The following is a 144,179-nucleotide window of genomic DNA, read 5'->3' as shown; positions in this document are numbered from 1 at the left end:
TGTTCATAGCAGCACTATTTACAATAGCCAAAACATGGAAACAGCCTAAATGTCCATCAACAGGTGACTGGATAAAGAAGCTGTGGTATATTTATACAATGGAATACTACTCAGCCATAAAAACCGACAACATAATGCCGTCTGCAGCAACATGGATGCTCCTGGAGAATGTCATTCTAACTGAAGTAAACCAGAAAGAGAAAGAAAAATACCATATGAGATCGCTCATATGTGGAATCTAAAAAACAAAAACAAAAACAAACAAACAAACAAAAACAAAGCGTAAATACAGGACAGAAATAGACTCACAGACAGAGAATACAGACTTGTGGTTACCAGGGGAGTGGAGGGTGGGAAGGGTTAGACTGGGATTTCAAAATTGTAGAATAGATAAACAAGATTCCACTGTATAGCACAGGGAAATATACACAAAATGTTATGATAACTCACAGAGAAAAAAATGTGACAATGAGTGTGTATATGTCCATGAATGACTGAAAAATTGTGCCCTACACTGGAATTTGACACAACATTGTAAAATGATTATAAATCAATAAAAAATGTTAAAAAAAATTTAAGTTTAAAACATTTCTATCTACTGAGAGCCAGTAAGTCATAGGAAAAAAGAAAAGAAAAAAAAAAAAAAACTAAACAAAGTCAACAAATTTGGAACAAACTCAAGCAAAGAATAAATTGATTATTCTTAATTTAATAGGAAAAAATATATTCATTCACTGCTTTTTAAAAATAGAGAAAACACTGTTTGTTAATCATTATTGCATTCATAACTGGCTTGAATTCACATACTAGGCTTCAGTCTTAATCTAACCCAGAGATCATGTGATCTGACCTACCTCTTAACTGGGGCAATAATTTCTTCCTCTGTGGCTTCTTGTCCAGATTGATTGAGATAAAACATATAAAATGTATATCTTAATCACTGGCACATAGTAAGGGCTCAAAAAAATGTTAAGTATCATATCAACTTTTCACTCATTCACATTCAAATGTCCACTTTGAGGAGGGAAAACAAACATTTGAGTGTCAGAGATAAAAGAGGATGGAGGTACCAGAAGCCTAGAGGAAGAGCAGGGGCTGTAACTTGCCCATCTTCCTGGACCACTTAACAGGCCCTATTTCTTCAACAAGATTCTTTGAAAGATCAGTTGCCTTTCAGCAACCCCCTTTTTGATCTGTGTTAAAAGCTTTTCTGAACTTACTTTCAAAAATAAAAGTTATTTTTTAAAAGAAACATTTACTTTCCTGTGGACTTTATTTTAGAGTATGCACCTGAGAAATATAAGACTGCGCAAGAGTCTTAGGGAGGAGTGATGACTAGCCATTAGCCTAAACAATGCTTTGTTATGAATAATACATTCGCTTGCCCTTTCTTTGGTTGGGTGAATAAAGCTCCTTAAAAGGAAAATTGAAACAAGGGTTTACTACTTACTTTTTTAGGTTTTTTTTCTTAGGTCCTATGAAATATTGTTTAGTCAGTGTCAGAAAAAGAGTCATCCTCACTGATTAAAATAAAGCTGTCACTTATTGAACTTGTGCCACATCCTTTATTCATCAAACTACATTTATCCTCCTAATGAGTCTGTGAAGTAGAATTATTATCTCACTTTACTGACAAGGCACTGAGAAGCAAAGTGACTAGTACGAGTTTACAGAGACAGAAAAAGAGATACTTGGAATCCAAACCTAAGTCATCACGGATTTATGCAAAAGGTTCCACTGCCCTAGCTAAAAGGGAGACCTAAACTGCAGGAGAGGAAAGAAATGATACCAAGACATGTAGTTTTCAAACATAAACCTAGATAATAAATTATTAACGGATTTTTAACTTGAATTTTCCTGAGACTTATTTTCAGTGCACATAATCAAGGGAGGAAAAATAATGAATGGAAAGTTTTAAATTTTCATTGCCAGGTTATATTTGATCTTGGGAAAAGGCAACCCTACTGAGGCCTGACAGAAATAATATGAAACATTTTAACTAATTTTTTAATGGAATGAAAGAAATGTAGAACATAGTTGCCCATCGAATATTCTTGGGCTGTTAATCACATATGATTGATTTGAGGTGAGTTTTTTAGAGTGGTTTTAAAATTATTATTTACTTTCATTTTTGGTAAAAGACTGTAACCAACTGTGTTTTATGTAAAGCAACAGTCTCTCTAAGCAGGATCTCTCCTTTTGCTGTAAAAAATACACACCAAATAAAATATGCACATCAATTAGACATGGCAAATTGTGTATCCTCTTAGAAAGACTTGCGTTACATTGGACCTTCTTATGATTAATGGGCACTCTGCGAACGAATTAGCCCAGATTCTGCCCAGGAGCACAGTACGGGCATCCCAGGAGGATGCAGTAGAACAAGTCTGAACGTGGAATATCTGTCTTCATCATCAAATACTGTTCAAAAGCAATTGGTTTTGAAGTACCCTTAAGACAGGGGTCACAAACTCCAGTGCCTCGAGGAGGAAGGCAGGTGATATAAATGAGTCAAGTGGGCTGGGTAGAAGAAAGCATTTGAAACATGGTGGTGACAAATGGCACCTGACACTTGGCTGTAGTGTCAGGGAGATGATCTGGAGCCATGGGATTATGGCAAACTGGCCATCAAAAGGGGCAGCAGCTTTTCAGTTTTGGTTGACTGAGGCCATTTGGGAATTGAGGGGGAATGCTCTCAGATCATCTGATTTTTAAACAGAAATTAGAATTTCAAATTTTGATGAATCATCTTCTAATGCTTCATGTTGACAATTCATTTTAAAAATGCTATTTTAGCCCGTTTTTAAAGCTACTTATGGGACATATCTGGCCAGCTGGCTACCAGTTTGCCACTTCTGATTTAGGGAATTAAGGCAAAAAGTCATAGAAGTAATACCTGAAATGATACCATAGTTTTGAATATTTATACCTTTATATTAGCCTTTATATACATTGAAAATGCACTTAAGTTGTGCCTTCCCAAAGCAAACGGGGAAGATGGTACCGACCTAGGGTTCTATGTGAAACCATAAAGTATATTTCTCAATATGTGAACTATACACTGCCTACTTCAGAATTAACTGAAGAGCTTATTTAAAATGTGCATGCTGGATTTGCATTAATTAGGTCTCAGGTGGCTCCTAGCAATCTGACTTTGTACAAACACCCTGATCCCAGATGATTCTAATACAGCCATTAATGTAGTGCCTCCCTTTGAGAATTTGCAGGCTATGTGGTCATTGCACCGCCAGCCTTAACTTCTGTATCTTCCCTATTCCCCCAGGCGGAGACAGCTGTGATTTAAAGAGGGTTAAATTTTGGATCCTTTGGGTTCCTGCTTGGTTGGGTGATCCAGAACACATCTGTGCTTTTGGGTCATTCAATTCCATAGTTACGGGTTGATACTTCATAATGACAAATGGCTGTCTCATTAGCTTGCAGTTTATGGTAGCTCAGTGTATGTCTTCATTTAGCTAATGTCTTAGTGGGTTATTTCCTCATGGCTCCCTACTGAGTATCAGTGTAATGTACCTGATCGGTGCCTAGTAAGTAATTTTTGATTGACTATTATAATGCATTAATTAGAACATCGTCAACTAGGCCTACCAGATCAACCGTCTGTGACTGAACTGAATAATCATTTACTTTAACTCACTAGGCATTTATTTAAGCCAATAATTTGACCAATTTTTAGCTCTCAGAAAATTATTTGATGACATTCGACCAAATGAACCCATCCTCAAAATGATTAATATAACTTCTGACCTTGCCTGCTCTTATGTCCAAAGTAAACATATTATTAGGAGTATATAACTCGTTACGCACTCTTACCCTGCATAAAAACAGTGTCTTGAAAGTGTTATCATCACACCATTTTAGACACTGGAAATACTAGCTATGGAAAATGCTGATAGACTGTGATGTTCAATAAACTACACATTTTAGCGTGCCTAGGGAAAACCACAATTGAAATGTAAATTGTCATTTTGCTTCAGTGAAAAAATGAACCAAAACGCAAATTTTCTTTTAAAAACATTGAGATCAGGAAAAGGTATTAGACCTGTGTCTTCTATCCAGTGTTCACAGCCCGTAATCAACAGCATTTTGGGTATGGGGCACAGTTTAAGAGATTATTCATCCCTTAGCCTGGACCACAAGTAGGGATGTTTCTTAAATTATTCCAAGCACTATTAGACAAAAGAAATTTTTGACCTCCGAGGTAACCTCCTCTAAAAGATAAACTGATACTTCCTTGCCCATCTTGTCTTTTTTCATCATTTCCGTTTTAGCCCAGTTAATGCAACCAGTTTTGAATTTCAAAATATTCAAATATGCTACTGGGGTTCTGGCCCCTGTCACGGGTCTTGAGTCCTCCCTCGCAGAGGTGAAGTAACATTAAATTTGTCACTGCCTCATCTAAGTCAGCAAGATGGCACTGTATAATATCTTTAGAAATACTAAGAAGTCCACAGGGAAGAAGGTGAAAAGAAGGTCAGCTACTGACATAAAATCAGGCTTCAGATGTGACGACACTTCATCAGAGGCTTTGTAGCCTGCAAGTCAGCAGTTACTGAATCTACCTCCCAGCTGAAGCCAGACACGTCGATAAAGGAAGCCCCACCTGCACAGCAATAGATGAGCCATCAGCATCCCTCACTGACTGGAGACACAGGGCAGTTCCTTTTATAAAAGGAACTTAAAGCTATGAATGGCCTCTTTTATTTTCTGCTCCCTTCACCCCAAAGTGTTGACCTTTATTTTAATATCTGAAGAACCCATGAATGTATTATAACTTAGAGAAAGATAAAAATTAACCTTTGGTAGCCAGAGTCCTGAAAATTATACTTTGAAAAATTCCTGGAGAACTCAGTCTTCCAGTTATTAAGCAACTGAACTAAAACAAACTTGAGTTTTGCTGGAAACAAATATAGTAACAACTCTTCAAATAAATTTTCCTCCATAGAACACACTTAGCAAGAGTAGCTTAAAATAGAGTTAATAAAGTGGAACAGAAATTGCAAATTCTAATTTTTACTTTTGCCTCCTATTATGTAAATAGAGTTCATAGTCTTTAGAATCAATCAACCTTGATATGCTTCAATTAATACAATATAAAAACTTCCAAAAGATTTCTATGTTACTTAGAGGAATCAAGCAGTAAAATATTCAGTGCATTTTTAAAGCTTGGATGAGATTTATTGTAACTATTATCTGATGCACTGATCCTTATTTTAGAAAAGAATCTCCACTCTAGATGAGAAGGGGGATTCCAAACGTCAGAGTCTAGGAAATTGTCTGTGATAAAATATTATTTTAGAAGTTAGAAAAAATAATTTTGACTACCCTCAGTGCAGAAATTAACTTGTATATTTACTGATGGGAAATTTCATGACAACAGCCAAGGTCAGTGACCAACAATTTGAGTTAATGAATAAGGATTAAGAGAAGAAAAATTAATTAGGTTAGGCTTGAGGAAAACAAAGAACATAACTTCAGGCCAGTTATACCTAAACTTGATCAGATGCATGCCCTTCAAAAGAATAGTGCTTTCTGGGGCCTCACCCTCCACGGGCCCAAAGCAGTTTCTGAAGATTCTTGCTGAGTGGCCAGGCTGTAGGCAGATCTGTCTTCTGAGGCTGAGCAGTTTCTGTAGCTAGTCATGTAGGCTACCAAATAGATCAACGTGCACACAGTGTGACTGCTTAACCTCTCCACTCTGTGCAAAATTCATCTTGACCACCTGTGTCAGCCTTGTTTACTTGGGGGCGTTGGGAACTGGCACAAACATGCTGACTTCTGGCTACCGCTTTTTCTGTAATACAGTCTTTCTTAAAAAAAAAAAAAAGATCAGATATCCTACCATCCTCTTAATTGCTCAGGATCAAAATCCCAGTTATCTTTGACTTCTCTCTTAGGACTTCCCCAAACATCCAATCTGTATTCAAAGCCCATCATCCACACCTCTGAATTTTTTTGGCACCTACGCCTTCCTCTTCTTTCCACCACCACAAACCTAGCCTAGACCCTCGTTACGTCAATTGGGCTTTTGAAACAGACTCTTAACTAGCCTGCCCTGCCCAAGGTTTCCATTTTATTCTGTTTTTCAGATTTGCTTGTGTGACTTCCCATGTTTATCATACCAAATGTTCCTTATTATTAGCCAAATAATTCTAAACTCTTTGATCTGCATTCAAAGCCATCTGTGTGGACCCTCAAGCTTAATGCAGTAACATTCAGTTCTACAGTGGAGTACTGAGCACATGCTATGAATGATTCTCAAATGAAGAGGACGCTATTCTCCTCAAAGAGTTTGTAGTCCCACTTCTTATAATAGAACCATGATGGTTACCAGGTGCTGAATCCCTTATGTGCATAATTTCATTTATAGAGATCTTCCAGTCCACATGGAATGCCTGTTTTTCTTCATGATTTTCTCACCATCGTTTGAATAGCCTCATGCCTGGAATGCTTCCTTCAAACATCTTTATTTAACACATATTTGTCTGGTGATACATTAACACATATAGCTGGAGATATTTAAGAAAAATTAAGTAAAGGCAAGAATCAACCTGGTAAACTCTTTTCTCTTCTTTAAGGGTGAAATTTCTGTGATCCTCACCACGATGTGGTAGGCCTTGTTCTGCATGGGGTGGGGGATTGAAGGTGGAAGAGATGAATGGTGGGACTAATCCCATTTAAAACACATGTTTAAGGACAACAACAATGATGACAATGGCTAAGATTTATCGAGCACTGATAATACATGTACTACTATCTGTTTAAAAATCTCACGATGATCCAGTGGGACACTATTATTATTCCCATGTTATTAATACTTGAGACATAAGGGAGGTGAGATAAGTTGTCAACATTTATGATGATGGTAAGTGTCAGAGCCAACTGATCCAAGACAATCCAATCCTAAGGCCTAAATGAATTGACCCACAGGATATCAGGGTGCTCTGGCCAAAAGATAGAGAAAGTGAATGCTGGGTAGATGCCCAATGAATTTCCATGTCAATTACCTCTCTGTCCCCAACCTCCTCACTTCTAAATCCACCCTCCACAACTACAAGAGTGATCTAGCCAACAAGAAAGTCCAGCTTTGTCATTATCCTGATTAAACAATTTAATGGCTCCCACTGCTGGAGAGAGAAACCATTATTATACATTGCTCTCTAGTGAAATTTTACAAGGTGGTGTGTACCTTAACTGCCAGTTTAAGAAAACCTCCACACCAAATCTAAGCACTTGGTACAGAAGGTAAAAGCTTATTTAGTGATTTGTTTTATTAGCCATTGTGAAGAGAATCCTCGTTGGATATTATTGATAGATGGCGTGCGAGGAAATTTAGTTTTTATCCACAGAAACCTGTCCTTGTTGTGGGGTGGGTATTACAGCAAAGTCAGGGGCAACCATGGAGGCAAAAGGGTGGATTGGTTAAACACAAGAGCTTTGGAGCCAGAGTTTGGAATTACAGCACTATGACTCTTGCAGCCTTATTTGCAGCAGCCTCAAGGGCGATTTGAGGAAAACGTCTTTCTCACAGATTTGCTGCAAGGACTGAGTGAGAAACATATTAAAGGGCTTAAAACAATGGCTACATAGAAATTCCCAAGCAAGTGATAACTATTACATATCATTCAAGTTTTCATTGTTCTATACTTGTTACATTAATTACAGTGGCTCAATTCAAGTAGTAATTCACAAATGTTGTTGGAAAAAACAAACAAGCACCATAAGAAAACATGGGGAAAAAAGAGTCCCTCTCCCAGAGGAAATCATTGTTAAGATTTCCTGTTTGTCCTTCTATAATTTTTCTGTGTGTAGAAAAATATACCTGTGCTTTTGAGAAACATAAATGATAGCATTTATAATATAGTTTCACACCTTGCCCTTTTTTCCTGTGAGGATTTTCTCATATTGACACACATAAATTTACTAAATTACCTTTAATGGCTATGCAGTATTTCAACATGTAAATGTGGCATAACTTATTTAATAAGTCCTCTATTGATAGGCATGTATTTGGTCTTCATTTTCTATGACAAAACACATTTCAATGAATATTCTTGTATGATTACTTCTATAGAATTCATTTATATAAGTACAATTGCTGGGTCAAATGGTAAATGCATGTGAAGTCTTTATAGCTCTTGTTCAACTGCCTTCTGAACAGGCTGAAAGAATTTATACTCTTAATCAGCTGTAGTACAGAGAAGTTATTTAAGTTATTCCAATTTTCTTAAGCCAGTTTTTCTCACTGTCCCAGAAAACCCCAAGCTAATTTCCTGCCTCTGTTCCTATAATTTTGTCTTGCTCCTAGCCTAGAATTACCTTTCTTCTCATTTGTCTATTTAAATCCTACCTATCTGCATTAGTAGGACACACTCGGTTGTAAGTAACAAAATTCATATGAAATTAGCTTAAGGAAAATTAAAAGGGGAGGGGACAAAAACTGTTAAAAGGATTCTAGGTAGTTCACAGGACAGAAAGATGAGCTGCAGGTTCTAGGGCAGTTCCAGAGACCTAGGACTGAAGCCTGCACATACTCCTCTAATTATCCACTTCCAACTCCACAATCTCTGAATGATTTCATTCTCTAATACGGTAGCCTGGTAGGTCTCCTAACTGTCAAAATGTGAAAATTTACATAAAAGGTAGCACATTTTAAACATGAAGCTTCAAAAGATGTTTTGCAACTTCTGGCTTTCCCTACTTTTGGTGTCTCCTCAACTATCATTAGATGAAATTCAATGAAGAATTTCAAAAAACACTGACAGAATGTCCAGAAAAATCATTCCTCTCGAATATCAGGGAATCAGAATTTCACTGTCATTCTTTATAATAATGTCTTTTAAGTGAAAGTTGTCCATCAGCAATTCCAGGATTATTTTTTTCCCCACCTGCCTAACATTTTGGAAGTGCCTCTTCCTCACGCTCTCCGTGGTGCTGAACCACCCTCCACTTTAGAGTTATTTGAAAAGTGCTAGGAGGGAAATTAGGGAATAAAGAAAGTGTTGAGGAACAAAAGAAAATATTTTTGTTTTGTCAGTTTTTAAACACTGTCAATTACCAGCAAAAAAAATCACAATTAACCTTGGCCAAACTGAAAGAGAATAAACAATATTGTGGGAAACATTGTTGTCTGTGCAAATGTCCCCATACACAAACAAGGTCACGTGGGGTAGTGGGCAGATCACCACTGGGCAGAGATGGGATGGGTCAACTACCATTCTCAGTTGACATATATCAAATTATACACAGATTTCCTTTATTTTTACTTTTATATCATGATGGGAAAATTGTAGAATTAAAGCAATAATAGTCTCACAATTCACAGAGATGTGTTTAAGTATATTTTGTAGTTTTATAATGATTCCAAGAATTATGGTTTTTACTCTTTGGCAAATTGTGTGTCCACCCATGATACAGTCATTTTTGTTTTACATAACTATATTGTTGGGTATTGAATTATTTTGTGTAATATTTTATTTCTTATTTTTTCAGCTTAACACTAAACTGTTTTGATATTTGTCCTTTGAATGCACTAAATTACTTCCCATTAATCTTTAAAAATAATTCAAGATAATGTGGAAAGCTACTGTTTGTTTTAGGGAAGATTTTAAGTCAGTAAAATTTAATAAATCTAGAAGTAGATTTCTAGAAATAAACTTTCATCTGAAAATATTTTATTGGTAAAAATTAGGATATATTATCTTGGAAATCTTTGCTCTAAATCTTTCTATCCTTCTCTCTTCCCCTCCCCACCTCCCTTCTCCTCGCTCTCAAAATTTTAAGAAATGTCTAGGAGTTTACATCTCAGCTACAAGAAGGCTAAAGTCCCTGGTAAGGATTAAACAAATACAACATCAAATCTTTATTCTCATGGAAATGTTTCAAGTTAAAGTTATTTAGGAAATATGAAATGTGTTGCCATAATTATCCATGTAAGCACTACAGATTTATCACACATATTTAGTGTGCTGTACACATCTAAAGAGTGGGTTGATTACCCCGAAGAATCCAATTATACCCTGAGCATTTTGTGTGCACCCGTGATCAGTGTTGATCAGTTTTACAAATAACACAATTAGGCTAAAACCTATGCCAAGTCCAAGGTCTTCTCTGGTTTAACCATCAGCAACAACTAGTTGTTGACCTCTCTCCTCCTTTGCCTTACAGAGAACAACCTTACTAGTTGGTCTTCCAGTCTCTTTGGTTGGTTCCTTTGTTCCATTCTGTTCTTGACTTTCTCTTTCTTAATGGTCTTGTCCCATATTTTGGGCTTTAAATCCTGCATATGCTGATAACCTTCATATTTACATCTTCTGCCCAGACCAGCCTTTTCAACTGCAATTTTATACATTCAAATGACTACTTGATATCTCCACTTAGGGGCTCAACAAGCATCTGAAACTCAATAGATATAGAACTGAATCTTCTTGATCCGTCCCCATTATCACTCTACCTGTTTGCCCACAGTCTTTTAATCTGTGGTAGTTTTTTTTTTTTTTTTTTTTTTTTTTTTTAATGGCCACTGCTCTTTGTTATTCATCCTGTGAAGAAGTATGGTGTAGGTTCCCTCCCCTTTAACCTGGCTGGGCGTGGTGACTGCTTTAACCCAGCAGAGTACATTCAGTAGAAGCAAAGCGCCATGATTTCTGAAATGAGGTCATGAAAGACTACACAACTTCTGCCTGGTTCTCTTGGAAAACCTCCTCTTGGCATGTTCACTCTTGGGATGTTCAATCTGCTGACTCCTTTGGAATTCAGCCTCCATGCTGTGAGCAGCTCAGCCACATGGAGAGACCAGGTGTAACTGCTCTGGTTGATCTAGCCTTTCAGTCATCCCAGCCCAGATGCCAAACACATGAATGAAGGAACTTCCAGATTATTCCAGGCTCCAGCCAATCAAGTTGCCTGCAGCTTTTCATGCCATCCCAGCCAGGGTCCCAGACATCATGGAGCAAAGACAAGTCATCCCCACAGTGCCCTGTCTGAATTCCTGACTCAGAATCCTAGAGCATAATAAAGCTGTTGATGTTTTACAATACTTGCTTTGGAGTGGTTTGTAAACCCAGCAACTGAAAACCGACATGCTATCTCAGTTGAAGGCAATTTTATCTTTCTAGTTGCACAGATAGAAAAAAAAGCAATACCTTTTTGTCTCATGTCACATCCAAATCACCTACAAATCCTGCTGATTCCACCTTCAAAATATATTCAGAATTGGACCACTTCTCACCATCTCTGCTGGCTGGATCTCCATCTCCTGATTGGATTTCTGCAATAGCCTTTTAACGGATCTTTCGGCTTCTGCCTTTATTCCTGCCTCCTCTACCACCAACAGTCTACTCCCAACAGAACTGCCAGAATGAGTCTTTAAAATATGTCAGATTATGTCACTGCTCTGTCAAATGCCCTCCCACCCTGCAGTGGCTTCCTATCTCATTCAGGGTAAGAACAAAAGTCCTTAAAAACGCCCACGTGATCTTTATGATTTCATCCATTTTCTCTCTCTCATCTTTCTTCCCTCTTTTCTCCCTCCCCTCTCTCTGCTTCAGCCATACTTCCTTCCTTACTGCCCCTTGAAAGTGCCAAGCATGCTCCTAACTTGGGCCCTTTGCACTGGCTGTTTCCTCTGCATGGGACACTCATCACCACTTTCCAGTTGGCTACTTCGCTCACCTCTTCCTGGTCTCAACTCAACGTCAGTCACCTTCTTGACGGAAGCTTACCAGGATCACCTACTTATTTTTTTTGTTGTTGTTATTATTATTATTTTTTTTAACATTTTCTATTGATTTATAATCATTTTACAATGTTGTGTCAAATTCCAGTGTAGGGCACAATTTTTCAGTCATTCATGGACATATACACACTCATTGTCACATTTTTTTCTCTGTGAGTTATCATAACATTTTGTGTATATTTCCCTGTGCTATACAGTGGAATCTTGTTTATCTATTCTACAATTTTGAAATCCCAGTCTAACCCTTCCCACCCTCCACTCCCCTGGTAACCACAAGTCTGTATTCTCTGTCTGTGAGTCTATTTCTGTCCTGTATTTACGCTTTGTTTTTGTTTGTTTGTTTGTTTTTGTTTTTGTTTTTTAGATTCCACATATGAGCGATCTCATATGGTATTTTTCTTTCTCTTTCTGGTTTACTTCAGTTAGAATGACATTCTCCAGGAGCATCCATGTTGCTGCAGACGGCATTATGTTGTCGGTTTTTATGGCTGAGTAGTATTCCATTGTATAAATATACCACAGCTTCTTTATCCAGTCACCTGTTGATGGACATTTAGGCTGTTTCCATGTTTTGGCTATTGTAAATAGTGCTGCTATGAACATTGGGGTGAGGGTGTCATCCTGAAGTAGATTTCCTTCTGGATACAAGCCCAGGAGTGGGATTCCTGGGTCATATGGTAAGTCTATTCCTAGTCTTTTGAGGAATCTCCACACTGTTTTCCATAGTGGCTGCACCAAACTGCATTCCCACCAGCAGTGGAGGAGGGTTCCCCTTTCTCCACAGCCTCTCCAGCATTTGTCATTTGTGGATTTTTGAATGACGGCCATTCTGACTGGTGTGAGGTGATACCTCATTGTAGTTTTGATTTGCATTTCTCTGATAATTAGTGATATTGAGCATTTTTTCATGTGCTTTTTGATCATTTGTATGTCTTCCTTGGAGAATTGCTTGTTTAGGTCTTCTGCCCATTTTTGGATTGGGTTGTTTATTTTTTTCTTATTGAGTCGTATGAGCTGCTTATATATTCTGGAGATCAAGCCTTTGTCGGTTTCACTGGCAAAAATTTTCTCCCATTCCGTAGGTTTTCTTCTTCTTTTACTTCTGGTTTCCTTTGCTGTGCAGAAGCTTGTAAGTTTCATTAGGTCCCATTTGTTTATTCTTGCTTTTATTTCTTCTAGGAGAAAATTTTTGAGATGTATGTCAGATAATGTTTTGCCTATGTTTTCCTCTAGGAGGTTTATTGTATCTTGTCTTATGTTTAAGTCTTTAATCCATTTTGAGTTGATTTTTGTATATGGTGTAAGGGAGTGTTCTAGCTTCATTGTTTTACATGCTGCTGTCCAGTTTTCCCAACACCATTTGCTGAAGAGACTGTCTTTATTCTATTGTATATTCTTGCCTCCTTTGTCGAAGATGAGTTGACCAAAAGTTTGTGGGTTCATTTCTGGGCTCTCTATTCTGTTCCATTGGTCTATATGTCTGTTTTGGTACCAATACCATGCTGTCTTGATGACTGTAGCTCTATAGTATTGTCTGAAGTCTGGGAGAGTTATTCCTCCTGCCTCTTTCTTTCTCTTCAGTAATGCTTTGGCAATTCTAGGTCTTTGATGGTTCCATATGAATTTTATTATGATTTTTTCTAGTTCTGTGAAATATGTCCTGGGTAATTGGATAGGGATTGCATTAAATCTGTAGATTGCCTTGGGCAGTGTGACCATTTTAACAATATTGATTCTTCCAATCCAAGAGCATGGAATATCTTTCCATTTTTTAAAGTCTTCTTTAATTTCCTTCATCAGTGGTTTATAGTTTTCTGTGTATAATTCTTTCACCTCCTTGGTTAGATTTATTCCCAGATATTTTATTACTTTGGGTGCTATTTTAAAGGGGATTGTTTCTTTACTTTCTTCTTCTGTTGATTTATCGTTAGTGTAAAGAAATGCAACTGATTTTTGAACGTTAATTTTGTAACCTGCTACCTTGCTGAATTCTTCAATCAGCTCTAGTAGCTTTTGTGTGGACCTTTTAGGGTTTTCTATATATAGTAACATGTCATCAGCATATAATGACACTTTTACCTCTTCTTTTCCAATTTGGATCCCTTTTCTTTCTTTCTCTTGCCTGACTGCTGTGGCTAGGACTTCCAGGACTATGTTGAATAGGAGTGGTGATAGTGGGCATCCTTGTCTTGTCCCAGATTTTAGTGGGAAGCTTTTGAGTTTTTCATCATTGAGTAGTATGCTGGCTGTAGGTTTGTCATATATAGCTTTTATTATGTTGAGATATGTTCCCTCTATACCCACTTTGGCGAGAGTTTTTATCATAAATGGGTGTTGAATTTTATCAAATGCTTTTTCTGCATCAATCGAGGTGATCATGTGGTTTTTGTCCTTTCTCTTGTTGATGTGATGTATTACACTGATTGATTTGCGTATGTTGAACCAGCCTTGTATCCCTGGGATGAACCCCACTTGGTCATGATGTATAATCTTTTTTATGTGTTGTTGGATTCTATTTGCTAAAATTTTGGTGAGGATTTTGGCGTCTATGTTCATCAGTGATATTGGCCTATAATTCTCTTTTTTTGTAGTGTCTTTGCCTGGTTTTGGTATCAGGGTGATGGTGGCTTCATAGAATGAGTTTGGGAGTATTCCCTCCTTTTCAATCGTCTGGAAGAGTTTGAGAAGGACTGGTATGAGTTCTTCTTTGTATGTTTTGTAGAATTCCCCGGTGAAGCCGTCCGGTCCTGGACTTTTATTTGTAGGGAGGTTTTTAATTGCTATTTCTATTTCCTTTCTAGTGATCGGATTGTTCAAGTGTTCAGATTCTTCTTGATTCAGTTTTGGTGGACAGTATGTTTCCAGAAACTTGTCCATCTCCTCTAGGTTATCCAGTTTGGTTCCATATAGTTTTTCATAATATTCTCGTATGATATTCTGTATTTCTATTTTGTTGTAATTTCTCCATTTTCCTTTCTTATTTTGCTAATTTGTGCTCTCTCTTTTTTCTTCTTTGTGAGTTTGGCCAGAGGTTTGTCGATTTTATTTACTTTTTCAAAAAACCAGCTTTTGGTTTGGTTGATTTTTTCTATGGTCTTGTTAATCTCTATTGTATTTAATTCCTGTCTGATCTTTATTATTTCCTTCCTTCTGCTGCTTTTTGGGGCTTTTTGTTCTTCTTTTTCTAATTCATTCAGGTGGTGGGTTAAATTGTTTATTTGAGATTGTTCTTCTTTTTTGAGGAAGGCCTGTATCGCTATAAACTTCCCTCTTAGCACTGCCTTTGCTGTGTCCCATAGGTTTTGAGTGGTTGTGCTTTCATTATCATTTGTCTCAAGGTATTTTTTAATTTCAGCTTTGATTTCCTCATTGATCCATTGTTTTTTCAATAACATATTGTTTAATCTCCATGCTTTCCTTTTTTTCTCCTTTGTTTCTCTGTTGTTGATTTCCAGTTTCATGGCATTGTGGTCAGTAAAGATGCTTGAGATAATGTCTATCTTCTTAAAATTGTTGAGGTTTCTTTTGTGCCCAAGTACATGATCGATCCTGGAAAATGTTCCATGTGCACTTGAAAAGAATGTATATCCTATTTTTGGGGGGTGTAATGCTCTGAAAATATCCACCAAATCTAGTTTTTCTATTGTAGTATTTAATTTCTCTGTTGCCTTGTTTATTTTCTGTCTGGAAGATCTGTCTAGTGATGTTAATGCAGTGTTAAAATCTCCACCTATGTTTGTATTCCCATCAATATCCCCCTTTATCTCTGTTAGTAATTCTTGTATGTACTTAGGTGCTCCTATATTGGGTGCATATATATTAACGAGTGTAATATCCTCATCTTGTATCATTATAATTGTATCCTCATCCTTTAATCATTATAAAATATCCTTCTTTATCTTTCTTTATGGCCTTTGTTTTAAAGTCTATTTTGTCTGAAATCAGTACTGCAACACCTGCTTTTTTGGCTTTTCCATTTGCATGGAATATCCTTTTCCATCCTTTCACTCTCAATCTATATGTGTCCTTCTCCCTAAAGTGGGTCTCTTGTATGCAGCATATTGAAGGTTCTTGCTTTATTATCCAGTCTGCCACTCTGTGTCTTTTGACTGGAGCATTTAGTCCATTAACATTTACAGTAATTAATGATAGATGTGTGTTTATTGCCATTTTGAACTTATCTTTGCAGTTGAATTGGTATATCCTCTTTGTTCCTTTCTTCTTCCTTTTGTGGTTTGGTAATTTTCCTTTGTATTATCATGGATTTTATTTAATTTTTGTGACTCCTTTGTAAATTTTTGGCTTGTGGTTACCCTTTTTTGTAAATCTATCAACCCATTACTATAACTGTTTTTATTAAACTGATAGTAACATGATCTCAAACCCATCCTACTGTTAAAAAATTTAAAAAAGAAAGAAAAAAATATTCTATATTTCCCTGCCTCCCTCTCCCACTCTCAGTGATTTGTATGTCTTCTTTTATAATTTCATGTTTACTTTATTTGTAATTCATGAGTTATCAACTTTCCAGTTGTGTGTTTCTCATTTCTGTAGCATCCTGCTGCTTTTCTATTTAGAATAGCCCTTTCAATATTTCTTTTAGCATGGGTTTAGTGTTGCTAAACTCCTGCAGCTTTTTTTTTTTTTGTCTGTGAAACTCTTTATTTCTCCTTCTATCCTCAAGGATAGCCTTGCTGGATAAAGGATCCTAGGCTGCATCTTTTTTTCATTCAGGGCTTTGAATGTATCTTGCCACTCCCTTCTGGCCTGTAGTGTTTGTGCAGAGAAATCAGCTGAGAGCCTTATGGGGGTTCCCTTGTAACTTACTCTTTGCTTTCCTCTTGCTGCCTTTAGAATCATTTCTTTATCCTTGACTCTGGCCATCTTGATTATGATATGTCTTGGTGTGGGTCTATTTGGGTTCTTCCTGTTTGGGACCCTCTGAGCTTCCTGTACTTGGATATCTGATTCCTTCTTTAATTTTGGGAAGTTTTCAGTCATGATTTCTTCAAAAACCTTTTCAATCCCCTTTGATCTTTCTTCTCCTTCTGGGACCCCTATTATGCGAAGATTGGGACGCTTTATATTATCCCTTAGGTCCCTTATGCTATTTTCATTATTTTTTATTTGCTTCTCTTGTAGTTCTTCTGAATGGGTGCTTTCTATTGTCCTGTCTTCTAGATCACTAATTCGTTCCTCTGCATTATCTAGTTGGCTTTGCACAGCTATTAGATCATTCCTCATCTCTGTCAATGAGTTTACCCATTCTACTTGGCTCTTCTTTATAGCTTCAATTTCATTTTTGACATATTTTATATCTCTAAACACTATCTCTTTTAATTCCTTCAGCAATTCGATCACTCCTTTTTTGAAATCTTGATCTAGTAGGCTATCGATGTCTATTTCGTTGATCTTTCTTTCAGGGGATTTCTCTTGTTCTTTTAATTGGGAAAGGTTTTTCTGCTTCTTCATCTTGCTCATACCTCTTTGGCACTGTGGTTTATGGAGTATCAGTTGTTTATTTTGGTCCTTAAGGATTTTATCTATCTGATGCCTATTTAGGAATAGAACTTAGGAAAAAAAGAAAAAAAAAATAAGAGAGAGAGAAAGAATTTTAAAAGAAGGGAGAAAGAGGGTTTGAAAATAGTGTATAATGAATAATAGAAGAGTGAGTTGAAGCAGAGTGTTAATCGGGTTGAGACGTCCTTTTAAAACCCTTACAAAAAAGGGGGCGGGGGAGATGAACAGATGTATTTGAAACCTGTGTCTAATCAACAGCAGGACATCAAAACCCAAGAGAAATAGAAATGAATTAAGAAGTAAAGATTAAGAGAGTAATAGAAAATAGAACAGGTAAAAACAGATTTAAAAAAAAAAAAAGGGAGGGGGGTGTTTGTCGGTGTTCTCCTGGAGTCTGTGTGCTTTTAATGTGAAGTCTGTCTGTCTTCGTCCTGTTTTGGAAGCTCAGCTTGCTGTTTTCAGGGGCCCTCCGTTGGCGCCCTCTTCTGTGCTGCTCCCAGCACCTGTGGGCAAGCAGATCGCGCCTCCTCCTAACACTGGGTCAGGTGCAGCTCTCTGCTGTGGGCGGGCGGGTCGCTGCCCCTCCGGATGCCGCAGTCAGATGTTGCAGACTGGCCGGGTAGGAGGGCGGGTCGTGCCCCCTCCCAGCACCTCGGTCAGGGGCTGTGCTCCTGCCCGAAAGGCGGGGGGCCGCTCTCGCTCTACCTGCGCCGCCGCCGGTAGCTCCGCTGCTCTGTGCGGCTGCGCGCTCCGCCCTGGTCGGCGCTCCGCGAGTGGGCTCGGGGAAGACCGAGGGACAGCCTTGTCCCTGCTCCGAGCCAGAACCCAGCTCCTTGTTTGTCTTTGTGGAGCAAGTTCTCTGAGGGACCAGGATGGAAGGATCCTATCTGCCCCGGGCTGCAGGCCAGTCTCAGTCTGGCCTTTGAGGCTGCTAAGCCCTTCCGTGCGGATGCAGGTTTCGCCCCCGCCCCCGCCTGAGTGCTAAGCGCGGAGGATATGGCGGGTGTGCCTGAGCCCCGCCTCTCTTCCCCCGAAAACTTTCCGCGGGTTTTCAGAGATGGCGTGTGCACCCTTCCCTCGAGAGCACATCAACCTTGCTGTTTTATGGAGGGCCCAGGTTGTTCTGCCCTGTGCACCCACAGCCACGGCGCGCAGCCCCTTGCTTTCCCCCGGGGCTGCCTCCGTGCAGCCACTTCCGTCCTCCGCCCGGCTTGTGCAGCCTGGCCCTGCCCGCCGCTGCCGGCCCGCGTCTCAGGCTGGGTGTCGGGGGGACGCTCTGTGCCCGTTTAACTTAGTTCTGTTAGTCAAGGGCCGCTCTGTACAGACGGGATCACCTACTTATAATAGGTGCAACCCTCTGCTACCACCAGCACTCAATCCTCCTTATCTTGATTTAATTTATCTTCTCTTTTCTTCCATAGCCCTTAGCACTTTTTCACATACTAGGTAGTTTCATCATTTAAGTTGCTTAGTTTTATTGCCTTTTGTCTTTATTTACTAGAATTGAAGCTCCGAAAGCAGATATTTGTCTGCTTTGTGCTTTAAGTACCTCAAGCCCCTGAAACAGTGACTGACACATAGTAAATTCTCAATAAATATTTGTTGAGTAAATAAATGCAGGAGAACTAGAAGTTCGATCTCCTAGTACTTGCAGAAATTTATGTTTTGTAAATTGAGAAATACAAAATAGTCACATTTTATCTGGTTTGAAGGAAACATGTTAATAAAACTAATATAAATTTTTAATAAGTAATTCGTTTTTAAATGTCTACTTTATCAAAGAGGACAGTTCCTTTCTTATTTAGGCTCAATCCAAAATGAATGCAGAAACAAAATATAAATTTACCTGAATATATTTTAGATGCCTTTATGTCTACTTCATATCCTTCCCCCAAATACTTTATAAACAGTGCAAAGTAAATGACATTAACTCATTATTAAAAATACAATAAAGCTGGGAAGTGATAATAAATATCTCTAATTTTGAAAAAAACTACATTCAGTGTTCTTCATCTGCGCTTTCACCTGTACTTAGATTTTCATTGTCAAGATACATGGAAAACTTAAGTGCATCAGATTTCATTGTTTAGCAGGTACAGACTGACTAGAGCTTGAAAAAAAAAGCAGTGGAAAAATCAAATTTGGCTGGTACCCAAAATGATATTTAAGGGAACTAGACAGACTCCACTGAAAAGTGATGTGAAGGAGTCCTACGGAGAGCACAATCAAGGAACTAGATGACTGCTGTTTTGTTTTTGAATTTAGAAATACTCATGCAGCAAGGAAAACAGTAAGTCAAACTGTTTTCACACTGTAGGTCACAACACCTGAATGTGCTTGGAATTGAATTTAGTGGGTCTTAGCATGCATTAAAAGAAAAAGAGCATGAGAGCAAGAGAGGGGGAGAGAAAGAAGAGCAGAAGGACCTGAGTGTGTTGCAAAGAGTAAGAATAGTTGTGTTTCAGTTGTGTGTGTGTGTGGACAGGGCTTGAGGTACCATGTGTTCGTAAATATATTTTTACTGCAGGTCATGATCAAAAGTTTGTAAGTAAATGCAGTAGAATATTTCTGAATAAAACTATTAAGCAGACTTGTAACAATTATGGGAGGTCAAGCCACATGTATTTCATAATATCCTCATTTAAAATATATGGTTTTAGACACAGGCTAATGAGTGGTTTTCAAATCTTAGCACACATAAAACTCCTGGGAGGAGGGGTGGGACATAGGGGAGGGGCACAGTCACCTATAAAGTGTCTGATTTAGTAGGGTCAGGGGTAGGACAGAGGAGGAAGCTTTGAGTTTAACAAGCCCCCAGGTGATTCTGATGTGGGTGGCCCTCTGCCCATGTGAAGAGCCACACCAGGCAACAGCACAGGTAGCAATGTAATTACAAATGTCTTGAGTTCAAATTAACCCATATCTTCCTAATCCACACCTAACAAATATTCCTAAATTCCCAGTTTTCTTTTTTAATGAAGCACCTTGAAGTCATGAGCCTCAGTTTGAGAAACTATTAAAAAAAAAAAAAGATAGGAAAAGGAAAAGAAACAAGATGATTGTAAATCTTGCAGTTAACAGGGTGATTGCAAGGGGGTGTGAGAAAAGTGAGGGTAGGGGTGATCCAGTGATTCTTTGTTAATAAAACCAACTAGTTTTACCTCTAGAGCCCCTAATAGAGGGTACTGAAAATTCATCACTACATCAATTTCTATTAAAAAAATAAATAAGTAAACTCTAATTCAAAAAGATACATGCACCCACCTCAATGTTCATAGCAGCACTATTTACAATAGCCAAGACATGAAAGCACCCTAAATGTCCATTGACAGATGACTGGATAAAGAAAATGTGGTATATATACACAATGGAATATTACTCAGCCATTAAAAAAGAATGAAATAATGCCATTTGCAGCAACATGGATAGACCTAGAGAGTATTATACTAAGTGAAGTAAGTCAGAAAAAGACAACTATCACATGGTATCACTTATATATGGAATCTGAAAAAATGATACAAATGAACTTATTTACAAAACAAGAATAGACTCACAGATGTCGGAAAAAACTTGTGATTACCAAAGGGGAAAGATGGGGAGGGATAAATTAGGAGTTTGGGATTAACAGATAGACACAATAACATATGAAATAACAAGGACTTACTATATGGCACAAGGGAACTATATTTAATAACTTGTAATAACCTGTAGTGAAAAAGAATCTGTAAAAGGATATATATATGTATAACTGAATCACTTGGTTATATACCTGAAACTAACACAACATTGTAAATCAACTATACTTCAATAAAAAGTTGTTTTGGAAAAAAAAAAACAAGTAAAGTTGAAGAATTATTTAGAAGACATTTTTTGGTTATCAAATTTTAGACTGAGCGCACTGAACAAAAAAAAAACTTTAGAACTAATGATAGGGCAAAATCAACAAGGGTTGTTATAAAGTTTACAGATTCTTGTAGGCATGTGCTTTTCTAGATAAGATATATGCCTTTTCAAATACAAAAAACAGCTGAGGTTTCTTTCTTTAGAGTAAATGACCAAAAGAGTTGGTGGCACTAAGATGACAAATTGTCTGACAAACTCCCAATCCTTACCGAAGAATGCATAAGAAAATGAAAATACAATAATTAAAGAAATCAAGAACATTAAAAAAAGAGAAAAAGCAAGTCTTTTAGATACGTGTCAGTTATTAGTGACTAATCTAAAAAATCACCAATCAGTAAAATTTCTGAAATGGAAAAAAATAGTGGCCTAGAGTCTTCACCTTCTCCCTCTCCTTCACCCACATCCATCAGTATATTTTATGTTTATTTACACCAAAAACAACAAATGTTTTGAAGTCATCTGTTGAAAGTATTAGTGTCTTTCTGAAATCTTGTTCCCAAGGTATTTCATTAATTTTCCTTTGGGCCTAAGCCAATGATTCTTAAATTTTAGTGTAAATAACAATCTCTTGGAATACTACTTAGAATGCATTCCTTGAGGGGCCCAGCCTTCTCTAAGAGATTCTGGTTCGATAGGATTTGAATATAGCCAGAAGCCTGCATTTTTAATCACACCTTGGAAAATACTACTGTAAATGTTTCAGAGAGAATAGCTCTTCACATTTGTCAGAAAGAGTTGATACTTGTGATTGAAAAGAGAAACTCCAATGCAGTGATGTCTCAGTCAGGAAGAGTTTTTATATTGCTGTTGTTCTTGATATGTATATAATACTAAAATGTAAGTATCCTGCTTGCATTTCACAGCACCACAGTATTGCGCCTTTAAACTAACCATCAATCACCTAAGAACTGCGCTACAGAAAGGGTGGTGCCCACACCCACCCAGTAGAATCAGCATCACGGGGAGTATGTTAACAGCGCAGAACCTCAGTCTGCCCTAGACCTTCAAAATCCCAACTTGCATTAACAAGATCCTCATGTTTGAGATGCATGGCTCTAGCAGATTCTAAGTCTAAATGTGACTTTCTGGCTCACTTTTAATTTCACTATTTCACATTTTAATCTAAGTCTAAATATGACTTTCTGGCTCACTTTTAATTTCACTATTTCACATTTTAATCCAAAAGGATGAAAGATTTTAAGTACAAGAGAAAACAAGGTTATTAAGGGGAGAGGCATCTAGAGGGTCTCAAACTGCGTCTGTGACTGATTAACTCTTAAACCAGACGGCGACTGGTTGTCATGGGATCTTATTTGAGATCCCAGTGCCTTGTAGATCACACTGATCTGAGATCCCGGTACCTTATAATTGTATTCATTTGTCTCGCATCTTCCCTGTAAGCTTCCTGTGAGCAGGATCATGTCTTACATATTTAAATCCTCAGTGCCTAGCCTAATGCCTAACCCAAGGAGGTGCTCTAAAATACCTAAATGAAAAAAAAAAAAGCCAAATACTTATGCGTTATAACCACCCTTCAAGTTCAAGTGTAAGGCTTCTCACCTCCATAAAGATTTCTTTAGTTATTTCACCTACCATGATCTCCACCTGCTCCAAGTAAATACCACTTACTTGACTTTAATGCACTCACACAGGATTTCGTTGATCAATTATCTTTATTTTGTATCTCACTTATTACCCTACCAAAACTGTAAGAAGCTGCTTTTTATATATTTCATACTGCTTGTCAGAGTAGGCATTCAAATATTGGTTACTACCGAGCAATCTTAAAATTGAAAAAGACATTAAAATGAGAAAAATCTACAAGTTTTGATATTCCTTCAGGTATCATTCTAAATTGCCAAAATTACTTCTAGAGAGGACAATAGTTAAACAGCTCCTCCAGCTGTGACCTGTTTATCTTAAGTAAAACTTTTAATTTTCAAATGGTTAGTTGTACCTTCAGTCAACTCAATTCTAATTTCTCTTATGACAGTAACTTATACTTCTCTATGTTGAGCATATATAAAATGGTTACTCTATATAACAGATTAATTCATAACCAAAATAAATGTCTAGCTAGAGATCACTTTAGGGAAATATGTAGAAATTTATAGTTTGTATGATGTCCGTGATAGTGTCACATACAGGCGAATATTTCCATTTTAAAGCTAATTGCAGAAATATTGCCCAATAGTGCACTCGTGGTGTTGAATGTTTTAACTCCTGGAATCATAACTGCATTGTCAACAACAACATAGCTGTCCCAGTGTTTTGATGAATCATTATTTCAGCTCTTGTAGTTTTAAAACGCACTTTAGGCTCTTACACAAATCATCTCTAACTGTCCTATAGATGGCAGCATTGAGCAATATATTTGGTAAGCTTCCTTTCTTGGTTTCTGTAAATTTTCACTTAGGAGTGAATTTTTCATACAGTATATTTAACTGCAGTACACCACAAGACTAATTTCACATATGGTGACAGGATAATACTTGTACCTGCTCAAAATTACTTCAGTCAGTTTCCACAAAAGCATCTCTTTCTAGTCTGTATATGAACCAAATACGGATTTCCAGAGTTAACCGACTAATTAAAAAAAATGTAAAGGACAAATGAAATCACTGTAGTATTATTATAATAATGTTAACCACCTTTAACGTTGGTAGAAAAGCATCAGCAAGTAGGAAGAAAGGACAATAACATTCCATGATCAGTGATCATCTACCACGTGAAATTGGCTTGGAAAAAAAAAGTGTCACACCAAGCTGACTTATTTCGAGATTTTTAATGAATATTTTAGCCACTGAATTTGCTTTTTTAAAGCTGAAATTCTTTGTCACTGAGTTATTTTAAGGCTTTAAAATAAGTTATACATGATCAAAATTCTAACCTTTCTATGAAGATTATTGTAGAATATTCACAAATTATCTTGATCTCCCTGACCCCTCCTCCTGCTAGGATAGAGTATTTTCTTTTCCTTTATTCCATTTATTTAGCTTTATTTAGCTTTTTTAATTTTTTTGCGGGGGGAGCATTTCAAAAGTAAATGGACTTGGATTGTTTTTCCAACAAAATGTGATATACTCTCCACCCCGACCCTGCCCTAAGCATCAAAACTGTAAAAAGCCCTTTGGCCTTAGATTTCATTGTTACTAGTAAATAATCCTTTTATCTTTTTTTCTTTTTTTCTTTCGCCAAGGGTAAAACCCCACAGTTACTTTACTCTTTACCTACTTTAAGTTCAGCCTTCCCTTATCTGCAACCCCTGCTCTCCATCAAGCGCGCTATTCCCCCGGAATCTCGGCCACTGTTACTGCCGCCTCGTTTGCAGATTATATCTGCTATTTATAGCTCTGCTGTAGTGGGCACGTGTGCCCACATCACCAAGCTGTCAGAGGTAGAGAAGGGCGGGCTTTCAATTCAAAAGCGTGCACACGAATTATAGATTAACCGGGTTGAGATGAGGCTGCATGATGGCAGGCAACAAGAAGGTGAGAGAGGAAATGAGAAACTCCCAGGCTTCGGTGGGGAGCAGCCCCTCTGCAGACACCGACTCCCCCAATTCACGTGTCATACGCTGCTGAATGGCGCCTTTGGTTCTTTTTTCTTCTTTTTTCTTTTTTTCACTGCGCTTTGCAACCTACCTTGGTACCCTCACCCTCTCTCCCCACCTCCCCTCCCTCAAGGCAAGGCTTGAAGGACAGGCAGCCTCACCAATCAGCAGGCTTCGCCAAGAAACTCCCCCGCCCCTCACCCCCGTATTAGGCCCAGGCGCGCTCCTCCTCGGCCCAGCCTGTCCGGCCATTGAGCATGCCCAGCGCCTGAGCTACTGCGTTTCCCTGCGAGCATCCTGCAGTGCCAGAGAGCTGGCGTCTGAGGAGGGTCTCCCTTGCGAAGAGGGGGCGGAGACCCCAAACGGGCCAGGGAATAGGGTGGGAAAATAAGATAGCGTTAAGTAGAGTGACAGAAGTCATTTTTAAAAGGGTTGTTAATGCCAGCTGGACCAGCAGGGGACAAACTGCTTGTTTACAGGTCAGCTTAACAAACAAAAACTTCGGGGAGCGTTTGTGATGAGACTGATACCGCAAGGGAACTGTGTTAAGAATCGCTCCAAGAAGACCCAGGCTGATGACCTGTTCTAATCCTGAAGTGCCCATTTTCCTGTACAGTTGAGCTGGCACCATCCTTGTTTTCTCCCGATTATCCTTGTGCTCAAGGGTAAACATTTTATGGGGTGGTTCAATGGGTGTGGATGCTGTGTGTGTGTGAAACACACTTCAGCCAATATTTACACAGTAGGGTTTTGGCCTCACGAACCCTCTGTAGTCCCCCAACGTCTTTTAAAAATCACAAATTGCTTTCGGAATATGGTAAGGGGAGAGCATCTCATTTCCTCCCCAAGCCTTCACCCAAGGTGTGAACCCCCGCCCCCTCGCTGGGATAGGGGGTGGGGGAGACGCTGTGATATTTATATTTTCTCCCTAATTGACCAGCGCTAACCTCAAGGCGCCGGACGTATGACGCTTCCCAGGGATCCCTGTTCCCGTTTAGAAGTGACCATAACCCCCCCAGTCACTGCCCTTGGGCGTCCCTCTGTTTCTTCGAGGTACTTCACTGCAGCAAATGCGAGGATTCCAAGGTGGAAAGCTGACCCAAAAAGTCCTTTAGAAAAACCACAAAAATACAGATCTCACTCTCGCCTATCACCCCGAAACTGAAATTCAGCTTTTATATTTCCAGGGAGAAAAAGCTTTGACTAGAAACGTCCTTCTAGAGGGGTCGATCTTACCTGTTAGGTAAGATCCAGCCCCACTCCCGCGCCCCCTCCTCCCGGGGCCCTCCCACGCAGGGCGCTGTAGCCGCAGTGCCCCCCCGTCGCCCCCCACCCTCACTCCTGCGTCTTCCCGAGTTCGCCCCCCCCGTTTTCCCAGACTCCCCTCGTGCTTTCGGGTTGCCATCCAAACACCCCCGCCCGCGCCCGCGGCGGGGATTCCTGCGGGCCAGGGGCGCCCTGGGTGGCGCGTGGGGAGGAAGGCTTTGCGCCGGGGCGGGCGGCCGCGCAGGGGCGCTGCCCGAGCGCTGCGCCGAGGCCGGGCGCGGGCGCCGCTGCGGCACGGCCGGGGGGCGGAGAGGGGCGGGCGCGGGGCGGGCGCGGGGCGGGCTCGGCCCGGAATGTAGAGACCCGGGCGGGAGCCTCCCGGCGGCGGCGGCGGCGGCGGCCGGGCTGCGGAGCGCAGAGGCTCCGTCACGTGTTTTTCTCCTCGGAGTGAGACGGCGGCGCGGTCGGAGGGGGCCGGCGCGCAGAGCCAGACGCCGCCGCTTGTTTTGGTTGGGGCTCTCGGCAACTCTCCGAGGAGGAGGGAGGAGGGGAGAAGTAACTGCAGCGGCAGCGCCTCCCGGGGAAGAGGCGTCTTCCCCGACTCCTTCCCCAGCCTACCCCCCTCGCCTCCCGCCCTCGTCCCCTCCCCTCCCGACTGGAGCGAGGGGCAGGGATGAGCCTGTCCCTCCAGCTTATCCTCAGCTCCCCAAGCTGCCTAGTAGCGTTTGTCGTGGAAAAGCCACTTTCTCCGCCTGCCGAGATGGGCCCGAATGGGGGCTGCAGAGGACGCGTCCGCGGGCGGCGGCAGCAGCAGCAGCAGCAGCAGCAGCAGCAGCAGCAGCAACAGCCGCAGCGCCGCGGTCTCTGCGACTGAGCTGGTATTTGGGCTGCTGGTGGCGGCAGGGACGGTTGGGGGGTGGGAGGAGGCGGAGGAGGAGGCGAAGGAGGAGGAGGGAGAACCCCGTGCAACGTTGGGACTTGGCAGCTCGCCTCCCCCTGCCCAAGGATATTTAATTTGCCTCGGGAATCGCTACTTCCAAAGGGGAACTCAGGAGGGAAGGCGCGCGCGCCTGGAGGGGCAACGCGGGGACCCCCGGCCGTAGCCGCCGCCTGCCTGCGCCGGACTCTCGCCTCGGCGGCGAGAGATGCATCTTTGCTCCTTCCCGGCCGCGGCGGTTGAGAGGAGACTTGGCTCTCGGAGGATCCGGGCTGCAACTCACGCCGGACGCGCTGCCTCCCCCAGGGCATGAAACGCCAGTAAACTCCGGTCGGGGCAATCTCCTTGGCGCAGCTGCTGCGTCCTCCCTTGGCTGCCCCTCCCTAGCGCAGAGGGCGGCGTGGATTTCGGAGTCGGGGTTTCAGCCGCCTCCAGCCCTGTTTGCATGTGCGGGGCCGCGGCTCGGAGCCTCCGCCCCCCACCCGGTTGTTTTTCGGCGCCTCGCTCTGCTCGGCGGCGGTGGTGGCGGCGGCGGCGGCAGCAGCATGGCGAGCCCTCCCGAGACCGACGGCTTCTCGGACGTGCGCAAGGTGGGCTACCTGCGCAAACCCAAGAGCATGCACAAGCGCTTCTTCGTGCTGCGGGCGGCCAGCGAGGCGGGGGGCCCGGCGCGTCTCGAGTACTACGAGAACGAGAAGAAGTGGCGGCACAAGTCGAGCGCCCCCAAACGCTCGATCCCCCTCGAGAGCTGCTTCAACATCAACAAGCGGGCGGACTCCAAGAACAAGCACCTGGTAGCCCTCTACACCCGGGACGAGCACTTTGCCATCGCGGCGGACAGCGAGGCGGAGCAGGACAGCTGGTACCAGGCCCTCCTGCAGCTGCACAACCGAGCCAAGGGCCACCACGACGGGGCCGCGGCCCCCGGGGCGGGAGGCGGCGGGGGCAGCTGCAGTGGCAGCTCTGGCCTCGGCGAGGCTGGGGAGGACTTGAGCTACGGGGACGTGCCCCCAGGACCCGCCTTCAAGGAGGTCTGGCAGGTGATCCTGAAACCCAAGGGCCTGGGTCAGACAAAGAACCTGATTGGCATCTACCGCCTCTGCCTGACCAGCAAGACCATCAGCTTTGTGAAGCTGAACTCGGAGGCGGCGGCTGTGGTACTGCAGCTGATGAACATCAGGCGCTGTGGGCACTCCGAGAACTTCTTCTTCATCGAGGTGGGCCGTTCCGCAGTGACGGGACCCGGGGAGTTCTGGATGCAGGTGGATGACTCTGTGGTGGCCCAGAACATGCATGAGACAATCCTGGAGGCCATGCGGGCCATGAGCGATGAGTTTCGACCTCGAAGCAAGAGCCAGTCCTCCTCCAACTGCTCCAACCCCATCAGTGTCCCCCTGCGCAGGCACCACCTCAACAACCCTCCACCCAGCCAGGTAGGGCTGACCCGCCGCTCTCGCACAGAGAGCATCACTGCCACCTCCCCTGCCAGCTTGGTGGGCGGGAAGCAGGGCTCCTTCCGCGTCCGTGCCTCCAGTGATGGCGAAGGCACCATGTCTCGCCCCGCCTCTGTGGACGGTAGTCCTGTAAGTCCTAGCACCAACAGGACCCACGCCCACCGGCATCGAGGCAGCTCCCGGCTGCACCCGCCTCTCAACCACAGCCGCTCTATCCCCATGCCTTCTTCTCGCTGCTCACCTTCTGCCACCAGCCCGGTCAGTCTGTCGTCTAGCAGCACCAGTGGCCACGGATCCACCTCGGACTGTCTCTTCCCGCGGCGGTCTAGTGCTTCTGTGTCCGGTTCCCCCAGCGATGGCGGTTTCATCTCCTCAGATGAGTATGGCTCCAGTCCCTGCGATTTCCGAAGTTCCTTTCGTAGTGTCACTCCGGATTCCCTGGGCCACACCCCACCGGCCCGCGGTGAGGAGGAGCTGAGCAACTACATCTGCATGGGAGGCAAGGGGCCCTCCACCCTCGCTGCCCCCAACGGTCACTACATTTTGCCTCGGGGTGGCAACGGTCACCGCTACATCCCAGGAGCTGGTTTGGGGACGAGCCCAGCCCTGACTGGAGATGAAGCAGCCAGTGCCGCGGATCTGGATAATCGGTTCCGAAAGCGAACTCACTCTGCTGGCACATCCCCTACCATTTCCCACCAGAAGACCCCATCCCAGTCCTCTGTGGCTTCCATTGAGGAATATACAGAGATGATGCCTGCCTACCCGCCAGGAGGTGGCAGCGGAGGCCGAGTGCCCAGCTACCGGCACTCCGCCTTCGTGCCCACCCATTCCTACCCTGAGGAGGGTCTAGAAATGCACCCCCTGGAGCGGCGTGGGGGCCACCACCGCCCAGACACCTCCAGTCTCCACACCGATGACGGCTACATGCCCATGTCCCCAGGGGTGGCTCCAGTGCCCGGCAGCCGAAAGGGCAGTGGAGACTACATGCCCATGAGCCCCAAGAGCGTGTCTGCCCCACAACAGATTATCAACCCCATCAGACGCCATCCTCAGAGAGTGGACCCCAATGGCTACATGATGATGTCCCCAAGCGGCAGCTGCTCTCCTGACCTTGGAGGTGGGCCTGGCAGTGGCGGCAGCGGCAGCGGTGCAGCCCCTTCTGGGAGCAGCTATGGCAAGCTGTGGACGAACGGGGTAGGAGGCCACCACTCTCACGCCCTGCCACACCCCAAACTCCCCGTGGAGAGCAGTAGTGGCAAGCTCTTGTCTTGTACAGGTGACTACATGAACATGTCGCCAGTGGGGGACTCCAACACCAGCAGCCCTTCCGACTGCTACTATGGCCCTGAGGATCCCCAGCACAAGCCAGTCCTCTCCTACTACTCCTTGCCAAGGTCCTTTAAGCACACCCAGCGCCCGGGAGAGCTGGAGGAGAGCGCCCGGCACCAGCACCTCCGCCTCTCCTCCAGCTCTGGTCGACTCCTCTATGCCACAGCGGCAGAAGATTCCTCCTCCTCCACCAGCAGCGACAGCCTGGGCGGGGGATACTGTGGGGCTAGGCTGGAGCCCAGCCTCCCGCATCTCCACCATCAGGTCCTGCAGCCCCATCTGCCTCGAAAGGTGGACACAGCTGCCCAGACCAACAACCGCCTGGCCCGGCCCACGAGGCTGTCCCTGGGGGATCCCAAGGCCAGCACCTTACCTCGGGCCAGAGAGCAGCAGCCGCCGCCCTTGCTGCACCCTCCGGAGCCCAAGAGCCCAGGGGAATATGTGAATATTGAATTCGGGAGCGATCAGCCCGGCTACTTATCTGGCCCAGTGGCTCCCCACAGCTCGCCTTCTGTCAGGTGCCCATCCCAGCTCCAGCCAGCTCCCAGAGAGGAAGAGGCTGGCGCGGAAGAGTACATGAACATGGACCTGGGGCCCGGCAGGAGGGCCACCTGGCAGGAGAGCGCAGGGGTCCAGCCCGGGAGGGTGGGCCCCGCCCCCCCCGGAGCTGTTAGCGTGTGCCGGCCGACCCGGGCAGTGCCTAGCAGCCGGGGTGACTACATGACCATGCAGGTGGGCTGCCCCCATCAGAGCTACGTGGACACCTCGCCGGTTGCCCCCATCAGCTACGCCGATATGCGGACCGGAATCGTTGTGGAGGAGGCCAGCCTTCCCGGGGCCACAGCGGCCGCGCCCTCCTCATCCTCCACGACCTCTGCTTCCCCTGCAGAGCCTCAAGGAGCAGGGGAGCTGGCGGCCTGCTCGTCCCTGCTGGGGGGCCCGCAGGGACCTGGGGGCCCGAGCGCCTTCACGCGGGTGAACCTCAGTCCCAGCCGTAACCAGAGTGCCAAAGTGATCCGTGCCGACCCGCAAGGGTGCAGGAGGAGGCACAGCTCCGAGACCTTCTCCTCAACGCCCAGTGCCACTCGGGCGGGCAACACCCTGCCCTTCGGAGGCGGGGCTGCAGTCGGGGGCAGTGGTGGTGGCAGCAGCAGCGCTGAGGATGTGAAGCGCCACAGCTCTGCTTCCTTTGAGAACGTGTGGCTGAGGCCTGGGGAGCTGGGGGGAGCCCCCAAGGAGCTGGCTCAAGTGTGCGGGGCAGCCGGGGGTTTGGAGAATGGTCTTAACTACATAGACCTGGATCTGGTCAAGGACTTCAAACAGCGCCCTCAGGAGCGACCCCCTCAACCGCAGCCTCCTCCACCCCCGCCCCCCCATCAGCCTCTGGGCAGCGGCGAGAGCAGCTCCACCAGCCGCTCCAGCGAGGATTTAAGCGCCTATGCCAGCATCAGTTTCCAGAAGCAGCCAGAGGACCTCCAGTAGCTCAACTGGACATCACAGCAGGTGCGTTTCCTGGTGACAAAGTCAGAAGACGAAACTGCTTTTAACCTTGTGCTGGAATTCTGTTCCTCTGCCTCCACCCCTTCCCTCTCCTCCCCACTGCTTCCTTAGGGAGTGTACTCAGGGAGGGGGGAGGTCAGGGCACACAAGGTGACACCTGGCTGATGGTCAGTTAAGTCTGTAGCAGCAGCCACACACAGGACGGCTTTTTCACTTGAGGTTCCCAAGTGAAGTACTCACTGGTATTTACAAGGCATATTTCCTATACTACTAGTTCTGAGGTTTGTGAAGTTCATATGTAAGAACCTTGACCTCTATTGAAGTTTTCTTTTGACTATATATTTAGGTCAGCCTCTGGAAGGGACAATTCCACAAAAAAAAAAAACAAAAAAAACCTGTTATTACAGGGACTGAGCCCTTCATTTGAAGGTAGTGTTTCTGAGTTCTTAAGGGTGATCTTATCAAGTTGCTCTGTGTACTTTAGTTCTGTGATTTCACAACACCAAGGCAATATAAATAGCATGGGAAACACCAATTTTTATTCCTGTTGCCCTGAAAAGATTGAGTCAGGACTTGCTTAGGCTTATGTACTTAGAGAAGTACCTGTTAATTGGTGACTCTCTTTAGAAGGTAATTATTGGTGACATTTTCTTTTTGTTCCTGAACCAGGATGTGTGAAATACTACTCACACACCGACCCACCACCTCACAGGCATGGCTGCTTTTATACAGATAGGCAGTGAAGTCTGTATGCGTCTGGGACCCATTATTGAGTTAAGAGTTATGAAAATTCATCCCAGCGTGTCTGCCTTACAGTTGCCTGTTCTTGCAAAGGCCTGCACAAAGACGTCATACAGATCATTTGGGGGCTACTGTATGTCTTCTGTAAAATTACTTAACATTTTTATGCTGAAAAGGAGTCCTAAGACAGGGAAATGGAAGGGTTTGGTTTTCTTCTGCATTGAACGTAAGGACTAGACCTTGTTCTCTTCATTTTTAGGATATTTACTGTTTGCCTCTAAGTTCAATAGTGAATGTTGAAAGTTGGCTTCAGGTCTTCTGGGGCTAAGGCTGTACTGAAAACAAAAAACGTTTGTAGTAGGAAATTAGCTTGCCCTTCATTCTGTTGAGCCTGTTTTCTGGTGGTCATAATTGTGGGAAGGAGAGAGGAGTATAGTTTGCAAATAATGTGATGAGTTGGCAATGTAGAAGTTTCCAGCATTTGGAAACACTTTATTCTGACAAACTGATTATCTTGTTGTGATAGTCTTTTTATATATGCTTCACCAAATGAGCTTTAAAAAGCACGATTCTTCCTAATATGTGTCCATTCATAAGACATTCATGTATGCAGTGGGTTCCTGTTGATAGGTTATTTATTATGTGGTCATAGTCTCTTTGATTCTAATATTTGACCCATATCATTTTCTCTTTTGTAGAACAAGGTACAGGTATACAAACATTCAAACTAAGATTTAAGGTGATATATTATACAAAGCACTTATTTGATAAGTATTCAAAATTTATTTTCATGATTCATTCTCTGGAAGAGAAATTTAATTGTGTATAGCAACCTCAACAGTAAAAATTTTGGTTATTTCCAGGGATGTTTTTGGGAATGTGAATCCCTCTAACACATTAGCCATTTGTGTTGCAAAATGTTTCATTTATAAAGGAATGAGAATTTGAAGGGAGAAAAACCCCTGCAGAACTAAGATTTGGATTTTAAAGAGATGAAAGAAGAGGCTAAGAAACAATAAGATTTCCTTGCCTGTTTTCCTAATTTGAACAGGTTTCTTTTTATAGAGTAGAATAAATAATATTTGCTCGGAAGGAAATTGACAAATAAAGTTTTTATTTTTCAAAAGGGCTTTAAAATAAAATCCTCCTTATATGGAGGATAGATTAAAAACAAACCAACAAAACCAAAGAATCTTCTATTCTTAGCTTTCTGGGGGAAAATATAATACTCTGCAACAACCATATAATCATATCCTTAATAATCCTGGAGTAGCAATTGACCATGCTTTGACAGCAATATGCCAGAAAAATTCTACAGTATTTGTAAGATGTAAATGCAGAGAGATGAGAGATGGGGGGAGTGGGAGCTGTGTGTGTGTGTGTGTGTGTGTGTGTGCACGCATGCGCCAGTGTGTATATATGTGTGTGTGTTTTAAGTGAGGCACCAAATGCTACTTGGCACATTTAAACCCTGACTTGTGCTTATTTCTCTTTCTTGCTGAGTTTGCCTTTGCTCTGTTGAGTTTAAAGATGTGATTTGATAGTCAATTATCATCTGAAACAAAAAGGAAGTCAAACCTGTCCACAGCAAAGCACTCTGCCTATGAAAGAGCATGTTAGTTTGTGAAAACATCGTTTTCCTAACTTCCTCAGCAACTGCTGTTTGCCTCTCTTTCCTATTTCTCAGGTGAAACCTGAAACAGGAAAGGGCATAAGGGGCCAGGAGATGTGTGCTCTATCTCCTAAGCCCTCATTTGAAACATCTCTGCCTGTTTACTCTTTTCCACGGTCTGTTACAGGACATTTCTGAGGCATTTCGTGCAGGTGGGCAGGACTGTTGGTTGCCCTTGATTCACCTCCTGTCCCACCACATTTTCTGTTTCTCTTCCCTCTTGTCCATCTGGGTCTCCTCTTGGTTCTGACCTGCCAGATCGTTTTCCAGTCTCCACCTCTCCCAGTCCCCTTGTTTCCCACCTCTTATGTTCCTGGCATTGTCTTTTCTTTTCGGCTCCATTTCAGAATTTTGCAGTACTGGTGGCCTACTCTCTGCAGAGAGTAAATTGAGAGCCCAAATCGGAGGGCAGAAAGGGCTTTACAGCAGCCCAGCTATCTTCACCCAGAATTTACCTCAAATTTGTTTTTTAGTTTGGAAGCTGCAGCTGAGCGGATAGAGCAGGCTTTGGTAAAGACAGACTCAAGCCATAGTTTTTTAGGTTCCTTTTTTTTTTTGGTCATTTGGTTATGTCCCCTTAAAAAAATGGGCCTTTTTTCTTCCTCTCACCCCATTTCCTCGTTGTGATGTCAAGGATTCCTACCTCCACGACTACCTCCCATCTCTCCCTCTCTTCCTCCCTCCTGTCCCCTCGCTGTGTGGCCTTTTTTGTCTGGCGCAAACCCTCTCTCGGCCCTGGCACTTCACCGTTTCCCCGGTCACCTCTGCTTCCTGCATCCCTCCCTGTTTATTTGGTGCTCTGCTCCCCCTCCCTCCTCTAAGCCCCCTTAGGCCCGAGGTTGGGGAATCGGCAGCGAGGCTGAGGCCACCCTAAGAAGACTCCCACCCTGCTCACCCCCGGTCGCTTGGGGGTGCGGGGGCGGCCGGGTCCCCTCCCGGGCGTGGTGGGAGGTGGCGGTGGCAGTGGCGGGCGAGCCCTGGCCCCTGCCAGAGCCGCGGGGAGGCTGGCCCCTGGGCGGGCGGGGCAGCCGGGCGCTGATTGGCCCCCACCGGAGCCAATCAGCGCGAGCGTAGGCCTAGCTGCAGCAGGGGTGGGGCGGGACCTCGGGCGAGGGTAGGGTGGGGGCCTCAGTCCCGGGTCCGGGGTCCGGTGGTGGCAGCCGGCCAGACAGCCAGGCGGTCGCCCACCCTTCTCCCTCTGCCCCCTCCCTCTACCGCTGGAAGAACTGAGCCAAATACACGCCCCCTCCATCCTCCTCCCAGAGGATGTTATGAGCTCAGCCTTACTCGTGCATCTAGACCAGAATCCTAAGAATGAGAAAGTCCAACCAGCCCACTGACAGAGGCCGGAAACACACACTTCCTCTTATATTTAATTGAGAAAAATCCAGGCCGTGACCATGTGACGTGCCCCATTTTGTTTCCCTCCTCTCTTTACTACGATTTACTACGACGCCACGTTCCTGTTCCTTAATCTTCCTGTCTTGAAATCTGTGAACAGGAGGAAGCTACAGCACGTGGTTGTAGGATTGATTGGGTTGGCTCAAGATTTTTACATTTACATCTCTTACTATTGGGAGGAAGGAGAGAGAAACTGAGTAGGAAATCCAAGTGCTGTGGCTGGCACTGTGTGGGGATCATTCGGAAAATCCATTTGGCTCGAAACTGCATCAGGGTCAACACTGTTGCGTGCTTGCAGTTTGCAAAGCACAGAGCGAGGATAAGACCCACAAAAACTGACCATCCTCAGCCCAAGGAAGCTCATAGTGAAATGAAAACGTCGATACAGCTTGCAAATCGTGAGAATCTAGAGATTCCTTACGAGGGCTTGGACAGGGTTCCTTATTGGGCTTGCAGGTAATGCTGCTTGCTTCTCAAAAACAGATTTGTGTTTTGACCTGTGGCAGCCTGAGTGACAGCTCATCAGGGCAGGCAGGGAGAACGGACTTCGAAAGCTTGCTAGATTTGTGTTGTGCTTCCTTACATAACCAAAATTATGTGGGATGTATTACCAAGTGCGATCGGCATTTGTTTATTTATTCTTTCTAGAATAAAGAAGGAAAATAACGAAGATAAATACTATGGAAGTATTTCCTTCTTCCCATCCCTCTCAAATAAGCGTTTCTCACCAGCTAACAATCTCTGTTGCAATCACTGAATCATAAGCCCCAAAGGCAGCATTTTTCTTTAGGTGTTGATTGAAACGTCACAGGTGAAAATGTAAGGAAGAAACACTGCCCCTGAAAATTCTATGCCCCAATACTGCTTCTGAGCTGCTCTGCTGTTCCAGAAAACTTTGAGCATTTAACAATCTTCCTAATTTCTGCTATTGTTTAGGTAGCTTTTTATGTTAGAAATAAAGCCATAAAAATTTCATATATTGTAGTCAGTTATCAGATTGCCCTCCAAATAAATACTTTCTCCAATACTGTTCTAGAGTAAGAGACTCAGAATCCAAAAGGGCATACTTCCCTCCTCTCTCCTTTTTTTTTTTTTTTTTTTAAATCAAAATTCCCGTAAAATAGCTTAATGCTATCTTGAATGATACAATGGAAAAAGCAGCTCCTGGGAGCCAGAGATCTTGGGTTATAACACAGCCTGTGCCCTTCACTAAGCTGAGTGACCTTGAGAAAGTCATTTAATTTCTCTGGACCTATTTCCTCATCAGTAAGTTGAGAATTTTGTTCTTAATTATTCCAACCTCCTTTGCAGCTCTAAACATAGGGATATTTTGGAGAAAATGATATTCTTTAATGGGTCAGTTGTAATGAGGATTCTTTCTGAAAAAGCTATTGATGGGGTCCTAATGAAGTGCATTAGAATATTCGGTTCTGTCCCGTTCTAGCTTCTGGATCACTCTTTATGGCTTGATTTAAGACTGATTTTAACCTTTCTTATCTGGAGTCGGGGGAACATTTTCAGACTTTAACAGACCTTCAGACAAACCTTGCTGACTCTACCAGTTTAAATTTTTGGAACCTTCTTTAGACTGGATTTGGCTTCTCTCCCCTCCTCCCTTTTTAAAAACAAAATTTGTGTGAGAATGCAGGTTACCCGCTGGTTCCTTCCTCCTAAGGTCAGCTGTTGGAAGCATCCGTCCCCACCTGGCAGTACAGGTAAAGCTTTAAGCAATCCACGCCTGTGACGTTATTCTGTTTATTGTGCTGGAAATCACCCCTTCTTGCGCCAGTGGTCTGTTTATGGATAATGTTTCTCATTTGTACCATGAGAATCCTTTGGTGAAGTATCCACTTGAATGAATGGGGAAGAAATCTGAGAGGCCAGTTGGGAACTATAAGAAGTCTTTCACAATTTTTTGTTTAGTTTTATTTTTCTCTGTTGGGTGTGTGAACAAACTCAAAACTTCTCTTGCTGGTAAAATCAGTGTTGCCCAGCTTTTTTGTGCTTCAGCAGTTCTGATTGGTTGCTTGAGCCGCACAGTGCTTTGCTGACCCAGTGTAATCCTGGCTGTCCGGCTGCCAATGTATTCAGAATTGCCTTCCCATTTGGGCACCTCCATGTGGATTTCATAAATTAGAAAAGTCTATTGATGCTTTCATTCAAAACTTCATTGACCTGACAGTTACTTTTCTACTCTTTCTGCTATCATCAGATGTATTTCTTAGCTGTATAGTATATAAATGTTTCCTTTTATTTTGGTGGGTTCGTAATTCAGTATAATGGGACACTTCACAATTTTAAGGTTTTATTTTGCTTTGTTCTGAAGAAAACCATTTCCTCAATTATTTCCTCATGTTACAGAGTTACTGGAAATTGTATTCAAGGAAAACAGCTTCTTGCGGATTCAGTTTGAAGTCAGTTTCACACTAAAGATTCTGTAACTTTTTTCCACACTAATACTTTTCTTGTGTTTAAAATAACAGATAGTCTACCACATTTATAGTTATGCAATTGATGTATTATTTCATTATCTTATGAGTCCACAGCTACGCAGCAAACTTGAAACGTTCTTTTTAAAATGTTATGGAAACATGCTCATAAATTGTAATCACATTGAATTTTAACTTAACAGAATTACATTTTAATATTAGTATGGTATAGTAGTACACTAATTTCAAACTGTTGGGAAAGTTCCAAAAAGTTGTAAAACTTTTTAAACTGATAGACTAGTAAATATCCTCTTTTTGGTTCTGTTCTTGTCTGACATTATGAAAATGTTGTCTCTCTCCCATTCTTAATTTATGAGACTAGAGGGGAGATAGATTAGATAAATATCAGGTACTGTCATCTATGGGAAAAGGAACATTTTCCATTTTAATCTTCCTGCAGGCTCTGCTACAATCTATTTGTTCAAAGAAATTTAGTTGGGTCTATGTTATTTGTACTTCTTCAGTGAGTCAGTGATCTTTGAATATTAGAGCTTTTAAAAATGATGTGTTTAGGTTGAAAACATAAACACATCACTTTCTTTTTCACCCCTCCTTTCTGCATTTGCATTAATGATGGCAGTGGACTTGAATATGAGTCAGACTATTATGTTAATTGTATCCATCTTTGTGGTTTTATTGCCCTACCCTGCATGTCTGATGGAGGAAGCTGAGTTGCATTCACTGTTTTCCCTTGTTGTTCCATGTTTGTTGCTGCTGTTGTCCACTCAGTGTCACACTCTCCACCATCTACCGCTGGCCCTGTTAGAGCCAAACCCATGTGCGTTGGATGCTAGTCGGTTGGGCTGAAGAAGATGCCAAGTTGTAGTAAGGAAAAAAGACTTTAATAAACTTTCCTCCCTCTTCTTTTTTTGACCAAAAAATACTTTGATGCTAGTTCTCTGATCCTCCCTGACATCTTGAGGTCACGTTGCTGAACAAGTAGCACTTAATCTTGAGAAATTGATAGTTGTATTGTGTTTGTTGGAATGATCAAAGAGGCCTTCTTTTTCTTTTCTGGTTTTTTTCCTTCAAATATATGTGGTGTGGCAAACAAATTATATTCTGCACAGAAAGTCATGATTCTTACTTTTAGGAAGGTTATGATTGAAATAAGACAGGCAAAAATTTTTAAAAAATACAGTAGTTGAAGGTCTCTGAAATATCTGGTAATTACTATGTATCTAACTATTATTCAGTATTCTCCAGTGATCATTTCCCTGTTCTTTTAAAAATTATTGACAGGGCTCTATGAGATATGAGAAATAATCATACTTACCCTTGAATTTAAGAGATTGTGGGAATGATCAGAAGAACCTTCCATCTCCAGTGTATTGATAGGGGCCACCTAGCTCCCAACACCTAACCTGTGATTTCCTTTTTTTTTTAAATGGAGGTACTGGAGATTGAACCCACGACTTTGTGCTTCATGCATACTTAGCACATGCTCTACTGCTGAGCTATACACTCCTCACTAAACTATGATTTCTTATTGGTCTCCCTCCCTCCTTTGCCTCAGTAAACACCAGTGAGCACCTATCACATTACAACAGCATAGATTTTGTTAAGAGGATGGTGATGGGAACATGGAAATGAGGACAAAAATGGGAGGGAGGGGAATTCATCTAAGTAATTACCAAATTTCTTACGGCTCAACTTATCTGGGAAAAAATTAAGATTCAGAAGGTGCAATGTATGGAAGTCAGTATTTTTCATCTGCTCATTGGGCCGAAGTGCCCACCTATCTTAAAGTTGTCTGCTTTTCTTAATCATTCTAACCATAGCTTCCTGCCTCACAGTAACACCAGCATACTTAAATAGTTTATAAGGCTGTCCAAACTCTCCTTTGGACAGAGTGGTCCGTTTTCGGATATGCAGCTAGCAAACATAATATTTACAAGAAGCAAGGAGAAAAGAGATCTTTGGTCAAACTAAAGCAGCCAGGAGAGGGGTCCAGGTGATAAATGGTCAGGAGCTTAGTGAGTCCTTGTTAGGGGTTAGTCAGTGTTAGGAAACGTGGGGTGAAGATGAGGGCTGCGAAAGAAATTGCAAAATCTTTGGGTCTTAGAAGCTCTATTATTCAAGGACTTTTTTCCTCCCCTTTGGGTGGGTGGTTTTTATTTTTAGTAGCGAAACCTCTAACCCTCTGACCTCTGGACCCTGTGCTTGCTTCTGGTGGGAAGTATAATCTACTTTGAGGTTTTTCTCATTGCTCGCTTTTCATCTCTCTCTGTTTTGACGGTGTGCAGTCATATTTGTTTTTAAGTTTATAGTAGTTTCTTCCAGAGACATAAAAAAAGCAGTTTTTTTAAGACCACCAAGTTTTATGGTAGTTTTCTGGATCTATTTACATAATGTTTTTTTCTTTTAATATTTTGGTGTAGCCAATGCAGACTCATGCTGTTTCAAGTGGTTTAACAAAATTGTTTTTAAAGATATAGAGTGAAAATTAAGGCTTTCTCCCACTCCTGTTCTCCAGCTTCTCTTCTCAGAGGCCACCACCAACGCTGGTTTTTTGTTTATCTTTCCAGAGATGAGCTGCTCATAAATTTTGAAGCTTAGTAATAGAAAGTTGGTTAAATGCCCAACAGCTCCAAGTCTTCCATGGCAGAACACACTCAGATCCCACATTGCTGCACTGAGGGAACACAGCAGCCGACAGCCCTCTTACAATAGACTCCCTGCTTTGTTTTTGTTAAAGGGAAAAAGCAAAGTACTCTTTATTTTCCATGCCTCTTCTGGATCCTCAGGTTAAAGAAAAAAGTACATAACCCTGGAAGGAGGGAAAGCTTGTTAAGAAATGGTCTGCTTTTCTAGCTTTGAAGCGTTTGTGCCAATTGATTGAGAAGGGAAAGGTGTCTAAGTTTTCAAATACTAGCATTTTTAATCTTTATTACTTTATTTACCTCCCCGGTTCACTTTTATGGTAGTACTCAGGCATTCAGCACCCAACTCCCTTACCCCCTCCAAGACTGCACAAATAACTAGTTCTTAATATAGTGTAGTAGGATTAAGTATAAAGGTTAAGGATCTTTGTGACGACTTCCTGGACACTAATGTCTCCGAGTTTTGAGAGTTCAAAAGACTTAATGTTTTAATTAAAATAGTCTTTCGCTATAAAGCCATCTCGTTTCCTAACAGTGTGCATTGTTTAGCTTTGATGTGTAACAAGCCGCTCCAAAACCGATCGCCTTAAATGATCAGTCTTTGTTAGATCATAATTCTGAGGGTTTGGTGATTGGGGCTGGGTTCAGCTGGGCGGTTCTGCGTCTCACCCCGCTGAGCTCACGCGGTTGCGGTGACTGGAGGGTCGGCTGGGGGCTGGTTGGTCTGGGATGGCTTCCCTTACTTGTCTGGTGGGTGATGCTGGCTGTCAGGCGGTGATTGCTGCTGACTGTACCACGTGTCCCCGCAGGCTAACCCGATATGGGACGAGGTCTCTGCAGTAAGAGGGCAAGCCTGCACAGGCACTTTGCAAGCCTCTGCTTGCATCATATTTGCTACTCTCCCATTGCCCAAAGCAAGTCACAAAGCCATGCCCAGTTTCAAGGGGTGGAAAAATAGATAGTAATTCTTGATGGGAGAAGCCATTTTTTTTCTGATTTATACAGGATATAAATGCATCTATAAACAGTTCTTTATGTCATCATTAAGAGAGATTTATCAGCTACATGCTGAATATTTAGCATAACATTATTCTTAGATGTTTATAATGAATATTCCTAGTTTTGGGCAAAATATCTGGATTTCCTTCATATTAAGGTGGTATCACCTTTTGCCTCTCAATTTTTCTTTGAAAAACATGAAAGGTGATGTTCTCTCAATAAAGCTTTATTGGGTTTGTACTGGGAGCCAGGCCCTGAAGACAGGAGTGAGTGAGTCTCTGCCCTTCTGGTGCTTTTAGATGGGGCAGACAACAAAGCTGTGAACAAATTTGTGCTCCTGCAGAACACAGCTCCATGAAGATGAAATGCAGGGTCATGGAGTAGAATAATGGAGAACTGCTTTCCATGTGGGGGCAGAAAGCGATTTGAGAAAATAGTACGTAATGCAGTTCTGCCATTCAGGCTTGTGAAGGGGGAACACATATTTTTATATCGCGTGTTGGTGGGGCCAGGTGCAGATTCCGGTCTTGGGATGGCGTCTCTTTCTAAGAGTTAGATTTCCCTCTTGAGAATGCCTCTTACTGGATGAGTGAAAGCTGCAAGTTCACCTCTGCGAAAACCGTAAAAAGTGGCTACTGAGGTTCCTAGTACCAGAAGCTGCTGTGTATATTTTTAATGCCGTTGGTGGTTGGTGAAAATATTCATGCTCTTTTCCTAGACTAGAGGATTACACTTTCTGACCGTCTGCAGGGCTCACATAGGACCGGAAGATAATTTGGTCTTGGGAAGGTGCCCAGAGCCAGAGGACAGACACTAGACATCTCGGACCACCCTCCCTTTGCCTCTTCACCAGGACTGCCCTTCCCCAAGGACGCAGCAGGCTGGACCAGATGAGAACTTACACTTGAGTGGGGTGAGATGGGGAGCAGTGACTGAAATGGAGTCAAAGACTTTTAAATGGTTTGAAAGAGTTTTTTCCTACCTGAGCACCAATCCCGATCTTGGTAATACAGACTTGCTAATTATTGGAAAGCAAACCAAACGGTCAGCAATATCTCATTCAAAGCCAAAGCAGTACTTTTAACTCTGCCCCAGATCTTCTATCAGGCAGTATTTACATTTTTCTTTTACTGGAATCTCCAGTGCTTTAAATGTTCCTGAGGTTACAAAACAAAACAAAATGGGACCCTGTGTAAATTACATCATGGTGGGAGGAGGGGAGGGAGGCTCCTAAAGCGTTTTGAGGGGCTGGCTGGGTGGTGTGTTGATACTCTGCTCTTGGCAACTCCCACCCACCCCCAACTCCTCCCTTGACCCCTGCCTTCTGCCAGCCTTCCCATTTCAGGGCTCTCTTTGAACCACAACTAAACAATAACTTCCTTTCAAAGTTGAGCCCATCCCTCTGGTTAGGTTAAGGAATAGAAATACTACATTTTGAAAAAGAGTGGGTAACAACTGAATTTCTGACAATATTTCACTTCCACTGGTGGGGTATCCTGCAAGTTGGTGAGTGTGTGTGTGTGTATGTGTGTGTTGGTTTGTGTGTGGGGGGAGGTGGGGAGGTGGGGAGCTGGGGCAGATGGTTAGGGAGTGGAAACTATGGCCAACAAAAAGGGTTATATGCCTAAAACTAGGTCTTTAAAATATTTTGCAGCCTGAGCGTTTAGTCCCTGCAAGGGACGACCTTCAGAAAGTGTGCAGGCTTGTTTCTCCAGGCCTTTGAACTGGGTGAGGAATGTGTCTCAAGATGGAAAAACGAATGACTGGTGTTTTTAGCCTCCAGCTTGAAACTTGCCGGAGGAATGTTCTTGTGCCCTGAGAGCCTGCTTCCCACCATGCGTTAGATGGCCTTTCGGAAAGCGTCTTTGCTTGATCAGGTCCTCAACAAAAACCCATGCCACTCGCTACTTCTAGGTGGATTTTAAATGAATGCCTCTTCTCTAAGAGTAGAGCCCCACCGCTCCCTCTCCACCTCAGCTGAGATGATTTATTGGTGCTCATGAGATAAGGAAACGTCAGACTTTTTTTTTTTTTCTTTTTTTTTTGGCTTGGGGAATAATTTAAAAAAAATAATGGCAGGAGGTACTTAGGAACATAAATAAAGAGATCTGATCTCAGAATGGATTTTCACCAAAAGAAAAATTGCATTTGCAGTGGAAAATCAATACATTTAAGACAACATTTAGCGTATTTGGTTTGCTGGTTCCTGTGTACCTAGCACCCTGTCTCTCTCCTTTCTTTCAGAAAGTTGACTCCTTCTTAACAGATGATGGGGACCCCTGTCCTGGCTGTGGGTACTGGTTTCACGTTACTCTCCCACTAAAAATTGCCAGCTCTTTGAGAATAGTCTCACCAATCATCTCACGACTCCAGTATCTGGGGAGGTGCTCACAGAACACTGAAGTAAAAATTTGTTTATCAACAGTTCAGGAGAGAGTTGTGGAACAAAGGAGAGGACTTCAGGAAAACCTCCAACGAAAACAGTACTGTGGGTATATTTTGAGTACCTCAAACCATTTCATTTGCCAAATATTTTTTAAAAATCCAGTTCAGATTGAACAATGCATTAAAAATAGTCAAACAAGATTACGAGAGCCTTTGCAATGCGATGTGACTGGGTATGAAAACTGGGGGGAAGTTAACTACAGCTGCCTTGTTGCTGTGTCCGAAATCCTTGGATCTTTCCTCTGTTCCCTCAAACCATTCTTTTCAAGATTGACAGAAACTTTGCTTTGTTTTGACAAGATTTATTTCTCTGCTGCCAACAGTAGTTCATCAACGTTTATCCTCCTAACAGAGTTCTTCTGATGTTAATTGTAGCTTACCGATCTAGGTCATAGCATAGCATTTTACGCTGAGGCTTAAAGATATCAAAAGCAATGAGAAAATTATTTGAAAAATAATTATTGTATCGTAGTTACCTCTATTTTTTTTTTTTTTCAAAGAGGCCAGTTGTTCAGTACGTGAAGCGTCAAGTCCCCTTTTAACTTGTCCCTATGCTCATTCTTTTTCTTCCCCTGGAGTATATTGCTGCTAATTAGTCCTTCTCCTAAAATATGGGTAAGGCCTGGGAAAAGAAATTAAATTTAAGCAAGTCCATTTTGTCAAGGTGGTACTTAGTATGACTCGGCTAAAAAGCTACCTTGGTCTGGGGAGTTGACCCTCATTGCCAAGACATGAGACTTTTTCCCTGCATCCTTTTTTTTTTTTCTGTGTTGAAAAAGTTTTAATGTAATTACATATCCTAAAACTTTGATATATTTGTTCTTACATGGTGAGTGATACATAGTTATTATAAGCAATTTATAGATAGTTGTCGAGGCAAGTTATGAAGATCTATAAGCCATGTCATTGTAATGTTTTCTAATTAGTTATTCCAGAGATTTTTTAAGTTTAAGTCCCCTGCATTCTGGATGGAGGCTGGGCTACTTGGATGATCAAAGGAACAGAATGTGTGCTCTGAACTAATTTATCAGCTATTATAGCCATTCTTTTTTCACCGTTGCTTGAGATTTTAAGTATTAGGCTGAAACTTAGCATTCAAGCAGTTTTACTCATAGCAAAACAGTTGTCATCTTTTAATATAAAAGCCCACAATGCCCCAAGATCTGTAGCACGAATGTGTTTAATTTCATTGTAACTAGGACTTCCGTTTTCTTAGTTCTGCAGTCACTTGGCATGTATGCTACTTTGTAAAACTTGAAAGTGTTTCCAACGGGTATGTGTCTGGTATTGAGCTGGGCTAGTTTTCTCTCTGCCAGGGTGGTTGACTGGGTTCAGATGCTTAGAGCAATGAGTCTGACATTCGGTAGACATTATGTGTTGTAGATACTGAATGACTGAACGTGGGACCATGTGTTTTTAGACCACAGCAGGGGAAATGTGCCAACACCTCATTTATCTGTAGAGCGGAGTCATACTCTTCAGCAGGACAGGGAGTTTTTCTTAACTACATTACCACTGTCTGACACTTGGTGGGTACTTATTGTCTTAAATGTTTCCATTTCATTCCATAATTAAGCTCTTGTAATTACTGAACCTGGAAACCTGAAGAAATGATAAGTGGTCTTGAAGGTAGTTGTGGGGAATCCCCGAAGACGCGAATGTTTGTAGACCAGACATGAGAGAATGTTCTGGTTAATTAATGCAACAAGGAGTTAGGGGTTACTGCCAGGCATGTACCTCAGTTCTTGAGTTACAACTTTAAAGAAAGCGGACAAAAACTCAGGCCCTTACAGAGCTTTTTTTCTTGAGGACTCCTGGAAGGAGAGGCTGTTGAGGGTCGGTTTCCTTGGAGGACAAGTTGAGACCCACTGAGAGAAATAAGAGGGACTACTGGCCCCTTTTGTGGCCTTGAGGGGTTGGCATTGATTTGTGCATGTACTTTCACCTTAAAATGCATCACGTTCTTTTTACCTGGATGTAAGTACGTCATTTGTATTCCTCGTGGCTTTTCAGTCATGATTAAGGTTACCTTGTGACTCACAAACGAAGCAAAGTCACACTCTTCTGACGTCATAGGGCAGGATATGAAAGAGAAGGAAGAGGAAGACAAATGTGGCCACCACTGTGTGTTGGGCCGCGAGCCACAGCTAATGCCGTGTGTGGTAGTGGATGTCAGTAATTTTCACTGGATGTTAAGAGGTTCCTGTGGGAGACCACTACGCAAAACTGGTAATGTGTCATACCAATCTTTGGCTGAAATTTTGTTGGAAAATTCTGTTGGAAAAATATTTAATATGTTTGCTTTTCTCTACATTTATTCCTTGTACAAAATTGGAGAAAGACTAGTATCTTGAAACACTTTAAAAAATGTTTTCTTTTTAAAAAAAATTTTTGTTTGTTTGTTTTTTTTGGGGGGGGGTGGCAATTAGGTTCATTTATTTATCTTTTTTTTTTTTTTTTTAAGGGAGGTACTGGGGATTGAACCCAGGACCTCGTGCATGCTAATAAGCACGGACTCTACCACTGAACTATACCCTCCCTGCTAGTAAAGTTTTAAGTTTTGACAAATGCTTAATGTCTTGTGTTTGCCATTGCAGTATCTTGCAGAATAGTTTCACTACTCTAAAAATTACCTGTGCTTCCCTATTCAAACCTCCTTCCTCTCCCCAACCTCTGGGGATAACCCCCTGATCTGTAGTTTTGCCTTTTCCAGAATGTTACACAATTGGAATCATATAGTATATGCATTTATCAGACTGGCTTCTTTTACTTAGCAGTGTGCTCTTAAGATTCATCCATGTCCTTTTTGGTGGCTTGACAGCTTATTTCTTTTTATTGTAAATAATATCCCATTGTATGGATGTGCAACAGTTTCTTTATTCAGCCCACTGACCTTTTATGAGATGTGTTTCTGCATGTGTTTGAAGACTTTGGTGAAGTCAGCTCTCAATTTTCCCTTAATATTTTTTCTGTTTAATTGAGGTATAGTTGATTTACAATGTAGTGTTAGTTTCAACTGTGCAACAAAGTGATTCAGTTACAGCAAAGTGATTCATATATATCTATTCTTTTTTCAGATTCTTTTCCATTATAGGTTATTGTAAGATACTGAATACAGTACCCTGTGCTATATAGTAGGTTCTTATTGTCTCTCTGTTTTATATATATAATAATGTGTATCTGTTAACCCCAAACTCCTAATTTAGCCCTCCTGCCCCTCCTCTACACTTTGGTTACCATAAGTTTGTTTTCTATGTCTGTGAGTCTGTTTCTGTTTTGTGAGTAAGTTCATTTATGTCATTTATTTTTTTAGATTCCACATATAAGTGGTATCATATGATATTTGTCTTTCTCTGTCTGATTTCCTTTACTTAGTGTGATAATCTCCAGGTCCATCCATGTTGCTGCAAATAGCATTATTTCATTCTTTTTTATGGCCGAGTAGTATTCCGCTATATATACATTCACCACATCTTCTTTATCCAGTCATCTGTTGTTGGAATTTAGGTTGCGTCCGTGTTTTGGCTATTGTAAATAGTGCTGCCGTGAACATTGGGGATGCATGTATCTTAGTTTTTCCTTAATATTAACCATTATTAGATTTTAGTCATCATTCTGATTTCTCAAACTTTCAATCAATTTTGCAGTTCTTTCCAAAACCTATAAAGTATTCTGTATCTCTTTCCTGCCCAGAATTGGCTAACATTCCAGGGTACAGTTAGAGATTTGCTTCCTGATTTCTCCACCTTCTTCCCATTTTAGTATGCTCTGTGTCAGTGTTTATTTGCTCAGTGAAAGCAGAACATTTTAGATTTTTCTATCACCTTGGAGCCACTGTGATCACAACTTCCTTAAGCTTTCTTCCTTCAAGGACCTAGCTATTTGGATTTTTTAAACAGTTATTTGAATCCTACTGGTAGTCTCTTTAAAAGTGATTTTATAATGTGGCCTCATGGTAGATATTGATAAAATCCATTTTTTTTTTTCTTACCATAATTGTTTCCCAGGTCTCAAGGAATTAAATTCCTCCATATCATGTGAGCTTGGTCATCATCAATTCTGGACATCCAGTGGGAACCTGGAACTGATTGATCCAGCACTCCTGCCTGGTCTGGGCACAGCATGGTTCACAGGGGCAGCCTCAGGGTTCTTCCCTGTATGGGTTTGTCGTCTAGGGGACGGGGCTTTCCTTGCTTGACTGCAGAATTGTTCCTGGGCTCTTAAAGGGGCCACACTGAGGTCAATCTGCTGATCACATTGGCTTGGAAAAAGGCACTTACTTAAGCAATTGGCTAAAAGGGGCTTGAAAAGCATGTTTATACAGAGTCTTTCAACACTTAACAATTTTTTTGAGCATTTACTCCATTCAAGGTGAAATCAGCCTTAGGGCTTCCCTCCTAGGGTGGCTCCCACTGACAAAGGCAGACCCCCTTCTTACCCACCTGGGGTCGGAGTGCTGGGGGATGGGCTAATCAGAGGAAGAAGTGATAAGAGGGCTGGAAAAGCACAGATGTTTTGTTCAAATACCAGGACACAAAAGACAAATAGGGTCCCAGGTCATTTATGCTCCAAAGTTCCATTCCACACAGTCCTTTTTTTTTTTCTTTCCCCTTTTAAACACAGACATTGATTTTTTTTCTTCTTCTTCTTCTCTCTGAAATGGCCTCAGCTTGTTGTGTAATCCTGGTGATAGAATTCTTGACATACTATATCATAAAGCTTATAGCTTGGCGTCTTTTATACCTGTGTGTGTGTGTGTGTGTGTGTGTGTGTGTGTGTGTGTGTGTATTTAACCTCGGATTACATGTGTAATTTTCAAACACATTCCCTTATAATCAGTTTTGTTGTTGTCAGTACTTGTTGACTATGAAAGCTTCTGGAAAAGTTGTTTAAAATACAGGACCCAGGGCTCTCTTGACACACAACCTTTTCACTGAAATGAATCTCCGGTTAAAAGCTGTTTTTAAACCTGTTTAAAAATTAACTGACCTGAAATAAATCCTACATGCTTGTGCGAACCATACATTAAAAATAGGAATTTATAGCTGCTAATGGCTTTTGTTTCAAAGTTTCCAGAAATAACCAAATGGAGTTCCACAGGTCGTTGACTAGGGACAGTCATGGTATCATCCATGGATTTCTGGGGCTGCTGGCTTTTGCGCGTTCTCAATTGTCACCCAAGTCTAAGAGGAATTGGTGTGACTGGATTATATTTGCATTTAGAGTGTTAGCCAGCCTCCAGAGTACATATGCTGGGCTATTTATGAAACAACTTCAGCTGACAGCTGAAGATCAGAAGATTCTATTTTGGGAACTGTCCTAAATGTGAGGTTCTGTGGTTTTAAAAAAAAAAAATTTTCAGTGTCCTACAGATAAGAATACTTAAAACAGGAAGCAGTGGTAATTTATTGCTTCCTGTATAACTATTCTTATCAGTGTGATAAGCTTTAGGTTTCGTTTCTGCTTTCCTGATTTCTTTTCTTGTAATCAGCTTCTATAAGAGGATTAAAAATTAAAAAAAAAAAAAAAAGGATGGGGAGTTGAGGGGTCTGGGGAGAATTTACCAGCATCGTTTTTCCTGTCTTGATAAGATGCTTTCATTTCCCACCACTCACGAGTATTTCCTCAGCCAAGAGAAGCTCTGTGGACGGCTGTTCACTCATTCCGTTGGCTGTATCTCTTGTGTCGTGTGCACATGTAGGATTGATTCTGTATCTGTTGTAATGCAAGGCTAGGTTGACTGTCATACATGAAAGGTCGAATGATATTATAGAACCAGCATGGCCAAGAAAAGAGAGGTGAATTTTATTCCTGAATCTGCCACTTCCTGGGATCCACCATTCTTTGACCTAATTTTCTGGTCCATAAAATTGGACGTAGCGATATTTCCCCAATCTGACCGTGTTGTTCCGAGGATCGAGGAAAAGTGCCTTTGGGAAATATGAATTGCCTTCCAAGCCTTAAGGTTGGCAGTGGTTTGAGTTTAGATCCCACCACTCCCCTTTCACCCTTAGAACACATGGGTGCTTTTGGTTTATGTTCCTTCCTTACTAAAAATATCTTTCAAATTCAGTCAGCTTCCTTGACTTTTTGGCTGGACGAATGTATTGTGACTGAGTGCCTGAAAAGATGCATTGACTTGGATGCTTCAGTTCAGGTGTTTGTCTCATGAAGTATGGGTGTGTTGCACTGTGAAATTCGAGGAAATTGGATTGCATTTATTAGCTTGGCATAGGAAAAAAAAAAGTTCTGCACTTGGGCTAAAATATTTCATAAGCTGAAAGTATCCATCAGGGTTAAAGACTGAAATGTGTTTATTAAATTTTAGAAGGAGATGGGAATTTACATTTATAGTTCCTGTGGATTTAATTATTTACTAAGCACGGAAGATAAAAGTATGACTGGGTAGCACTGAATGTTTTCGTCCACGAATTTCTTGTTGATAAATCTCTCTATTCTTGCATCTCACACTGTTTGCCGGAGAGACCTGGTGTCCTGTGCTGTGCTGGGCAGAAGGGACTGCTGTCTTGAAGGGGTGGGGAAAGGAAAGCATGAGTCCTACTTAGTGAAGGAACTAGATCAGCTCTTTAAGGTTGGTCCTAGAATCGAAATCGTGCCATTTACTTGTCCTAAGGAAAGGAAGCTTTGGAGAGTGAAAACTAGCTAAAAGGGTGTTATTTTATTCTTGCTGTGATAAAATGACTTTGGTAGTGTTGGCTGTGTTGTGATTTTAAAGGTTACTTTTTTTTTTTTTTTTAAACGGGGGAATGTAGATGTTTAGGTGTGAGCTCCTTCTTGGTCCTGACTTGCGTTGGTCAAAGTCACAGGTGTAGGGGGAGGATAATGATGGTAGGGTACACACGGCTGTAGAGGAGTTTACAGCAGGGTGCCCTTTCCCATACTCATATGCACAGCATTAGTCAGCTGTCCAGAACAATATTTTCAGGGGCTCACCAGGCACGTTTGTATTCCAAAACTATTTCAGAGCATTTGGCTCCATCGGTCAAGGAAAAAGAAAATAGAAAAAAAAAAAAAAAAAGAGAGAGAGAGAACCAAGGGGTAAGTTGGAGGAGGAGTAAAATTGCATGACCCTTTTGTAAATAGTCAATGACTAGAGTTCATGATTTGTAATTACCCAGAGGTTAGAATTTTAGTTATTTTGCTATTTTATTTTCTAGGCAGAGTAGATTATATGAGTCTTTGTATGAGTCTTTTGAATTTATTAAGGAAAATATTAGGGCTGTAAGTGTCCTTAAAGCTTCAAATGTTCATTGTATAGATAAATAAACTTGGACCCAGGGGGCGAAGTAACTTGCTCAAGATGACCCAGCTGGTTTACAGTAGCGTCAGCAGAGATTCCTGGTGCGTAATCTCCAGCTTGGTGCACTTCCTGCATGCTGTCCTGCGTACAGACGTGCATGTATATAATGCTTTGTCTAGTTTATATTTACATACATTTATGTTACATACTCACATTTGTGTGTGAGCTGTGTATGTGTGTGCGTGTGTGTTAGAGATTTAATTGTTCGTTTGTTTGTTTCTCACATATTTATAATGCTAGGCGCTGCTTTGGATGCTAGGAATACAGCTGGGAATAAGACTTAGTCTTTGCCCTCGTGGAGTTTATATTCCCATGGGACAAGCAGGTAATAAATAAACTTATTTCAGATAGTTCTGAGTGCTCTTAGGAAAAACCAAGCAGAATAGAGGAGTGTGTGGGCAAAATATATAATCATAAATTTATCAAAGAAGCTAAAGAGACCACACTCACATTTAGTTTTAATTTATTATTTTTGAGGATTTAAAAAAAAATTCTATTGGGCAAGAAGCACTCAAAGTTTTCAAAGATATGTTAGGGAAAAGTTGTAATTTATGAGAATAATGAAAGGATTTGAAAGATTGCTTGTTAAATGAAGTTTCCTCTTTTATATGTAGAGTGTTTTTGGTTATTAGCACTGCTTGGAAATAATTTATGAACGGTAATTAACTGCCTGTATCTGTGACTTAGTCAACCCTCACCATAAAGTTTTAAAAATGCATTTATGACTACCAGGACTCTATAAATGCTTTCTTTCCAACCTCCCGTTTCCTTTCTGGGAGAGGAATGTATTTCCGTGCCTACTCTGCTCACACAGGAAGGCACTTGAAACCATGATGCTGTATTTTGTACAACGTGAAAGGGCATATCTCATATAATAAGAAGGCAATCATGGATGGTATGTCTTAACTAAGATAAATGTATGCTTATTATCAGGGTGGCCCGAGTTTATTCAGAAACGTTGGAAGACTCTATTCCATTGGCTTCTGATTTTTTTTTTATGTACCTGTTTTTCCTGGAGCCATCGATGCAAAGTTTGCTACAGATAATGACCAGGGGAGTTCTTCCCTATTTTCTCCCCTGTTGCCACTAAAAGAATTACTTTCTTTAACTGCTTTGATGGTATAATGATGGGTTGATAAGTTGTTGCTTTTCAAATAGAAGTTAGGTCCCTAGCCTCCCATGAAACTCTTAGGAAGCCTAAAATGATGTGTCCTGCGTGTGGAGGTCTTCTATCCATGGACTCCTCAGCTGGAAGGCCAGGCCCAGAAATGGCCCTGTGTTTCCATGGGGAGGCTTGCCTTCCTGTGGTCTAGTGTGTGAACTTCTGGAGACACTCTGGGCAGCCTGCTTTTCCTTGTCAGTCCCTGACCACGTGAACCTGAACTGTTGTAATCTTAATGTCCATGTTCTGCATTGCCAGTGTCCATTCTTGGCTGGGCAAGGGCCAGTGTCCTTAGCTGTCTTCAGTTTCACTGTTTGTTCATAACTCTTTCCTGACTCTGCACAGTTGATTGCAATCTTTGGCATGTCTTCAATGCTTTAAGAGCATTCTTGTGGTCATAGAGTGATTTGGTGATGGTGGTAGCATTGAATCAGAATTCTAGTACTCATTTCTGGGTTCTGATTGTTTCTTCTGCTTCATAAACAATATTGATATATATTGAATAGAGTTACATAAAATATATAAAATATGAGTGGCCCTGTTACGCAAACAAGTCTTATCATGTTGTTGTTGGAAAATGGGTCACAGAAGGAACCATCCACTGCCTCAGCCAGCTCTGATAACTTTAAAGAAGAATCAAGATCTTAGTGAACTTCTGAGGTCATCCAAGTTGGTAACAGCCAGAACCTGGTTTCAAATGGACTTTAAGGTCAGTAAATACAGAGCATTGCTCAAGGCAGTTTTGCCAATCAACTCTTGGCATGTTGTGCAGTGCACAAAACACTTATGACTTTGATTAGCCCTTTGGTTGTGGTTTGGTTTATTTTCATCTTATCAACGATTATTTGCTTGTTATGTTCATTATTATTTCATAAAGTGTATTTGCATCAATGCAACGAATATATCTCCATTCGTTCATTCCGCAGATACTTCCATGTTGAGTACCTCCTCTGTGACCAGATATGTTTTTGGAAAACGGAGATTCTCTAGTGAATCAGGCAGAGTAACAGGTTTTTGTCCTCATGGAGTATATATTATTCTTGTAGAAGAGATGAATGATAAGTAAATGGAAGTAATATAATTTCAGAGAGTAAGCACTACAAAGAAAATTAAGTAGCGTAAAGTGATACAGGAGAGAGGTGGGCTGTTTTTGATAAGGGAAGTCAGAAAAGGAGGCAGTGTTTGAGCAAACACCTGAATGAGGCGGAGGAGAAAGTTCTCCATCCGCTTGCTGGTGAAGTGTTCTCAGGAGGAGCAGGAGAAGACAGAGTCCTGCAGTGGGAACAATTCCGGCACGTTCCAGTGCCTCTGGAGCAGCAGAGAAAGGGATGGGAGATGCGACGGGAGTCGTAGTTAGGACAAGATCTTGGAGGGCTCGATAGGCAGTGGTGAGTCACTTGGATTCATTCTAAGGGTGACGGAAGCACATTAAGGAGGTTACCATGTGTGCCAGGACCACCCAACATGCAGACCACGCTTCATATTGGAGAGACATGAGTTCTCTGTGGAGTTCTGTTAATTAAGGCAATCAGCTGGGACCTCTTACATATGAACCAAAGCCACCTGTGACCTAGATTTTCCTACGTTCATTCCCAGCATCACCCAGGCCTATTTTAGGGGTACATTAAAGAGATTTCCTCTTTAGTCTTGTCACATTGCTCTTTGCTCAATCCCCTGGGATGCCCATTGGCCAAACTGGGTGACTTTAGCTTGGTCTCAGTTCCAGGCCGGTCTGGTTGCTTGGCCACACACCTGATGATTGTTGACACATTCCTTACAAGACACGCCTACTCTGGTTTCTTCAAAGCCAGATCCCAGTTCTTCTATAAAGAATGGCCACGGCCCTTCCTTCTTGGGTAGGATCCTTGGTGTAAGCCACTAACAAGCATTCTAACTGTAAAGAATTTAATCCTCTTTTTGTATATCTTGATCTGGTCATTTTTGTTTTGGAATCCATGTCACCCAACATGACCTGTTCACATAGTCACCCTACTAGTACTTGCATGTATTTCAAAACTCTTTTTATCGTAAGTGGTTTTTAGGTTATGAGATCCAAATTTAGACTCGCTGATAACACTTGGCTGCCAACTGACTGGCACTGAGTGGAAGTCTGTATGTTTCAGGAAGTATAGTATTAATTCACTTAAATCCTTTAATCTTTCTGTTTGCGAGATACTAGTCTGCCCCAACACCTGCATTGCATAGCATTCTTCCTGTGACATGAAAGACCTCTAATGGAAACATATGGCATCATTCAGGTGGAGTGAGTTAGCTTTGACTTTTATTGCTTTTTTTTTTTCCAAACCGGATTTTACCTACTTCCTGGAAAATGTTGGCCAAGTTAACTTTTAAGGATGTTTTGATATGCCATTTGCTTTAAGGTGTTAATTCTGTGACCATTCTTGTTTGGAGCTGCTCTGGACAGCTGGCTCTTAGTGGTTTCATGGGGACATGCGGTGGGTTGATGAAACCCTAAATGGGAGGGTGGTGGTGGAAGAGTGATCGTCATGATCTGAACTCCTGCAATTTTAAGCATTTAGTAGGGAAGCAGAACCTATAAAAATGTGCACTAATGAACTAACCACCTTCAGACTGTCTCCTTGCTTATCACCTTGCTGTTCGTAATACCAGGGACTACGCCTCCATCACTTTTAGTCAACACTGAAAATGTGCATTTTACAAAAGTGCAGGATTTCATGAAGTCAATGAAAGTAATGTTAAAGGATGGCTGAGACTCACATATAGTCAATGACCAGGATCTAGCAGAATGAGATGAGTCAGCTGTTGCTGAGGCAAATCAAAGATGCCGTACTTCTAAAACACATGGTAAAAATACAGGATTAGAGGGACCTTTGCGGGAAACTGGTAAAGCCTTTGAATATTTCTATAGAAATGAGCCTTTTTATGATTGTTCTGTGAAAACCAAACGAGAATTCAAAGATGAAGCATGAAAGGAAAATAATCCCCAAACTGAACACTTGATCATCCTCTGTTCATTCCAAGACCTTGCCAGCAGATGCAACTAAGACTTACATTTTGTTAAATGTAACGTTAAAGAGCTTGTTCCCATATATTTTAATTTCAATATTTACAATATTCTAGTCTCCCAATTCCATCCAACTCCCCCCACCTTTTTTTTTTAAACTATGAAAATCAGGTCCCTGTGTTAAATTGATTTTTGTTTTTCTTTTAATGGAGGTACTGGGGATTGAACCCAGGACCTCATGCATGCTAAACACGCACTCTACCACTGAGCTCTACCCAAGCCCCGATTTTACTTTTAAAATGGCCTTTTTCTGGTACCAGTTATGTTCAGCTGATAAAGATATCCTGCATATTTCGTTTAGGGATATGGTGGAAGACAATCATTGGCTGCCCTTTCCTGTTGTTTCCCTAAATTTTGCGAAGTAGAAACTAGAGTTTCTTGTTGTCCCAGTGCTGTGAGGCCAGTTGTGGAGCAGGCAGATGGCAGAATTCTAGGGATGTTTTGCTGGAAAGACCATTAGTGCTTATGCGTTGTCTTCAGGAGCTCATTGGAACAGTGGTGCTTGCCAGCCTTGTCACAAACACCAGGAAGTTGTTGATTCCTCAGGGGGCCCCAGTAAAAATTATTCCTGGCCCTTAGAGCTGGATATGGATTAATCCTGAAGACAGCTGCATCAAGAGGACCCTCCAAAGAAGTCTGTCCTACAACAAATAGCTATTCATGAAGAGCTTGCTACTTGCTAAGTCAATACACGTTTACATCTTAAAGGGATTATCACACGGCTAATTCCCAGGTCAGCTCAACCGTTTGTTTCCAGAGGGAGGTGAGTTTGAGCAGATTTTTTTTCTAAGAAAGGAATATGAATTGATCAAGCCATAGAGGGAGGCTGGGATACTTACGGATGTAATTGAGGAGGGAAATGGAAATAGAAGCAGATTTTCTTAGCTTTGAAGAGACCTACTGAGACACAAAATTTGTGCGATCGAGTTCTGAGTACTATATTGATGGTGTCTCTCTAACCACCATGTCAGTGTGATAGTGCACTGTTAGTCTTTATTTTTATTTATTTTACTAATTGTTGAAGTAGAGCTGATGTACAATAGCATACGTTCCAAGTATATGTAACAGTATAGTGACTCAATTTTTAAAGGTTATACTCTGTTTATAGTTATTATAAAATATTGGCTTTCATCCTCACATTGTACAATATATCCTGGTAGCTTATTTTCTACTGAAGAGCTTGTACCTCTTACATTCCCTTCCCCTGTATCGCTCACCTCCCTTCCCTCTCCCCACGGTAACCACTGGCTTGTTCTCTGTATCTGTGAGTCTGCTGCTTTTTTGTTCTATTACTAGTTTGCTGTATTTTTCAGATTTTAGGCAACATTTCATTGGTACGTTTTCTTGTAGGAAAACCAGTTAGGTGGCTGGTCTGTTTCTGATCTGCTCACACGGTAGATAGATGAGCACTCAACCTTGACCGGTGTGACACCAAGACAAATGGTACATCATCCTGGTCCAGAGGGGACGCTGTGACTGCCACTGCATGCCTGCCTCAGCTCCTTTTCTGGATCCAAAGCATCATCCTCATTCATTCTCTCTCTTTTTACTGATCTTCCCGTGTCAGGTGGATGGAGTACTTTGCATAGCAATTTAAAAAAATCCGTATTTTCAAATCTGATTCTTGATCACAGTCCTTTACTGATCCCTTGTTATTGTCAAAGGAACACACTCTTTGATTAGTGCAGTAAAAGCAAAAGCAAAATATTCCTTAGAAAATATGGGATGGGGGAGAAATCATAAAACCTATTTTTAGATGGAATAGAAATGATACTGGATCGTGTGCTGTTAAAGGTTGTCCAGGCTCCATCTTTCAGCTTTTGGCGTGAACTGGAGTTATGTGCAGGGATTTTCAGTCTAGTATTAGTATTTGGAGTTCATTTCCCATATAAAATTGATACAAACGCGTTTTGAAGCCCTGACTACTTAGTGACTGGTCCATAGATTATCACATTAAGTAGGATATATTAGTACCCTGAGGCTCATTGTTGGTATTGACAATGAAGAAAAGAGCAGCTTGGGAGTTGCTGGAGAGAAATTCAGTTCAGAAGTCAACGTTTATGTGAATGGGGGATTTATGTACGGCCTTTTTTGATGGCATTTAAAGTTGATTTGGAATTATTGTGAGGGTGATGAATAATTCCAGGTGGAATAAAAGTTATAGAAACCAAGAGAGAAAAAACCACAGAAGTATGGATACCTTGGCCGTGGGAAGTCAGATGCACTGTGAGCTAATGTTTTGGGCTGCTGGTGCTGGAGAGGGGAGCTATTTCTGCTGCTGTTTGGCTTTTGGAAAGCAGATGGCATCTTTTAAAAACTACCCTTGAAATTCATGCTGAGTTGCTCATTGCACTGTCATGTTGGCATTCCAAGATGGGTCACCACCAGGACCTGAGATGTGGCGTCTGTGGCACTGTTTGTGGGTTTTGTTTGTAATATTTTTGTTGTAGAAGGGCATCGTAGCCGCCTTCCCTGGGAGCCTTGATACAGGACTCTCAGGATCTTGCATAATTCTAGGACTGAAGAACCCACAACATGGTATAAAAAGAAAAATCCCCAAAATGTAGTAATTTGAATAAAAAGGAACCCAAAATAGGACGTATGGGAAATGTTGAGAGAATGGTGGATTTGAAGCTAACAAGACCGTCCAGTGTAAGGCCGTCCACCATGCGGTCGCCGCAGGTCTGGTATTCCTCACACTCAGAATCTCCCTTCCTGGCCTTTGAAAGTACTCTTTCCTCCTCTTATCTTCCCATTCAGGAAATTACTGTGCCTTCTCTACTGTAAAAGCGTTTAAAGGAAGAGAATGACACAGAATGTTCTGAAGTCAGTCCTCTTCTCTTCTTGGTGATCAAAGTGGCCTTCAATGATACTCTGTTCAGAATAACAAATGCCTGTTTATACTTGGGCAGACCACTTGTTAGCTGTTTTCCTCGCCTGATTCCTTAGAAAGGTGTTTTCTGTTTGTAGGGTTGTTTCCATGACCTGATTTGGTTTCTGTGTGCAGCCCGTCTTGTGTGTATTCCTTCTGATTTACAGTGAAATATGTGGTTTTCTGGACTTTACAGGGAGTCGACAAGTTAGCCTTACAGGCCAAAATCTGGCCATCACCTGTTTCTGTAGGTTTTTGGAGGCGCAGCTACACCTATTTCTTATGGGTCATTATCCTGGCCACTTTCCAGCTGTAACAGCAGTTGAGTTGTCGCAAGAGAGATTATAGGCAGACCTGGTAGGCACAACTGATACTGTGATCTTGTTTTTGCTCTTTATCTTTTTTTAACTTTTCTATGGTCTCATGGCATTTTAGATGGTTTTGTCACAGCAGGCATGAGTTATGTGTTTTTAATGGTTAGTACAATATGACATAAGTAATTTGGGGGCATTGATTCTAAGTCAGGATGCCACATTCAAATGGTGATAGTGCGTTCTGTTCATTAGGAACAAGGTTTTTAAAAACTTTGCTATATTAATAAATGAAACAAAATTCAAATCTATGTTGTTCTGGAAGATAATGATTGCCAGTTGTTAGAAGAAAGTGAGCCTTAGGGAGCCTTCCGATCTGTATTTAGAGGGCTTCTGTAGTAAGCAAGGATTGCGTCGATGTACAGGTCAGCCCTTTGTATAGATTAGTCATTTTTGCCCTCGTACATGCTTTTCTGAAGATCAGAATGAAGGGCCCGTGCAAGCCAATAACCAGGTGGGCTTTGCTAAAAACTGGGGAACTTTAATATTCCTATAGTTTATGATGAAAAGCAGTGTCACTTGGCAACCTCTGTTATCCATAACCATGCTAATGGCTGTCATAATTTCCAAATTACATTAATGAAACATTCATTTAAGTTTCAAGACTCACAATTTGGGGCTTAACTAGTGCGGTCGAACACCTCTTCCTTGGGCAGATTCTATGGATTTGGAGAATTTCAGATTTATTGAAGTCCCTATAAAATCTTAGTTCTGTTCAAATTTTAGAACCTTATCGTCTGCAATTTAGAATTCTTTGTAGGAAGATGGAAGCACTGTGAAGCCTCAACTGGCCTTTATTAAGTATAAGTTTTGATAAGAAGCAAAACTTTGTCACTGGAAATAATGGTTGACTAGTGTGGAGAAGGTGGCTGGGAAGAATTCCATAGGAAGTATCAAAGATAAAATGGATAATTTCCAGCTTTTTCTGGTATGGCTTTTGGAAACTGGCTTGGACTTAATAAAACCCACAACCACCTGGGCTGCGGAAGGCACATCTCCTTGGGACGGTTTCACACAGATGATGGTGTAAATAGCGCCCCCTGTGGTTGTACCGTCAAAACCTCAGTTTTAACGAAAGTCAAATTTAACACCCAAGGCATTTCAAAGCAATTATGTTGTTGTAGTTAAATTATCTGGAGAGTTGGATTTTATTGCCCTGCTTTTTGCTCATTAAAACCAACAGTTAAGAACTGGAACTGTCTGTATGTTCACATTCCTGCCCACAGCTAGTTAGGCGGTGTAGCTTGATAGAGAACCCAGCTTGATTTCTAAGTTTAGCTTTACTGCTCAAGCCAGCAGTGAAACCTGCACGTATTGGTTTTCATGGAAGCGGCGTGGAAAACCTCAGCGATTCCCGCATCTCCGCCGAAAGGCGCACATGTGAGTCTGCTGCTGCTCGGACGGGGCAGGGTTGCAGGGTTAGATTTCACAATGCTCCTTTCACAAGACTGGCCTGAGCCTTGTGCACATGTGCTTCCAAGGCTTCTAGTGACGGTAAAAGACAGCACCCTGGACTCCAGACAGCTTCGATGGCGAGTTTGCGAGCTTTGTTCTTGCAATAGCTTTTCCACAAGGACTTGTTTGGTATCTGATCATAGTACCGAACTCAGTTGTTAAAAAAACAGCTCATTTCCTTGCTAGCTTCATCCAGAAGTGGGACGAAGAGGGTGCAGGAGGGATTAAGCATTGAGCCATGTGTGTGCACGCCCGTCAGCCGGTTCCTTCCTCTGTGCCCAGATCTCGACCAGCTGTGTGCCTGTTCATCTTTCACAGAGGGTGAGGGTTTTCCTCTGACGTAGAGGCATTCCAGATGGACAGGAGTGTAAATGCCAGGTTACATTTTTAGGGGCTTACTAATGGAGCCACAGCAGATTAAGAGGGGAAAAAAAAGTGTGACTGCTTATCTTTGGAGGGAAGTGTGGACCGGACACCGTGACATTTGCTATTCTCTGAGATCCTCTTCTACTGACATTTTATAAACACGAATTGGGTATTTGTGCTCACTCCAAGGAATAGAGAGATTCTTAATGCTACCTTCTGTTGAAATCATATTTCAGGCAACCTTTTAGTATGGCCACGTACTGAATCTTGGTTTTAAAATTAACTTTTAATCTTGTCTTAGGGCAAAAGACAATCAAAAAAACAAACAAACAAACAAACAAAAAACAATGCCAAGAAAACAAATAACCAAAACAAAATCAACCTCGAACGTAATTTATGCACATAAATTAAAAGACTTTTGTCTGGAGGATGGGCTTATTCTGCCAGTGACATTTCTTTCTCATCTAAGCCTGTGTAACATGTTCTAACAGAGTTTTAGGAGACAAAACATTTCGATATATTTTCATGGCTTCGTGATTCATGGCACATTTACATTTTATTGTGACTTTTGACTCTCTTGAGTTTTCTCTAGTGTAAAGAGAGTGGCATGTTTTAAATTATATTAAAAATGGTATTTGCCTTTGTATGAATTTTGAAAAAAAATAAGTTTCTATGTTGTTTTTCATTCACCTTTTCAATACATTGGAAAATGTCTGCTTTGATCGTAGTAGCTCTTTGCTCACGTGATCTTCATTCAGCCTCAAGTGAAGGCAATAAATTTCCCTGCCCATCAACATTTTACTATATTATAGGAAATGCTACAGGGCTTTGGAATGTGACTCGCTTCAGCTGCTGCTTGGTGGTTAATGGTTCATGTCGTTTGCTGGCAATGTCAAAACCTCTGTAACTTCAGACTCGAGAACGCAGTACTTACTTGCCCCTTTATTAGACGCAGGTACCATGTTTAGAAGTTCATTTGTTCCAGACCTCCATCAAAGTTTTCTTTGGACAAGGTGTTTTGCTTTGTGGAAAGAACCTTTCCATTCACCAGCATCGCACTGTGAAAAATACAGCAACTTTATCTTGTGTTTGTACATAAGCATTTGGATTTGGCTTTCAGAACCACATGGGTGCCTAATAAATGCTACTTGCTATTTGTGACTTTTATTTGTGCTTTGAGCCTTGGGTAATATTTTTTTTCCCCCTGAAACAGGCAGTTTGGGATATTAGGGCTTATTTTTTCATTATCCCCCATTGGGCCTCTGTGAGTCATCTTCTAGGCACACAGAAGTGAAGGTACAATTGCACAACCTTTCTTATTCCACAATTACTGGATGAAATACTTTGTAATGTGCCCTGACCATCTTTGTTAAAGGAATTTACAAAAATGTCTTCAAGACAATCCCTGTATCTATCTGTAGAATTTCTAGATTTCTATTTCCTTGGACATTTTAGGAATCTTAAATTGGACTATGTCCTTGTGACTAATTGTGGGGTAGTTACCATTTGCATCTGATTATTTAAGTTCCCCTTCCCAGCCACCGTTTTTTTTTTTTTTCCCACTTGCTTTCTTTAAAACAGGACACTCTTTATGTTTCCTTTCCATATTTCTGACAGTATATAATTTATACACATAAAAATATCTTAGAAAAAAATGTATATCATCACAGCCCTTTGGAAACCAAGAAGGAAATGAAAATAATAGTCTTGATTCATTTTAATTTTTTCTATATTTTGTCAGTGTTTAACCCTGTAAGGTAAAATTCTACCCAAGTCTAAATATTCACATTTAGACATTCAAACTTCACATTTTCCCAATATATACAACAATGTATTGAGAAAATATTTAGGCTAAAAATAATACAATAGTCTGTGTAATATTTTGAAAAAAAGTGTGGCATTTTCATTTATGATGTTTTTTATAATTTTGAAAGTACTCATCATATGTGTTTGGTCATAGTGGTAGAGACAGTTGGTTTTTCTAGTAATGTAAAATATTTTTACTTTTGTCTGCATTTTTTCAAGTATTACTTTAAATTATTTGTGCAGTAATAAACCATTTCATTTATATGACATACATCCATCAATGCCATGAAGGGAAAAATAAAACATGTTTCATACGTGAGCCCTGAAAACTGAAGGATGGTTTTCTGAACTCAGACTGAGTCTATGAATAATTAGGGAAGGAAATTTGCTCTCTGCATTCTTCAGTTCATTTTCTCGCTTTCTATATATTCATTTTCTTTCAAAATCAAAGTGGCAAACCATAGTTTCAACGTATCGTATGCCAAATTGTAAATTATTGAAGCATTAATATCCTATTGACTACAAATCATGCTGGGAATTTAGGAATAAAAAACAAATGTGGTATTCTCAAAGTATATTTTTTGTGCTCAATTTTTATCAACTTTTCCATCCAAAATACATTTCTTTTGTTTATGTCTGTATATTATTTTGTCTAATATTTTATCAGAATACTTTTTTTTTAAGTGGGGATGCTGGGAATTGAACCCAGGACCTCATGCATGCCAAGCACACGCTCTACCACTGAGCTACCTCCTCCCTCCGTCAGAATGCTTTCAGAATGGCAAAGTTCAGCGGAAAACGCTTTTGGCAGTCTTTTCCAAAGTGTGTTTCACAGGATGTTAGAGTTGTTAGTGTGAAATAAAATCTACATAGTTTCTGATCAGAAGTTTAGGAAACACGTGGTTAAACAAAATGTGACGGCTCTATGTAAAAGGGAGATACTGTCTAAATGTCGCTGGCCGTAGAACCTTCTTTCTCGTGGAGCTCTCGTTCTATGGAACACGTTTTGGAACTGCGTGCTTATTGCACGCCCAGGCCAGGGTCTGCAGAAGGGACATGCACCATCCTCTGCTACTCCCTCTTACTCTGTGTATTGTAGGTTCCCCCGGATGTTGTATGACTTGGAGTCATTGCCCTGACCCATTCATTGCAGTACTTTATAAATACTCAAATTTTTACTTTGTACATCTGCCTTTCATCACTGAGTGCAAGCGCATAAGTGTCTAGACCTCTCTGGCTGCACGCGGCTGCCTTCTCGGAAGGCTGTTAAGGAGAGGACCCATTCATGTCTTAAAGGAGACAGTTCGGTGCTGCCCTGTTATTCTATTCCAGTTGTGGTTTGGATCATTGAGCCTGCATTCACATTGCTGTTGTAATGCATTGATAAGGATATAATTGCTCAGTAAGTCATCTGATTTCAGAACTATCTTTCCTACTTACATTCTAACGGTAAAACATATTGTTCCTGTTTATTCATCATTAAGCCTTTGGGTGTGTAACACTTAGAGCCACCTTTTTGGATATTAAGACATTGACCTAGTTATAGGGTTAATGTTTACAAACAGTGCTTGGTAACTTTGGGGAAACAGTGATTGCACTGACAGGGGCTGCCTTTCCAGGACGGTTTCACCACCTTCAGCGGAGCATATGTTTTGATTTCAATGAGATCATCGATGCCAGATTTTAACATCAGAACTTTCTCAGTGGGATGAAGTTGGTGACTCACCTTGGCTTGTACCTCAGACACGTGGGTATGGGATAAATGACTTCTTAATGATAGCTCAGGGCAGCCAAATCTTTCATCTGCCTGAATTGACTGGCTCTCTTACCACTGATATTAATTGGGCGCTCCTGATGGAAATGGGCTTGCGTGAAGTTAAAGCTGAAATGTTTGAGAATGAAGTCTTTCTCTTGATCCGGACAATTGAAAACAAATGCGTGAGGTCCGTGAGTGGATGTTGTGTTTTAAAGACTTTGTGCCAACTGCTGACGTCTTGAAAATGTAACAAACTAGAATTTTAGAGATTAAACTCCTCCCTGCTCCTCTTCTATGTTCATGCGAGATGTTGGGAGCGGGCGATCCACACTTGTAGGGTTTGTTCAGTGTTGCATTAGTGTTTTAATACTTGGAGGCAAGAATTTAAAAAATGGTCATTGGGTCTGGGGCTGCTCGGTTTTCTAAGCCTGAGTATCAACAGCAATGCTGACAAGCATTTGTGGGTGGCACCAAGCGACAGGGACAAGGGATTAAGGGAAAGGAAAATAGGAAAGTTGGGAGGAGGAGGGAGGGGAGTAGGGGTTGAAGGGCCAGAGAACCCCAATAATTGCATCCAGTGTCATCCAAGCCTTGCACCCCCCCCACCAAGTTCAACTTGAAAAAGCTATTTGGATTGTTTTGGGTTATTTTTTTTTAAATTTTTATTGAAGTATAGTCAGTTTACAATGTTGTGTCCATTTCTGGTGTATAGCACAACACTTCAGTCATATAGGAACATACATATATTCATTTTCATATTCTTTTTTTACCATAGGTCACTACAGGATATTGAATGTGGTTCCCTGTGCTACACAGCATGAACTTGTTGCTTATCTATTTTATGTATAGTTGTGGATTATTTTGACTTGTTGAACCAGTCGTGTCCTGTACCGTATGTACCATGGGGAACATAACACTTGAGCTGTATAACATTTTAACGGTGACATACAGATTTTAGAGAGTTTTCTGTAGACAGTTAATCAGCACAATTACAGCTTTCCTTTTGTTCCTTTCAGATCGGTTATCACCAGCCGGAGTAATGGGCATCAGCTCAGCTCTGTTGACATGTAAACGGTGTCATATCTGAAAGCTAACGTCATTGTTTTCCTCTTTCTCAAAGCACAGTGTGTTTTGATCCACATAAGGAGTATTTTTAAAAAGTGGATGTCTGAGAATGTAAACAGTTGGGAGGGGAGATGCAGCTGTTTATGATTTACTTTTTAATCCTCTGTTCTTTCGTGGCTTCTGATGCCGAAGGACGTCTCCTTACCTATTACAGCTTATAGCTTTTGGCCCTGTGAGTATGCTTTTTCTGGTTTTCATTTTGGCTTGCTAAATAAAGGATGGAAGGACTGAAGGAAAAGTCGACAGATAAATATAGCCCCCAGTCTACTAGATCTCGTGCTGCGAGCACGGGGCCAGAAGAGCTGTGGTCCCCGAGTGAAGAGGGTTTCTATTTTATGGGGCCAATAAATGCCCGGCCCCGCTCTTTACCTGAGGGCTGTGCGTGCGTGTTTGTCAGAATCTATTAGTCACACCCAGTTGCTTGCGTCTCCCACTGTCTAGACTCTTCAAAGGATGAGAGATTTCATATTTAGTGTTTTTACAGGAGGGCACAGATTAAGGGAGAAGAGTGTGCTTTTATGATGGCAGTCTCATTTGCAGACTTTTCCAGAAGCGAAGGCATTCCTGATAGCCAGGTGCCTGCTATGTGAAGTGTCGTTTTAGCTGACTTCATTTGGCTTTATCAGAACGGCATTTCGCTATGTAATTTCTCATTACCCTCCATAGACACAAAGCTCACCCTGCTTCCTTTTATAAAAATAACTTTGTACGTTCCAGTGGACTCTGTGATGAGAGGTTTGACAACACTGCCACCCATGCTTTTTATAGCACTATCTGTACATTTGTGGTCAAGAGCTTGGTTTTTGAATCCCAATTGCCCCTCTTACTAGCTCTGAGATCTGGAGGAATTCACTCATCCTTTCTGAACCTCAGTTTCCTCATCTTTAAAACAGGGGTAGTAATACAATCTCAGGATGGCCGTAAGGATTAAATGAAATAGTGCATATTAGAACAGAGAGCAGATGTTGGCTGTGTTTTTGATGGAGACTAAATTACTAGGCTGTGTTAGTAGGTTGGGTAAGTTTACACACCCTACCCTCACGCCTAGAATGGTTTACTGAAATATTTGGGGAGGGAGGGAGAATACAAGTAACATTTGAAAAGAATCATAATCAATATTAAAATATCTTTATTTTCTTAGTCATGATATTTAATTTGCAGCATTAAAAAATTGTGGGTTTTTTTCACATATATTTATCAAAAGGGGATAACTTTCTGTGAGGGGAACCTCACAAAAACTTGAGCCCATTTTTCTTTGGCTGAAATTACCCTTAATCAAGTCTTACGGACCTTAGAATCTATGTGCATGTATGATTTTTCTGTAGATACTTTTTTAGACTGTACAGTTATTTATTGAGTGCCAATTGTGTATAAAACACTGATAAATCAAGTAGAGAGCTGCAGGTGAGAAACCTCAAGAACTATTGGGTAAAGGATATTAATCAAATGAAAGTTTTTGTCACAGTCTCAGAAAATTAAACTTCACAGCACACGTGGATCTGGTGTGAGTCTACCAAGCCTGGGTATAATTTTTCCTTGCAGCTAGTGAAGTACGAAAATTCAGGTTACAAAAGTTAGAGGTGCTTTATAATTGCGAAGGACAATCCATTTTCATAACAGATCAACTTTTAGAATTGTAAAGCAAAACGGGAAGCCCCTTTGCACCCAGTGTTAGAACAGCTGTAACTTGGGCAGCATCCCTAATTTGAGACCAGTGGTTTCATGCGGTGAGTGTGACTGCTGGGGTTTCCTTGACAGCCTTTTTTGAGGCGCTCCTCTCTGCAGACATGTCTGCGGTATTGCCAAGCGCAGAGAGCCTCAGTGTCAAGGACCTTCCTTCCCCTTTCATTCCTCTTTCTGCTGTCCCCCTCCCACGTGCTTTCTGGTGGCTTCGCTACTGGATCGAATGAAGGAATTGTTCGACCTTGGCTCAGTTGTCAGGGTCTGGGCCTCGTGTTTTATAGTCACCGTCTCATTTAATCCTCAGAACAAACCAATGAGTTAGGCACTCTTAATGCCATTTTACCAGGAACTGCTGCTCGTTAAGGTTGATCAAGTGCCTGAGTCCCAGAAAGTGGCACTGGGGGAGCCAGGGTCTTACCACAGTGCGGTGGCCACATGGCCCAGCAGTGAGTGCCTTGCAGGGAGTGTCCCTTCCTGTCGTATCCCAGAGCCCTGTCCCCACTGGTTAGGGTAATAACTCGTGAATTGCACGGCGTGTGAATTGCACTGCCCAGCAGTGGTTTTGGAATTAGCTTTTGAAGGGGAGTATCTCTGGCCACCTCTTCATTTTCCTACTGTTTCCCAAAGTCTTTAGAAATCTATGCTTGTCTTGCCCTGGCTTCTCTTCCAGACCAGTATACTCGTACCACCAGGTCACAGCACAGAGTCCAGCCCAGTGAATGAAATTGCCGTCTAACAGCGAAGGCCTTTGTCATCCTGGGAGACTTCACTGATGGGAAATTGAAGTCTTGTCACTGACTTCCTAATAAATCAGACTGAAGAGCATGCTCTTGACTTGGGGGGCTGTTTGCCTTCCTCTAGACGTTGGGACCAGTTGGATACTGTCTGTTGACCCGAATGGAAGTTATTAGCACACACTGACTATCCTTTTGTGCTTATTTTTAAGTCTTCTTAAAATTTTGATACCTTTCAGTCATGATGGCTTGGCTGCTTCCCCTGATGCTACAAAATGTGCTACTCCTGGGCTTCCTCTGCACATGTCCGTGGTTCTGGGGATGAGCTTTCTGCACGTGGAACCTTCCTTGTTCTTAAGAAGGGTTTTGGAGGCTGAATTAACACTTGTGGGAAAAATGGAAGTGTATTCTGACATCAGTACTTTGATCTTTCAAAGTTAAAGGTGCCATAGATTGTTACAGTCATTTAATTGTTGTGTTGATTCTACTCATTTATTTGAGATGAAATCTGAGTTGGCAATTTGGTGGCTTTCACTACCAGCAGGTCCCCTCAGATACTAAAGACGTGATGCTGGCAACTAACCTCTAATTTGTGCCTTGTGGTTTATTTGGTAAAAGACGGGTGGAGAGCATTTCATTGAGTTGTGGGGGATCCTGTTTATTTGGTTCTATCATCTGTGAGCTAACACACATGGCCCTCCTCTGTTCCTCTTGCCCAAGATCGCCAGACATCAAAGTAATCAGCATTCATTTTTAAAAGAGAGAGAAATGTATTGAGTCACAGTTTCCATCCCCCTTTTCCCAATCCAGCCGTCTCAGGCTTCCCCGACCAGAACACTCGGCAGGGTGCAAACCCATCAGTGTTAGGGAATTCTGACTACTGTCCTCTTCCTCCGGGTCCTCTTTGCAGCCATCCAGTTCGTGTGTGTTGTTTAAGAGCCCTGGAGGTAGAGGCTTCTCATTCTCTTCTAGGACCCTTTCCACCTGGAAATAGTTCTTTGTGTTTCAGTTCAAAGCTGTTTTTGCCATTTAAGCCCATTTACTCTATGGAGACAGGGAACAGATGGCTTATAGTGTAGCCTCCTTACAACTCGCCAGTTAAGCCCTCTTATTATTTCTTCCTATAAATTAAATAGTACGTTTTCTCTTTCTTTTTAGATTCTTTACTCCTTTGCTACTCAAAGTGTGGTTCTCAGACCAGCAGCACTGGGGTCACCTGGGAGCTGGTTAGAAATGCAAACTCTTGGGCCCCAGCCCAAACCTAGAGAATCAGAATCTGCATTTTACCCAAATCTTCAGGAGACCCTAAGCACGTGAAAGTTTGACAGGCACCGCTTTTTTTCTCTTCATAATTTGGTTATTAATTTCTCTGTACTTTTCTCTAAGGCTGCCTTAAGAGACATGGTGGAACAACAGTGGCGATACTTTTAGCAAGTACTTGTCTATCTCAATTCCTGTGAGCACCTGTGATGTTACAATCTTTCAAACTAAGTTGATGTGTAATCTTCGTTTACAGTCAGTGTGTGATCTTCAGAGACTTCAGGGGAGGCCTTTCTCTGCTGTGTGTTTTCCCCCATCACCTATGGAAACTCCCACTTTGTAGCTGAGTGGCTTGGCCGCCAGGAATCTTGCTTTGCACTTACACTGAATACCACCCTGTTTTTCTTCATCTGTTAGAATCATTTTGCTTTTCTGAAGAGTTGGGCTGTGAAGATTTTAAAGACTCGTAGTTAGAAAGAGAACTACTTTGAGGGTAAGGAGACGCCACCTCTGTGGTCTCACCTCTGTGCTACTAACCAGTTTCATGAGCTCGGGCAGCTCATTTAATGATGATTTGTAATTCTTGCCCATAACCACACGATCACGGAAGTCCACCTAATACCAGGGCTGGGATGCTTTGATTGTTCTGTTCCTATAATCCATGAACCCTTTATACAGCGACTTGGTTGTGCAGTGGAAGTTGCCTGTGGAGATAGGAATGGGGCATCTAAAACAAAAATTTGACAGTTGTCATCTAGATGTGTATTTTGGTTAGAGTATATGGTCCTCCTTACCACTCTGATAGAACTCTCAGGAGGGAAAACTGAGTTGAGTTTTTGGTTGAGTTCTCCTTTATATCTTGGATCTATCCTGGGCAGAAGTGCTACCAAACCACTAAATGGCCAAAGCCAGCAGGTCACCGCGGGACGGGTCCCAGCTTAGTTACTGACGTCCAGTGGTGCCCAAGTCCCCTTCCTGCTGACTTTCTCTAGCTGTGACTTAGAATGGGACATCAGCAAGCACCTGGCTGCTCTCAATGCTCACACCTCTGTTGAAAGACTCTGGGAGAGCCTTTTATTTCTACTGGAAGTTCTCTAGGGAGGATCCTGGAAGAAATGATGTGTGGCGAGTCGACAGCTGAATTTAGGGGTCTGTTAGGAACTGCTGATGGTTGGAAGTGAGGAGAGCTGAGAGTGAGAAGACAGAAAGACGGAGCATCTCTGAAGATTCAGTCTCGGCCTGGACCTCAACCTAATCACGCTTGTCCTTGTCTTGTTAAGGGAGGAGCGCATGGAGAAACCAAGCAGACAGGTAGGCCATTGTCCATAGGTGACGTGGTTTTACGGAAAAAAATGTACGGCAGTTTTTGAGCTGAATTGAGCAAAGCTCATCATGGAGCTGTTAATTAAGTGTTAATTATAGCCTGTCGCTGGTGGATAGCAGTGGTGAATTGCGAGGTCCGGTATTATTTTGAAGGCATTTTGTCAGCATCTCGGGCTACAGTCTCAACAGAATAGCAGCCATTGTTTTCTTTGTGTGCTTTTGGACCACAGCAGCTTCCGTGGCTGTGTTTAGAGAGGGGCAGTTCTTACTGCCATTCCCTTGGGATTCATTCAGGAAAACTTTGTGTTTCACCAACTGGAAATCAACTTGTTCTTTCTGTTCATTGTCTAGATTTTAGAATTTAGAACCCTATATACTCTCAGTAATGATTGTACACGTGCAGTGCCCTGACCCCCTCCACTCCCCGCCCTCCCCAATTTTTCTTCAAGTTTAAGTTTAGAGAAAAATTAAGACCTCAGATTGTCTTTCTGGGAAGACATCTTATATTTAGGAATTCCACTTGCTGTTTCTGTCTGACTCTTGTACTTTGACTGTATATATATATATATATATATACATATGTATATATATATATATATATATTTTTTTTTGTAATAAATCATCTTCCAAGGTGGGTATTTGTTTTGTAAGTTGGAAAAAAATCTGTAGGAAACAATTTTCTGACTTAGGACTAGCCTCTTAGAGAGCAAACTTAGTGGATTAATTTTTAAAAGTTGACTAATTCTGGAACAGAGGAGACTTCATCATTAATTTTTTTTTTAACTCCTAGAAATTTGAAGGGCAATGAACAGGACTAATGGTCACAAGTGACATTAGGAAGGTGTCTGCTGGTTCAGTGTCCTCTTGTTAGCTCACTGAGTTTTGCAAACGTCAGGGAGGACTAAGTATTTCTTCCACTGTTTCGCATTGTGGAGGCAAAATGAGGTCAAATGACTCGTCCAGGAGCACACAGAAAGCCATGGCTAAGCTGGGCACAGACGCAGACTTGGACGCGAAGAGATGTGTTTCCTCGGGCAGCTGATCTCTTCCCCGTGGTCAGGAAAGGTGGAGAAGCATCACACCCTGCTAGTCAGCTTCAGACTCTGTGGCTTTGGCCTCAGAAACACCTAATATGCTCTCCTCTTCAGTCAGTGTTTTGCATTTCACCCAGGAATTTCCTGTTTTCCTTTGGCTCAGGGACATGGGAAAACATGGGCCAGGACTGGCTACTCAGATGAGCTGTCTTCTCGTAAAAGGTCGTGAGGGAGCAGGATGCAGTGCAGGTAGCTTTCCATCAGTAATACACTGGGAGAGGCTACGAGCGTGGGGAGGCTGGCCTCCACTGGGACTCTGAGGCCACGACGTGACAGTCAGAAGTACAGGGAAGCCTCAGAGCAGGGACACCTCCTCCCTCCCACTGTTCCATAAACAGCTGATGAGCGGGTTGGGTGGCTTCCTCTGTTTCCTCTGCTGCAGGCAGTTGCTGGAGCAGGGCTTCTCAGCCTCCGCACTGCGGAAGCGTGGGGCCAGGTCATTCCTTGTTGCAGGTGGCCATCCTGTGCGTGGGAGGGTGCTTGGTAGCGCTCCTGGCCTCTGCCCGATAAATGCCAATAGCATCTCCCTCACCTCCCCCTACCCCAGTTGTGACAACCCAGTGTTTGCAGGCGTTGCTCAAGCCTGCCCCTTGAGGGGAGAAATTATTCCTGCTGACTCCAACTGAGAACTGTTGCTCCAGAGATTGCGTGGGCTGCTTGGAGGCTAGAGGGTCTCTCTGCAGGGAGGAGTGGGTTTTGCCCCACAAACACATTTCAGCTGATCTAGAGGACCCCGCCTGGCATTCCAGTGGGCCTGGGGGTCACTGTCATTGACGTCGTCTACTCCCTTGGGCCTGTGACCTCCTCAGAGTCACTGATAAAGATTCTTCATAAAGATCCCTTAGTTAAGAGTTGTCACCACCTTGTAATTAGGGATTTGGCACAACTGTCCTCAAGATGCTTCTAGTTCAGCCTGGCGGCCAGCATGGGACCCCAGTCACACGATGCCCTGAATTCAGCATGCTGGTAGGAACTTTTCAGCAAATACCATTTTCCAAATTAAAAAGGAAAAGGCTGAGAGGTCAGATAGTGGCAAAAAAGAGAGAGGAACAAGGTCACCGTGGAAGGGAGACTTGAAAGCTGAAAGCCAAGGATTAGGAGCTTTGGGGTCAGCGGGTGAAAGGTCGACCCCTCGTTGTCAACTGGAAGAATTCTGCCTCCTTATCCGACATAATAAAGAAGTGTTTGCAGTTAGAAATCTGCACCACTGTCTGCTTCGAAGACCTTAGAGACGCAGGCGATGTGTACATTATCAATTATTTCAGATCATCATTCCGATTTTTTTCCCTCCTCCTCCAGCTGCCAGCCATTAGACGTGGGCATCTGGCTGCAATTTCCGTTTTCCATCAAGTGTCTCCGGCAGCATAGACTGGCTGTGTCCTGCCCCTGTTCCGTTCCTTCACATGACAGACGGTGGGGGAAAGAATCTGGAAACAAAAGCCACCCGATTCCTTCCCCAACAATCAGAAACATGCTTTAGAACCTGGAAATAGTGCAGAAGAATCCCACTGAGCATCCATTTAGGCCTGTTCCTGAGCGTGCCTTGTAAATGCTTTCACAGCATTGTAAGCCTCTCGTTAGCCTCCTTAGAAAGGGGTGGGGGGGCTGCAAGCGTCTGATATCTTATGGGAAGGCTACACAAGTGGCCTTTCTGCGGTGTTTCTCTGGATGGCATTGATTTAAGATCTGCTCAAAGGTCTGCTCTCATAGTTGACTCGAGCTGTTCCCTTTGCAGATGAGCAGGTCTTTGCCTTTCATTGTATCACAGGGTTGTATTTTTAGTTTCACTACCACCACTGCTGCTACTTTGACTTTTTCGTGCTGTTCTGGCCTTTCCCCCATACCCACCTCCTCTCTGAAATAACTCTGTCTCTCTCTTCTCAAGACACGTCCTCATCTTGGCTTTTGCTTCGGTCCTTGGCTGCCATCTATCTGGTCTGTGGATTCACTCTTGCCTGCGCCTCCCACCAGGGTGTTTTGGCTGGTGTGTGTTCAGGTATCAGGAGGGGATATGAGAGCCAAGGATTTCTAGTTCGTCGTGAGAGTGGTTCCAATAGAAGCTACTGTTTGAGGGCTTGTTATGTGTCAAGCACGATGAGAGACCCTTTCGTGTATTATCTCATTTAACTCAGTGGTACCCCTATGGACTGGGTAGGGGTGTCCCCAGGTTACAGGTGAAAACATTGAGATTGGGGAGGGTTAGTAACTTGCCCAAAATTACAGAGAGAAGAACAAGAGAAGAGACACTGTACATTATCTTGACCTTTTAAAAAAATATTAGCTTGGAAATAGGCTTTGAGTTAAAATTGATCCAGTCTTTAAAAAGCGTGACAGCCACACAATAGCTCTGTTTTCATTCTCAAAATAACCTGTCTGGATGGAGTTTCCTAAATTACATCTTAGAATTCAAAACTGCTTACAGGTTACTCGGGTATCACTCCGGTAGCAGCAGCTCAAGGGAAAACATTTATTCTGTTACTTTATTGTAAGCAGTATTACGCTCATCTTCAAAGTAACCCAGTTATTTTAGAACCTGTGGCCTTCTACAGTCTACAGTGGATGGTACAGGTTGCCATTCTCCTTGGCATTGACTTTTGTTTAATTTTTTTCTCTCATAGCCCAGAGATCTTTATGGCTTGCATTTCTTGAACAACAATTCTTAAGGCAAAATGAGAGAGAATTGTGGGTTGAATACATTTGAAATATGCTGCCATATGCTTATATATTTATGGCCAGTTTCAATTGGTTTCAGAGAGTGTTCTTTCATTATTTAGACTGCTTGAGGGGAAAAAAAAAGCTCACTTAACCTCAAAGAATCCCAGGTGAAATTCTTTGCACTTCCCTTTGGTATTCTCAAAGCAAGAAGGGAGACAAGGGCTGGGACCTTTTTGTTCATGATGTATGACGATGCCTGTCAGGAGGTGATTTTTTGTTTGTTTTGGTTTTTGGTTTCTTTCTTTCTTTCTTTCTTTCTTTCTTTCTTTCTTTCTTTCTTTCTTTCTTTCTTTCTTTCTTTCTTTCTGATTTACAATGTTATATTAGTTTCTGGTGTACAGCATAGTGATTCAATTATTTATATATATATATATATATACACACACACATATATATATATGTATATACACACACATATTATTTTTTGTATTCTTTTTATTACAGGTTGCTACAAACCATTGAGTATAGTTCCCTGTGCTACACAGTAGGATCTTGTTGTTTATTCTGTACCTACTTGTCTGTATCAGCCAATCCCAAACTCTTAATTTATCCCTCCTCCTCCCTTTCCCCCCTGGTAACCATAAATCTGTTTTCTATGTCTATGAGTCTCTTTCTGTTTTGTAAATAAGTTTGTGTCATTGTTTTTTAGATTCCGTATATAAGTGATATTATATCAGGAGATGCTAATTTGATGTGTGTAGTAGGGAAAGTCACAACTGAGCTGGACCTTTGTAGGAACGGTTGAGAATGGCTCTGTCCTCTGTTAGGCCAATTTAATGACCAAAAAACCTACAGGAAGGAGATCAGGGCCACGTGGCTTAGGTACCTTGTGGTTCCTCTTAAAGATGCCTGTTCAGTTCAGTGCATTTTTCTTGCATTACCAAATTCTTCCATAAAGTCAACCACAACCCATATTATCAGGGACTCCAGCTAAAACTTGCGGTGAGCAGGAAATAGATTAAACACAGGTTTTCCCTTTTCTCTGGCTGCCAAAAGTGATGTCAGTGGCATTAATGGTCCTTACCTCAGCCCTCTGCAGACTGAGGGCCGTCTGAGTGAACCCTTGTTCAGCGTTCTGGTTCCTCTGCTGCTGCAGAGAAGCTGACGATGGATGAGGAGGAGCAACTGAGCAGCCAGACAGTTACTCGAAGGTAAAGTCAGGCACTTGCTTTCTCACAAGTTATGAGATGACTCCAGGGAGCAGGCAAAGACAGCGACATCTATCTAGTGTTTAAAAGAAGTGAAGGTAGGGGGACCAGGGTTGCTTAATTTCCTTTTGCCTAATTCCAGAAACAGTATTGCAAACACGTTTTTACTATCTCTGCAGCACACTGGAAATGAAGTTGTGATTTTAATTTAAATCTGCTGGTTTGTATCAGAGCCAGACAAGTAAAACCTACGTCCTGTATTTCTGAACATTACCAAAAAAAAAAAAAAAAAAAAAAAAAACCACAAAAACAAAAATAAAAAGCCCAAACTGATGTGAAATTACAATATAAACCTCAGAGCTGGAACTGCAATTCTTGTGGGGCAGAATATACTGCAGAAATAGCTCCCATGGAAGCAGAAGAAAGAGACTTTTATGACTTTCTTGCTCAGGTAGGGAAGATGATATATTACTTTCATGTTTTCAAGTAACAGCTTTATTTTCGTTGAGCTCTGTTAAAATTTAAGTGTCCTGTCCCCCAGCACGTGTGGTCTGACTTGGTAATTTCAAGGGATTGTCTTTCTGAGTTCCTCCACCTTGACTGTCCTGTATATGGGGACATGTTACAATTTTGGCAGAAGAGAGATCTGAGACATTTTGATTGACATTTTGGCGGGAGACTGTTATGGTGTTGATCCTCGTTTGCTGGATCTTTTAATTACCTTTTTGCTTTTATCGGCATGCTCCATCTTTAATGAGAGGAGACAGTAAGTAACTGAAGTGAGTATTCTTTGGCTTAAAGATTTCTGAATGTTTATTCAGATTTCCTCAATATATCATTGATGGAACACTTTTAATTGTTGAGAACCATATGCTGTTGTTTAAATCTGTCTTCTGCCTAAATCCCAAGTCTCTTGAAAAGTTTCCAGAGCCTCCTCCTTCTGCCCTTCGTTGCTGGGGAAGGAGATATCCACAGTGTGGACCTTCTCCCCGCGGGGACCACAGCGGGAGCCCGCGGGCGTGATGGTCGGCAGATCGGGCCGCCCCTCCCACCCTTCCTTTGCGTAATGCGTGTGCCTTGCTTCACTGGTGGCCTCCTGAAGTCGCCGGCCCCGGCGGAAGGTCTTCCCCTGGGACAAAAGGGGACCTGGAGCGAGATGGCCTCGCACATGTTGGCAGCTCTCCCTGCGTTTCCTGCCTTGGCAGCCCTGCACTCTGGAAGCGCTGGCCGGCAACCTTGTTATTTTCACCAGCCCTCCCCCATGTGACTCGCACCAGGCAGAAGTGCTATTTAAGCAGCTCCGTTAAAGCACTGGCTTGGCCGGCCGGTTACCCTTTGCCATTTAAGACCATGAAACCAAGGCTTTCCAGCTCAATTCTGGCCTATTTTAAAAGGTGCTGGTTTCCTTTCTTTCGCTAAAACGGCTTTCTCCTTTCAACGTAAAGGAGATCTTAACTCTCACTTTACTTCTGTAGTTCAGTCCTAATCGATTTTTTTTTTAATTTTATTTTTGGTGATTACAGTCTGAAGGCTTTAAAGCAGAGTGCTTTTTCACTGTTTAGGTCTGTCCTTTCCCCAAATCTCAGCTTGCCCCGCACTTCCCAGCCATACCCTGCGAAAAGCAGAGAGATGACCCCAGGGCCCAAACTTGAAGCTCTCTTTTTCCCCCCTTTTTCCCTTAGGTGATTCCCATAGCCCGCAGAGCTGGCGGGTAATGCTTTCCTCCCTACATGCTGTCAGCTAACCGTCGTGGTAGGACCCAGGCTCTGAGCCAGGCAGTTCCTTTCCTGAGGGGTTTCACAGTCTATAGACAATCCATGCTCTCGCTTACCCATCTGAGACTGCGCGGTGAATGTTAAAATGAGGACCACCTATACGCCACCAGAACTATACATGTGTTTGATGCTGATGATTTTAAAAAAAATTTACTGTATCCGTTTGCCAGGTTTCAGGTAAGCTTGGAAACAGAGTCCTTTTGCAGTGATTTATTGTTGTTTTATTCACATGCAAGCATTCTAGAAGACTCGATTGGCTGTAAATGAGCAGGACTGTGCATTAATTGCATCACCATCAATGAGGTGGCTGAAGAAACGGATTGTGGCCAAAGTTAGTGTATGCAGTTTGCTTATAACTGTGGGAAATAAGAAATCGACAGACCTGGGAAGCAGGATATAGAGATGTCACAGGTGCCGTGCTCAGCATCCTGCGAGGTACAGAGCTACCCACCAACCTCTCCACTCTCACATCCCTGCCACCTTTTTCTTCGTCCCATTCCCCCGCCCAGGGGAAACTTTTCTGCTCTGAGAGGAGTACTCCCCTTCTGGTTCTTCAGAATAGTTTGCCTGCACCATCCCCTTAAAGATTTAGGCTTTTGGAAACCAGAAAGCCAGAAGTTTTTTTCCTGCTTTCAAATGGTCCTGCTTCTCCCCATACATAGTCCACTGGGAGAATGGGGAAGGGATGGAAGACCAAGAAGGTTTAACAAGTTGCGTACCATTTTCTCTTCTCCTCACAGATTTTTCAGAATGAGAAAGATCTAAATTTGAGTAAAAGATAATTTGCCTCTCTATTTAAACATTTTTGACACGAAATGTAGAATATTCAAAGTTCAAATCCTTTAAGTAGAGAGTGAAGTCAGAACCATAGCCGAGTAGTGGTTTTCCCTGGGTGACAGGAATGTTGAGGAATATTTATTCCTTGTTTACATTAACTGTATTTTATAAATTTTCTGTATTATACTCAAGATTTTTTTTTAAGTCCTAGCAATTTATGTTAAGGGAAAAGGAAATACGCTGTTTTGACACATTTCTTCAAGTGGAGGAATTTATTTATATGAATTTTTCTAGTTGAATCTGCAGTGTATGATTTCAAACAATGATCCCCATTGAGATCTGAAAGCAAGCCAGAGTTACTTTCTGGCTACATTTTAGTGCATGACAATAGCCAAGCAACTTACAGTATTTACTCCTTTTTTTTTTTTTTTTTAAAGTAAAAATAGAAACTACTAGTAATGCCCTAACCAGGGATTTTAACTGTGTTGCCCTTGACTCAACCAATTGGCCTGAAGAGTTTCAAGGCATTTAAATACAAAATAAAAACTTCGTCAATGGGTTTGACTAAAAATGCTTTGCTGAAAGGGTGCAGATCCCTCTCGTACTTATATCATAACCTTGTGCTGTTTTCAGCTGCTTACGTGGTGGAAACTAATCACTAGGCTGAGACAGTGTAAAAGGAATCAGAAGCTTTATTTGCTTTTCAGCTCCAGCAGACATAGTTTAAGTGGGTCGAGTCCAGAAGATGTGAATTCCTACCGGATGCAATAATGCAATAATCCATAGGTCTCGAGTAGCATTGCCCGAGTGTTGACTTATTTGATAATGCTTTAAAAATTACATTTTTCATTACTGGCCACAGGGTTAGGTGGGGGTTTATCCTGTGAGCAGACACAGGCGGACGGGTACAGTACATGCCGATGCGGTGATGGAATGTTGTCAGAATGTAATTTCCTGCTTCTAAATCTTGTGACAGGTGCATCGCATTTCTGGGTTCAGAAGTTATTCCCCAGTGTTGTAACTAGAGAGAACGTATCACAGGAACATCACCGTTTGATATTTGCACAGCTCTTCTCCAAGGATATGTTTCACTTTCTTTTGGCCCCTAGCTTATGAGCACTACAAATGTGTTTTTGTAAAACATCGTAGCAATATTTGCCTCATGTGGCTGGTGTCAGTCAGTTGGAGTTGCGTATATAAAGTGCATTAAACACACATCACCCATGCCTTCTTTTTCAGTGGGCATTACAATCTTTATCATTGTATTTTTATTTGTCATTCAACAGACGTTTATTGCATTGAAAGACTGGGGGAGTCTAGTATGGGTATGGCTTTTTCTTTTTTAAACATATTCCTGAGTTACAAAGATGTATGAATATACATTCATACATTATGCATATGCATGCAAACACATATATATGCGGCTGCCCTTCTCCAAGCCAGTTGCTTTATCGAGCTCAGCCCTTCCTGATTGCAAGCATGTAGAGGCAAGGATACAGGCAGATGAACTGAAGTCCCATGAAGCGTTACGCTAAGGTCTGTCTGTAGTGTTATGAGTGTTCCTTTCCAACAAAACTCATTAGAGCCATTGTGAACAGCTATGTTTTTGGAACTTTAGTTTTGGAGTTCTTTGGCTTTAGAATAATACCTCGCTGGGAACCATCACCCAGCTTAATCAGCTCTTTTATTCACCATATTTGGCTCTCGAAGCTTTTTGGCTGTCTGCAAAGATCAAATGTGCCCTCAAAGGGCCAAACTGGCTGCTATAGAGACCATTCAAAAGAATATGCCCAAGGCTGAGAAGGCAGTTGCAAGAAAGACACGAGAACTTAAGAAGGCTTTCCTCCAAAATGCTTCGAACAATGGCTGCATGATTGGAGTAAGTGTGCAGACCCCAGGGTGGCTGCGTGCGGGACAGTCCTCACCGAGGATGTCTGTTAAAAATCCATGTGGTTTACTCAGTAGCTCAACTTTATGTACACACACACACACACACACACACACCCAACCCTTGCACAAAGATAAACAGTTGTGAACCTCAGACTCTTTAAGTTTTTCCAGGCCTCTGTTGCCTGTTTTTAGGTTCTGTTCCCATCCCCTCTGTGTCAGCATTACCTCCCGCTTTCCCTCTTTCTCTCTTTCCCCGAGACTCCTAAGTTGATGGCGCCAGTCGGTAGCATTAGTGGCTGAGACACGTGTTGATCAGGACGTATAATATGGGCTTTGAAAAGTAGTATGCAGAGATTTTGGAGGGGAAGGTATATGAAAGAACTGATATATCCCTTTATTTCCTGCTCTTTGAACATACTACTTGTAGAAGATTACAAGGATGCTTTCAGAGGGGCCCAAAGCAGTAGATTTCCCCATCTGGTGAAACCATTTTTTTTTTCTGTCTCTCCTCATCGGGCCCCCAGTCTCCACCCTTCGGCAGCCATTCAGGTTGGCACATGTGATAACAAAGCTGGATATAGTTTGTTACTGTGCTAAGCTGTCCATTCAGCCGCTCCGGATAAGAGCCAGATGTGAGATGAAAAGCATGCCGTGTACCCTTAACTTTCCCCATTTTATATAAATCGGCACTTTGTTTGACTCAAGCCTTTTAATAAAGTATGGCCTTCCTAACCCAGTTTTGGGATCAGATGCATGAAGCTGTGTTGAGCTGTATCTAGAAACCCTGGTAGGAACATTTGGATAGATTGCAACACGCGTTCAGGAGAAACTTAAAAGTGAGATCTCTGGGACTTTTGAAAGGCTAGATTTTCCTCTCACTTGCAGAAACCACATCAAGTAAATCCTATTTCTCTGGCAATTAAAGAGATAAGCCTGGAGTTTTCGTTTTGTTTTTACCTTGGTGTCTCCATGTCAAGTCTTTATTTGTGAGCAGAAAAATAGACTGTTTATCTGTCACTTAGGGGTGGAGTTAATATTGTGAAATAAACAAAAATCTCATTTGGTGGATTTCAGCTTACCTGAAAGCCATTATGTAGATGGTGAATGCTGACTGGTCCCAGCCATACTCTTCTTCAAAGAGGAGAGAGAGAGAGAAAAACAAAGTTGGCACTGGTCAACACTGACTGTGTGGACGTTAGTCTGTCGCTCTCCTTGGGGCGGATGTGGATCACTACTGCGGCGTGTCGATCATAACACAAGGCGTGGCCTTGTCGCCGCCCCTTCACTGGGAAAGACGTCTTGCCCATCACCCAAGGTTCTTCCCCTCTACCCCAGCCTACACTTGTAGACTTGACGCCCTCTAGCCCTTTGCAGATACCTCGTGCTCTAAAACCATGTTCCCCCCTTGGGCTGTGCAGGGCTGCGCTCTCAGCCCCCTGGGCTTTGTCTGGTCCTGTGCCCTCGGTGGGAAGTGTGCTTTGTCCCTTCCATCCATTCCGCTCATAGGTGGTGAGTTCCTGCTGTGTGCCTGCCCTTGTGCTGGGCTCCGGACACACAGTGCTGAAGCGACACAGACACCATCCCCGTTTCCACCTCCCCAGATGATTCCATTTCTTCCAAAACAAGCCAGGTGTGTGGGCGAGATGCTTCCTTTACATTCTAAGCGAGAAGTGTTCTTCCCTCCTCTGGGCACTTAGAGCTTTTTGCCTGCGTGCATCTATTCTGGGATTCACCCTGTCTCTACTTTGCATTTTATTTGTGAACAGAGCTTACTGTCCTTTCTAGAATTTCTAGAAAGCAGGGCCTGGAGCAGAATTCACCTTTGTATCCTCTATCATTTTTAATGCAACCATATACTTCTTCAGCAGGCATTTACTGATTTGCTACTCTGTGCCACCTAACAGTCTATCAGTCTTGAGATTTATTGATACCTTTTGGGTGCATGAAAAATTGGGACCTCAGAAGGACTATCCCATGTTAGTACTTGAGAACAAAAGCAGCTTTCTGAGGTTGAAAAAGTGTCTCCTCTCTGGAGGCAAGTGGTTAACATCCCTCCCTTGAGGCCTGAATTTTTAAATTGCATGGAAGAAATGTTGCATTCCTGCCAGGATGACTTCTTTCCATTGGACCAAATTGGAACCCTTTTCTTTATTTAATGATCAACTGGGTCTGTTTTGCTTGCATCTCCGTTTGCATCTCAAATTCTCTTGTCAAACCATGTCACCTTAAAAACCGATTTCAGATTTTGCAATGTTAAGCCCTGCAACTTCAAATTCTAAAATCTGCAGTTGATTTTTAACCAAGAGAAGATCAAGCGTAGCCTGCCTGTAACCTGCTTACCATGTTTTGTAGCTGTTTTACACAATACCTGTAGTGCACATTTTTGTTTTGATCATAAGGACATCAAAGTGTTTTGTATTTTTGTATTGCTAAACCTCTGAAACCTCCAAACCACATCGATTTGTTTACTGACTTAATATTGACTATTTTGAGTTTGTGATCGCTTTAGACTCTTGCGTTTTGAAAGAAAAGAAGTTAAATAGAGTTTGTTGATTTTACTTAAGTACACAGTACTGTTTGTGCCTGTAACTTCAGTTTATCTGGTGCTGTCCCTTTTTAAAGAAAAAACGCCCCAAAAGTGAGTGAACGTGCATTTTGAGATGCCCGTGGTGACACATTCTTTCGTTTTCCTTTTCAGAATGAAGACCTAAATGACCTCAGCAAATCCTCCTTTAACTCATGGGTACCCAGACTCTAAATATTTCACGATTCACAGCCAGGACCTCACCTTCCTCCTCCGTAGATGGTACGATGCATTCATTTCAGTTTGTTTACTTTACACAATCCTCAGGAGTTTGTTAACTGAACTGCACGTTCTCTGTCGTGCCAAGAAAAAAGCACTGTGACACCGGAACAATGAGTCTGCATAAACTTCATCTTCAACCTTAAGGACTTAGCTGGCTACATGAGCTGACGTGCCCCCCGCCACGCCGCGAGAGAAGGGGTTTACGCTCATTGCATTTACGAGACCCATTTCATCTGCTGCTGCAACTGTGTGCGACAAAGCGTCCTTGTAAATTATTTCATACGGAACTGTTTGCGTCGGGTGGAGAGAGTATTAAATATTTAACATAGGTTTTTGATTTATATGTGTAATTTTTTTTAATTAAAATGTAACTTTTCTTACAGCACATCTTTTTTTGGGATGTGGAACTGAGGTATACAATGTTCTGTTGTAAAGAGTGGAGCAAATCATTAAAACAAGGCTAACAAGAGTAGAATAGGGTACGATCCTTGTTTTAAGATTGTAATTCAGAAAAAATAATATAATAAGAATCATAGTGCCATAGAGGGTTCTCAACTGTATAGTTATATTTACTGATAATGTCTCTTGTAATATAGCCCTGATGTTGAGCTGAGATCCTTGCAAGAATTGATCTTAATTTTGTATTTTTTTTTTCTGTAAGGCAATAGGCCATGTTAATTAAACTGAAGAAGGCTATATTCTGGTGGGTATTTTCAAGTGTCAGCTTAAAATTGGCAATCGAATGGAAGCAAAATCACAAGAAAAGGAAATCAGAGTCTTCCATTGTATATACTGTAAAGAGGAGGAGACATGGGGGATCCCTTTGAATCAAAAGCTCTCTTTGGAATGAACAATGTGGGTGTTTGTAAATTCTGGAAATTTCTTTCTATTCATAATAAACTAGAGACTGTTGATCTTTTCTTCTCCCCCTTCCCCCACTTCTCTAAGCTTCCTGTTCCGTTGCCACCATTTTTTTTCCCCATGCACACGTTAGGATATTTCATTTCCTGCATTGTCTCGAGAAAGATGCAAGACAAGTGAGTACTTGTCTTTAATTTCTAACCAGAAATTAAAATTCCAGAAAGTGGTTTTTTTTTTTTTTTTTTTTAATCATGCCCAGGGCTGCATGTCACTTTCCTTAAGACTCTTAACTCCTGTTTTTTGAGAACATCCAGTTTTACATTATTTAACTGAGTGGAATTTGGTCCATTTGCCCTGGTGGCTACTGGCCTGTTGCTGATTAGTTAATAAAACCCAGTGTGCAGGGAGCACATCAAAGCATCATGACCTGCCATTGAAACACGCAGCCAGTGGTGAAAATACTCACCCTTTTCTGGTTTGGAGAGCCCACACATCTTGGAATTTTTCCTTGTGAAAAAGAAATGGCAAGGAAGGGACTTAAAGAAATTGCCTACGGAGTTCTTCATCCTTTTACCAGGAAACTTCCTAAAGCTTAAGTGAATTAATGCTAAGATTGGGCTCCCTCGGAGTCCAGGTAAACTCTCCATTCGGAATTCCCAGCCCTGCCATTGCGAGGAGGGACATCTCCTTGCTCTGAAGGCTGCAGCTCCCTGGGTGGGGGCGGGGTCCCCAGGAAGCGGCCAGGGCCCCCAGGAAGCGGCCAGGGTTGGGGGCCATTGCAGTGGCCGCTGCCCCTCACCAACTAGTGGGGGACCCTGTTCCACAATCCAGGGCGTGGAGCCTAGCAGAACCCCTCCCACTGCTGAGGCCTGTGTTACTGTTAATTCAGCCGGATGGCATGTACCTCACAGACAGTGTTCATTGTTGCAGATCCTAGTCATCTGCATGCTCATCAGTTTCTAAAGATAAATAGGTCTGTAGTCATAAGAATCCATTGTTTTCAAGGAACTTGCTGAATTACATCATTTCCTATCAAGAGAGAACACTACCAATTTAAAAAATCTGATAGGAAAGTGGTTTTTTTTTTTTTTCACTCTTTTATAAAAAAAGACTTTCTTAGTCAAACTAACTTTCATTTTTCAAGTATTCTGACTCATACTCTTGCTTGTAGAGCAAGAGAACAAGCTGTCCCGCTGTCTTCCGTTGAGGACATAAGTGGTTAGAGAGAAATCAATGAGCAGAGTCAGCCCCAATCATTTTCCTGCAAAGGTGGTTATTACTTCTCTAGGAACCTAAGCCTTGAATATATATTACCAAGATACCTCTGCATGTGGGATTATCAACCTATTCTGGGTGAGAACAAGAAATGAACCAGACTGGAAAAAGCATCTCTTGGTTTCTGTTTCTCTGATGCTTTGTTGAAGTCAAATAGAATTAAGGTAGAAATTCTTATTTAAGCTGCTTCTAGTGGTCCCTGAGCTGGGTTTGGGGGTGGTCTCAAACTTCACCCCTTTTTAAAACTGGAAGTTGCTGGTATTTAAGGCAAAAACTCATGCTCTGTCTACATGAGGAGTGGACCTGGAGCAACACAGCTGCTAAGCTCTTGTGTTCGGTTCCTCTTAAGGAGACTTGCCTTTTATCCATTTCAAAGTATTTGCAGGCCAGCCAAGGGCTTACCTTAATGGGCCTTCTGGTGGCCTCTGGTTAACCTATAAGTTAGTGGCTTTTTCTTCATGAGACCAGCCATTCACAGTGTTCTTTCTAAGAGACTTAGGCAGAGTTTTAAAATTCTCCTTTGTGGAGAGAACAAATATGTTTCACCACTTTGATGATAATCTTCATTCTGAGTGAAAAAAAAGTCCCAGAACCAGCTAAAATTGAAGAGAATCCATTAATGATCAACCACCTGAGTCAATAATGACAGTTCAGTACTGATGTTACATTTGTGGCTATTTCTTGCTAACTTTCAAAGGTCAGGGACTCTCTTGACTAATCTAGGTTGACTGCAAAATTAAATTTTCCAAAAATCATCTAGCCAGAAGTAGAGATTTTTAACTTTCCTTTCCCTAACTCTTGTCTCCTCGCTGTCTTTTAAATCTGAGACATTTAAAGTACTAAGCAATGTTACGATACTGTAAGAAATAGTAATGAACAATGCTGAAGCCCTGTTTTGTCCCATCTTGCATCCTGAACGCAATATGCTGTGTACTGGACAACTTACTTACTGCAGGTAGTTTCAAAATGGGAGAGGGGAGCCCATCGTCCACTGACAACAAGCAGGGAAAGTGGGGCTCATGTGTAGTGTTCCGACTACTTTGGCAGAGGTCTGTAGGTCAGCCCATCACACAAGAAGGCGCTGAAAGCAGAAACACTGGGAAATAAGACCTTGACCGGGGAGAGACAGGACCCTCTGGAAGGCATGGGAAGGAGCCAGATATGGACTCTCCTTTGCAATGACTTGACGGGGGAGTGGGTGTTCCTGGGGCCTCATTATGTTAGTTGGAGGTAATGCTGCATTCGTATAGGATATTGGGAAATTTGAGAGCAAGAAGCATGCACTTCCAGGGATGTGAGGAAATAAGACCTCGCCAATAATAAGAGAAAGACGGCCGCTCAGTGAGCTTAGTCATGGAGGGCAAATATAGCCTTGTGGTCAGCAGAACACAGGGGTTAATCACTGGTGCCTTTGGTCCCTTCAAAGACAAGCCAGAGAAGATAGTGGGGGTCCTTCGGTAGCCCTGCAGATCAGTTCCCTAAGGGCAGAGAGGCAAGGTGTGAGTCAGAAGGCATGTTGAGTTCCTTCCCTGCTTGTAACCGGAGCATCAAATCAGGCACTGGGAGGACATGGAGTGATACTGGAGGTGTCTGACTCTAGTGAGTTCTAATCAGTAATCAAGAGCTTAGAATTATCTAATACGATTAGAAAAATATACAGCGTAGCTGGAGAGTCATCTTCCTTTTCCTCATCCGTCAATGACATGGCTCTGTGATGTCCACACCAAGTCATCTGGTGTTGTAGACTTTTGCTATTTACCTGGCGTTTCAATCTCATTGTCTTCATTGTAAACTTCCCCAGTGTTAACCAATACGCCACTTGCTGGGACGAATTCGGGAAACAGGAAAACTTGTCTGTATGTGTATAGACATCATTAGTGCTGGGTTTTTTGGTTTTTCTTTCTTTCTTCTCTTTTCTTTTTTAGAACTTTGCTGTTTGGCTTAAGAATGTGGTTCCCAGAACAATTTTTCTTACAAAGTTCTTTCCTTACACCTCTTGGCTGCAGGGTGGGCCAAATTAAATACATATCTATTTTTTTTTTTCATTTAACATCTGTGCAGTTTGGTTTATCATCTTAAGATGGTGGTGCTGTTTATGGTGCTACTTCATCTGTGTTCAAAAGGACCAATGCATGGTCTGTATTGCTACCAAAACATTTATTGTATATATGTGTATAACATATGTATTATGTATATATGTAATGGGTACCAGGCCAGGTATATATTTTATTTAGATCCTCTTTTTCCAAGTTTTCTTTATAGTGTTATGCTTATTTTCAGTTTTTTTTCTCCCCTCCTTGATTCTGTCTGGTACTTAGATCTGTAGTGTCTTCATCGTTAATTAAAGAAAACTGTCTAAATGAATTCACGGATGTGAATGCTAGTGCTCCTTCATGGTTTTGCTTATGGGACATGAACCAGAAACTGCTGATGAAAGTTTTCGGGGGCATTTGATTGGGTGAGAGCAGTGTAACACCTTGTAACGTACTTTAATAAACAATTTTGCAACAGATAGGTTTGCCTGAACCCTGTCCCTCTTTACTTGGCTTTCAGTGGCCAAGAGTATAAAGAAAAAGACCTCTGAAAAGATTCTGAGTTGCTTTTGGTGGTGGTGGTGTGATGGGAAGAGGGAAATGGGAACGAAAATCCATCCTTCCCAGGGGCAGAGAGATGTGTTCTGCTGAGAGACACCAGGACTGCCTTATTAACCTCCAGTCTGCAGACCGATGCCCCAAGCGCTTGTCCTGATGCAGATTGCCACTGAGGGGTCTGGGGACGGGGCCTGAGATGGGTAGCATCATCTGGGTAGCTTTCAGAAAAACATCAATGGTCAGGCCAACTCCAGAGATGCTGACTTACTTGGTCTGGGGTGGGGTCCAGGCTTCGGTGCTGCTGCTGCTTTCTGAGTTCTCCAGGAGACTCCAGTTCATGGTCAGAGCTGAGAACCACTGCAGGGAAGTGCTGCCCAAACCTGTCTGATGATGAGAGGCATGCGTTAGAAATGTCGATTCCACACGTGTTTCAACAGGTGACGCGTGTGGTTGGCAAGTCTGGGAAATCCTGATTTCTGAACAAGTGGACCCTTTTGGATCGTCTCACCACTAGAAGGGATAGAAAGAACACCAGTGATTTTTGAAAATAATAAAACCGTGCTGCCGGTGTAGAAACAGCCAACTAGCCTACTCCTCCCCGGTCGAGCTTTCTTGCTTAAACAATTTAAATAGATGACTGACGCGTCTTGTGTTGTTAGGGTGGACTCAAATTATTAAATGTTTTGGAAACAGATTCAAGATTACTTTTTTAATTAATTAATTAATTTTAATGAGCATTATGTTCTACTGAGAGTAAAAAGACTTGAATTTTCTGTCTTTTCTCTCCTTGTTTGTTGCACCAGGCCAGAGAAGTCTTCCTTCTGCCTGGCATTGTAAATGATATTTTTATTGTTAAGAAGCAACACATGACATGATTGAATAAATGCTTAAAGTCATTATTTCATCTTCACTTTATATTAGCTTCCTCCATTTATTCTTAAAAAAAAAACAAACTGATTTTTTTCCCTCCCAGTGGTATTGCAAAGCAAACATCCCTCTACCCGCTATTGAAATTGTAAGTAAACATCATTAATTAGTATTAATTTGAAGGAAGTCTAGTTGAGTGAATTAATGGTGCAGTTGATAGCATAATCATGCTATTACCTTGACACATATACAGAAACAAACGATAGCAGGTAAAATGCTGTCAATAAAATGCCTTTGAGAGTTAAGTCAAGGAGAATTGTAATTACTCACTGATTTTGTTATAAACAATAGCAGTGTTGATTCTGCATTTGTTTAAGGTTAGCCATCAGGATTTACATCAGTTATCTCATTTTTTCCTTCCCGCAACCCAGCGGTGGATACGGTCATTATCGCCATTTCCCATCAGGCAAGCAGAAGAGAGGAAGGGTGTGACAGTTGTCACGTGCTGCTGCAGGGCGGAGCAGCCTCTCAACCCTGGACTGCTTGATGGCAGTCTGTATTCTCATTGACGCCACTGCAAGTCTCTGGTTTCCGAATCCTTAACAAAAAAATCAATTTCAGTACATTAGAAATACTGTCACTCCAGCTGCCTTGTGTTACTTTTACTGAGCAAATATGATCTCACATGAGCCCGAGAGGAATGTTCTGTCCAACTTACAACTTTCACCCAACAAAGTAACAAGCCCTTAGCACATTCATTTCCATTCTTTGTGTCTAGCTGAGTTCATTCGTGTCAAAAATCTTTTTCCAATCCCGTTTCCTCAAGAAGTTCCCCCCTTTTCAGCAACAGAATAGAGACACTCAGCTGTGTTTTAGGAATGCACCAGGGCAGTAGGTGAAATGTGAAAGCCACAGACACATAAAAATTCCAAACGCCTGTGTTTTTACGCATCAGGTTTTACATATCACCTCTTGTCAACCTTTTAAATCAGAACTCCTTACATTCAGTGATTAGATAAATGATCAAGACTGGCGATAGAAAAAAAGTGGGGTCATCCGAAGTGGGGAGAGTCCTGACCTGAAGTGATGGAATGAAGTCCCTCCACCTGGCTAGAACCATAGTAAACAATGTACCAGGCATTTGTAACGTATGTTAGTAACAGTGTTGCAGCCTTGTTTTCCGAAGTTCATTTTATTTGGATGAGTTCAATGTATTGCACTAATTGTGTTAGGTCTTCTCATTACATGAAATCTACCATGTGTCAGAGATGATCCAATCAGTTTCGGTGTTGAACTGCTTCAGCAGAACGTGTACATTCACACTCTTTCAGAACTAGGAAGGAGAACAGCCCACCACGGTTTAATTTTACATTGAGATGCTCAGGTTGGAATAAAGCAGTATAAAAAGGAAAAAACAAAAAAAACCCAAAACCCTCCTCAGCCTCTCATATACCCTGCAGGGGAGAAAAAGGGTTTCCCTTCACTCTCTTAAGATCCCTGGTCGGGTCTGAATTTTAAACTGACAAAGACAAAGTACCAAGGGAAAAGCATACAACTTTAACCTGCGAAGTTTTACACGACATGGGAGACTTCCTAAGGAAACCAAGATCTGAAGAAATAGCTTGCTGAGAATTTTCGTTCAAGGTTTGATGAGGAATGGACCCACGAGGAGGAATATGAGAGGTTACGGAGTTTGAGGTTAGCATCCCAAACGGGGAAACTTAGCAGGGCCTGTTTGTTTGCATTCTTCTTGGCGTCTCCTTGTCTTCGGAGATAAGGATGCTCCTTCCCTCTGGGTGTAGGGAGGGGACCTCTCACATGAGGGTTTTATGAACTGTTTCAGGGGAGACGAGCAGGAGAAGGTCACAGTGACCTTTCTGCTTCTGCTGTTTTCGCAAGCTCCTTCAGCTGAAAATACTCAGTGTGCAAAGGGCTGTATTTGGGGGTGTCAGGTCCTGACAGTGTTTCTCAAAGCTTGGACTGTACACTACCTGTACAGAATTTCCTGAAGGGCTTATAACACAGAGATTTGAACAGGAGCCTCAGGAAACTGCATTAGTAACAAGTTATTTCCTCCAAATACACACACGCACACGCACACGCTCCTCTCCAGGGCTGTTCTACACCCTGACCTTGGCGGAGTGTGTTATTGGCAGTCTCTCGGCAGCATGCTTTCTGCTCCCTTCTCTCTGTTAAGTTGTTCCAAATCTCAAGCACCACAACCCCTAACTGTAAATATGAGAGAAGTGATGATTGCTGGATTTCCTCACAGTTTCTGAAACAAACAAACAAACAAACAAACAAAAAAAACAATCTACAAAGTAGAAATTAATAAAATTAGTCTAAACTTATGTAGGAAACAGCATAAAAAGAAGAGAACTGGTTAAATTTGCGCATACGGTACATGTAGCATTTTCCTGATTCTGTGAAGCAAAAGCCCAAACAAGACAAAACAAAATATCTCAAAGTATAAAAAAGTGGTACGTCTGATGTCATTAGGGATGGTTTTTATTTTATATTTTCTACTTTTCTGTAAGTTTTGACAATGATTGTGTCTCATTTTCAGAATGAGAAAGGAAACAAAAAAACAGAGTTTTAGATGAGAATCTTAGATGAGAATCTTAGTGAATCCCCGTAGGTTGGTGTTAGCCCACATCACACCACTCCACGATCAGTGAATCAGGGGTCAGTCAGCTAAGGCCTGAGAGCCAAGTGCAGCCTGTTTTTCGTAAATAAAGTTTTATTGGAACATAGCTGTGCTTATTTATTTACATATTGCCTATGGCCCTACAAGAGTAGAGTTGAGTCATTGTGACCAAGACCAAATGGCCCCAAAAGTAATACACTTACTACCTGATCCTTTATGAAAATGTTTGCCCAGTCCTAGAGAGATGTTTTTCGAGAGAGAGAGTTGGGATGAGGCAAAGACCCTTGCCCCAGGCTTCCGAAATTCTCCTGGATCTGTTTCGGGAGCTTTCTGGAGCTCAGTGGTGTTGGATGGTTGATTACTCGCTCTAATCTCTCTGGAGTTGATGGTTGAAGTGCTAAAAGGACTTCTTCAGTTTCATCTATAAACACTAAGTGCAGTTAGGCATGGAGAGCTGAATCAGACTGAATCTAGGATGATACTTTTTCTTCTTGGTGCTTCAGTTTTTCTAGATGAACAGCCAAAAAAAAAAAAAAAAAAAAAAAAAAAAAAAAGGAAGGAGGAGAAAGAAACGGAGGGAGAGAGAGAGAGAAAGAGCAGAAATCATCAGTTAAAAGTTTTCTTTTTCGAATAGAGGTTGGGTTTCCTCAAAAGATTCCAGAGGAGGTTCAGAGTAGATTGTGGTCTCCAGAACAGTGGGACCTTGACCAATAGAGATAGTAAACAGGCATTTTTTCCGGTCTCTTTTTCCAACCAGCCGTCAGCGGCAGTGCTGAGAATGGAAACAGTGCCTGGAGCATGAATTCTGGTCAGGAAGATAACACCTGATAACCCATGAGACAAAATATTTGAGGCTAAAAGATAAAATATTTGAGGATGATTGATTCAAAAAAAGAACCCGTTGTTATAAATTGTCATTAGATAGGAACACAATTCCTTGGTATTTTTAAATTATAAAGTTCCACTTTTTTTTTTTTTTTTTCATTTATCGCACCCGTGAAATTACTGAGTAACTATCATATGCTATGATATGGCCCAACAACCCAGTGCTTTCTCCTTTGGAGTGCCCGTATTTGGAGGCTGGAAGTGATCTGGACCCCCTGTTTGATGGGTAAGAACACTGGATTTCAGTTCTACCCTCATTTAACGTGACTTTATTTTAAAATCATATTTATACCAGGTTGATTAAAATGGATTTCAAAAGGGCTTTAATGGCCCCTCCTGCTGAGTTTTGGGGTATCTCATGGCCTGGTATGCAGCTGGTGCACAGACTGAGAAGTCCTGTCCTGGAGGGTTGCTGAAGTCGGCCTGGAGAGTCGGCTAGGTGGCGAGAGATGGACAGGGACAGTATTGAAATGGGACAGACATAAGGACCAGAAAACTGGAGTGAGGAAGTCAGAGCGGCCAGGTGGGAAGGGCTCCCATAGCCCGCTTCCAAAGAGACCAGAAAGCATCGCAGAACCACGAAGCATTACTGCTGGGCCGAATCCTTTATTCACCATCCGATCTAATTCCTTATTCTTGGGCAAAGTCAAGAACCTAAGGTCCCCAGCCTCCTAGTCATGAATTCAGAACTCCTGCAGGATCAAGTATGCTGAAAACCCAAGTAGCACCCACAGCTCACGTTTGTCAGGCCTTCTGCTGCGTGCCTGTCGCTGGTCATAGATCAGGTCAAGTGCTCTCATCCCAAAGGTCTGTAGATGCTCCCTGTTGGTGTGGTGGTTAGGACTCGGGACTCTCTCCCAAGGCTTTGTAGGTGCCACACATAACACCATTCTGCGGAGTAAAATAAACTAGGGTCTAGAAAGGAGCTAATCTAAGCCTCACTCAGTGGGTAAGTGTGGAGCTGGGATTCCAGCTCAGTTCCATCTAACTCCAGAGTTTCCTCCTAGAGTTGCGGTGATTGAAAGACATGGAAACTGGGGGAAAAAGTGTTCTTTGAAATCCCAATATACATATATGACAGTGGGTGGTCAGGAAATATCATGTTGGAAAGTTCTCTCTCTTTTTTTTTTATATTGTATTTGTTTTTTTGTTAGTTTCTTTTGTTTGAAACTGCTGGCGTCCTTTAAACTGCTGATCTTCAGGTGCTCACAGAAAAATGGTAAATCTATTTAAAAATAATCTTTTGGCTTCCGCATATTCCCACAGATACTAATAGATGTTTAATTATGCAGCCATGTGGAAGGTTCTTGATTTGAAGTTCCATTACTGGCCACAGCCAGTACCCCCCCCCCACTCCCACCTCTCAAGTCCAACTTTCTTCTCTGTGCCTTTGGGGGCTTCTGGTTAAGTTGGGAATGAAAGTGCTCCTTAGCGGTCTCTCATTAACCTCTCGAAGCTCAATTCCTAAAGAAGAGCTTTTTCTCATCACGTTAAATCTAGTTTCCCATTTGCTTTTCACAGAAGATGGCATCCAGATACACACACACACACACAGCCCCCCTCCTTCCCTGCCCCACCGTAAAATTCAAGGAGGAGAAGTTAATGATGCATCTAAAACAGCTAACTTGTTTTTTTACATCAGCAGCATGTTTCTGGCTTAAATTCAAACTGTTCATTTAATTTTACATCCCCTTTCATCACCACCACATACCAACTATTCAGTTAGTGGGGTCTCATGCCCATATGTTAAAAAAAAAAAAAAAAAAAAAAAAGTAGATTTCTGAATCTGGCTTACGTCATCTGTTGAAAAATAAAATAAGCTTGGCTGAGCTAAACAAACGTCTTCCTGAACAGAGTAACCCTACTATTGGTGTTTGCTGAAATGTTTGACAGATGGGAGTCTGATGGGGGTATTTCTTTTAGTGACTGTGGAATACGTCAGTTCTCGTCTTCACTTTGCTACTAGCTGAGTGACTTTGAGCAAAGTATGTCTTTCTGCTCTCTCCTTCTTTGTTTATAAAATATGAGGGTTATCTGATCTTCACCTGGGTTCAGAAATTTGAATGCAGTGTTTTTCCTGGGTATGGCTGTGTGCATTTTTTAATTTCTGGGGAGGAGAGGCTATGACTTCCAGTAGATCTGTTTAAGATTCAAAGTAGAGAGATGGCTTCTTTCTTTCTTTCTTCCTTTCTTTCTTCCTTTCTTCCTTCCTTCCTTCCTTCCTTCCTTCCTTCCTTTCTTTCCTTTTCTTTTCTTTTCTTTTCTTTTCTTTTCTTTTCTTTTCTTTTCTTTTCTTTTCTTTTCTTTCTTTCTTCAAGTTTGAATTTATTTTTGAGCTTTCCATTCTGTTTTTTTTTTGGAGGTGGGTAGGTAATTAGGTTTATTTATTTATTTTTAATGGTGATACTGGGGATTGGATCCAGGACCTTGTACATACTAAGCACGCACTCTACCATTGAGCTATACCCTCCCCTTAAGAGATTTCTCAGAATCATAGAATTTCATGAATTTTATGATGCCCTAGCAAATTTTATAGAATGAAGGACTGGCTTAGGGCAAAATATTAGGTCAGTAAAGTCTGTCCCTACTTCTTTCTCCCCTCAACTCTACACATGGGTTGAAGCTGGGTGTTCCCTCTTCACCAAATATTTTCTTGGGACCCAGGGTCTTTCTGGAGTGGAGAAAACACATCTGATAAACTATTCTTTCCTCGAAAGGTACATGAAATTCATGTTTTAGCTCCCAGGGCATTTGGCTCAAGAAAGAAAATCTACCAGAAAGAGGAGGACACTTTAGCAAATGGGAACTCATTGCTGATAGCGGGGTTTTCAGTATCCACATGGAGAGATAGTTAGTAGAAGGTGTTTAGTTTAGTTGGATCTATTTTCACAGATTATAGGCACTTGTTGACATGGAATATGGTGAGCTGGTCACTTTTCCCTTTATGTAATGAAAATAAAACTTTCTTTGACAATGGCATAACACTTGGGTGTTTGTAGTCAAGAAACTTTATTTCTAGATTTTCTGAATAATTTTAATTCTGGATAAGTTCATAAAAGCTAAAGCTTTTCTCCTTTGTTTTCAGGGGGTGGGGTCCCTGCTTGGCTGTTGCTCTCAAATCTTGCCTGGGATCAACACCCCTGTGCTCACAACTCTGAAGTCATCTTTCGTAGGGTAACCACCTCCTCCGCCTGGATGTGAAGTTGGCTCTGACCCGCCCTCTGACGAACCTTGCTTAATTGTTGGCAGAAAAAGAACTAACACAGAAAAAAAATGAAAGAATTTCCTTCCGGCTGACAAACAACTCCTACCTGTTGTAACTAACGAGAAACCTATATTCACTCTTCCATGCCCCAGTGATGGAGCTGATTTCATGACACAAAGAAACCCTCAGCTAAAAATTCAAAAAGAGCATTTCTCTTTGGAGATGCTAAACTCAAAAGAGCTTCTCCAGGAAACTACACAACAGTATTTCAGGGAAGAAGACTGTACCCACTGTGTGTGTTCCAACAACAACAAAAAATCATCAATTATCAAAGATTTTCACCAACAATAACCCTGTGGTTGAAAACTGCCATTTAATTTTTTCTATGTGGCAGCAGAGCGATGAGTTTTCATTCTAGAAAAGGGCTATAGTGTTGGAATTACACCGTCCGGGCCAACATGGAAATCCCATTCACTAGCTGGGAGACCGTGAGAAAATGTCTTAACTTCCCCAAGCCGGAGTCTCACCATCTGTAACGTGAGGAGGATGAGATGTGCTTTGCAGAGGTCTGGAGCGCATTCAAGCCCTCTCGCCATATGCAGAGCATTTGGAATAGCGCTTTGCCCATAGCTGGCACCCCATACACTGTCGACCTTGTAGAATAATTTTATTCTAAACATTTTTTTAAACAACTTTTGGACAAAAAACCTCTTCCTTTGTGCCAAAACAGTTGGGTCTACCTTTTTATAGCTGTGATGTTTAAAAGGAGAAAGCACAGAACTGGCACTAATGAGGAAACTGGACGTTATGGACGATGAACATGTTGGCTAGTTCTACTGTGAATTCCAACTGTTGCACGACTTTCTTCAGGATATGAGCTGAGACTAGAAACTCTCATTCCATCCAGACATGCTGGGTTCAAATACAGTCGCTGAGTCTCCCCGTCTCACACTTCTTGCTCATCTAAACGCTGCTGGTTGTTCTGAACCATAAACATTCTTTTGGAGATGCTGTCTCTTAGCAAATACCCCCTGCACCATTCAGCCCTGAGTTTGGCCAGCCTTGAGTTCACTTCTTTTTATATCTAAGAGAAAAATTAATGAAGAGAAGTATTTAAGAGGAGCCCGTTGTTTCTGCTTCATGTGTAGTCTAGATCCTGCCCTCCCCCGCCAGTGTTCTTACCGAGGAAGGGGTCCAGGGAGACCGGCCCCCCAAGGCTGGGAAGGGAGCGCTCTCCCAGGAGGACGAAGGTCCCCTTCCCCCTGTCTTCTTTCTCACCTCCCCCCACTGCCCATCACATCTCTTTCCCTCCTTTTTTTGGGCTGGGCCAACCCCTCTCGGCATTATTTTTAGTTCTCCTGCGAAAACACTGACTTGCTTCTCTCTCTCGTGGTTTCTTTTTCCCTTTACCAAGGATGTTCGATAGGGTTTCCGCTCGTGGTTCCAAGGGCGTGGGGACCATCGCGTGCTGACGCTTAACCCCTTGTATTTTTCCCCCGACGTCCTTTGTTCAGTTGCTCGGGAACTTTTAATTTTTTCCAGGCTTGTGTGCGGTGTCCAGACTGTAGGTTTACTGGAGCTTGGCCGGCCTTTCTGTTTGGGGGAAGCTTATTGCTTCACGGAGAGACCATCTGACCGTTGTTATCTGCGACCCGACCCGAGAGACAGAACTGCCAGCGATGAGAGCCAGAGTTCTTCCCAGGGACCTCCCGGCTGCCCAGGCCCCCCCCCATCCCCCCACCCCCCCCGGAAAGAGACCAGGGCGACTCCAGATGTTCCCAGGAGGGTGGGAGGCTTCTCCACCTACCACGGCGGCCTTGTGAGCTTCTGCTGGGATGTCTGCACTGTGGTCTCCCTCCCTCCCTCCTGCTCCCTCACCTTTTTCACCCCTCCTGTCTTCCTTCCTTCCCTTTATGTCTACCTTTCACAGCCATCTGTGGACCTGGGGCTGCGTCACATCTCTCCAGGAGCAAATACAATGGCAGTTGTAACACTGAGCACAAGCCGGGGAGCCATGTCTTCCAGGAGGTGCCTGATCTCAGTGAGAATAAAATCCATGCTCTGCATCAGGGCCAGCAAGGCCCTGGGGGTCGGGGCCCTGCCTGTCTCTTCCCATCCCCCACGCGTGCCTTCCTTTGCTCCTCCTGCGCTCAGCGCCCCCGCCCCAGCCTCCACGTGCACTGCCCCCGCCTCCTGAAACCTCCGGCTCCAGGACTTGTCGTTGGTGCTTCCCTCTGATCCTGCTTTAGCCCAAACACTCCCCTCGCAGAGACACCTCTGCCCGTCTCCGTCTGCCTGTACCACGATTGCATATTTTGTTTCAGTTCCTTCAAAGCACAAATCTTCATCTGAAATCATCTCTGTGTTTGTTTGCTTGCTTGTTTCCTTCCTGCCTTTACCTGCCCCCAAACTCTCTGTCTTTTTCTCCCCGTGGCCCCCAGGGCCTGACCCATAGGTTGTCTTCAGTCAGTATCTGTTGAATGAATAGGTCAATAAATCTAATCGGGGGACATAAGAAATACAAAAATAACATCGTAAATAATGATCATAGTCCTCATGGTAACGACTGACTTTTTTCTTGGTGTTTTATGTATTCCATCTCCAATCGTCCAAACAATTATGAGAGTCTTACTTTTACATTTTGCCAAAAAAAAAAAAAAAAAAATGGAGGCTCCCAAGAGTTGGTATTTTCCCAAGGCCACCCACCTGGTGAGGGAATGACCTGGGCTCCATCCGCAGGCAGGTCTGACTCCGGGGCCGCAGGGTTCCTTCCTCCTGGCAGTGATGTCTCATCCAGGTAAACAACCATAACACAAACCAGAGAGAGAGCAACTCCATGAGAGATGCAGATAAAATATCACGGGAATTCAAAGAAGGAAGACGTGGCCTCGAGGGCAACAGCAAAGGGTGGTGACAAGGTGATTTTGTTTTTCTGGACTTCTGAAGAGGCGTGAGGATTTGCATAGTTGGAGGTGGAGTGTGAAACCCCAGGGTGTGCTGAAGGAAGACACCAGGAGGCTAGGGTGCGTGTGTGGTATCGCAGAGAGCAGCGAGACGAGAATGACAATATGACTTTAAATGCTGTTCTGAGAAAGGTTGTAAGCAGTTGTAGATGGGAGTATTTCCTTCTTTTATCTAAGTTCTAACTTCCATTCTTTAAAGACAAAAGTGCCCATCTGTAAGTGAGAGTAAGAACTGCTTCTGAACGTGCGTGATCCCACGTTGCTGCTTTAGCAGAACTTGCTATTTATCTACCAAAAAAAAATGTATTTTCCTACCGAGTCACATTTTAATGTCAGATGTAGGCTAACTGCTCCCAGGCCTATCTAGCCCGGGGGATGGGGTCACGTGGTGCCACCTTACCACTGAAACCCAAACCTTCGTGATTCAGTGTCTCCATCTACTCAAGTAGGATTTATGTCCCCTGCAGAATCGCTGCTCAGCTTTTCCCTTTAGTCCCGAGGAAGGCACATCAGCTGTGTCCACACCAGTCATCCTTGCTGGCACGGCTGTGCCTTCCCTCTTCTGCCGGACACTGCAGTCTTCACAGGGCCTTGGACTCTGTGTTTTGGACCAAGCCCCCTGCCTACGGCTCCAAACTCAGAGTCCCTAGTTTCCAAATTGGCTGCATTCCTTTCAGTCCTCCCAGCAGTGGAGCCTCACAGGACAGGGACAAAGACATCCTCTCTTCTGAGGGCTAAGACCTGTGGGGGAGGGCTGGGAACCAGAAGCCCAAGCATAGCCAAAGGACTGGCATCATAACAGATCCCATTTAGACTGATACCCGTTTGTGGTTAGGGAACCGAGGATGAATGTTATAAACCCCAGTGATGTCAAGGTGACAGTGACAGTGTGATGGAATGGAGGTCATGTACGCTGTGATTTCCTGACCTTTCAGGTGAAGAGATGAAATGTATCATTTTATAGCTGATAAAGAAAATGGTAGAAGTAAAAGTATATTTAAAGTAGAGGTATAAAGATAAATATAAAATTGAATAATGGGAGAGGGAGGAAGTAAGTATAATAATTCTGATCTACAGGTTGCCTTTGTAACTGCAACTCTGTCACGGTTTAACATGATGAGGAGAGCAATTAAGAGCGAGGATCCAACAGTTTTGAGTCCACATAACGTAGTAGCCACACGTATAAAGAAAAAATTTCAGTACGAGATTAGGCACAATGCTTTATAGGAAGAGCCTTCTGTGCATTCTCTTAGTCCATGGCAGATCAAGTAAATGGAAAGCAATAAAAAGCTATAGAAGACCTAAATAGCAAAATTAACAAGGGAAATCCAATTGATATATATCGTATTCAGTTCCCTGAATACGAAGCAGACATTTTTCCCCAGGTGGCCATGGAGTGTTTGCCAAAAAATAACCATATATTAGGATACAGAGAAAACTAAGTGAAGTCCAAAAAGCAGAATCTGTACAAAAATCATCTCCTGATTGTAATGGAAAAAATTAGAAGAAAACAAATAACAAAAGGACTACTCATCTGGAAAAATTTTTTTTAAGTTTCTTAGGTAACACAAAGTCAAAGAGGAATACAAAACCAAAACTGCAGAATATCTAGGAAATAATGAAAGTTAAAACACTACATACCAGAACTTACGTTGTAAAACTATACATTCTACTCCATTCTATTTGTAGAAAATAAAAAAGAAAACAAATTAACCAAGAGAAGAAAATAAACCAAAGGAAAAGTAGAGGGAGAAAGTTATCAAAGAAGAAAGCAAAATTGATTAATGAGGAAAAAAAGAAGATTATAGTAAAAAAACAAACCAGATTTACAAACTTGGTTGTAATGGATAATTTTTCTAGGATAACAATTTATGAAAACTGACCCCAAAATAGATAGGAGATGGGAACATTAGAAAATGACAACAAAAAGAAAGCTAACAACTCATAATTTGGAAACTAAGTAAATGTATTATTAAATAACTCCCAAGTTAACAAGGAAATTATAAAGAAAATTTAAAAATATTTAGTACTGAAAGATATGAAAATACTAGAGTCCAAAATTTGTGGGACAACACACACACTTGTACTCAAATGTTTACAGAAGATTTATTCACGTGAACCCCAAATTGGAAACAAATCAAATGTCCATCAACAGGTGAACAGCTAAACACATTGTGGTAAATTCAATGGAATCATATTTAGAAATAAAAAGGAAAGAACAATTGGTACATGCAACAGCAGGGATGAAGCCCCAAACCATTACGCGGAGAAAAAAAGATCAGTCATAGAAGAGTACATCCTAGATGATTCCACTTAGATAAAGAAAGAGATATGATTGTCATTATTTGCTGTTGATATGATCACCAATATAGAAAAATAAGAGCCTGGGCAAATTTTTAGAACTAATACGAGAGAGTGGAACAAGGTTGCTGGACGCCAAGTCATCCCATAAAATCAATAGCAGTTCACAACAATATTATCCAACCAGAAAATGTAATTGAAAAACTGCCCTATTCACAATAGCAAATGATACAGTTTCTAGGAGTTAGCCTGACCAAGAGTTCCTAAGACCTTTATGGAGAAAATAGTAAAAGACATAGAAGACGTTCAGGCAAATGGCAGAGATATCCATTCTCTGGGTTGGGACAAATTTACCTACGATTTCAGTGCAACTCTAATCAAAATTACATTCGGATTTCTAAAAAGAAACTTAATAAACTTATCCTAAAATGTATATGGAGGAATAAAGGTCTACAGATTGTTAATTAAAAAATAGAAAGTAGGTGTGGGACTTGTCCTATCAGTTATCATGACACACTTCCTACATTTAGAAAAATAAGAGAAATATTAATACCAAATCATTTCATCAGACCAATGATCAGAATGAAGAGCTGAAGGCCAGGAATGTTTAGTTTTTATAAATTATATTTAAAGAAGAAAAACTACAATATTAGGGTTCTCCAGAGAAATAGATCCAATGGGATGTCTGTCTGTCTATCTATCTATCTATCCATATATAGAGAGATTTATTCTAAGGAATTGGTTCAAATGATGTCAAGAGTTTAGCTAAGCTACCTCATGTCATTGCTGTCTTGGCATCCATTTTATTTGGCCAGGTTGCCTGTGGGGGCCTTAAACTGATGATAGCCCCTCATGTAAGCACATGCCCTAGAAAACAACCTGCTGGGTCCCAAATAAACTCAAGTTCCTGATATGACTTCCTCAAGGCTCTTGTTACAGTTTTCCCCACTCCCAGGATCTTCCCCTGGGCACCCCTTACATAAGACCCCTGTAGAACTTATCAAAACCCCACTCTTTCTGGTTTGAATTGACCAGTCTGGCCTTAGCCTAGGTCCCCCAAAGCACTCCACCCATTTAATAATAATAAAGGCACCTGCCCCAGGTCCCATCTCTGTCTCCCCTTCCCCCCTGCTTTGACCTCCCTGTGTGGCCCTTTGAGATCTGCTGTGTACTTCCTCCAGGACCCATGAGTAATAAACATCTCTATTTCAACTTCTCCTGTGGTCTTTTGTTGAACTGTGGCTCACCATCCAGCACCCTGGGGGCTCTACTTAACAAATGTTGATTTAACAGTCATAACACATAATTACAGAGGCTGGCAAATCCAAAATCTGCAGGGTGAACCAGTAAACTGGAGATCCATGAAAGAGCTGCCTATGCTGCAGGTTAAGCTTGAAGACTACCTGCTGCAGAATTCCCTCTTGCTCAGAAGAGGTCCAGCTCTAGTTCTAATTGTGCCTTCAACTGATTGGATGAGGCCCACCCACATGATGGAGGGCAGTCTGCTTTACTCAAATCCACCAATTTAAATGTTAATCTCAAAAGCACCCTTACATAAAACATCCAGAATAATATTTGATCACATATCTGAGCACTGTGCCTGGTCAAACCGATGCATAAACTTAACCCTCACCTCTACACATCCAATTAAACTTGGATATAGAAAAACTTGGAGAAAAAAACATGTAGATCCTTTCCAGGTGTCTCAAATAAAGGTGAATTTTAAATGGGTTTAATTAGATAATCAAATTTCAAAGAAAATTTAGTAGGAAAAAACACAGGTTATCTTTGTTACCTAGCACAGAGAAGAAATTTTAAAATAAAATGTCAAAAGCAAGATTATAAGCTAAAAATTTGAGCTATTTGATTACATCAGAATTAAAGATTTCTATTCACCAAGGGTCCTCATGACGGAAGTGGCTAGATCAATGACAGAATAAGAGAAGGTATTTGCAATGTCTAAGCCAAGGACTCATATCTAGATTAATCAAGAAACTTTTGAAAAGCAAAAAGAAAAACATAGCAAGTCCAATTAGAAAGTGGGCAAAGGATATGAACAGGCAGGATCCTGATGAGGACACCTCAAAAGCTAACTAGTATTTGAAGAGGAATAAAAATCAAAATTAATGCAGCAGTAGTATATGGTGTATACCTACTGGGCTGACAACAGTTAGAAAACTAGATAGTCAGGGGTTCAGGAAATAGAAATCCTTATATACTGCTGGTGGGACCACAGGCTGGCCAGCCATTTCAGTCAGCTTAGACAGACACATACCCTATGATTAGGAAGTCCACCAGATGAATTCTCACATAGGTTCCTAAGGAGCCATGTACAAGGATGTTAATTGCAGAGCCACTTGTGGTGACAGGGGACCTGGGTTCCCATTAGCCAAGAGTAGAGATGGACCATCAGGTGGGTGCACATCTTGAAGTTTACTGCACAATTGGAGGCAGTGGACCCCATGTTTGCACAGTGATATGATGGGTCTTAAAACACAGTGCTTGAGAAACAAGGTGACAAATGGATTGAGACCTACAGGTCGACTCTCGGTATCCGTAGGTTCTGCACCCGTAGATGTGCAGGGCCGAGTGCACTGAACCGTTTTATGTAAAGGGCTTGAGCATCATTGGATTTTAGTATCCATGGGCATCCCCAAAACCAGTCCCCTGCAGATTCCGTGGGATGATGATAGAACAATAGCATTTTTGTGAATCAAAAAATGCCAGCGCAGAAAAACAATGCACAATTTTCAAGGACGTATTTTTTTAGAAAGACATTCATTCAACATGTTAGAATGGTTGCCTCGATGAGGGGGAGGGGGAGAGGAGGGAGCATGAGGGTGAAAAGGAAGAGATATTTGGAAAGAATAAATTAGATGGGCCTTGTGAAAGCAACGATTATCATGTGTCATGAATCGAAGGGTCTGATAAACCTAACCTTCTGTTCCTGAGGCTTAAAAAAACAGAACAGAACTGAAATATAAACTAGACAAATAATGTAAACAAAATAGAGAAGTTTGTGAAAGCAAAACCTTGGAAAGCCCCAGGGCCAGATGGTTTCACAGAGAGGTCCTACCACAGCGTTAAGGAACAGAAGATAGCTCCTGAGTTGCTCAGCTGTTTCTGAGCAGAAAAAGAGAACGCTTCTAAAGTGAGTTTTAGAAGGCCAGGATAATATTGTCCTCACAGCCCAACAAAGGGAGCACAAAAAAGAAAGCCATGAATGATATGACGTGGCTATCAAATGCAAAAAGCCTAAATAGAATATTAGCAGACAGACTCCAACAACACACTAAAAAAATAGTCCATCACAATGAAGGGTTTATTTTGGAGACAGAAGGTTGATTTTCAGGTAGGAAGTTTAACATAATTTAGCAAATCAGTAGTTGGAACTATGAAGGTCATTTGTCCCAATATATATGGAGAAGGTATTTGATAATATTTAATATTCATTTTTTTAATTCAAAAAGGCTCCATAATAAAACAGAAAGGACTGGAAACCTGTATAGTCATCAGTGGGACCAGTTATGTAAATTAAGATGAAGACATAATGAAACGTTCTGTGCCAGTAAGAGAGAGAATGAGAAAGTCTTTATTTCTGATGTGGAAAGATCTTCAAGATTTATTGTTAAATGGAGAAGTAAGGTGCATCAAAGGAAGTATTGTATATTAACAGTATGTAGGGAGAGGAGGAAAAAAAGATGTGTTTGTGCTTCCTTGCATATATAAATTTATAAACAATATCCAGAAGGATTAAAAAAAGTGAAAATCATGGTTCCTGGTGTGTGTGCGCACACACGTGTGTGTTGGGGGAGGGGTGGGAACCGAACGGGTTCGGTTTATACTATACTTTTTATAGTATACTTTTTTGTACTTTTTGTTGTTTGAGTTAAATGAATCTATTACTGATTCAAAATAATAGATAACTTGAAAAAGAAATTAAAAACTTGTGCTACGATGATTACCTGTGCTGTCTGTCACTCTGAGTGGTAGTCCTTCCAGTGGTGCTTTCTGATACAGTCTTGGATTAAATTGAGAAATAAATAAATGGTCATGATTCTTTTGGAAATGTAACCGTCAGATTGTAAAACCTGGAGTGGACTTGAATGATCATCTGCTGAAGCCCAAAGCCTCATTTGCCAAGTGAGAAAAGTGACACCCAGAGAAGGTAAGTGGCCTGTTTTACCTGCCGTCAGAGTTCATGTGTCTTGCATTTTCTTACTGGCTTCCTGGCAACTTTAGTTACAATTTGTATGATTCATTTTAGGCTATTCTGTCGCCCTGTTCTTAGTTAGGCGGCTTTTTCTCAGTATTTATTGTGTAGTAACTACTTCATGTTTCTTCCAAACTCGTTTTCTCCCAGTGGGGAATTAGGTCCTGAAATTCATGGCCAGAGATTGAACGACAACTAAACTTACCTGTATACAGAAACATTTTGCTTGGGGTCCTATTCTGAAGTTATGAATTATATGAAACTCCAAGGAATAGGAAATTGATTCTAGTAATTTGAGGACTCCGTGAGAGTTTTGTTTTGTTTTGCTTTAACAAAAACAATAATAAATAATAAAACTAGCATGTTCTCTTTATAAGAAAGGAACTCAGTTAAGTGCTCTATGTGCCTTAACCCATTCAATCTTCATAACCGCCCTATGAAACAGATACTGTCATGAAACCCATTTTACAGAGGAAGGAACTGAGGCTTTACAGAGGCTAACTCAACTCAAGTTCACACAACTGGTCAGTAGTAGGGCGGAGTTGCAGTCGTAGGAGGTCTAACACCAAAATTACATCCTTTATTGTTTTTTGGGTACCTCTGTCATAAGGTTTTTTTTTTTTTTTTAAATATATCTCCGGATCCAGTTTCCTTCCCCATTTCTCCTCTCATACCTACTGAGTTAGAAACGTCTTCTATTTATGTTTTCATGAATTTCTGAATTCAGTGAGTTCAGATGGCAGTCTACTAACAGTTCTCTATTCATTGACACTTCATCTTGTCCAAGACTCCATTTAAGAAGAAATCAGAAGGTTGCAAGTTTATTTCTCTTTGTCAGGAACTTTGGCAAGAACAATTTTGAGTGATAGTCATTTGTTAACATGAGACTAAGTTAGGTTATAGCCATAAGAGCAATATGTTAATTTGTAAAGATTTTTTCCTTAAAGAAATTGGTTCCTGAGTGTTAAAATAACTCAAATGCATTAAAGGTTATGCATTATGACTTTTACAGAAATGCTGCTTGCAATGATTTTAAGTCAAAACAGTAAGTCAAATAAAGTCAATAATCGTCTGTCTAAATAAGGATCTTAGGGGATCTCTTTAATACATAAAGATGATTTATAATGTACTCACCAGTAAGCATTTTAATGTTTATAACAAATAAATATTTTAAAGGGCTTAAAATATTTTTCTTCAATGGCTTCGATATTTTTGACCACCTCTTATTTACAAAAATATGGTTGATTTACTTATGTAGCAGGATGCTGAGTTGGAGGTTTTAATGCAGTGTCAAGATATAACAGATGTTCACATCACATACATATACAAATACAAACTAACTCAAAATGAACCAAAGACCTTAATGTAACAGATAAAATGATAAAACTCTTAAAAGAAAACATAGTTGTAAGTCTTCATTACCTTGGATTAAGCAATGGTTTCTTAGCTATGACACCTAAAACACAAGCAAACAAACAAAAAGAGATAAATTGGACTTCATCAAAGTTAAAAACCTTTATGCCTCAGAGAACACTATCAAGAAAGTGAAGTGACCACCCACCGAATGGGAGAAAGAATTTGCAAATCATGTATCTGATAGGCGTCTGGGACTGAGAGTAAAGAACTCTTCCAAGTCAACAACAAAAAGACATATTACTCAATTAAAAACCGGGCAAAAGATTTGAATAGACATTTCAGCAAAGAAGATATACAAATGGCCAATTAGCCATCATAGAAATGCAAATTAAAATCATAATGAGATACCATTTCACACCCCCAAAAGAGGCTGTAATAAAAAAGACAGACAACAGCAAACGTTGACAAAAATGCAGAGAAGACAACAAACGAAGACACAAATGCACGTGGGTTTGCAAAACGGTGTAGCAATTTGAAAAAATAGGCTGGCAGTTTCTGAAAGTGTCAACATAGAGTTACCATGTCACCCAGCAATTCCACTCAAGTATAAACCCAAGAGAACTGAAAACATATGTCCACACAAAAACTTGTACACAGTATTCATAAGAGACAAAACGTGAAAACAACCTAAATGCCCATCAACTGATGAGTGGATAAACAGAACGTGGTATATCTATACAATGGTATTATTCAGCCACAAAAAGGCATGAGATACTGACATGTGCTACAATATGGATGAAACTTGAAAACACTATGTTAAGTAAAAGAAGCCACGTGTTGTATAATTCCACGTGTGTGAAATGTCCAGAATAGGCACATTTATAGAGATAGGAGGTAGACTAGTAGTTGCCAGGGACTGCGGCGAGTGGAGAATGAGGAGGGTCTGCTCATGGGTACCAGGATTCTTTTCGGGGTGATGGGAATGTTCAGGAGTTAGTGGCGATGGCTGCACAGCCTCATGGATATGCTTAAAATCCACTGAATTGCACACTTTAAATAAATGAATTTTATGATTTATGAATTATATCTTAATTTTAAAAAAAGATGCAATAAATGTCCAATACCAAATTTACCTACGAGCAGATCATCCACCCATAGGCGCAGTTCAAAAGATACATTCTAGAACCAGTGATAATCTCTTACCCAAGTGACTCTCACCTGGAGGAAGGATATGAAAGGGTCAAGGACGTGGAAATTAGGGGATGATTTGTCAGGAGGAATTTGATGGTGAGAGCTATGCCGGAAGCCCCAAGCCTCCAAGGGCTGGGGTGCAGGGTACTTTCCCCTTTGAGCTAAATCTAATCTCGCTCGGAGAGCTGTGTGTCAGGCATTCCTGGGCACGGGGGTCAGGTGCCTGGCACAGACCTCAGCAAACCAAAGTGGTTGTGCCAGCAGATGAAGGACTACATCTAGGAACTACTGACCCTGCCTTCTGATGACTCCAGAGCCCAGCTGTGGAACCCTGGGCTGGAATAGCATCCTGGGGATCCCAGCTGCGGAGAGTCCTTCTGGGAAAGGAAGCTCACAGGGATGGAGCCGGGCCTGAAAAGAAGGCTCTGCTCTTGACAAATTTATATCCAGACTATCCCAGGAGCTGGTTTCCACTGAACCCATAAAAACATCCTCAAGAGATAGTGTCAGCTTGAAACATCCCATAGTCCCAGAGGACATGGTACCGCTTTACGACAGTACTAAGCAAGTCAGAACTCTTCACCTGTGTACCCCTCCTCCATCCCTGCTTGGATCTTGGCAAGGCTGGGAAAGAGCAGCTGGTGAGTCAGGAAGGAAGTAGCGGGTGGAGAGAGAATGAGAATGACCCCACGGCCCCATCTCAAGTGGTCCCACCGAGACTCATGGAGGGGGAGGACACACCACTGGTCACTGGTGGATCCCTTTTCAAAGCCCTTAGCCATGCTGCTGTGCTGGGAGTGACAATGAGCCTCTCTCTCCAGTCGACATCGACCCTTGATTCCTAGCAGTGAATGTAGAGCAGACACGGCAGGGCAGTGATGTAACACAGAAGAAAGAGCCATTGTGCGAACGGAGCAGGAAGGAAACGCCGCCTTGGGCGGACCTACAGTGCCCCTCTAATCTCCACGTCTTCCAGGAAATGTTCATTCATGCGGAGGGTCTTTCCAAATGTCCAGCTCTGCCTTCCAGCAAGATAAACACTTTCCTGTACAAAAGTGAAAGAAAAAGAGGAAGCGCTTGCCAAGAAAATAACACAGAGCTAACAGCCTGATGAGCTGTTTCCTTAGCATTTTCTTAGCAGGTTGATGACTGTGGAAAATATTCACCGATAAGCACTTTCTCATCTGTGGCACCTCTACTACTGAATATGTTAATTTCTTTAACAAGTAATGATCAGCACTTTCTACAGAGTGTCTTGATGTTAGAGACTTCATAGGTTTATTTCCGGAGGGGGTATAATAACAAAGTGTATGTCGTGATAGCTTCTACAAGTTTATGTCATTCATTAAAGTTTGGCAAAGGACCTAGCAGTGCACACACGTGTTTCTACCTAGGGTGGAAGGAGGGGCTTTGAAATATGATATTTGGTTAAATACTTGGTAAGTTAGCACAGAACTTCACGGTCACAAATGAGATAGTTTCAGGTGGCATTATTTTGACTGCTCTCTTTTTTCAATTAAAAAAATTTTTTTTTTAAAAATGAAGGTACTGGGGATTGAACCCAGGACCCTGTGCATGCTAAACATGCACTCTATCACTGAGCTATACCCTCCCCCACCTTGACTGTTCTCTTGAAGTACTCCCTTCAAAAAATAGTCATCTCTACCTACGATTAAGAAAGGATGCTTCTCATTCTGCATATTTTTATCAGTGAAGGGAAAAATAATTTTCACTGCATACCTACTCTAAAAAGAAAACTATTTCTAAGCTACACATTGAGCAATCATATTTACACTATTTTGACCATGCAGCCCAATGAAATCAGAATCAGTAGATTCTGGTGTGTAAACCCTGATCTAGTCCAGTCCTCATATTTTGCAGAGGACGACATTGAAGCCCAGATGTGAAGTGTCAAAGGTGAGTTTGTCTAATTCTAAGGCCAGCCCACCATCCAGCGCCTGATGCTGCCAGCAGATTGGAAGTACCTGGAATGTGGCCAAAACCATCCATCAGACGTCTTGAACAATTTCCTCAAAGCTCTTACTCAAAGTCAACTTGGCCCAAACAGTAGGAATTACACTGGCTAAGTCCATTTTGTCTACTAGCTTTGTTCCTTCCTATTGAGGAAAAGAGGAAAAGAACTTTAAAGCTCGCCCTGGATCGGCAGACATCATCACGACACTGTGATTTCAGCCTCTCTACACCTGGATGGTCTGGGACTGCAGCAGCTTGTTGATAGTTGTGAATTTGCAGCGTTTTACCTTGCTACCTGTTGTTCAGGACCAGGATGATCTTAATGGACTTTGGCCCACATGGATCCTATAGAAGCCTGCTCTGTCCTTCCCCTCCTCCAAGCCAACACATCAAAAGTCAGAAGGAATGAGGAGCCAGTCTGCGAGCAGTCAGCAGTGGCGTTTCCTAGACCGGCTGTTGGCATTCTTTGTTCACAAAGCATCTGATGATGGAGGAAGGAAGCCTGGATTCAGCTTCATTGGGCCAAAATCAAGATGTCAGTTCCCTTGGTGTTTCCAGTGAGGGATCACATTCAGAGCCGACCTGAGCGATTCAGGATAATCGCCCCAGCTCGAGAGCCTTAGCTTAACCACACCTGCAAAGTCTCTTTTGCCATATAAGGTAACTTTCCCAGGTTCCAAGAATTACAACCTCAGTACCTTTGGTGGGGCCATCATTCAACCGACCACAGTCTGCAAGGTCAGTGAGCCTCCTCACGGGTTTACATGAACGCCCTCTTTTTAAGCCTAATTTTAAGCATGATTAGTTCTACAGGGCCATTGGGTATAACCACTGCTTCAATATGCTGTGGGATCCTAGAGCCCCAAAGAAGTTCATCTACTTTCCAAAAGGCGTAATTTATATCCAAGTTGGGGCGTGGGAACCGGACTAGATTTTTATCCATACTGGCCATTACCAAGACTTTATATTCAGTCTGCACAGCTTCTGGAGGAGGCCATGTTTGTCTGACTCTGTGCAGAGATGAGGGATTTTTCCTTTCTTCTCTGTGCTCTTCATTTTCCCAAATGCAAGTCTAATCACTGCACAGGAGCACTGACTGGAAGCCTTGTTGGCTGGGATCCTTCTGGACCTCAGCGGGACCTGGAAGGATCCTGTGTGAAGCTCTGGGCTTGGCTGCTTTCCACTCTGCAGTTGGGAGCCCCACCTCTGTCACTGGCCAGTGAACTCCTTCTCCGTCTTCTCGGTCCAGCCTTTAGATTTAACCCATGAGTGCCCGTCAGGTCTGGTGTCAGGGATGCTATACCTGGAGGAGGGGTGAGTGAATCTTATGCCGTGAATGATCCAGATGATGTCAGAGGAGGAAACTGGCTTACAATCGAAGGATCCAGGATCTGGAGTTAGATCCCCTAAGCCTGAAGCTGGTCTGTGTGATCCAGGACAAGTTGAGAAACCTCTGGGAGCCTTGGTTTCCTTACCTGTAACTCGGGGGACCGTTGCATTTTCCATCTAGGGTTCCCGCAAAGATTGAATGCTATAATCTTGAGTCAAACTCTTAGCACAATGCCTGGCATCTGGAAGCACTCAGTCCGTGGAAGCACTCGTGAGTAATGAGTCTGGCCTGGGGCACTTTCAGAACCTGGGTTTGCTGGTTGATTCACCAAGATGATGCTGAATATATGTGTGTGGGTGAAATGTCTTGCTCCCAGGTCCTACTTTCAGGCATATTTTTGGAGACTTTTGACATGAGTCAGTGCTGGGGGGAAGACAGAGATGTATAAAATATAGAACTTGGTGTCTGAAAGAGAGAGGGCAATAGATATCAAAGTTTTTGTAAATGCCACAGGATGAAGGCGGCTGGGTCAGATGGTAGGAATCCAGAGCCAGATAGAAGGGTTCGGGGCCGTGGGAAGGACAGACAGTCTCCTAGAGAATGTGGGGCCCTGGTGACTTGCAAATCTCTGCACACCATTCTCTTAATTCTCTGAATTTGTTTCCATTTATGATTATTTGGTGTCCATTTACAGTTAAGAGGGTGGCACGGAAATAGGACTGGGCGCTGTGTCTGTTGGGCGGAGCTGGTTGACTTGGTCGGCCTCACAGGAGAGGGTTTGGTAGGGCCACCAGCCAGGGCGGTTGGCTTCTGCAGAGAAATCTCTTCTGCGCCTGTGCCAGGAAGGGCTGGGTGTATTAACCCCGAAACCGAGTTCCGGAGCAAAGTGGGAAAAGGAAGCTGATGGTCATGCCTGACCTTTCAGTGTGCACATTTCTCTTTGCCTTCCTATAGCCAGAGGGTGGCATGAGAGTCTCAACCTCCCCCCGCCCCCATCCCGATGGCCTCTCCAAATCAGGGTGATGGTGTTACTTGCCTAGCGCTGCTGTCGCGAAGTACTTCAAACCAGGAGGCTTAAAACAACAGACATTTCTTTTTTCATAGTTCTGGAGGCCAGAAGTCCTAATTCAAGATGTTGGCAGGGTTGGGTCCTTCTGGAGGCTCTGAGGGAGAAGCCACTGCGCACGTTTCTCCTCGCTTCTGGTGGCTGTTGGCAATCCCTGGCGTCCGTTGGCTTGTGGCAACGTCATTTCCGTTCTCTGCCTCAGCTGTCACACGCCTTCTCCCCTGTGTCTCTGTCTTCTCCTTTCTGTCTCGTCGAAGGGCTCCTCTCATTGGATTTAGGGCCACCCTAATTCAGAATGGTCTCACTTCGAGATCCTGCCCTTCACTACACCTGCAAAGATTATTCCAAATAAGGTCACATTCTGAATTCCAAGCAGATGTATTTTGGGAGACACAATTCAACCCAATAAAATGACCAAACAATTTTTTGTACAAAACAAGGCACTCCAGGATTGACAGTGCCAAACTGGACAGCACCCAATCAAGTGTCTTTGCCTGGACACTTGCTCGGGCACAAGGACTGGCTCTCTGAGGGAGGGGCCGCTCTCAGACCGAGGGTTTGGAAGATGGAGCGTGAAGACTGAACTCTTCTTAATACCGACTTCTCAGTGTTTCCAATATTTTCTGGTAAAAATCCACTCACTCCTTGTGGAGTCCTCTCCTTTGGGGACACCAAAGCTGAAACACAGGCCACTCTCCCAAGCTTTCTGGCACCTTTTCCTGCTATTCTCCCCTCTCTTCTCTTTCGTAAGCATTTCACTGACACCTTAATGGGGGAAATGACAGTGGGGACAACAGTCCCGCAGGAGCTGGGGAGGAGTGAAGGTAAGTGTGCGCTCGGTCTGCTTTTGTGCAGAAGAACGTGTGCAGGAGACAAGTGCATGGTGGTTTTCCTTTTACGTTCAAACACGAAAAGTGAGCAAGTGCAAGGGGGAGCTCACCAGTAAGGTTTAAAACTGCAGTGGAAACGACAGTTGCAACACTTCTGTTTGAATAGAAACCCATCAGAGCCCTTTCACGGTAGTACTGGGCTGTTCAATGTTACTGAGGATGTGGGGACAATGGGCAGACCTGGACGCTGCTGATGAAAGCCGGATCAGCAGACTTTTTCTGGAGGACAGTTTGACATCAACTCCCTGAAAAATATGCATAGCCATTCACCCGGTTTCACCTCAGGACAGCGATCTAGGAGGAAAACAAAACAGAGATTTGTTACAGCCCCACAAACAAGGAGTGCGACACAAAGACACAAACTATGTGTGAATCGGAATCAGCTGAAAGGCAAGTGTGATGATATTTGGCTAAATGAGACGGTGGCCATGTGACAGTGTTGCACACGGCCATTAAAAATCACGTTTTAAAAGAATATTTAGAATTTAGAATTCCTACATTTTATTTGTTTTTTAAACATTTTTTAAAATTGAGTTATAGTCATTTTACAATGTTGTGTCAAATTCCAGTGTAGAGCAGAACTTTTCAGTTATACATGAACATACATACATTTGTTGTCACATTCTCTTTCGCTGCGAACCACCACAAGATCCTGTATATATTTCCCTGTGCTACACAATACAATCTTGTTTATCTATCCTACATTTTGAATTCTGAAGAAAAGAAAAAAGAATATTTAATGACATTGCAAAATGATCAGGATAGAATTTGAAATTTAAGAGGCAAGTTACAAAGCTTTATGTTTCCAATGATCCCCAAATGAGAAAGAAAACAAAACAAACGTGACAGCTGGGTGGATGTAAGTCAGAACGTTAAAGCTGAGTATCTCAGAGGGATGAGATTACAGGTGGGTTTTATTTTTATTTTTGCATTATTCCGCATCCATGTACTTTCCACAATTAATATATATTAATCTCTTTCTGTTATATTGAGAAAAAAGCCCAATAAAACAAAGACAAATAGGAAAGATGAATAGAACAAGAAAAGATAATCTGAGTCCCTGTCCTGTCCCCTCCCCCTACTCTCTGTGTTCCTTGCTTGGTACAGGGTCAAGCTACTGAGGGGCGGGAAGCTCTACAGACCCCCCAGGGACTGCCACCCTCTTCCTACACCTGTGTCCTCCGAATCGAGCCCTTGGTGGCACCACCTCATATAGACTCTCTGACCCCACAGCTTTCTCTAAGCCTGGCTTATTTGCATGTCATAGTCAGGAAACTCTTTAAGCCTCCAGGAAGAAAGAGATTGCTTTTCTTTCAGCTCCTGATTTGGAGCAAAATTTGCACAGTCTTTTGTGTTACTATCTTGTCCTTCCAGAGTGACCCCCTTCTGCAAGCCACCTGGTTGGGGGGCAGCGTAAGTTGTCACTACTTGTTGAACAACTTCTGTCACACTTGAACGTGCTGCAGTAAGTCCAGCCTGCTGGTCTTCCCTTTCGGGTTATCATGAGCTCTACCCTGAAAGCAAATTTTTTAGTTAGACAGATAATCTTGAACTTATCCTGCTTTGGGTATTAATCAAGTGTTTGAGGCTTTTTTTTTTTTCTTCTTTTTTTTGCCTTCATAGGTGTTAACTGATCAGTTCCCTGTACTTTGGAAAACTCCAATACCCGCTGTCCCTCTGCCCTATATTTTACCTCCTCCACCCCACTCACTAGAGCTGAGATGCTACAGTTTCTGGTCCTTTTTATTACCATCCCTGTTACTCACTGTCACCTAACTTGTTATGCCTTCAAGGCACCTTCCTCCTGCTCAGCTAGTTTCTTTCTCAACTTCATTTGTGTGTGTGTGTGTGTGTGTGTGTGTGTGTGTGTGTGTGTGTATTTAAGACGTGCAGACAGATGGGAAAATGACAGTAGAGCCATTAGGTGTGTTTGCACTCCTTTGACAATCTGCTTGGGGTAACAAATGTAAGCCTCTCTGTTTCAGTTACTCCATGAACACACATCTACTGCTCCTTTGTTCAGGTGACCTTAGATTCTGAAACAAAAATGAGAACACACGGTCTGATAAACTATCTTTTTCCCCTGATGTTTCAGTATCTATTTGGTCAAAGTATCACAAAGGGATACAAATTAAAGAATGTTTAGTTTCAAAGTTATCTCTATTGATAGTAAGAAAATTCAGTGACATTAGGACTGTTTTAGAAAATCTTCAGCACCTGGCTATCACTTTTTTTTACCTGTTGGGGTGTGTGTGTGTGTGTGTGTGTGTGTGTGTGTGTGTGTGTGGTGCTCACAGATGGTCAATCTACTTTATATACAGGTAGCATTAGTTACATAATTCCATGGGCATTAGAATATGTAATATCTCAAAATGCAGTTTACATCGACCCATCGACTCATTAACTTATCAGCCCCAAACACATTTAACACCGAACAGCAATTGTTCATGGCAGGTTACTGCTTGCTCTTCTCAGCTGCCAGATAAAGGAATGCTGAAAGGGGCTTTGTAGGTTGGGAAAATTCTACTTTAAAAAAGTGATATGACTTATAAGGACCACAAAATAGTAGTTTTTAGAACAAGAGTCCTGGATTCCTGTGGCCCAGATGCGTGTGTCACTCACGGTCCTGCCTGCTCCATTGTTTATCTGGCTATAGAAGCTGCTTCTTGAAAATAATTTTTAAAATATTGACATGTAAAGGAAGACAACAATAACTTACAATTTCCACACTCAGAGACCACTTCTCTTAAGATTTTGACTTTTAAAATGTTACCGGTGGAGATATGAATGTATAAAGATCAGACTAAATATGTAATTTTGTATCTGACGACTTTTACTTAACATTCCATGCTAAGCATTTCCCTGTGCAACTAAAAACTCTTAAGAACAGAATTTTTAAATGCTTCAAACTCCATGATAGCGAAGATCTTTATCTGTTTTGCTAACTGATGTCCACCAGGAGCCAAGGCCAGGGCCGGGGGGTAGGAGGCACTTACTAGATAGATGCTGAAAGCTCTATGCATTATACATATACTCTAGTTTACTTCACTCTTTGGTCATGGACAACTTTTTTCTTTTATAAATTCTATCACCACGAACACTTTGGGGGACATTCATGAATCACCTACCTTGTGAGTTATTTCCTGAAACTGTATTTCTTAAAGCCTAACTGTCCAGTCAAACAGCACACTTCTATGTCCCTTGATGTAAACTGTTTTCCGGTTATGGTACCCAAGTTCAAGAAGACTAGTAGGGATTATAGGCGAAAATTATCTTTATGGAAAGAACATAGATAACCAGCTAATAAGATAATTAAACCGTGACTTTCTTGAAATAATTTAACTGAGATAGCTTACTAATTAGAGGTGATGGGGCCGCAGTAAAGTCAATACATCTAAATGCTGACCACACTACAGTTAACCCTAGGAGGATTTATTATTTATTCAATAATTGCATATCGAGTGCTGATAATGAATCATGTGCTCAGTCTGGGGAAAAGGATGCTGAGGATCATTTCTGCCTGTGTGGGGCCTCCAGCTGGCCGGGGGGGTGGGGGGTGGGGGCGCAGAGGCCTGTGAACGTGCACGATCGGGGAGTGCTGAGTCAGAGGGAGACCTCAGGGTCCATTTCTCCAAGTAAATTGGGGAAAACTACATGGAATGTCCTTCTTTCTCAATACGCGGTGTTTCTTCTCTTATGGAAGGGACAGTCAACATCGTTAGATGGGGCTTGGAGAGAGATGAGACTCAAAGTGCCCCCATAGGATCTCAAAGCGTTAGCGACAGAGGTCTGAACAGACTCAGCGAGACGCCCCAGCAGAGGCATTAGCATCACCGTTTAACTTCCCAAGGCCTTGGTTTTTCACCTGTAGGATGAAGAATTATAATTTCAAACCCACTGCAGCCTTCTTTGAAATCTAAGCTTCAGGGGTCTGTGTATCGGTTTAGGGGAGACCACTAGGGTCCCCAGTAATAGTCACTTCCCTCTACAGGCAGGACTCTGTGATCACAGAGAAGCAGAAAACTTAGAAATCTTCCTAAGGTAGCTCATCATTAGGATTTAAAAAAAACCTTTTTATAATAAAAATTGGAAAAATCAGGCCTCCATTCACCTTATGCCCACTCACCACTTTATTTTCTCCCTGAAGTGTTGGCCGGACCCAGAGCCCAGAGCACTGGGGAGCACAATGTGGATTCCCTTTACACTATTCCCAGGCTTAAAGTGTGTCTTAAGATGACAGGATGTCAGGTTTTGCTCTGAGACTGAGTACATTCCTTTTATTTCATTTGTTTTACAAGAACTTTCTGGCGTCGGGGGATGGACGACAGCCCATCCGCCTCCTCTCCTCGACGAGCAGCAGCCTGGGATGCTTGTCGGATGGTACCGAAAGGGCCAGTGAAGGAACAGCCAGAGAGGCAGCATCTGGGACAGAAACTGAAAATAAGATCAGATAAAAGCATGCAGCCAGCTTGCCAGTCTGCAGGACCCAGGCAGAGACAGAGTCTAGTCAATGGGAGAGGAAGCAGAGGAGTCAGGAGGGTTAGAAGCGGAAGGGAGGTAGACCCTGTGCTGGGAGGTTGGCCAAAGCAGCTCTTTTGCAGGCACCTTGTTACCTCTGCGGATGAGCCACCACCAGGAGCAACAGCTGGAGCTGGCCACAGTGAAACGACTAGAGCCGCAGTAGCGAGGAGGCGCCTGGCTGGCCGCAAGCCAGCAGCAGATCTCACGGGAACTGTTACCCCAGCTCGGGGCCAAGGAGCGCACGGCAGGACCCTGCGCCATCTGTGTTCCCTCTAAGCACCTCAGGAGATGCCACAGGATGCTCACAGTTGTGTCTCGAGTGATACCGAATGACGTGGGCCTGATTTATCAACTGTAATTGTGAAAGTCTTTATTCGATGGGCATAAACTTCCCCATGATGCTTTGTTGCCAGGGAACTCCTCAGCAGGAGGGCGACGTCAGCCGTCAGGGCTGGTCACTAGATGGCCTGTCTCAGGGGCAGCGCCCTTCTGGACAGACGGCTGGATGGCAGAGAGCTGGATTTCTCTGCCTTGGGGGCTCTAGCAGTCAATAAGGGGGAGAACTGAAAATGAGTTAAAAGAGAAAGAAAACTTCTCCATGAGGTGTAGATCACGGTGAAGAAGAAACTGGGGTTCCTCGCATTTCCCCTGCTCACCCTCCCCCCACCCCCACTTTAAAGCCAGCAAGAAAGTCACGTCTCTACGCAACCATGACCGATTGATGACCCCAAGGAAACTGTGTGGTCATCTCATTTGTCCTTGAGTGTTTGGAGGACTTGAACTTTATTGTTTCCTCTAATAATTCTGGGGCCAAATGAGGACTGTGTGTTCTAGTTTAAAAATTTCCTTTGGGAACCTGCTCTGTCTCTTCCTGTACTGGCTGATCCTCCATTATTGAACAGTAGCAAATGTGCTACCCAGCTTTAAATCCGTATTTGGCAAGTTCTCAGTGGTCCAGACAGAAGTGCCAAAAGAGGTGATGGGGCCAGCTTTATTTGACTTTTTAATGAGAGATTTAATTCCTTATTTCTGAAAAAAATTTGCCAAGTGTTTACATTAAAAAGAAACATATCAACACAAACACCATTTGACTCAAATTAGGGTAAGTTATGCTTTGAATTCAGATGCGGTGAATTGCTTAGTCGAATGAAAATTTATTCAACATTCAACAAACATTTATTGATTTCTCACCGTTGGCGGGGAATGGTGTTAAATACTATGAGGTTTGTATTGATAAATGAGATAATCCCTGTCTTTAAATCACTCATGGTCTCTTGAGGGAGGGAGACACTTAATAAAAGATTGATGGCACATTGCGATTAACATTAGGCATAAGTAAGCACGGGAGGCTATGAAGCCACGTTAGGGATTCCAGATAGGAGCACCAGGCTCAGAAGATCATCCACGGAAATGCCAAAGACTTCTACAACTGTCTTTATGGATCCGTATTTCTTTGAGTACCCCAAATGCCCTCTACATGTTAGAAAATTTGATACTCCATTCTCTTCCGGTCTTTCCTCAAACATCACCTTCCTACTGAGGTCTTCCCTGATCATCTGATTATAAACCATACCTCTGCCTGCTCACTTCTGGTACTCCCTACTCTTCCTTCCACGCTTTATGTCTTTCTCTCCAACAACTGTCACCATGGAATATGAAATATGTTTTAGTTTTTACTTGTTATTATTATTATTATTAATCACCCATCCCCCTCTCCCCTAACTGGAAATACATACATATATACAGTTGTATTCTCAGCACTTAGAAGTGTGGCTTTTATATACAGGAGATGCTCAATGAACCTTTGTTGACCAAAAGCAAGGACGAGGAGTTGTGTCATTTGCACCAAGTTAAGGATGTACCTAATGGCCCAGGCATTTTACTGCTACTCTTTACATAGCCAAAAAATACTAAGGAGAAAATTTTAGATAAAAGTTAGATGGAAAAAGAGTCATCTTGCAATTAACTAATTAGTATTTATCGACTGCCTATACATACTAGGCACACTGTTGGAAAACAATATACACAGCGATGCTCGAGAGAGATCTTTGCCTTCAAATACCTTATCATTTAATCGGTGAGCTAGATATGAAACCACGTACAAAAAGATAACAACACAGTGGAAAATCATATGAGCTATCTTAAGCAGAAAAAGAGAAAAAAATAAAGGAATGTCTAAGCAATCTTGGCTGAGTTGCCTGAGAGTAAGCTGGTTGGTCAGGAAAAAGTTTCTTGGAAAACTTGACCTTGGATGCAGGCTTTATGGAGAAAGAAATGAAACTCGTAGTGCAGGAGAGAAGGTGGCAGAGAAAAGTACTCTGCGGGGCACATCACTTACGGGGAAGACTGTGCAGAGCCACGATGCCTGGAGGCACGCTGTGGCATGGAACAGCCCTTAGATATTTGCACGAGGGTTCTTCAGAGGAGTTATCTTGGGAAACAGTAGACTTATTCCAACTATAATCCTTTTGTTCCAACCATTGTGAAATGCCTCTTTGGAAATGATCTTCAGAGACTGACTGCCGCTTTTGAACTTTCTCCCTGGGGGCATCTTTGTTATTGGAAAACATTTAATATTTCGAGAAAAGCCAACAGTAGTTCATGGTCAAGCTGGGTGCTAGAGACAGAGAGACGGAATGTTTGTACCCGCCCCCTCCCCCTATTTATGTGTGAAATCCTAAAGCCCAAGGCCATGGTATTAGGAGGTGGGGCCCTTGGGAGGTGATTCGGTCGTAAGGGCTCTCCAGAGATTAATAATGAAATTAGTCCCCTTATAACAGAGACTTCAGAGAGCTCCTTCACTCCTTCCACCACGGGAAGACAGTGAAAAGATGGCAGTCTAAGACTTAAGAAGTAGGCTCTTACCAGACACCCAATCTGCTGGCGCCCTGATCTTGAACTTCCCAGGCTCCAGATCTGTAAGAAATAAATGTTTATCTTTTTGAAACCACCCAGTCTCTGGTATTTTGTTATAACAACCTGAATGAACTGAGACACAGGGTTACCAAACTGAATGATCAAACCAGGCAATACAATTTGGGCCTCAACTGAAGTGTGATTTTAAAGTAATGGGCTAAAAGAAAGGAAAAAAAAAAAAAGAACAAAACAAAACAAAAAAAGAAGAAAAGGAAAAAAAAAAAAAGAAATAAAGTAATGGGCTAGATTTTCAGAGATGCTTCATACGCTGGAGCTGAAAGCAACTCCAAAGTCAGGGTTTAGAAATATGTTGAAGAGAACTGTGTCTTTGGCATGTCACCCACTAAGCTGATTGTTTTGAAAGCCATTTCCCACTTGAACGTATGATTGTTTAAAAAAGCAGCGTTAATCTTCAATAAGTCACTCTTCACAGTTGTGAATACGGTTTCTTTCTAATTCCTCTGAATTCTTTCCATTAGCCCTTTGCATATGGGAATGTGTTCTCTGCTTTGATATTTATTGGAATTGAACCAATTAGCTGTGATGGTGAGAAATGACCTCTTTGACTCAAGAACAGCATAGGGAAAACAGCAAAACTGCAGCTCTTGTTTAATTACTAGATGGGCGTTAGTGGCGTGGTCAAAGGAGATCATTAACTTTGACTTTATGCCTAATGAAGGAGCAAAGGCAGGCAGTGGCCACATCATGTGGACGAGAGATTTGGGGACACACAGTAACCCTTTCTGCTTCTTCTATTCTTCTGTTCTCTGTCACCCCCAGCGATACTCCTCAAACAGACTTGGGCCTCAGGCCCGGGTTCTGAAATACTCAGGTGACTGGCTAGTTATCCTCATGACCGTCTCTAAACTCTACCTCACCTTTCCCGGGTAGACCCCACCTCCATGTTCTTCAACACTGGATTTTTTTGGTGATAGAGACATTGGGATCACCAAACCCTTTCTATTTTACATATAAATAGGAAGACCAAGAATCAGATTTAATGTCTGGAATCCATATGATTGATTCATTTATAGGCACGTATAGAAGATTTTGATAGGACCAAGTGCTAAATGCATAACATTAAAAAGACAGACGTGGTTACCGTGGCTTTGAAAGTCATTCCAGTCCGTTCATCCGCCCTAGTGTGGACCATCAGAGAGAGGAGAGTTAAGCGCAGATATCAGCTGGCTAGAGTTTCACAAGCCGCTGACAAATACATCCTAAGTGCGAGGGATCACTTGGTAAGAAGCAGCCTTGTTAAAAGTGACAAGGTCAAGTTCCAGGAATGGCAGTTCAATTGTCACCTTGGGTCTTAACATCCATAAGACTTACAGCCTTTATGGCATAGTGGAGCCCTCTAGTCATACCGTCCTAGAGTTCATGTGCCATTCAAGTAGAAAGGGACCAGAAAAGATCATTTCCCCAAATTCACGGTTAATGGATCTGTAATTTGTCGTTGTTGCTTGATACGGGTTAGACTGATCTCTAAGACTGGATTGTGTATTCCCTGGACATATGGCACCGAATATTTGCACTTAGATTGTTTCCACTTGGGTTATCAAGTGTTGGACTAGTTGGAAACACACAGTTAAATACATGTTGAGTTACTGTAGGGACTAATCACTTGTACTTATGATTGGGTCTCACAATACCTGTAGAAATATACAGAGCACAAAAATGAAGGGAGTGGGGGAGAATCAAGTGCATACAGCTACAAAGTGACGAGGGACAAGTTATTCTACGGTAGATTTTTCCGTCCCTCCGTGGCTCTCGTAGCTGTGTAAGTCATCGAGCTATGTGGTTTTAGTGCTTTATTTGCAATTGCTGTCAGATCTACAATTTTAAAGGCAGTGTACCCGCTGGTGTTTAAGCAGGAGAAGAGAGACTGGTGTGTGCAGTGAAACAGGAAGAGCAGGAAAACGTGAGCAAGCTGGCACTTTGTCCATCACCCTCGCCCTTGCCTAATAAAGTAATCGATGCCTCAGTGTGGCTTTGAAGTGGTTGCCAACTTCCTCACAGCGCGCGAAACTTGATCCTTCTGCCTTTAAACAGTGTGTGGAAGTGCAAACGGTAGTACTTGTGAATTCATTCAGCCACTTCCAAAGCGTAGTGTAAGCAGGGGCTGGGAAGATGAGACCGAGAGAGGAGGGGGAGAGGGTGTCCGCGAGTTTCAGGGGCTGGATGTCAGGTTTGGCTGACTTTCCACTACGCAGACTTGAACTTTACAGAGATAAACATTGGTTTCCCCAAAGGATCTAAAGGAATTAAAAGAAGGAACTTTGATCTTCTTAGCACGCTTTTTTTCATTTAATAAGCTCACGGCAGAGCTGAGGACAAGCCAACTCAACCCACGTTTAATAAAACGCTTGCTGGGCTACCACATTTAATAGGTGCATTTTAGAAGGTGGAAAGTGTGTCCAAATAATAAAGGCGAGGGAGGTAGGTCAGGAGAACATTTTCTGGGCTTGAACTGAGACGACTACTGCACAAGACTGGCTCAGACCTGGGCTGACATAGTTTTCGGCTATCTGCCTTCCCTTTCTGAGCAGGCGGTCCACGTGTTGAGGTTCTTGAAAATGTCAAGAATCATTTTTATATGTGTCATAAGTGCCACCCAGGAAACTAAGGAAGCCTTATATCTAGAACTGTGTGATGACCTTGGCTGTGTACCCACATTCCCTCTTGCACTTGGGGAGAACACGATAACAAGGCTGTTATCCTTGCTCAATGCGCTTGCAAACAAAGCGGTTGAGAACAAAGGCTGACTCCTTGGCAGCTCGTGGCCTGTGGAATTGTGCAAGAAAGTCAGAAGTCTGAATCTGTGACGTTAGCTATTTCTGAAGCAACAAGTTAATATGTCAAAAGAGCAGAGTGACGTCTCTCTCGTGCTACAAGCTGGAAAGTGCAAAAGATCGTGCAGTTAAACAGAGAGGTCTTTATTTGAATGATGGTCCAGAGCAGCAAAAGTCCTCTCCAAAATTCATCCTCTGGGTGTACTGGAGATCTCCAGCTCTGCTCTTCAATGAAAAAATCCATATTCCACAGTGGTATTGATCAAGAAAAACCTTCTCCAAGGGAGTAAATGTTCGATATTCGCACTGTCCACTATGGTAGCCACAAACCACATGTGGCTACGAGACTGAGGAACTGAGGTTTAGCTTCACTTATTTTCAGTTTATTTTAATTCAAGCAGCCACACGTGTCTAATGGATTTTACATTGCACAGCACAGTTCTAGAGGGACTGCGGCAGGGATGTACATGAGCCCCTACCGCATGTGTTGTTTAAAGTCGATGAAGACAATGTTTGCCATACGTGTTTCCAGTTTGGGAGATTCCGTTTAACTTCCCCATGAAGCAGCAATGCTGATCATAAAAATATACACGTTCCTGCAATGTGATAAGTCCCTCATTAAAAATCAGAAAGATCGAATCTATATGTATATGCATGACTGGGACACTGTGCTGTACACCAGAAATTGACACATTGTAACTGATGGTACTTCAATAATTTAAAAAAAAAAAAAAAAAAAAAAAGAAAGACAGAAAGAAAAAAACAGAAAAGAAATGAAAAGATAAAGGAAATAAACCTGAGATTACAGGGGTTCCTAGAGAAGGGTTGATGATTTTTTCTCGGGCAAATGTTTGCTGTGATGCAAAGTGGTAACGTCTCAGCAAGGTGGTCGCTCTCCTGCCGTCATTCACTTTTGGATGCGGGGTTCCTGCACTTTTGTCTTTGTTGGAGAGCTGTCTTATGCCTTTCCAAGCCACCTCTTAGAAAAACAAAACATCGTAACAATAAGATAGAGAAGGGAAGATGTGCTCAGTGTGGGAAAATGCGTTAACTATGCAGGTTTCAACTTGCTAACAAGTGGTTCCACACCTGACTGTAACTCACTTACTTGGAATTTGGAACATGCTCTCTTGGAAGGGCTTTTTATAATTTGCTACTTTCCAAGGCTAAACTCTAGTAGTCTATTTCCCCATCATGATAAATGGTATATTTAGAATAAGAATACTAGAAATATTTCTGTGGAATACTAGTTGTTAGTGGAAACCCAGATCAAAACTCAGTGATACGAGTTTTTTGATACTAAAGTATGAAATTTGAAAAATCGAGTAAGAACAAATTTTTTGTTTTATTTTGAAGAGCTGACTGCTTGAAGAAAAGCAGGTTAAACTCAGAAGTAGTGGGAGACTTCTGGGGACATTCTGAAGAAGTTTTTTGGGGTATCCTGGACTTATTTTTAAGGGTGTTTGCACTTAGGAACCCCAGTCCTATACTTCAAATATTTTATCTCAAAGTTGATGGCTTCCCTTTTCTTGTCTGAGGGTATACTGGTGATGCTGCTCTTAGATTCACTAAGTAGCCAGGAAGAAAGAAACACAGAGGGAAAAAAGAGACTAATACATAATGGACAGAAATTGAAAGAGAAAAAAGGAAGAAGTCAGAGTTTCGGATGATTGCTGGAGGTGAAATACACAGGCTTGTGAATAACAATGGTCCCCATTTATAGACCATTTCCTTCCAGCACTGGGAACTGAATTCAATTACTTATATTAATTCTAGATTCTTTACATTAATCATTTCATGGAATTCTCACAACTATCGTATGAAGTAGGTTCCCCCCCCCATGCCTTGGATGGGGAAATGAAAAGTTTAGAGATGAAACCACTGGCTCAAGGGACTCCCTCACCCCCTTCCAGGTCAAAGTAGATGAGTCTGGATTTAAATGCCAGCCTGCTGAGTGCCAAGCCCCTGCCCTTGTGTTAAAGTGAGCGTGGCTGCAATGAGCCCGCTGGAAAACGGGGAGCCTGGGTGGTCAGGATGTATACAGGCCCTTTGAGGAGGATGAAGGCGGTGTCCAAGAGGGGGTTGGATGAGTTCCTGGCGCTCGTCACCAGGACCCCAGGAGAACGTAGGAAATGAGTTACGAGCTGGTGAGGAGTGAGTGCCATGGGATTGATCATGGGGCAACTGGCTGGCAGTGGCTATCAGCATTTTCACAAGTCGGGAGTTCCACACCCAGGAATGCCTCTGGTGTCTGTGTGAGTGAAAGCTCGCCGCCACCCGGGAAGCAGCTGGGACAACTTGCAAATCTGTACGGCTGGACCCGTTGCTGGGATCGCGGTGGCTGCTCTGTGGTTTGCCGTGCCCACCTGGAGAGGAATTTGCTTCTGGGAAAGTTCTCTCTGATCTCAAAGGGTAAACTATGCAAAATGATATATTCACTCGAGCAATTAGCCTTTTTGGAATACCTGCTACACATGGGCAATCCGTCCACATTCCGTAAATCCTGGAGGAACGCCCACTCTGGCTCCGATGCCCTTCCACGCCAAGTGGTGTGAACACCAGCTTCACGTGAAGGACAATGCCTTCCAAAAGTTAAATTTTAATTTACTTAATCTCTTATTTTAATACAGGCTCCTCTCCCCTCGTTTCTACGATAACACTGCAGGGCACTTAAATGCTACTTAAAGGAAACAAGAACCCTCGCCTTCCAGTGTATTTATAACTTCCTCTCAATTTAGGGCTTGACATGGTGGAGGAGAAAACTAAATATAACCAGTGTTTGTCTTTTCCCTCGTAAGCCTGTTGGGCTTTGAAAAGGAGGGTTGAGATCGCAAGCTTTGTGAAAAAGGTTCCCAGTGTTAATGAGCAGCTGTATGTATCTCAGGGAAACAGTTTGTAACTAAAAATAGTCTCTCTAACTATACCAACTCAGAGCGTTTAATACCCAGTTTCTCTCCAGGCAAAAATAAATCCCCAAAGGGTGGATGATTAAGGAGGGGTGGAGTGCCAGTGCTGGAGGGGTCTGCAGAACTGTGACCCCAAATCCAGGGTTGCATTAATCCTCTCAATCAAATATTCTTACTGCATTCACACGAGATCTTCCGAGTCTCAAACACAATTAGAAATCAGTTTGTAACAATGAAGCTAAAGAGGAAAAACAGTGCACATAAGCTATTTTTAGCACACTAAGCCAAATTGTTTACAAAAAAAAAAAAAAGACAGAGATGGTAAGTATAAAGTAAGGAAACATAAATATTAAAGGGAAAAGGTAATATCAACTTCTTAGTATGTAGCCAGTTTACTGAAGATGTGAGATTTATCCAGAACATTGAAGACATTCGTTTTAGAATGGCCATCTCTGTATTTTATTAATATTTGTTCAATTTAGGTATCTGGAAACCTGCTTCCTAAGATGAATGAGAACTTTTTAGATTTTTCTTGTTGTGTTAACTAGTACTATGGACTGAATGATCCTCCCGCCACCACAAGTCTCCCCACCAACCCCCGAGTTCATATGTTGAAGCCTTAATCTTAAAAGTGGGGCATTTGGGGGTGGGGTCTTTCGGAAGTAGAGTTAGATGAGGTCATGAGGATGGGGGCCTCACGATGGCGTTAGTGCCCTTATAAGAAGAGGAAGAGACCCCAGAGTTCTCTTGTGAGCACTCTCTCTCCATCATGTGAGGACAGAAGAAGGCAGCCATCTGCAAGCCAGGAAGAGGTCCCTCAACAAGATCTCTTGACTCAGCTGGCACCTTGATTTTGGACTTTCCAGCCTCTAGAACTGTGTCTCCAGAAATAAATGTCTGCTGTTTAAGCACCCAGTCTAAAGCATTTTGTTACAGCAGCCAAGCAGACTAATACAACCAACATTGTCACTGTTGTGTTGAAAAGATAAGTTGCATGGTTATTGTTGGTTTTTCAGTAATCCAGGAATGATCGATTAAGCATTTTTTCCCCTCTCCATTTATTTCTTTCCCTGCCTCCTAGAAGACTGAAATCTTTTGGAAATGTTAACAGGTAAAAAGATCTCCCAATACATGTTCTGATCCTCATTGGCCTTCACTTGATAAAATGTTTACGGTGTTTCCAAATTGTGCAGGTTTTAATTTTTAACTAAAAGGCAAGACCTGAAGAGCTGAGCATTTCTGAGTCTGTGGAAGGTTAATATTAAAAAGAGGAAGAGTGAGGCCGCCGGTGTTTAAACTACTTAAGGTCGGTCCCGCTTTGTTTGGAAATAGTAATTGTTATGATCTTGGCAATGGAGGATGACCTGGTTCCCTGTATACAGGTAAATACATCAGGGAAGTAAAATTTCCCACACTGGAGAATCTTGAATGTGGTAATGTTTATGTATAATGTGTTTGGTGACTGCCATCCTTGTAACAACAGATTAACTTGAGAAATGAAAACACAACAAAAATAGGAAAAGAACAGAATCATTCTTCTAAACCCTTCATGCACATTGCCTCATTTTTCACTGTATTTTGGGGTCAATTTATAAAGGTAGGTGAAATATCACCCTGTACTGATGGAGAAACTCAGAAAAGTTCAAGTGAGGGGATAATTTATTCCTTTCTGTTAGATGCTTCCTTGGAAAATTTAAAATAATAGCTTTCCATTTCTAGAGGACTTAGACCAACCATTAAATTCTGTGGATGCATTTTTGTTTTTTTAAGCAGTGATGAGGGGTCCAGAGCTGAGAAAGAAATTTCACATTTCCACATGCTACACACTCCCTGGATATACTTAGATTTTATTGAAATACTGGAATGGGAGGAGGGGGGAGGGAAGAATTATCAACAATAAGTTTTTTATAAATCACAAGAATTAAGAGCCTGTGGCAGAGATAAAATGGGTCTTCGGCTACGTTTTATTCCCGGGGCAGACACCCACAGTTCACTCTCCCACAAAAGAAAGGGTATGCAGAGTTGTTATTGTTACAGGAATAACTTGGAATCGGCTCTTATTAAAGAAGTCAGTAGTTTTCCAAAGTCAGCAATGAATTATTTCCAGTACATCTTGTACCCAATATACATGGTGTCCTGACCCTACTGTTGAGAATCTTGGTGTTGTCTATAAGTCCATGGGAACAAAGGGGTTAAACTCTAAAGCCTTGAGCGTGGGCTCCTGGGAGCATGTATAGTGAGCCTGCCGGGGACACTCCAGACTTCCACATGTCTGGGAAACCTCTTTCAGTTTGGATCCAGTCTGTAAGTTGCTTTAACACCCTTCCCAAACGCTGCCGTTCCTTGGAGGAGGCTGGGCAGAGCCTTAGGGGTGAGATCACTCAAGATGCGGAATGAAAACAGAGGGCTTCTCCAGCAAACCCAACCACCAAGCCCCATCAAACAGGTGCCAGCATTTCAGAGGGCATCAAATGAGAGCAACTGCAGGAGGGCTCTGGTTGATAAAGACTGGACACCTGACATTGCCACTTAAAAGCAATTGCAGGCTGAGAACCATTTGCAGCTGATATGAAATGCCTTGCTAGAAAGATACCCCTAGAACTCCCGGCGTGGGGTCTTCAAGCGACAGAATTGGGACTGGCTGGCCAGGTACGGGCACCTCAGCCCTGCTTGGCCAAGAATTTTCACAAGTTCCTTAGTGAGAAAGGCTTAGAAGTGAACACCAGAAGTTTAGAGAACAGAGTCTGTAGCTTGTTTTCTGGGTGTGGCGGTGGTGGCTGTGGTCCTGCTGGTGCGTGTGTACAAGCTTATATTAATTACTTAGTAATCTCTCTCTCTAGTCTTTCATTTCACAGTGTGGGTTTCATCACTTTCAATGGACTTTTTATAAAGCTTTGAGTTAAAGAGTCTCTTCAGATTTTTTTTATAGACATATCTTTTCCAGGAGGAATCAGCTAAGTTCTTAGGAGATTCAGATCTCAGCAGGCCAACCAAGGAGAGGTCTTTCCAGAGTGTGCCTGGACGAGGCTTGGCGCTGCCTGGGCGTGCTCCACGCTAGGCTAGGACGACAGCTCGCTTGCTCCTGGTCACGTACTCACGGCCTATATTTGGCAGAGATAAGGAAGGAAACTCATTTACATATTCTTTTTTTTTTTTTAACTCTAAATAGCTATGTAAATGATTTAGATGTCTTTAGATGTCATTAGATATCATGATACAATTTGAATGATTTGGAATTGGATGTCATGATATGATTGAAAAAGGGCCAAAACTTAAATCTTAGGAGCAAATATTTGGGCTGTTACTTAAATTAAAAAAAGAAAAGAAAAGAAAAAAAGAACCCCCACCCCCAAAGAGGCTGGTACAAGACCAACCAAATACAGGTGAAGACTTTAAGTCAGCATTCAATCATCAGGTTTTTTTTCCCCTCTCTCTTAATTTCAGTTTCCCCGTTGGACAATGAGAAATTACGGTGACAGGAGGGAAGCAGGGACCCTGTTTGGTCGTAGAGCTGAGTCTGACTCCACCAAGACCTGTACAACGAAGTGAGACAGAAATTCTGAGTTTGGTGGGAAAGAACTCTTCTTATGTAAACATGCAGTTCAAATAAAAGTTGTGTCTGGAGCAAGAATATCTAAATCCACTTTTCATCAGTTAGAGGTGAAGCGTCCCTCTTTGTTGGTACCTGGCGTTTCTCAGGAAGAACTTGCCCTTGTACCTGTGCTGGGAACAGAGCGAGAATGGAATCCTGGGGCCAGGATGCTGTGTAGCTGCAGAGTCGCTCACAATGAAGGAGATGACCCTGATGAACCTAAAAGGCGTGGAATCTCATAATCCCTCAAAATATTTCTGGAGCAAAGCAGGGCATAAATACATAAACCAAAAATATACATTTAACACTTTTGCACAGTTAAAGCAATTTGTGATCCCAGAAAGACAGGATACAAAGATTAAAAAAAAAAAATCTCCAACCTACCAGTCTAGTAGAAGAGACTTCTATTACACAGCCTTGATTTTTGAGGGCTTTGGTGGAGGAGACATCAGACTTGGAGAAACAAGATTATTCTGTCATTTATGGTTTATTAACATCTCTTAGGGTGGGGGCTCCATTTTTATTGCCTCACATTTTTACATGGAAGGACCTCCACTGGAACAGAAGTTCTTATATTTTGGGGGGGTCTGAATGTCATTTTATGACCTTGCACGTATGCCCACCAGCTAAGGACAGGCTCCTGGGGTGTGAAGTTCCTGTCTGTGCAGGAAGAAACAGACTGAACCAGCGGATGGATTTTTAGTATTGCTTCCTGGCACCATGTAAGTCATCTTATGAGTACAACCAATCTGACATCTGAGCGAACTTGGAAGAGCAGACCACAAAAGTAATCATCTCGGCTTTTCAGAGCCTCTAGGGCCATCCCACGTGATTTTTCCACTTCTGTGTGTTTGGTACTTTTTCCCTTCCTGAAGTATCTTTCCCTTCCGCCAGTCACTGTTGACAGGTGCAACTCAGCCCAAATGCCACTTCCTGCTCAAGGCCTCACAAGGCAGATTCTACAACCTGATGGCTCCAGGATCACATCAAGACTGCACACAGGCTGCCTTCACTAGGGGACACGCAGCTCAGAACTTCCTTCTTCAAAAGACGGCACCTGGAGGAGGAAGAGGACTGATGGAGATAAACACGGGTTGAGCTTCTGCTATGTATCAAATACTTGTGAGAACTCTGGTTTGATCATTCATGGGGCAAATACTTATGTACCAGGGCATGTTCTAGGCACTGCAGATAGAATGACTAAGCAGGACACAGTCTCTGCCCTCAGAGACACTGTTCCTAAGTTACCCTTTAAATCTAGATCTTTCTCTCCATTCACGAAGGAGGCACGACTTTTTGTGACGCTGTTTGCTAACCTCTCTCTTTTCGTAAGGTCACATGAAAACACAAATACACATGGAATGAGAACTAGATATATTTGCTTCCCTGTAAAAATCCCCTCCTTCTCCAAATGAAGAATTGTAATCACTACTCTTCCATCTAGACCTTGACATACTCTGGTATAAAATAGGAACAAACCGAACTAAAAGAGCCCAGCGTATAGGAGCCTCTTTCCCCCTGAGACTGAAGCCCAGCGGACTTCTCCCACGACTCTGTGGGTTTTGTAACTCCCACGATAACAGCAAGCATTTGTCACCGGGCTACAAAGGCGGCGCATATGCAAGCCAGGCCACCTGCGAGGCGAAGCCTGCTTAATTTACCAGCCAGCATGTGTAGATATGGAGGGTCCAGACTGAACTCAGCAGCGAGCTCATGCTTAGATAAGCAAGGTCAGGCTTCCCTGGGGCCGAGGCAATTACGGAAAAGGCAGCTCACTGCAGCCCCACAAATAGGTTGCCATTTGCTTCTTGCTTTCTTTTGGGCTCGGGGCCAATGCTTTTCAGGGAGAATTATATTGTAATATTCATTTGCCCAAAATAAAGAGCCTGCACTGATTTTTTTTCTGGAAATACAACAAATAGTTTTATTAATGCAAAATGTTTTGAATTTTACAATTCTGGGGCCTCATTTTTCACTTTCGAGGTAAATGCGCTTTAAAAAATTGTTTGCACTTGGCTCATTTTTGCAACCATTTGGTGAAGTCTATTTCTTATGTGTGATTCACTGTTGCAGATACGTAAGCAGTTCTTAGTTTAATGAGAGCAATGTATCTGCTGTATATTACCGGGTGAAGAGACTGTAGAAGAAATGGACTGTACGTCTTTGTGTCTAAACTACTTTTGGTTAGTGAAGTTTCTCGGAGATGCTAATGTGAAGTTAGTCTTTGGATGAGGATTTTTACCAAGAGTTATGCCTATTAAATGCACTAATTTCTAATTAGCAGAATGACTCTCAAATAAACAATCTAGCTAGGTGTCTAAGGAGCAATGTCTTTAATTGCCCTGTGATAAACGACGAGGGAAACCCACAGCTGGATAACAGATAGCAGTAAAATCTGTCAATAAAACCAATATTGTTACGCCTCCCCAGCTCTGCTCACTTGTTGGAGGGCTGATAGCAAAATTTTAATGGAGAATTGTTTGAAAGACATTTAGGCTCACTAGAACACGTCTCGACTTAGAGGGTATGATTTGGTGAATGTTTTCTCCTTTCAAGCTAATCATAAAGCACATACAAAAATACTTAAGTAAAAAGTTACCTCCTTTGAAGATGTATGTGTCTAAAAGGAGAACCCAGCCAGGATTATCGGAGCTCAGATCAAACGCTGATCGCGCCTGTTTCCTATGTATGAACACTGTGTTCTAGCCCAGCGTGATTACCATCTAATTAGGCTAAACTTTGCTTGAGGTTACTTTCATCACGGTAGTATTCTTGGTCTGCTTTATGATGTTTATTATTAAACTGTTTGTTATATTAAATTTACTGAACTCTTAATCTATTAGGTGATTTTAAAATATCACTCTGATGTGCGGGGAAGGGAATTACCACTGCTTTATGTTCAAGGTGGGAGACTGAACATATTTAAATGACATTTCAGGAAGTCACGGAGTAAAGGTTAAGATTCAGAGAGCAGGTAAGATTGTGGTAACTGTGGCCTCCAGTTGCCCTGCCTGCTGTCCCAGTGTCCTTCTGATAACAGCCCTTTGTTTTCATGTGGGTACTGACCCTGCCATTCCACGTGAACTTGGCGGGGCTGGCGGTCACAGTGGCCTGTCCTCTTCTGACCACAGGAGCCAGGCGCATGGCTCAGAGTAACCCTTTGGCATGGCTGCAGGGATTGGTTCGGAGACTGGCACATGGACCAGATTGAGCCAATCACTAACGGCCTCTTCTAAAATGTTTCACGTGGAGTTAACCATTTTCTGCTGGAGTCGCTAAACTGAGGGGATATGGCTGATGGCCGGAGGTCATCTTGGAGAGACACAGGTTGAAGAGTGAAGCCTGGCTAGAACTAAAGAGATGAGGCATGGAGAAATGGAGTCCTGGAGACATCATTTAGTCCTGACACTAGCTGTGCCTGTAATCACTGATAATTCTAGATCTTCCGGAAATATGAGATTGCCCTTTTTTTTTTGCAAGAACTAGTTTGAGTTGAGTTTTTGTCATTCGAAACTCAAAGCATCATGATTAATACAGAAGTTTACCTGTGTGTTAATAACATCCAAAGCAGACTCACCTTGATTACAAAGCTGAAGTATAATCACCAACAAATCCCACCCAAACTGGGATCTCTTCTACGAAGTGGAAGATACATTTTGGAAGACAGTCCCGCCAAATGCAACAAAAGATACTGATGAGTGTTGTTAGAGAGCTCCGGAAACCATTTCACACTACGTTGCTGCGTAATTTCTGCTTCAGTTAAACACTATTTTTATCCAGAGGATCCTCTTCATGAAATCATCCATCTAGTTAGTTGAATTACACATACAAGGTAATAAGGGAGAAAAAAAGCTGCACACTAAAAGCAAAAGAGCACCCTCCTTTCTCATTTGGTTATAAACACTGTCTCCAAATTGGCTGAGTCTTGTCTCAGCGGCTCCTCTGAGGATGTATTACTACTGCTGGGCTTGCCCCCAAAGACCCCACATCCAGCTCTTTCTGATTTAATTCCCAAATTTTCTGATCCCACTGGCTGACCCCCAGCCCTCTAGGCTTGATTCACATCTTCGCCTTGTCTGCATTTTGCCATTTCTCAGCTTTGATTTATTCTCTGGTCCCCTTGTCCCCACCGCCAAACTGTTGTCCCTTCTGGGCTGTGCCTGGTTAACAACAATTCTTTAGGTAAAACTCCTCCTGGACTGACCTGCCCTCTGGGATGCTTCCTGCCCTCACGCCGACTTTGCGAAGTTGCCTTGCCTCCCAAATCCGGTCTGTCATTTCTAGGATATGACTTTAGACTCATTAAGGGATCCTGTCCCAGTCAGGCATCTGAAATGTCAAATTTCAGAGATTCGTTGCCACGTCTCGTTTCCTCCTTTGATGAAATGCCGGTATCTCTGGGAGAAGTGACGCAAGAAGTTTCAGCAGTGACGTCTCCCTTGGGGCATGCTGAGTGTTGTCTCCATTCCACTGCCTCCCTGTGCAGCGGCAACTTAGCCCAGCTCCAGGGAGGGAGGGCGGCTGATTCATCTCAACCAGTCATGGTGGTCTTATCAGCAATTGGCTCAGGAACTCAGAGCACAGCATTCCTTGTTTGACAGCTCAGGGATCAATGACGTATGTCTGTCCAAACGGATGGAAAGTGACGCTTTGGTTCAGTGGCTGGGGAAAGCATCTTTCTCTTCCTCCCTCCCCCATTCCCATTCACTTGTCCCTCTGTGGACATGAACACAGAAGCACAGGGCCCAGATGGATTCACGGAGCCATCCTATAACCACAGGGAGGACAACCTTAGGATGGAGCTGACATCATGTTCAGCAGAACGGAGAGACAGAAAGAACCTGAGTGTTTCATGACACTGTCCAGGCACTGGATTGTCCAACCCTTATCAAGACTTCCAGATAAGTGAGTCATAATTCTGTGTTAGAACCATTAGATTTTAAAAAGGCTCACGTAACTAATACAATCGGTTTGTTTGTGTTCTTTTCTGGGATCCGGTTTTGAGTCCAGGAGAATAAATTGAGCAGGGCAGGAGGTACAAGGAAGACATTTCCCAGAAGGGGACTGGACAGGCTGGAACACAGAGAAAGAGAGGGCAGAACACCAGGAAAGAACCTCTCCAGACTTACAATGTGCTGGGAGGTGCACTCTATCCAAGTAGCCTCGAGGCATGATTTTTTTTCTATTAATCAAGGATAAAGGCTCCTTTTTCTGTCATTTTCCTTGAAGTCCTTTAAATCATGCTGCACTGAAGGAGAGACCTGCCCACTGTTTCCAGGCAAAGATCATCAGGTCAGGCCACAAGTCCAGCAAATAACAGTAAGACCTAACATTCACATTTATAAACCACATTCCTCTTTGCAAAGGGCTGCCACTGATTAATTTCATTAGAGTCTGAGAATATTTTAGTGGAGTAAATTTTTATCATCTACATTGTACAGATGAGGCATCTAAGACTCAGGGAGATGTATGGTGCAGGACCACCTGGCTGGTGAATGGGATTCCAGGACTTAAGGCTGGAGTTCTGCCTCGGGGACTTCAGGGCTTCAACCTCCCCACACTGCTTCTCTGCCACTCCACGTAGCCTCTCCCTCTCCGCTCCTTGGCAGGCAGCCTCTTCCTCTGAATTCAGAGTCAGCTTTCCTTATTGGCATCAATTTAGGGAGGCAGCCCTAGAGCTTTCCTTATCAGTTTGTGGTTGCTAGAGTTCTCTTACCATGAAAAGGGCTTTATTTCTTGGCATCTAATCCACTTCCTTATCCACTCCCTCTTCTCCATTACTTCACGGGGCTTCCTGTTGGTTTTGAGTTAGGAACACCCTGGGTCGACAACTGGAGTCAATTTCTGCATTGGATTCAAAGGGAATTCAACTGAATGAAGGCTACAGAACGGTGAAATTAGTGGATCATTACATCTTAAGTAATTCCCAGGAAATGCGATGAAACAATAGGAAAGCGATCCTTAGTATGAGCTGAGAGGGCAAAAGCACTTTGGTTCTTAATAACACCCATGAGATGATGGAGGTCTCACCATAAATATGGAAGAAAGACAAAAAATGAAGAGGAGTGAAAAAGCAGGCGAAAGGAAGAAAAATAAACAAATAAACATAAATGTATACAAGTACTGAGAGTCAGAGTGTATATATATATATATATATATATATATATATATGAGATAATTTCCTAACCTCTAAAATTTTTCTCTCGTTTTTGAGTTAAATTAGGCATTGCTTGGTAAGCACAATTAGCCATTCCACAGAGGCTCTCGAGTGCCATAGGGTGCATTAAATCAGTAATTTGTGTGATGGGCTAATGGAGTTAGCAGCGGACAAAATGGTATCTGTAATCAATAGCCTACTGACTCGTAAACCAGTTGATTTGGCCCCCAAACACCTATTACGTTTATTGGTTAATCGCATGTACAGAATATAGATAAATTACCAAGCGGTGTTGATCATTGCCTAGAGTAGTTTCCTCTTCTTTCTCCCGATAAGCCCTTCCAAATTAAAATGGGAAGTAAAGGTTAGGAAGTAATAGGTCAAATTTTGGGTCAAGAGAACTTCCAGTCGTATTGTCCTAGACCTCCAGCCCCTCTCTGTGGCTTGTGATGTCTTTGAATCCCCTGATGTGGGAGATTTGGGTGCTGGGGTGTCTACACTCGAGAAAAATGATAGGATGAGTTGTATACATAATTACCCTTTGGCTTTTATAACCAGGCAGCCACCAACTTATTTAAAGCACTGATGAATAAGAGGGACTCCGAAAGGGAACATTTGACTCATCCTTATCTTTACTTTGAGGACAACAATAATCCTTGGAATCAAGGAACATGGAAATAAAACATGAAATGGTGGATTCACCTGATTAGCTTCATAGGTAGAAATGTGAGATTGATTGAGAATAATTAAAAGTTGGATTTGGCACAATTCTTAATTGGCCACATGCAGAAGGTAACGTAAGGAAAGATTTTTACAGGTGCCAGATGAAAGACTTATAGTGTAGAGAAGTGTGGGAAAGCATTTGCAAGGTTTATCCATGTAACATTTTTAAAGTTGTCCTACCAGGATATTTGTGTTGTAAAAAAAATGTTCGAGAACAGACACCATGCCCTGCTCACCCTAGGAGGGGTTGCTTCGTCCTGACAGAGGGGAACTTGGTAACTGGAGAGACGACCTCAGTTGTGCCTCCATTCAGAATTCACATTCACTTAATGAAAAATTTTTAATGCTTCAGTCTGCGTTTGCTTCTTCTGGACGTCACGATTCTTACCTCACTGCCTTGGTATGCATTTACATAGCATAGCTCAGTTGTCCAGGATTTAAAAAAAAATTTTTTTCCCCCACTTATTAACTTTCTATCCAATCCAAAGTGAGACTGAGAAGAGGGATGTGGGCTGGGTAAGACCAGTGAGTCATGATTAGGTCAAGGAACATGAGAACGCCGCGCTGCAGCTTCAGGCTACTCACAGCTTTTCTCTCTTACGGTTTCTGATCTGTGTGTGTTTGGCAATGACAAGAGACAGAGGGAGGTCATCCTTCCAGCTCCTATTTCAGCCAGAATATGGGGGACAGCAGCCGCAGCAAGTAGTCCCTGTTATCCAGTACACAGTAGAAACGCCTTATATCCACGATCTCGTTTAAGCCTTGCGGTAACCTGGGAGAAAACCAGTGTTATTGCATCGGACAGATGAGGAGGAGGAGATGCAGAAGTGCTAGGGAATAAGCCCGAACCTGCACGGCTGGTGAATGACAGCGGCAAGGCTGTGAGCCCAGACTGGCCCCTGCTGGAGCCGGTGCCTTTGTTAGCGACTCCGCTGCTTTTTGAAAAGCAAGGTTTTGAGAAGGTAGGGGATGAAACGGGGGCCACTGGTTGCACAAGTCTGTTTATAAATGTTCCACTCTCTTTCATTTTCTTTTTTTGGAAAACTTTTATTTTTTATATTTATTTATTTATTTTACATTTTTTATTGAGTTATAGTCATTTTACAATGTTGTGTCAAATTCCAGGGTAGAGCACAAATTTTCAGTTATACATGAACACACATATATTCATTGTCACATTGTTTTTTTTTTTTTTTTTTTTTTTTGCTGTGAGCTACCACAAGATCTTGTATGTATTTCCCTGTGCTATACAGTATAATCTTGTTTATCTATTCTACATATGCCTGTCAGTATCTACAGATTTTGAACTCCCACTCTGTCCCTTCTTACCCTCTGCCCCTTTGGCAACCACAAGTTTGTATTCTATGTCTATGAGCCTGTTTCTGTTTTGTATTTATGTTATTTTTTTTTTTAGATTACACATATGAGTGATCTCATATGGTATTTTTCTTTCTGTTTCTGGCTTATTTCACTTAGAATGACATTCTCCAGGAGCATTCATGTTGCTGCAAATGGTGTTACGGTGCCGGGTTTTATAGCTGAGTAGTATTCCATTGTATAAATATACCACATCTTCTATATCCAGTCATCTGTTGATGGACATTTAGGCTGTCTCCATGTCTTGGCTATTGTAAATAGAGCTGCTATGAACATTGGGGTGCAGGTGTCATTTTGAAGAGGGTTCCTTCTGGATATATGCCCAGGAGTGGGATTCCTGGGTCATATGGTAAGTCTATTCCTAGTCTTTTGAGGAATCTCCACACTGTTTTCCACAGTGGCTGCACCAAACTGCATTCCCACCAGCAGTGTAGGAGGGTTCCCCTTTCTCCACAGCCTCTCCAGCATTTGTCATTTGTGGACTTTTGAATGATGGCCATTCTGACTGGTGTGAGGTGTTACCTCATTGTAGTTTTGATTTGCATTTCTCTGATAATTAGTGATATTGAGCATTTTTTCATGTGCCTATTGATCATTTGTATTTCTTCCTTGGAGAATTGCTTGTTTAGGTCTTCTGCCCATTTTTGGATTGGGTTGTTTGTTTTTTTCTTATTATGTCATATGAGCTGCTTATATATTCTGGAGATCAAGCCTTTGTCAGTTCCATCGTCTGCAAAAATTTTCTTCCATTCCATAGGTTGTCGTTTTGTTTTACTTAAGGTTTCCTTTGCTGTGCAGAAGCTTGTAAGTTTAATTAGATCCCACTTGTTTATCCTTGCTTTTATTTCTATCGCTTGGGTAGATTGCCCTAGGAGAACATTTCTGAGATGTATGTCAGATAATATTTTGCCTGTGTTTTCTTCTAGGAGGTTTATTGTATCTTGTCTTATGTTTAAGTCTTTGATCCATTTTGAGTTTACTTTTGTGTATGGTGTAAGGTAGTGTTCTAGCTTCACTGATTTACATGCTGCTGTCCAGTTTTCCCAACACCATTTGCTGAAGGGACTGTCTTTATTCCATTGTATATTCTTGCCTCTTTTGTCAAAGATTAGTTGACCAAAAGTTTCTGGGTTCATTTCTGGGCTCTCTATTCTGTCCCATTGGTCTATATCTCTGTTTTTGTACCAATACCATGCTGTCTTGATTACTGTAGCTCTGTAGTATTGTCTGAAGTCTGGGGGAGTTATTCCTCCAGCCTCTTCCTTTTTCCTCTTTCTTTTTCTTCAGTAATGCTTGGGTAATTCTAGGTCTTTGATGGTTCCATATAAATTTTATTATGATTTGTTCTAATTCTGTGAAATATGTCCTGGGTAATTTGATAGAGATTGCATTAAATCTGTAGATTGCCTTGGGCAGTGTGAGCATTTTAACAATATTGGTTCTTCCAATCCAGGAGCAGGGGGTATCTTTCCATTTTTTAAGTCTTCTTTAATTTCCTTCATCAATGATTTATAGTTTTCTGTGTATAAGTCTTTCACCTCATTGGTTAGATTTACTCCTAGGTATTTTATTACTTTGGGTGCTATTTTAAAGGGGATTGTTTCTTTCCTTTCTTTTTCTGTTGATTTCATCATTAGTGTAAAGAAATGCAACTGATTTTTGAATGTTAATCTTGTAACCTGCTACCTTGCTGAATTCTTCAATTAGTTCTAGCAGTTTTTGTGTGGACCTTTTAGATTTTTCTATATATAGTATCATATCATCTGCATATAGTGACACTTTTACCTCTTCTTTTCCAATTTGGATCCCTTTTATTTCTCTCTCTTGCCTGATTGCTGTAGCTAGGACTTCCAAGACTATGTTGAATAGGAGTGGTGATAGTGGGCAGCCTTGTCTTGTCCCAGATTTTACTGGGAAGCTTTTGAGTTTTTCACCATTAAGTGCTATGCTGGCTGTAGGTTTGTCATATATAGCATTTATTATGTTTAGATATGTCCCCTCTATACCCACTTTGGTGAGAGTTTTTATCATAAATGGGTGTTGAATTTTATCAAATGCTTTTTCTTCATCTATTGAGATGATCATGTGGTTTTTGTCCTTTGTCTTGTTGATGTGATGTATTACATTGATTGATTTGCATATGCTGAACCATCCTTGTGTCCCTGGGATGAATCCCACTTGAGCATGATGTATAATCTTTTTTATGTGCTGTTGGATTCTATTTGCTAGTATTTTGGTAAGGATTTTTGCATCTTTGTTCATCAGTGATATTGGTCTGTAATTCTCTTTTTTGGTAGTGTCGTTGCCTGGTTTTGTTATCAGGGTGATGGTGGCTTCACAGAATGAGTTTGGGAGTATTCCTTCCTTTTCAATCTTTCAGAAGAGTTTGAGAAGGACTGGTATGAGTTCTGTTTTGTATGTTTGGTAGAATTCTCTGGTGAAGCCATCTGGTCCTGGACTTTTATTTGTAGGGAGGTTTTTTATTGCTAATTCGATTTCATTTCTAGTGATCAGTTTGTTCAAGTGGTCAGTTTCTTCTTGGTTCAGTCTTTGTGGACTGTATGCTTCCAGAAACTTGCCCATCTCCTGTAGGTTATCCATTTTGTTTCCATATAGTTTTTCATAATATTCTCATATGATATTTTGTATTTCTATGTTATTTGTTGTAATTTCTCCATTTTCCTTTCTTATTTTGCTTATTTGTGCTCTTTCTTTTTTCTCCTTTGTGAGTTTGGCCAGAGGTTTGTCGATTTTATTTACTTTTTCAAAAAACCAGCTTTTGGTTTGATTGATTTTTTTCTATTGTTTTTTTAATCTCTATTTTATTTATTTCCTCTCTGATCTTTAGTATTTCCTTCCTTCTGCTGACATTTGGGGTTTTTTGCTCTTCTTTTTCTAATTCTTTTAGCTGATGGGTTAGACTGTTTATTTGAGATTGTTCTTTTTTGAGGAAGGCCTATATCGCTATAAACTTCCCTCTTAGCGCTGCCTTTGCTGCATCCCATACATTTTGTGTGGCTGTGTTTTTATTTTCATTTGTCTCAAGGTATTTTTTAATTTCAACTTTGATTTCATCATTGACCCATTGGTTTTTTTAATAGCATGTTATTTAATCTCTATGCTTTCCTTTTTTTCTCCTTTGTTTCTCTGTAGTTGATTTCTAGTTTCATGGCACTGTGGTCAGTAAAGATGCTTCAGACAATTTCTATCTTCTTAAGATTGTTGAGGCTTCTTTTATGCCCAAGTACATAATCAATCCTAGAAAATGTTCCATGTGCACTTGAAAAGAACGTAAATCCTATTTTTTGGGGAAGTAATGCTCTGAAAATATCCACTAAATCTGTTTTCTATTGTATCATTTAATTTCTCTGTTGTGTTATTTATTTTCTGTCCGGAAGATCTGTCTAGTGATGTTAATGCAGTGTTAAAATCTCTGACAATGATTGTATTCCCATCAATATCCCCTTTATCTCTGTTAGTAATTGTTTTATGTACTTAGGTGCTCCTATATTGGGTGCATATATATTAACGAGTGTAATATCCTCATCTTGTATTACTCCTTTAATCATTATAAAATGCCCTTCTTTATCTTTCTTTATGGCCTTTGTTTTAAAGTCTATTTTGTCTGAAATCAGTACTGCTACACCTGCTGTGCCAGTCTCTTTCGGTTACAGTTTCATCTTGCTTCTCCGTCCAACACACCCAAGTGAAAACAATGAGGCAGAAGCAAAAAACAGATACTAGTTGTCACTGATTTAGAAGAAAAAGAAGCTTGTTTTCTAAGGTAAACTTCAGAATCCTATTCTGCCGCGTTTCTGCATTCTGACCTCAGAGGCTTAGCTCTTTCCACTGAGCAAATGATCAAGAAATCAGTTAGATGGGATTTCCTGTGAGCTGTAGATACATTTTACTTCAACATTTTGGGTAAAAAAGACCCATTATCATTTATTTGCCTCTCAGTCTTACTCTCTTGATCTGATCCAAACCTTGGTATGGAAAAGAGTCATCCAGTGAATCAGTTGGTGTTCTTTGGTTGCAAGTAACAGAAATTTCTCTGGTTACTATAAGCAGCAAGGATTTGGGCAGCTCTCAGAACCAGAGGGAAGCCTGAATGTCAGGGACAGAAAAAGAGAGAGACAGGCAGCTCTAGGGGGGAATAATTTTTTAATAATTTTAAAATAAGTTTTTAATAAGTAGGAGGAATTAATTTTTTTCTCTCTACACTCAGTGTTGTAATCTCTTCAAATCCCAAGATTAAAATATACCTATAGTAGTCAGAATTCTGAGATGGGCTGTATGATGTCCCACCAATTATGTATTAGTTGGTGTTCTCCAGAGAAATACAATTGATAGGACATATAAATATATAAACACTATGTATGTGAGATAAATATACATATATATAATATAGTGTCTGGTGTTTTCATCATAAGCATCTTTGTCATAGACATTTTTGCCACAAACATCTACATCACAAAACTAATTGGCTGTTAGGCAATTTTGCCATAAAAGATAAAATAACTGATTGGGTTTCATTTCTCCATTGATGTGATACTCCTGTTTTTATATCCCATACGTCTTAGCCCTTCCACTGGTTGTACCGTGATGAGTGGATATGGTGGTCTTAAAATACTGGGTGAGAGCAGCTATGGATATGGACGTGATAGAAAATACAGCGATAAAACCTACTGGAAATGTGAAATAAGAGACTGTCGAGTATGATTGCACACTATGAGGAAATGATAATTTGTCAGTTTGAAATCCTTTGGTGATTTGAAGGCCCAGAGTTGAACCCTCATTTCTCGTAGACCTTTGGAATGTCTGTCAATGGATGTGGGACAATGTGCCAAGAACAAACAACAGTTTAGAGGCTTTCACAAGGCAATACAGAGCTCCATTTGCAGATATGCACCGTAGTGTTTGGACACTGATACCTCTCTTAATGAAGGAAGAAATTTAACAAAAAAGAATAAGTGCTATGCTGAATGAGGAGACAAATCAACAAGCAAAAAAAAGTATAAAGTACTACGAAGAAAAGACTTGGAAGGCAAATGCTTAGGTATACCGACAAGATAAAATAAGTTACTTGAGTTGTATTACCACGAATCTACACACATGTTAAATGTATTCAAATATTTTATATTTTGCAATCAAGTCATTTTAATTTTGTTATTCATTTCTCATGTTTCATGGCTCTGTCCTTTTGAGTGTTCCTTTAAACATTTTTTTTTTTTTGTGGTTTTATTTTTTTATAGCAGAACTGCCTTATGGCCAGTTAGTTACGTGGTGAAAATGTAAAGTCTTTTCAACTTTGTTATTTATTTTTTTCATGATTCATTATGTCTTTTTTAATTTCCCTCTTTTACTTTTTTGTTATTTTATCTTCTATGGCATAATTTTCTTACAGCCAATTAGTTATGTGGTGAAAACATTTGTAGCAAAAATGCTCGCGGCAAAGATACCTACAGCAAAGATACTTATAGCAAAAGTACCCAGAATCTATCTTTCTATCTATCTATCTATATATATATACACACACACACAAAGAGATTTATTATGAGAGATTGGGTCACATGATTGGGAAGCTGAGAAGTCACACTGTCTGCTATTTGCAAGCTGGAGTCTCCAGAAAGCCAGTGATGCAATTCTAGTCCAAACTCAAAGTCTTAAAAACCAGGAGCACCCATATCCCAGCTCAAGACAGAGACCAAATTCACCCCTCCTCAGCCTTTTTGTTCTATTCAGGCACTCAGCAGGTTGCATGATGCCTGCTTGCAGTGAGGTGGGAAGCCCCATAAAAAAGACTGGCAGGACCCCCAGGCAGGGCCACTACTCTCCTGCCAGCACCATCTGGTTCCCTGGCCCAGTGGCTTTATCTCACTTTTTACCTCTGAAACAGCTAACTTTTAGGAAAGTGGAGCTCACTCCTGATTGGTCCATTTCCCTCACTCTTGATTGGTTATTTCTCTCCCCCCCTGATTGGTCCATTTCTACAAGCCTGTTCCTAATTAGTCAACTTTTGTTATACTTTATTTGCATATGATGTTGCAAAGTGTAAACTGGCAGCCTATAAAAGCCTGTGTAAACCTACAGACGGGGTCTAGAGCTTGGAGTGTTAACTCCTCTGGTCCCGCTGGCGTAATAAACGTGAGTTCTCCAACTCTCCGAGTGCTGCTTGGTCTCTTGCCCGGATCCAGGTTGCTGTCACAACTGAGCTGTAACATGGACCTGTAACACTGAGCTGTAACACGTTTTTCTGCAACAGCAGTAATGAGAGCCATCTTCTTTACTCAGTCTACCATGCAAGTGCTAATCTCTCCTGGAAATACTGTCACAGTTACACCCACAGGTAATGTTCTGCCAGCTCTCTGGGCGTCCCTTAGCACGGTCAAGTGGACGCAAAAATTTTGCCATCACACCCTGGTCTACAAACCTGTGTTATCCTCTCCCTTTGACTGCGGGTGAGATTATGAATATGATGAGATGTTACTGCCAGGATCAGATGACTAATCAGTTGACTTTAAGTTCATCAGAGGAGAGGACTCTCCTTGGTTTTGTCTGATCAAATCAACGAGCTCTTAAAAGAGGGCTGAGCCCTCTCTGGAGTGAGAGATTCGATGAGAAAGAGAGTCTCTTGCTGACCTTGAAGCTGAAAACTGCCTTGGACATGGCCACATGGCAAGGAGCTGTGGGTACCTCCAGGAGCTGAGAGTGACACTGAGGAATAGCCTGCCAGAAAGTGGGTCCTCAGTTCTATGGTTGCAAGGAGCTGAATTCTGCCGTCAAGCCATGTTGGAAGAGGACGAAAGCCTCCCTGCAGCCCCAGCTGACACCTTGATTTCAGCCTGTGGGAGCCCAAGGAGCTTATTTAGCCACACTGTGTCTGGACTGTTGAGATAATAATTGGATATTGTTTTAAGCTGCTCAGTCTGTGGTCATTTGTTATGGGACAATAGAAAATAAATATATACCATCTACATGCGGATGACTCTAAAATTTATATTTCTGGTCCAGCTCTTTCTCCTGAACTTCAGTCTGACATCCAGCCACCTATGGAGCATCTCTACTTGGACGTCTAATAGACCTGGCACATTTAACATGTCCCCAGTGGGGCTCCCCATCTTCCCTTCTCCCAGCTCAGTTTTCCTGTACCCATTTTATGAAAAAATGACAACTCAATACTTACCGTTGTTTAACTCAAAGACTTTGATTTGTGTTTTACAGTCAATCCATCAATTTGAAACTTTTGACTCTAGTTTCAAAATAGTTCCAGAACTGACCACTTCTCACTAAGGCATTTGCTATCACTTTGTACTGTGCAATCAGGGTGTTAGAAGCTAGTGCCATAGCTTCCAACCGGCATCCCAGATCTCTTCTGGGCTCTCTTACAGTGTATTTTTAACATACCAACCAGAGTGGTGTTGTTAAAGGAAAGATCGGGTCACTCATCTGCTTAGAACCTTCCATGGCTGTACGCTAGGCTGAGTGATTAGTCCCGACTCCTTGTCTCTTTTGCCGTATGAAG

General features: G+C 42.1%; 1 protein-coding gene across 1 annotated transcript; it reads left to right on the top strand.

The window, feature by feature from the left end:
- Positions 1 to 26,915: 26,915 nt before the first annotated feature.
- IRS1 (insulin receptor substrate 1) lies at positions 26,916 to 86,703 on the top strand. The gene is made up of 2 exons (XM_031452289.2): positions 26,916 to 31,223; positions 81,948 to 86,703. The coding sequence occupies exon 1, from the start codon at positions 27,480 to 27,482 to the stop codon at positions 31,200 to 31,202; it is 3,723 nt and encodes a 1,240-aa protein (XP_031308149.1). The 5' UTR covers positions 26,916 to 27,479; the 3' UTR covers positions 31,203 to 31,223; positions 81,948 to 86,703.
- Positions 86,704 to 144,179: the final 57,476 nt, after the last annotated feature.

The sequence above is a fragment of the Camelus dromedarius genome, chromosome 4 (genome assembly GCF_036321535.1).
Source record: "Camelus dromedarius isolate mCamDro1 chromosome 4, mCamDro1.pat, whole genome shotgun sequence".
In the NCBI taxonomy this organism is placed as follows: Eukaryota; Metazoa; Chordata; class Mammalia; order Artiodactyla; family Camelidae; genus Camelus; species Camelus dromedarius.
This window is presented reverse-complemented; position numbering and strand designations above follow the sequence as displayed.

What these genes read in the sequence shown, in the direction of transcription:
- IRS1 (XM_031452289.2), top strand. Translation starts at nt 27,480, where the DNA reads ATGGCGAGCCCTCCCGAGACCGACGGCTTCTCGGACGTGCGCAAGGTG.